The sequence below is a fragment of the Medicago truncatula genome, chromosome 4 (genome assembly GCF_003473485.1).
Source record: "Medicago truncatula cultivar Jemalong A17 chromosome 4, MtrunA17r5.0-ANR, whole genome shotgun sequence".
In the NCBI taxonomy this organism is placed as follows: Eukaryota; Viridiplantae; Streptophyta; class Magnoliopsida; order Fabales; family Fabaceae; genus Medicago; species Medicago truncatula.
In genome coordinates, this window is record NC_053045.1 from 28,435,909 (window position 1) to 28,579,158 (window position 143,250).

A 143,250-nucleotide genomic window follows, 5' to 3' on the forward strand; every position below is an offset into this window, starting at 1 on the left:
ATAGTAGATCAAATTATTAGGGTCTACGACCTAATTTACGTTAGGTCAGGTGAAACTTTTTTTAAATAGAAAATATTAAAACCTTTCAGAAGCTTATTTAACTAAAAAAGGCGGAAGAAAATCCTTTAAGCATGCCAGGTCGGTATACTTAAGTAAATGTAACATTTAGGAAAAGCTCTGATACTAGATATCAAAATAAATTTGATAAAAAAGAACTGATAAATAATTGAATATTTACAAGTTTTTAATACAATAATTACATACTTTTCAACTTTCCAATGCCAAGTAAAACCTGAAAACATCACCTAAACATAATTTGTGCAAAGACTCGGTAACATAGAATATATGGTGTATTTTGATGTTCTCAGTCATGTTTGGTGTACTAGGTACGAAGAAAATCCTCTCATCAATATTACTAAATAATGAATTCTTATACATATTCAACATTTACCAAATAAACAAGGGTAATGTTAACCGGTGCCCGCGGGTTACTGGTTAAGGAAGCAAATATAATAATATTATATTGGAACTTGTGCAGTCAACTCATTAAAAGTTTAAAAAGTAATTATTTTAATTTAAAACTTTCTTCTTTTGGTTTCCTTAATCAGTGTCCCGGGGTATAATATTATATTATAGTAATAATATAGCGTGAGTTAACTCACGCAGATGTTAATTCCGGCGTGAGTTAACTCACGCAAGTGTAAAAAACGGTTTTTACAGGTGTGCGACTTAAGTCACGCTGTGTTAGTTAAGTAACGTAAGGGCATTTTTGAGATGGCTGCAGGGCGCGAGCGAAAAGTGCAGGGGGAAGAGCAAAATTCTTATGTTTATATACTACAATCTATTGGGCTAGGTTGTCTCAATTCATAATGCGTCTCAAAACTCCTACCACTTAATTCTAAAAAGTTACTACTCACTTAACTCTTAAAAGATATCATATTTACCGTCCCAAAATAATTACCTTAGGTTACTACAAACTTAGTAAAATAACTATTCACACTAAACACTAAAAATGTTCTACATTTTAAAATTACTAATATACCCTCGCTCCTCATATGATCAAAATACCTTTAGTCTTAAAAATGATTAAAATGGCCTTCTTGTCTCCAAATCCACTAATCCCAAGTCAAACACAAAAACAAGCAATTAAACACATATAATAACAAATAAAATAAGGGTTTTGTTAACGAGTGTCTCCAGAGCACTCTTTAAGCATCCCAAATTTAGTAATTATTCTTTTAAAAAGTGAACTATTACAATTTCCAATACATTCAATACAACATTTTCATTAAAAACTTCCATTTAAAATGTTTAAAGAGTACCACAAAGATATTCGTTAACATTTTCCATAAAATAATCCTAGGGAAAATGGACTGTTACAATATGCATACACATAAGACTTATTGTGTTGCAGCCAAAATTAAGGGTAAAATGAATATCAAAAGTCAATTGGTCAAACATAAGGTAGGTTTTGGCTGGTTGGGGGGATTAGAGAGCAATTAGTTTAGTTGTAGAAATTTCAATAAATTGACAAAATTGTTCCAAGTTTGTATGTGTGTGTGGAATTGCTCGATACAACTATTATATATAAACTAAGATAAGATATTATTTTAACCCAATATCTGATTCAATTATTGACTAATCTATGACACCAATTCTTCTAACCACCAAAAGCAGCTCCTGTAGTACAAGGTGTGTCAAAAGAGCTACTCTACAAACACAGAGTCATACAAACAAACAAAAAACCATCACGCGATGTCCAAGCATTGGAAGGGACTTGAGCACCACCTATCTGAACCAAACCTAAAAACAACATTTTTGGCTTTCAACCAGGCTAAAGACATATATTTAACTTTATCTAACAATCTGGGAATAGAAGTTACAACATTATTGAAAAGCCTATTATTACGTTCGTTCCATAAAACCCAAACGCACAAGAGCCAAATAAGCTGAAGAAAGTCTCTAGTAGCTTTGCCTCCACCTGTCAAGTTCACAAACTGAAAAAAATGGTCTAGAAGAACATTGGTATCAACACCTATGATACCCAGCCAATGGCGCACCAGAGGCCATAAAGATGAAAAAGCATCACAAGTTAGAAACAAATGTTGCGCCGTTTCACTCATGCCACAATCTGAAACACACATAGAAGCTTCTGTATCAAGCACCCTTCTTTGAACCAAATTAACTTTAGTAGGCAATCTATCATGAAGCAACCTCCAAGCAAATAAAGAAACCTTCAACAACACCTGGTTATGCCAAATCAAAGATGTTGCAGGATCCCTAAGAGGAACGTCCTTTGTAGTCAGCAAGCGATATGAACCACGAACAGTGTAACCCTCAACAGGGTCTGGCAACCACACCCACCTGTCTGAAACAGAATCTAGCAGAGAAACATCAGTCAATAAAGCCCTACACTCCTCTAATTCCTCCTCCTCCTAAGCCCACAACCTCCTCCTCCACTTCCACGCCTCCCCACCCCGCTCAACACCAAGAGATAACAGACCTGCCACTGTAATGGATTTGTTCTCAGAAAGATCGAACAACCTAGGAAACTGCTCACAAAAAGAAACCGATCCTAACCACCTATCATACCAAAACAAAGTGTCTAAACCATCCCACAACTTCTTAGACACACTCCCCAAACCAGCCTCCACCAATGTCACCTCCACCGTCCCTAATCCGCCCTACCTCCCTCCACCAAGAAGAACAACTCCGGCCCCCAACCTCTAACCTCTCACCTACTTCGCCATAACGGGCGACTAAGACTCGATACCAAAAGCCACTCCTATCAACTAGCATCCTCCAACACCACTTACCTAACAAAGCCAAATTAAATTCTTTCAACCGTCTCACCCCCAAACCTCCAAACTCCCTGTGTAAGCACACATCATGCCAACCTATCCAAGATATTTTCCTATGGTCCTCACTCCCCCCCCCCCCCCCCCCCCCCCCCCCTCCCCCCCCCAAGAAAATTTAATAAATAAAGAATTAATGGAAGAGATTATACCTGATGGAGCTTTGAAGAAGGAAAGCGCATAGACAGACTTTAACAGAACTAGACGGCTGCCAAAAGATAAAAAAACGACTATTCCAACCAGACAACCTAGCTTTTATGCGATTCACAATAGGTTCCCAAAAACTCAAACGCCGAGAATTTCCCTCGATAGGCATACCTAAGTACAAAAACGGCACCTTGTCCACTTTGCATCCTAAAACAGACGCCGCCTCACTTAACCAAGAGGGAGCGATATTCACACCAACCAAGCTACTCTTATGAAAATTCACCTTCAAACCGGACATAGCCTCAAAAATAACAAGTGCAGCCCTAAGAGCACGGACGTTTGCCCAATTTTTAGTTCCCAGCAACAAAGTGTCTTCAGCAAATTGAAGATGTGATACCACAACCGGATTAACCACCCCAAAGCTATACCCAATGAACAATTGAGCCTGAACCAAAGATTTCATCAGAACATTGAGGCCCTCTGCAGCCAACAAAAAGAGAAACGGTGACAGAGGGTCACCTTGCCGCAATCCCCTTCGAAACGGGAACTCGTCTGTCGGACTCCCATTCACCATCACTGAAGTTGTTGTTGTACTAACACACTCTTTAATTCACTTTCTCCATAGAATCGGAAAAGACATACGATCCATAACAGAATCCAAATAACCCCAATCAACAGAATCCTAGGCCTTTTCAAAATCCACCTTAAACAACAAAAGATCTTTCTTCAATTTCCTAGCCTCATCCACAACCTCATTTGCTATAAGAATATCATCAAAAATTTGTCTGTTTTTCACAAACGCGGACTGAGCATCCGAAATAACGGAACCAATAACCACACGCAAACGATTAGCTAATAATTTAACTAAAATTTTATAAAGAATTCCCACCAAATAAATAGGACAAAAATCATTAAGGCGCTGAGGGTTGTCAACCTTAGGAATGAGGGCTATGAAAGTGGAGTTAATACCTTTAGATAATTTCCCATTGCGGTGAAACTCTGAAACAAAACGAAAAATCTCATCCTTTAAATCAAGCCAAAACTCCTTGATAAATCCAAAATTAATTCCATCAGACCCTGGACTCTTATAGCTATCACAATCCCAAACAGCCGCCTTAACTTCATCAATTGAAAACGGTTTAATGAGACCCACACCCTCCTCGACGGACAAAGATTGAAACTGTAAATTGGTCAAGCTAGGACGCTCCACAACTACAGACCAAAAGTGATTCTCAAAGTGACGAAAGACAGCTTCACGAATAGGATGAACACCTTCCACCACGACCCCATCCACCATAATAGTGCACAACGAATTACGGCGACGCTTGCTAGCTAAAACTGAATGAAAGAACTTAGAATTAGCGTCTCCTTCACGTAACCACTGAATCCGAGACTGCTGCCAACAAATACTAGTATTAAGGCGGGACAAGGAAAGAATGTCTGACGAAACACCATGAATCTCTGCGCATTCCTCATCCGTCAACAACATAGATTCCCCCTTTTCGTCTAAAGTTACGAAACGCTCCTTCAGAGCCGAGATCTTCCCTGGGAAGTTTTGGGAATGAGAGGCGTGCCACTCCTTAAGAGCAATTTTTAATAATTTGAATTTTTCTTTTAAGACATAGCCACCCCAACCAGAAACCTGAAAAGACTTCCACTTGTTACTCACAAACTGCCTATAATCAGGAATATCGGTCCAACACTTCAACATGCGAGACGGCCTTGGACCCCAGTTATCTTCTACAACAGATAAAATTAAAGGACAATGATCTGACAAACCGCACATCTGGGCAATCTGCAAACAATTCGGCCAGACCAGACACCAATCCTCTGATAACAAGAACCGATCAATATGACTCATCGACTTACCATCTCCCTTGAACCACGTGAAATTACGGCCCCCCTAGAGGAAGATCCACTAGAACATTGTTATCAATGAAAGTTTTAAAGTGACTAAAATCCGAAGCTACCTGACCAACAGACACTGAACTTCTTTCCTCCCTACTTCGAATAGCATTAAAATCACCACAAACACACACCTTCTTCCTACTCAACGTTTGTAATCGAACAGTTAAAGAATCCCAAAGAAAAGTCCTCTCTCTAGTGTCACAAGGAGCATAAACGTTAAACAAATAAAATTCGTCATTAGATTTCAGAAATTGCCCATGAATAAGTAAAGAATGATCAAAAGAAACCGTAGACCACACCTCCACCTCCTCAGTATCCCATGCCGTAAGCAAACTCCCTGACGCTCCAATAGAAGGACGGAAAAAAATGCAACAGACTGGTTACCCCACAAAGCAGCACCAAAACCACCATCGCAAATTTGTAGCTTAGTTTCCTGGATGCATAAAATAAAAGGGCATTTATCTTGAATCAAAGCTCGGACCTCCTTACGCTTCTCCAACCCACCCAACCCCCGCACATTCCATGAAATAATCTTCATCACCACACCCTCACCCTCACCTCCCTCACACCCTCTGACCCCCAACTAACACTCATCAACAACCACATCCTCACCCTACATCCACATATTTAAAGTCAGATAAAGCTTTCTACATAGTAGTCCACAAATATTGACATTAAAAGGATTGAAACATGATACATTAAGATAATCAACTCCAATGTAAAAACCTCTACACCACCGGACTAACCCGTAAATTAAGATAAGATATATTAATCAATAAATAATAATTTCCTGCTAATATGATCGTGATATTGTATCAACCAATTAACCAATAAAATAACGGTTGGTGGCATAAACCAGTTATTCAAACGAACATAACGGTTGCCATGCCTCAAAAATTAAATCATGTACTATAATAGTACTAGCGGGAAAATATAAATCAAGCAACAAGCATATAAAACTGCTCCCGCCAATAATTATCTAATTTAACTTTCAATTTGAAAATGGCGTGAACGAAATAAAAAAAATGAAATAACTAACTTCCACTACGTACGTGCAAATTCGTTTATGGCTTTTGAGTTGACTCACTCTTCACTCCGAGTCAACTCGTTATCCGGTTTTTCATTTTGTTTTTCATTACCGGAAACGAATCCAAAACTACATGACAAATTAAGATCTATAAACTATACATAAGTGGAATGTTTTTGGTTGGGTAGTTTTTTCTTTCAATTTTATGTTTTTTATTTTTTTTTTTAAAATAAACGATATTCATTCATTCATTCAAATTGATAGACTACATCGATACAATACAAATTCAAATTCGCCAAAAGCAAAAAAGGATGAATCCGTGAACAAACTCACAACATCCATGGTAATAGCATAAAACGACAAAGTACTTATGCCTACAAATATGACTAATATGACTATATTCATGTCTCTGGAATACTCGTGTCTCCAGATCTGCAACGTTGACGACGACAAAGTCATTGTCATTGATCGGATTTGCACTTGCTCAAAGCTAATCTTTCAAACTGAATCAAATAAACACCGCACTAAGACGGGAAATCAAAAACACACCGCACAAAGACGGGAAATCAAAACAAGAAGAGTCGTTCAGAGACGACGAAATCACAAAAATAAACGAAAGAAAACAGAAAATATATGAAATCACTTATTCAATTAGGATAGAAGAAAAAGCAATTCGGGTGGGTGATTTTTGGGTCAAAATTGACCCTAAATCGCCCTTCTAAAAAGAAGAAGAAGAAAAAAAAGGTGACAACTAGGGTTTGAGAAGGAGAGAAGAGAGATAGGAAGAAAGGGGGAATTGCTACATTGAACAATTGTTCTTTCAATTTTATGTTGTTTACAATATTATTTAAATATTGTCTTTAAAATCTATCTCAAGACTTGACACATTTATCTGAATTCTAACACAAAACTTTACAAATGTCAGCGAATTTTAGATAGTATTTGTAACTTATTTATAAATATAAATATTTAAATATTTTTTCATCTAGTAACAATCACAAATAAATTTATTTATGTCATAGAAATCATCTTGAAAAAGTAGTAACAATTATTTAAGAGGTATTCATGTAGATAAAATTATTTAAGAGGAACTGTGTTAAAAAAAAAATTAGTTCTTCAGAAGCATCTTTATTTTCTATTTATTTTACGTGATCCTTTTCTTTTTTTTTTTGAAGGATAGAATTATTGATTTTTATAAAGTCGTGGTTTGAAAATTTAAATTTTTAAAATAAATTGTTAATTGTTTTAAAAATTTAACCTTTTGAAAAAAGATTTTTTTATTAGAAAACTAATTATATTTTTATTTCTAGCTTATAGAAATACAATGAATTATATATAAACTTGAGCTGAGTGCAAGCTCACTGAAAGAGTTTAGCTTCGTAACCTCAAGATAATAAGTTCAAATATCCTCGAGAATGATTGTAAACTTGCCATTAATTTCCTTTTAATTAGTATAATATAATAGTTTAGGGTCAGTCCACTAGATTTGATTTCACTATGTATTTCCATTTAGGTTGTATCTGGGTAAGGTATAATGTCCCCTAGTCTCTGTATTTCTTTGTTTTTATTTAATATAATTTTACTTTTGTCTAAAAAAATGAATTATTAATTTTAATTTATCTTTTACTATAAATATTATCCTTATTATATTTTATTTCAATTATCAATTTGAAAAGTTGTAATATGTAATGTTATAAATTTTCTATTTTTTAAAATTATCCTTGTTTTTCAAATTTATCTAATGACTTAGCATTGATAAACATATTTGTGTAAAATAATACAATAAATAATCCAAAAATTAAACATTCAAGACAAATATGTAAAAACTAAAGTGTATGTCACATATCAAGCATAAATAACAATTAGTTGTAATAAAATAAGTATACAATTAAGCACGATAAAAAATTTCATAGAATAGTACGTAAAACTGTTAAAAATAAATATATAGGTGAGGTTCCCTTCAAAGTCAGTGTTTTTGTTTGGCTTATGTTGCGTAATCGGTTACCAACAACGTACAATTTAATTAAAAAACATGTTTTAGAATCTAATGCTCAACTTTGTGTAGGTGGGTGTGACATGAAGGAAGATACATAACACTTATTCCTGAACACTCGTCAAACTATTTATCTCAATTTGGAACCTTAGGCGGTTTTTCAAACAGTATCCATTCAAGTTTTACCCTTATTTGGCTTTTCATGTGTATGAGTGATTTGGATTGAAAGAAATGCTCGGGTATTTCATCAAAAAGAGGTCTCATTACTACAATTGCTCGACAAATTAAGCTTTAATCTTATTGGTGGTTGAAAGCGAATCATCCTAATTTTACTTTCTCTTATCATTTGTGGTGGCTTAATCTCTTACCTTGTTTGGACATCTATTTATAATGGGGTGGCTTTGACCCTTGTTCATTTCAAACCTAACCTAGAGCCTTAAAAGCAAAAATTGAAGACACTTCCAAACTATAGTTCAACTCTTATGTGAAGATTCTCACACAGGCACTGCTGCAGTGGCATCTTCTTCATCCCCTAACTCATCTACTAACATTAGAGTTATCAAATGGGCAAGCCCTCCCTAGCCCGCCTCGTCCGGTGGACAACTCATATAAATGGGTTAAAATGGGTTAGAATGGGTCGACCCACTTGATTCATGGTATAGCAAAATTGAACTCAGCTCAATTAGTAGTGGGTTACACGGTTCGATGGGCCAGCCTGGCCCATATTTCAAAATGTATCATTTTTTTTTAAAAATATCGATGCAATGTACAATAAAGCTACATATCACATTTTTTTTAATAGAAACTTATTACATAAATTATTATACATCAAATAAATCACATGTCTTCGTAAACTTAATTAAATGTTATATAAAACATCTATTAAATCAACATTCATAAGGATAAATAACACAAAATAATTGATGCAAAAGTAGAGTATTTATCACAACTCACAAAGTGAACCTCAAAGACAACAAAATTTAATATTACATAATAAAATAATTCAGTCTTACCTGATAACACTATTTTTTTAAAGGGCCGGCCCGCAAGCCCCGTGGCCCAGCCCATGTAAAATGCAGGCCCGATGGGTTAGCCCAAAAAGACAAGGTCGTTTTTTTCGTGCTTTTTTTACGGTCCAGCCCACACTAAAGTAGAGGGCTGAAGGGTCGGTCTAGTGGGTCTGACCCATTTTGACAACTCTAACTAGCATACTTATTTGATTTGTATATGTAAATCTTGTTCATCTCTTCAGCTATGTATGGTTGTCCACAAATGATTCTAGTTTCTTTCAATAGAAAGCTTCTTCATCCACCTCTTCATCTGAAGCTTTTTTCAGACTGTGATTTTTTTTTTTTTTTTTTTTAAAGTTTTGTATCATAATTTGTTTAATCCACAACCGACACTGTCTTCCCAACCACCCGCAAGAACCGTCGAAACTGTATACTCAAATGGACTGGGACAAACTGCAATATTGAAACTATCGGATTGGTCGGTTCCATATTTTGACACTGAATCCGACCATTTGTCCACCCCTACCAACAATATACATAACATATCATTTTGAATGTACTAAAGCATAAACAAATTTATAGTAAAATTTAATATAATAAATAAAAAATATTTTTTTTAAAAGAATACATAAAAAATAATAAGAAAGATAATATTATATTGGATTAAATAATTAATATTAAAAATTTCAAAAAAAAGGGCAAAATATTTTAAAAAAATTAAAAACTAATTGTAATATACTACAGGGTTAAATATGATTTTAGTCCTTATAAAATTGCGAGTTTTCAAGTTTAGCCCCTATAAATTTCAATGGTAAGTCTTTTTTTGTTGTGGTAGCTGAGGTTCGAACTTCAGACCTTGCATATATTATGCATTGTTCCTATCAACTGAGCTAAGCTCATAATGACCCATAATATTATAGTTTGTAAGAATAGTCCCTAATCTAAAAACTTTTTACAAAAAAATGGATATTTTTATTCCTCCACAATAGTCCCTATAAAGTGAATAATTTTTTTTGTAGAAACTAAACTTGAAAACTTGTAATTTTGTAGGGACTAAAAACATTTAACTTTATGATTTAAAAAAGTTCTGATAAAACTAATAAAATATACAATTATTTTAGATAAAAATTATAATTTTTTATTCATATTTAAAAATAAAAACTTTTTTAGGAGAAAATATAAAGTAATAGAAATTAAGAAAAGTTAATTTTTAACTTTATATACAACTTTGTCACATCGGTAATTTCGTTATATTATCGAATTTATATATGTTATACAGAAACTACTACTTAGTTCATCTTAAACATCATATATGTTAATATAATATTTTTTAGTTTGATATTTTATTTAAGCAAAAAATGGGGTGTAGTGGGGTCTCCTGCTGCAACACCTAAATTATATATTAAGAAAGAAAAAAGTATAAAAGAGGGGGGGAGACATAAACCAAAACCCTCAAGAAAAAAATGAAGGAAAAAAAACAAAGAAAAATCAAATCTTCAATCGTAAACCTTTGGGAGCACCTACCCTAAGTCTAGTAGCATAATTCTCTTTTTTAGCTTCAGCCTGGGGCTTATGCTGGTTCTTCTTTTTCCTCGGAACTACTTGTTGAAATTGCTGGTTAGCAATTGTATTTGCTTCATTCAATTTATCATTATTATTCATGCCAGCCCATGATTCCCTCATAAACTCCATATCTCGCTGAACCACATGAGGAATATAATGGGATCTACAATAGCAAGTTGTTGATCATAGTTTGCCAAAAGAGGTTAATCCGCTATTACTTCATCATGATGCTCGTCATGAAAGAAGGTATCGACTGATTTTGAATCATCATTACAATTCATATCATTCTTTTCTTGATCAGGGGTGGATTTTGCAGTACAATCATCCATATTTTGTAGTTTGCTAGACTGCCCATGTTCCTTGATTCCGTTATCGTCTTTGTTACATTTAACCATATTGCTTTGGATAGTTTCTATTCTAGGCTTGTGACCTAGACCCTTCTTGGCAGGCTGATCCTTAGGAGGATCCACTCTAGTGCCATGTTTCCTTTAATTTTAGCTTATTACAACTTGCTATACCATGTCCAATAGATTGACAATTTGTGCAAAAATCCGGCATTTTTTCATAAATGACAGAGACATAGAATGCAAAACCTTCCCTTTCAACAAGAATGGACTCATGCATTCTTTTAGAGAGGTTCAAATCAATCAACACTCAAGTATAATGCCCAAACAACATGATTTTTGTAGCATCATCGAGTGAAATTGGTGTTCCTATACCATTCGCTATTTCAAAGAGGGTTTGATGACTCCAATATTCAGGAGGGAAATGAGGTGCACTTCAAACACAAAATGTGGGTGTAACAAAAACAACCACAAAATATGATAAGACTTAATGATGAAGAGGATAACTTTTCTGAACAAGATTCAACTCAGTTCAGTTAGATTTTCAAAACAGTTCTATTAGATTTTCTTCACAATTTCAATTCATGAAAATATGGACCTTTCACGACGACTGTAAGAACATTATTAGCTCTAGCCGGAAAACCACAAAGGTTGGCTCATGTCTCAAAAACTCAAGATTCTCAAGAACATTATGAAAAAGTGGAATAAGAATGTTTGAAAATGTGCATGCTTATGTTAGAGATGCTGACTTGAACTTGCATGCAATTCAAACCCAGATAGATAATAATGGCTGCATTGAGGCTCTTCTTGGAGGGGTAACCTTGACGCAACTGGTAAAGTTGTTGTCATGTGACTGGAAGGTCACGGGCCTAGAAACAGCCTCTTGTGTAAAAAAACAGGGTAAGATTGCGTACAATACACTAATAATGGTGGGACCCCTTCCCGGACCCCGCATATGCGGGAGCTTTAGTGCATTGGGTTGCCCTTTGCCCTTTTATTGAGGCTCTTCTTGATCAGCAAAAGATATAGCTCAAATTCAATTGGGTAACACTTCCTAATAGGTCATTTTTAGGTAACTTGGTCATGAAGATTGATATCTCAAATGCTCTTGACAGTTGACACTATAGAATGGAAAAGCCTCCTCACTCTATATTGCAAGTAGAGTATAGTTAGTGAAATCATTTGATCCAAAGCATGTTCAAGTAAAATTTAGAAAGATGGATTAAAATATAGAGTGGATACCCTGAAAAAAGGAAGATGGTGACAATAGCTTTGCATAAGGGTTGTAAAACTCAATCTGCAAGAGGTTTTGGGTGAGGTATTTAATCTCACTAAATGAAGTTGCTAATCTCAAATTATGTTACATCACAGGAAAACTGGGCCATGATTCTTAAGAATACAACAACGCTGAAACATGGAAACCAATTTCTTATCATGTTTTTTCTTCTCTCCAATCGTTATTCTTGATATATCATAATAAAATTAATAGCATAATATAGAAAACCATTGGAAAAAATATTGAAAGAGGTTAACAATATAAACCTAACTACCTCTAAAAAACAATATAAACCTAACTTGACAAAAAAAAAAATCGAAGTGAAAAAATAAAGTAAATAAAATTACAATAATAGAACAAAAATGTTGTGTATTAATAGAGTTATTTTAGATCCTTTCTGTTTGTCCCCGTGATCTTAGCTTAGTTGGTAAGGACAATATATAATACAAGGTCCGAGCTTCGAATCCGACCACCACAAAAAAAAAAAATCCTTTTTGTTTTTTCTTGTCAATCAAAACCATAAATATTAAATTTGACCTTTTTTTTTTTTTTTTTGAAAGAAAATTTGAGCTAATATTTTCAATTCTAGCGAATTTTTTTTTTTTTTCTCATAATGTTATGCGATATTTTCTAATTTAAACATGATTGATTTACTCATAATATGTGCCAAACATTTTTGTTTCTATATATCTCCTGTATTAAATTAAGTCTCGATTTGGGGCATTTCATGTATAATGTGACTTTTTGTCAAAAAAATGTATAATGTGACTTCCTTAAAAAAATAAAAAAAAAGAGTATAATGTGACTTAAAAGAAATGATGGGGGCATTTCCTTAGTCCAAACCCATTAAGTTTTTTATTTTTTTTAATTTTTTATTAAAAGATAAACTCATTAAGGTTCTCTATGCATATTTTGCTAAAGTATTAGACATCATGAAGAAAAAAAAATACATGGCCCAATAATCTCTAATGAGCAAGCCCGATTATCCATTATTGTCGTTTTTCGCCTTTAGTTTTTTTAAGTACGCTACTCACATCAAGCTCCATATAAATTATTCGTAAGCATATGTCTATAGAAAACCCTAATCCCAATTAACACCAAAGTATTCAACTGTCGCCGTGCCGCATCTTTGATGCAACGTTTCTTCCATGATGTCACCTTCATCGTCTAGCCATGAACGCTCCTTATTATACAAAGAAAGTCTCACTCTCACTAGGGACATGCTTCGTGTTGATTTTGAAGGCACCTTGTTAGCATTGAGATTGAATCGATGAAACAAAGCTTGTAAGTCCTTAAGATCTGACATCGATTTTGTTGACACATGTGATTAGATCTATTATTCTTTACCGAAAACATGCTTGATTTTGAGTCTACCAAATATTGTAAATAGTTGTGACTGTTATCTTTGTTGCTTATTTGTTTTCCATTTTATTGAAATTAATAAGCCATAGGTTAAAATTGTTTTTTGTGTTTTCAAAATGAATCCCTTAAAGAGAGGCTATCAATATTTGTATAATCTAAATTCATTCGATAAACATGTGGTCTATTGCTTCACTTGAAACCACATTAAAAGAGGACATGAGATTCCTTTTCTTATTAGTTATGTTTCTCTGACATAACTCTAAGATTTTACACAATATGTAGATATGATTGAAGGAACTTTTAATTCTTGAATCTTTCTCCACATATTGTATTAGGAGTCTTCTCTATATATTACTCCCTCTCCTTTCTTTATCAATTCCCTAAATTTGTGCTACCTTGCCTTAACTTTGTAAGTTTCATCTTTTTCATATACCTACACAAAGAAGTCAAATTGGTTAGCTATTTGAAATACTTCAAAGGGAAAAAAATGATTGGTTAGATCTTTATTATATTATAGTTGGTCTTCGTTTGGAGTTTATGAAATTGTTTGGTTGGCAATTTGATTGGTTTAGGACTCCATAGCTTCATTCCATTTTGACATCTGAGGTAATTATTCTTTCAAATTTTAATTTTTGAAGCAATTTAAACTTTTCAATAATCCTTTTCTTGAGAATCCGTGTTTAATACTGGATACATCTCCACACAATAGCCAAAATTGTAATCTTCTTGAAATGAAAGAGACTGAATATAAAAAATTTAAATTAGAGTTTTAGTGAAGAGGTGGAGTGTGTGTGTGTGGGGGGGGGGGGGGGGGGGGAGGGGGCATGTCATTGTACACGCCCGAAAAATTTCCAATCGTGGTGGGTTTTAGGTAACATACCTGAATTAGTGGAGTAAAGAGTGAGGGGGATAAGTTTTGTGGTGTGAATGACATCATTAGGCGGACTTCAAAGTATTCTAAGATTAAACTTACAACCATTAGACCAAACAACTTGGTTAGAGGTGGGAAATCTAGCTAATTCTTTTGTGTACCCATTAACCACCAAATACAGAATCACAAAAATAGACCGAGTCATCGTATCGAGGAAGCTCCAATCGTTACACATGTAATAAACACATCATACTTATTATCATATCAAAACATAAATGATAATAAGTTTTTTGTATTTATTACAAGTGCAACGATCTGTTTTTGTGATTCTGTATTAGGTGGTTAATGAGTACACAAAAGGACCCGAATGGAAAGGATTTTATGATCAGGTTTTTAGTAGTGACTATTATTTGTTGTCTGTAAGTAGGAAGTTAATGATTCTGCAAATTCTTTGTGATGATGTTTTGGAATCTGAGGAGCTAAAATCTAAAATGAACACGCGAAAGGAATCAGAGGTCAGGATGGATGATGATGCAGAAGAATCTCCGATCGTACACGCCCGAAAAATCCCCAATCTTGGTGGGTTTGAGTTAAAATACCAGAGTTAGTGGAGTAAAGAGTGGGGGGAGGAGTTTGGTAGTGTGAATAGCATCATTAGACGGACTTCAAAGTCTTATAAGATTAAACTTACAACCATTAGACCAAACAACTTGGTTAGAGGTGAGGAATTTAGCTATTCTTTTGTGTACCCACTAACCACCAAATACAGAATCACAAAAGCATACCATGTCATTGTATCGAGGAAGCTCCAATCATTGCACCTGTAATAAACACATCCGATTTATTATGATATCAAAACATACATGATACTAGTACTGCACAGAATAACAAAAGCATAAAGCATGTAGATTTTACTTGTACACATAATCCTACAACTACAAAGGTAAACTAGAAGCACAAAATTTTTGCAAATTAAAAAGTAGGTATAAACATATAAGTACCTAAGACATTGTGATGCAAGCTCAAACCCCTCAGACGACAGACTTTCAAGATGACGCCTCAACACCCGCATCAGAGAAATATGTATTGCATCAAACAAAGTTCTGGCCCTTGATAATTCAGGGCACCAACAAATTCATCCAAAGTAAATGGATGAAGAAACAATCGGGTGTTGAACGATCTCAAAAACCCATATACAGATAGGAGATGTGAAACACTCGGCTCAGGCACACCGATAGTTTCGGACGATGGCGACAAATGCAACGACGGAGGCAAATGCATTGTCTCAACATTAGAAACAGAGCCACTCGACAAATCCACATCATTTTCGTTGTCTTGATCATTGTCATTTTCACCATTCAATTCACTCGAATTAGTCACGTATACAACATATTCATCCTTTCCAGATTTCACCGATCCCTGTCACCCCACATTTGCAACCATAACACCAATATGCAACACTATCTTCTCCAACTTATTCCTCCTCTTCACCAAACTACCATCAAAATCATCGTCACTGACAAGTATCGAACGAATTTCACGACTCTCTTAATCCTCAAAATCCCCATCTTCGTAATTAACCCTATATAACCACTGTCGTAATACACAACTTTCTATAGAAAAACACCTAAGATCAAAGATGATGACTAACGGTGAAAGTTTATCTACAAACACTCCTACACTAAAGTCAATATAATACTGAAGGTGGACATACAATTCATAACGATCATACCATGATAGGCCACAATACGATGCTCTCATACAATTTGACGGATGTGGTATCAGGCTTAACCCAACTGAAAAATCCGATCCAAAACAAACATAAACCCAAAATAACCCAATCCACCTAATATTGTTTTTACAATAATCCCGTTAAACTAACTATACACAAACCATTTCTCAATAGAACAACATTCCCCTCTAAATTTTCAAATATTTAAATTCCATTGCCGCATTCTTTTAAATGGTGAAGGGATTAACTCAGTCCGTGTGACGTGCGCAACTCGAACGCACAGCGAGTCAAAAAAACAAAGAAACTCGTCATCACAACATCAAACAAATAAAAAAATAAAAAATATTAACACTAGAAATTTCCGAGTATAAATACACCACAATGAATATTAGAACTCGTTCATCACTGAGTCGCGTCAGAAGAAACTATCGTTCTCTCTGCATTTTCTGCTACTAGGGTTTTCTCTTCGATTTTCGGCGATTTGATTTTCCTTCAACGGAAAATTCTTCGTCTTCAATGGTGTTCATCGAACACTAATCAGGTACTTTTTTCTCGATTTCAGTTTTTGTTTCAATTTTTTTATTTGTTTTTTTAGTTCAATTTTATCGATTTGTGTTTGATTTGATTTTCCTTGAAGCAGAATATTCATCTTCTTCAATGGTGGTGTTCTTTCACTAATCAGGTACGTTTTTCTCTCAATTCATTTTTTGTTTTAGTTTTTTTGAGTTCAGTTTTATCGATTTGTGTTTAATTTGATGTTGATTTTGGATTTGTACTGGAATTGGTGATTTAGATTTGGTTTTTGTTGAATTTTTTGCAGGATCTGAGTAAACCCTAAAATTTTAAGGTGGGAATTAGAAGTTTGTGAGGGGAATTTAGAGGGTTTGTGTGTGTTTTTGTTGGATTTTAGGGTTGGTATATGGAGAAGGGTGGTGGGAAACCGAGAGGTCGTCCGAGGAAACGACGAAAGGAGGAGGAAGAGAAGGAGGGGAAATTGGTTAATGAAGCTAAGAGGCAAGTAGTTGAGACGAAACCGATTCCGTTGGTTGGGAGGTATGTGCTGAAAGAGTTTCCTAGAAATGGTGTTTTTCTAGGTAAAGTTGTGTATTACGAAAGTGGTTTATACAGGGTTAATTATGAAGACGGTGATTTTGAAGATTTAGAGAGTGTTGAAATTCGTCCGATACTTGTCAGGGACGATAGTTTTGATGGTAGTTTAGTTAAGAGAAGAAATAAGTTGGATAAATTAGTGTTGCAGAATAGTGCTAAGGTTGCAAATAAGTCTGATAAGGGTTCATTGAAATCTCAAAAAGATGAACATGAACCTGCTGCTGTTGGTGCAACTGATCCGTGTGAATCAAAGGGTGAAAATGATGAGGATGAAGACGACGAAGATGATGTGGATTTGTCGAGTGGCTCTGTTTCTAATGTTGAGACAGTGCCTTTGCCTCCGCCATTGCATTTGCCGCCATCGTCCGGAACTATCGGTGTGCCTGAGCCGAGTGTCTCACACCTCCTATCTGTATATGGGTTTTTGAGATCATTCAGCACCCGATTGTTTCTTCATCCATTTACTTTGGACGAATTTGTTGGTGCCCTGAATTATCGAGGACCAAACACTTTGTTTGACGCAATTCACATTTCTCTGATGCGGGTGTTGAGGCGTCATCTTGAAAGCCTGTCGTCTGAGGGGTTTGAGCTTGCATCACAATGTCTTAGGTACTTATATGTTTATACCTACTTTTTAAGTTGCAAAATTTTTGTGCTTCTAGTTTACCCTTGTAGGATTATGTATACAAGTAAAATCTGCATGCTTTATGCTTTTGTTATTCTTTGTAGTACTAGTATCATGTATGCTTTGAAATAATAATAAGTCTGATGTGTTTATTACAGGTGCAACGATTGGAGCTTGCTCGATACGTTGACTTGGTCTGGCTTTGTGATTCTCTATTTGGTGGTTAACGGGTACACAAAAGGACCTGAATGGAAAGGTTTTTATGATGAGGTTTTTAGCAGTGAGTATTATTTGTTGCCTGTAAGTAGGAAGTTAATGATTCTGCAAATTCTTTGTGATGATGTTTTGGAATCTGAGGAGCTAAAAACTGAAATGAACACGCGAAAGGAATCAGAGGTCGGGATGGATGATGATGCAGAAGATATCCTTCCTGCAGAAACTGGCCCCAGAAAAGTCTATCCAAGATATACCAGGACCTCTTTTTGTGAGGATAAAGAAGCTGTGAAGTTGGTTTCAGCATCAAATGCTGGGAACCAACCTGGTAACTCTGTTTCAAATTGCAGAGATACAGAAAGCACTGGGGATGGAGATGTTGATAGAAATGGAGATGAATGTCGCCTCTGCGGTATGGACGGAACCCTTATTTGTTGTGACGGGTGTCCCTCTGCTTATCATTCAAGGTGTATTGGTGTGATGAAAATGTTTATACCAGAAGGGCCATGGTATTGTCCAGAGTGCAAAATTGATATGGCTGGGCCTACAATTGCAAAGGGAACCTCACTTAGAGGGGCTGAAGTATTTGGGAAGGATTTGTATGGGCAGCTCTTCATGGGTACATGCGACCACTTACTTGTGTATGTTCAACATCTTTCTGGTGTTACATTTTCCCTTTCATTTGCTATGCTAGGATCAGTACTGGTGCTGTTTTTGTAGTTAATGAAACTTGAAGTTCAATTCCATGTTCTTACCTTTGAATTGCATTCGATCTCAATCTTTAATATTTTTATAGACTATCATTCTCATCATTTGAGTACTTAAACTTTTTAAGTTTAATCCTTTTTAATTTTTGTACATGGATTGTTGCAGGCTTAACTTTGAGAACAATGAAGTTTGTCTTAGATATTACAATCAGAAGGACATCCCTAAAGTTGTCCAAGTGCTTTATGAATCCATGCTGCATAGGCCAATGTACCATGATATTTGCATGGCAGTTTTACAATATTGGAATATTTCAGAAAACTTCTTACCTCTTTGTGCTTCAATTGAAACAAATTTAAAGGATGAGACAAAATCATCTGCCCTTTTATGTCCTCCTTCAAGTGAAGACAACCATACACCTGTTAGTTTGGTCAAGGTAGAGAACTCTCCAACCACTGCGAGTTTGATTCCCAATGATAATATGGTGCCTTCTCTTGATGCTTTGCAAGTTATTCCCCAAAGTCTTGCTTTTAATAGCAGTGGCATTGATAGAAGTGAAAAGGGCCTTACTGTAAATAAGAAGCTTTCTGAGGAAATTAAGACGGAGGCAATAATTTCAGCTGGTTCTGTTGGTCATCCATCCGACATGAACTTTCAGAATTCTGTCAATATGTCAACTGCAGTAGATGCTGCTAAGTACTCTGTGGCAAACAGTCAATCAAGTAATTGTGGCCATGCAAATGATATGGAGTTGCCTTCAAATTTTTCTTTGCAAAACAAAGAAAACACCCAAGTAGGTTTTGGAAAGTGTGAACGCACTGCAAGTGATGATTTTTGTTACATGGGTTTCTCCTTTAAACCCATGTCTTACATAAATTACTATATGCATGGTGAATTTTCTGCATCAGCAGCTGCCAAATTTGCATCTGATTCTTCAGAGGAGTCTAAGCCAGAGGGTCATGCGTCAGACAGCCAGAAGAAAACATTATCTGCATACACTTATTTGCAAGCAAAATCATTCTCCCAAGTAGCTTCACGTTTCTTTTGGCCCAGTTCTGAAAAGAAGCTTGTGGATGTTCCAAGAGAGAGGTGTGGTTGGTGTCTTTCCTGTAAAGCCAATGTTGTTAGCAAGAGAGGGTGCATGTTAAATCAGTCTCTTATAATTGCCACAAAAAGTGCTATGAAAACCCTTGCTATATTACCTCCTTTAAGGAATGGAGAGGGAATTCTTCCTAGTACCATTGCAACTTACATTTTATATATGGAGAGATGTTTGCATGGTTTAGTCGTTGGGCCCTTCGTAAATGCAAGCTATAGAGAGAACTGGCGTGAGCAAGTTAAACAAGCCACAACATTTAGTGCTATCAAGCCACTTCTACTTAAAGTGAGTAAATGTTTTGTTTTACTTTTTTTATTTTTAAAGTTTTATGATATATCTTAGTTTTTTATTTTTATTTTTATAAATATTATATTCTTTGTTGGTAGCCTTTAGTCAGTTTTGCATTTGTTTGTTTGAACTTTTCAAGTTTCCCATTTAAAATATGCTACCTGCTATATAATCCTTACAAAAGTAGCTCCCCAAGCATTTGGGTGAGATAAGTTGTTAGAGAGGCCAGATTCCTTCTGTGCAGATATTGCTATCATGCCTTTCATTTTTTGGTGCCTTGGTGAACTCCAAGGCATATTGGTTGTTTTTGTTGACTGAAAAAATCTAATGGATGAAACTAAAGTTTGCTATTGCTTATAGCTATACTTTACTGCTCGCATTGTTTCATCAGGTTCCTATATCGACATAGAAACAAATTTTCATAATAGCATGTTGATATTGTGTGTGATGTGAGGCATAGTCAAGTTTTCAAAGCTTATTCGAAGAAGGGAAATGTTTTTGGATCCTAGTTCTTGAGATTATATTTTCTGTCTCTTGATGTATTGGCAAAGAAAGTAAAGAAACAGAAAAAGATGAACAAGAGTTGAGCAATCAACTATAGACTAAAACTCTGATGTTGAAGCTGTAGATGCTGAGTCAGAAGATGCTGAATGACATATTTCATATGAAAGATAATGAATTGATGTCATTTTGGACCTAAATCTGTTTTTCTTTAGTTTGCTTTTCTGTTGTTTGAATTAATGGTATTTTACAGCTCATTATCTCCTTTTGTTATGAAATCTAGAGTTGGCACAAGGGACTAAACCTCTAGCAATTTAAGGATGACTTTCACCTCTAATTATCTCCTGTTTTAATTGACTTTCCATGGGTAGATCTTGTATAACTTTCTGTCCATGTTTATTTTCATGTAATTCTGTTGTTGCATTATACGGTTCAGTCTTTTAGATATTAAAATAGGAAAGTTATAGAATACGAAAAATCAAATTTATGACTTGTTAATAAAATCTTATTATAAACTTAAGATATATAAATAAAATATTGACACAAGGACTAGACACAACAGAGAAGAGCGCACTGTCTTTAAACATGACAAGGGACCATAAAACAAAGAAGAATGGAGGAGAGGGCGCTAAACACTGTTGGAAACACATTTTAGGAGGGAGTGGATATGAAAAAAGCAATGTTGAGTGGTTCTCCATTGGTGATTATGACTCGGGTTATTTGGAATATTTGTTTTTGATCGATTTTGTCCCTTTAAAAACATGTAAAACACCCTGACAGGCCTTGTAGAAAAGTGGTGCATGACATCACTCTATTAGTCAACAGCGGATAGTGGAACGGAGCAACCTGATCCCCAAAATAGAGAGGGTAGGGGCATGGTTATTGAGCTTTAGAGAAACAATACAAGAAATTTGTGCCATACACATAAAAGTTCAAAAATAGAAGAATACACAATTTAAGACACTCATTAATATTGAAATTTCCGTTACCGATATTCAATCCTAGTATAAAGAAATTTGTGCCATACACATAAAAGTTCAAAAATAGAAGAATACACAATTTAAGACACTCATAATTAATATTGAAATTTCCGCTACCGATATTCAATCCTAGTATAAAGAAAACAAGCTATAGATGATATTACCAAAAAGCCCAAAAACTACAAGAACAACTTAAGTTGAAGGCGTATTCGGGTTTCCCCAGAGTTTTACTATTGCATGTAGCTGCTATAACATCTAGTTGGATAATATTTGGCCACTACAACCGCTACTAAAAAAATGCAATGTAACGAGATTTCGTGTAGCACCTAAATGCCACTGTGCTACGCAACACAACTATAGCTTCTGCTACGGCCTATTTCATGACGGCACCACAACATAATGTGAATCGTTCATTTTAGGGCAAGTATCTACTCATAAGATTCTGCAAATTTAATTGAGAATACTGATTGCGATTCGTTTCCAAAGGAGACGTGCACAACGATATGCATCAATTGAGTTTAATTTTGTTTCAAATTGAAATACAAATCACATGTATCTTAGAATATTGATAACCACATACTAAATACTTAGAATTGATATTTACTTGATCTAGGCTGTTGTCATGGATGTGTTACTCAAGACAATGCATTAACCCTTGTCCTTAATTATATTGTTATTACACTTTTATTTATAGTAAATAAGGAAACAAATCATGAAATATAAGAAGAAATGGAAACCAATACTAAGAGATAATCGAAGATGCTCAATTACTGTAACGTCACATTGTAACACCAATTAATGGAAGTGTAGAACTTCCTTATCAAAGTGTTCAAGGGTGGGTTTTGATACAGTTGATATGATGTGTTAGCATGTTGTCAAGTAGAGGCTATAGTGGTGCTATAGCTATAGCGTATCAGATTTTATTGAAACTGCTAAACTGACACTATCCTAGTTTCGTGTGAAGGCAATAGTGGGTGCTATTCCAGTTTCACTTTATTATTTTTAATATTTTATGAAGGTTTTATTTGTATTCAGCAGGCCTTTTTCTATATATACCTGATTGATAATTTATTGATTTCAACTGTTATGTGGCTTCCTCTGTTTGTCTGCAACACTATCCACTATTGCACATAGCGGATATTTGTCCTTCCTCTACTTTTGAATTCTGCTATTTGAAACACTGTGTTACTCTTAGTGCCATTTGCCACCTCTGAGGTTTTGTGTTAACTTGGTTACTTTATATTGTTTAGAAGTTGATCTAACTTTATGATAAAATTGCTTTAGGGTTTTTGTAGGTGTAATTTAATCCTTGTCCAATGGATATATTATTATGCATGTTTGAAAATATGATATTTCTGGCTTGTTCTATGTCAGCTACCTTGGTGGTTCATTTTTCAATAGCTAATAACTTTTCATTTTCATTTTCAGCTTGAGGAGAACATTCGAATCGTTGCTTTTTGTGGGGACTGGGTTAAGCTGACGGATGATCACTTAGTTGAATTTTCCAATATCAAAAGTGCCACATCTACTCAAGGAACAACTCAGAAACGTGCCCCAAGTGGGAGGCGTTCTAAAAAGAGGTCATCTAGTGATGAAGCTACAGATGATGGTTCCAAGGAAAGTATGTGGTGGCGTGGTGGAAGGTTTTCAAGACTTATATCTCAGAATATAACTGTGCCCAAATCCATGGTCCGAAAAGCAGCTCGCCAAGGTATTTCATTTTCAACCACATTATATACCAGAGCAAGTGCGTAATTGAGCTTTACTAAAAATAACTTTTTGAGGTTGTAAACTGGACTGTATAATCAGCTTGGCTTCATTTAAATTATGAATTACTTTTTTTCTAGTTTCAACAAACCAAATAATTGCAATTTTATAATTATTATCAGAATGTGATGTTATGCATAGGTTTTCACTATCTCTTGGTATTTAGTGTTATTCTAGACTCATTATACATAATTAAGGTTCTAAGCAAGTTGAGCTGAGCCTATACTGCCTGTCGAATAGTTCAATATATGTCGCCCCCTGCATATCACTATACAAGTATTTGCCAAGTTTTCTTTCTGGCGGTAAATATTTTGTCTTATGCTTTATTTATTGTGGGTAATAGGTGGTTCGAGGAAAATTTCTGGTATTTTCTATGCTGATGACTCTGAAATTCCCAAAAGAAGTAGACAGCTTGTCTGGAGAGTTGCAGTTGAAATGAGTAGGAATGCCTCACAGCTGGCACTCCAGGTACTCTATAGTTATTTGTTTTATATCTTAAGCTTATTGGATACTGCAAGCTCTGTGACTTGATAGTATTTGGTTGTTTGCATCAGGTCAGATATCTAGATTTTTATCTTAGATGGAGTGATCTGATTCGTCCAGAGCAGAACACACAGGACGGGAAAGGCCAAGAGACCGAAGCTTCTGCTTTCCGAAATGCAAATATTTGTGACAAAAAACTTGTACAGGGAAAAATTTGTTACGGGATAATTTTTGGGAGCCAAAAGCATCTTCCTATTCGGGTGATGAAAAGTGCTGTTGAAACAGAGCAAGGGCCGGAAGGAAGAGAAAAGTATTGGTTTTTTGAAAATCGCATTCCTTTATATTTGGTAAAAGAGTATGAAGAAGGTAATGAAAAGGCTCCATGTGAAGAGCACTATAGTGGTACATATCAGTTGCACAGAAGGCAGTTGAAATGTTCCTGCAATGACATATTCTTTTACCTCATTTGCAAGAGAGACAACTTGGCATACTCGTGTTCTTCATGTCAGATGGGCATTTCAATTCGGTAATTACTCTTAACTTGGTACTCTTTCATTCATATGTTATTCCTTACACTTGTTTTCACCAAGACAATAATCTTTATCTAACATGATTTCAGGTATGCTCACAAGTGCAATGCATGTCAAGGTATGTACCTCACGTGTATATCATGCTCTGCTAGCATACTAAGTTAATCCTTAAGTTCAAATCTCATGTAGTTTCTGAAATGATAACTGTATTCTAGAATACAGTTACATGCATACACACACTTCGACAAATTGCAACACTTGTATTGATGTTTAAAATTTAAAAATCCAATACAAAAAGGATGTGAAAGAATGTGGTTATATATATTTTATTCTGTACTTTTGCTTTTATATCATTCTAGTTCATGACTGTATCTTGTTTTAATATTTTGTTCAATATGGGCATTAGGTTATTGTCACAAGGACTGTTCCATAAGTTCAGTCTCTAGACTCTCTACAAAAGGGGGAGTTGAATGCTTGACAACATGCAAACAATGTCACCATGCCAAGTTACTTGCTCCAAACATAACTAGTGATGAATCTCCAACAAGTCCCTTAATCTTACAAGGACAGGAAAACAGCTCTGGGACTAGTTTTAAGGGAGCAAGGCCAAAGACCAGTCATTCTGATATGAAACAAGTTAACTCCAAGTCAGTTTCGAAAGGATCAAAGCGTAAATGTCAGGATCAAACTTTGACTTCTGCCAGGAAAAAGAATGGTCATCCTGAGACAAAACTAGCCGAGTCTGATTCCACTTCGGCATCAATCAACCGTCGCAACAATAATTGTTCTTGGGGTGTTATTTGGAAAAAGAAAATGAACGAAGATAACTTTAATTTTGTGATCAAAAACATACTTTTCAAGGGAGCGTCAGACATACCTGATTCGGGACCTACTTGTCACTTGTGTGGAAAGGCATATAGGTCAGATCTAATGTATATTTGCTGCGAAGCATGCCAAAGTAAGTTTTTCTGTAGTAAATAATAAATGATTGATAAAAAATTTAAGTGCTCACACTCATCTGATTTTTGTATTTGGCTTTCTTTCACAGATTGGTTTCATGCTGAAGCTGTTGAACTTGAAGAGTCCCAAATTTCGGCCATGCTGGGTTTTAAATGTTGCAAGTGTCGCAGGATAAAATCACCTGTGTGTCCTTACTCTGATTCAAAACCTAAGTCAGAAGTTAAGAAACCACGCAAAAGGGCTGTAAAGAAAGAACATTCTGGAGCCAATTCTGATTCTGGAACATTTAATGATATGAGGGAGTGTGAACCTGCTACTCCTGTCTATCCTGTGGGAAATGATCATTTAACTTACTCTCTTGAAAATTTTGAGCTGATCACAGAGCCTAATAAATTAGATTCGGATGTCGAGTGGAACACTGTTTCTGTGCCAGGGCCTCGGAAATTACAAGTGAGAAGGCATGTTAAGCATGAAGGGGATGACGATGGTTCTGTTGCAGGAATTCCTTTACAAGCTGAATTTCCAACATACAGTGAAGCAAGTTATCTGTCCAATCCAGCAGATTCAACATTACCTTTAGAATACGACCCTGCTGCTTTTGACAGCAATCTGATGATTGATTTTGAAGACAATAACAATACCATCTTCGATACAAATGAACTTCTGCGCTCAGATGATGACGGCCAGATTGGTGGAGTTGATTTGTCCGGGGAATTGTTGGAATATGATTTTGACAATTTTGACACCGCTAATCTTGAAGAATTTGGAGATGGTAGTTTTAGTTGTTGTGTATGTCTTCAAGGTGAACCAGGCCCTGATCTTTTTTGTGAGACTTGCGGGACTTTGATGCACAGCCATTGTTTGCCAACTTGGCATGAACCAGTTTCTGATCCGGAACATTGGAGGTGTCTGACTTGCCGGGAGTGGCAATAACTTATCAGTGTGTCATGCTGTGGAGCTTTTGTGCTGCTGAATTTTGGAAGTTGTTTTAAAATAGGTGGCGAGTTCTCGAGAAGAATGTTGTATGGATAATTGTTGGAGCTGTGTCAATGAATGAACCATGGATTGGTTGCAGATCTCTCACCAAGGGCGAGTAGCTGTAGAACTTGGGGAAAATTTATTTTGCACACTTTGAGACATTAGTTGGCTCCTCCCCTGTTCACATTAATATGTTGCTTCCTGGGTGCCTACTAGACTCAATATTGTCAAACACAAATTATAAGGTATAGTTTTCAGTCGTCGTTGGTTTTGGTTGATACTATCGGATCATGGTTTATCAGCTGATTTTATTCTCTTGTCCGCACATAGGATTGTTTTTCCTATTTTACAATCCCCAAATTCTGACCATAGAGATAAGCAGGTTTTTCCAAGTATGGTGTTTATCTCAAACAATAATTATTTTGTATAGATTATATTACTCATTTTTTGAGTTCGGGCAAAATGAATAAACTGCACTCAATTGAGAAAGGAAATTCTATACTGCATTCAATTCACTCACTGTGAAGCTGTTTTAGGATCACAATGCAATTCTCAAGTAATTAGTAATCGTTGATATAATTGCCTGTTATTAACTTGTCATACTACATCGAGTGTGTGACGCTTGTTGCATTGATGTCCTTCTTCAACATTATTGAATGCTCTTGGGGTATAGTTCGCACCCGGACAAGACTTAAATGATTTATAAACTCTTTATATTGTCAATTGGAAAGTTTTTTAATGAGTAATTCAGTGATTGGAAGTTGAATTAGATTTTTTTTTTTAAAGAAAAATCTTTTTTTTTTGCCAAAGAAGACAAATCGAGTTTTATTTGTCAAATTCTGCTTTTAACTTTCGTACGAGAAAAAATATTTTTGGTGTTTGTAGATGGTTGTTAGTATTAGGGGTGTCAATCTCAGGATTGTAGACACTAGAATGATGCTTTTGCAAACTAATTTAGCTTGAATTTTTTTTGTATTAAATTATTTTGTTTGAGTTCAAATTTGATTTTGAATCAATCTGATTAATTCAAATAGTTTGTTTGCATTATTAAGCCACTGCTAAGAAGGTCATTTGTTGATGTGCTTGGTCTTGGTTGAGATTTGGATTGTACTGCCAGCCTTTTGAATAAAATACCGGTTGAAAGAGAAGATTTTGAACCAAATGGAGTTGAGTTTCGCTGTACCAACATTTTTCATACAAATCGTTTATGTTCTAAAGGTATCTAAACATAAATTACTTTACGTTCAATTCACTCAACCCAAAATCAATTCTAATCTACATAATAACATTCTTCGTGCAACTATAGTTACATGAAATGATAGCACCATGAAGGCCAAATACCTTCATGGATCCTTTAAGTTTAACGTTTGTTTCAGATAGGTCCTTTAAGTTTCTAAAATTTCATATAGGTCCTTTAAGTTTCGAGTTTGTTTCAGATAGGTCCTTTAAGTTTCTAAGGTTTCAGATAGGTCCTTTAAGTTTCTAAGGTTTCAGATGGGTCCTTTAAATTTCGAGTTTGTTTCAGATAGGTCATTTCTATCAAATCAACTTTAAGTTAACTTAGAAAGGAATTAAAACAAACAAATAAAATATTTGTTAAAACATCAAAATCCATCTCTTTGTTAAAAAAAAAAAACAATATCAACAATTCATTTTGTTATTTAGATCCATCTCTTTGTTATTGTTTTTTTCAAACCAAGATCTAAAAAAAAAAAATCTAAAAACAATATCAAATTAAAAGATATTAAGATTATGTTTTTTATAAGAGGGGGAGAAAATATGCATCAAAAGATGAAAGTAATTTTGTATCAAAATATAGTTGTATCAAATTAAATTAATTTTTTTTTCTTCAAATAAGTGATTGTTATTATGACAAATAAACACAAAATTGATTATACTTTTTTTAATAAAATCTCTAAATTATAGAATGTCAAAATCATTTTTATAATCTCTAAAAAATGAGTCATATTTTACATTTACTAAAAATAATTTTATGAAATCTAGTTGCTTGGGCTTCAGTGGCAAGGAGCTCCTTTCAAAGACGTATCTGGGGAATACTGGTTCGATTTCCAGGGGGAACAACACTTGGCCAGTGCGCATGCCTCTACGCATGAGCCAGATTAATCGTCCATCATTGATGGGTCGGAAACCAGTTCGAAAGCCAAAAAAAATATATATATTAATTTTATGATGTTCATGTATTTTTATCTAACAATGGGTCTATTTCATGCAATAGAACTACATCCCTATACATTTTATTTTGTAGGTATTTCAATGAAAAGTGACAATTGTTTTTGCACATGTTCACTCTCATATTATTAACATTATGTTTTATTTTTTAGAAAATTTATTTTTCTATCTGGCGTAAACATCTTAACAAATAATCCACATCTACTTTAATTTTATGGTGTGTGTTCACATGGGAAAGGTTAATCCTTTCCCACCATGGGAAAGGTAGATTCAATGATTAGATTAAGTGAACATATTCTTAACATGCTCTCTCAACACTAGATTTTTCTTCGCACTATCTTCCAACAATTTAAAAATTCTGAAAATTAATTTTTAAAAATTAAAAAAATATAAAAAAAATCAGATAATTTTCTTTTAAATTCTGTAATTCATTTATTGAATGTTAGAATTTTTTTTTTCGAAAAAAAAATTATTTCAATAAAAATAAAATTTTGGAAACTAAGATAAGTTTTTATTTTTCTAAAAAGAATATATTTTTTAATTTCATAATAAAATAAGATATTCTGAAAAATAAAATAAAAATCCTAAAAAAAAATATTTTGAAATTAAAGTTTTTTTTTATTTTCTAAGAAAATAAAATTCTGGAAAATAAGGTTTTTGAAATAAAATTCTGAACAAATTTTTTTTTCATTTTTTCAAAAAAAAAAAAAATTCTAACATTCAATAAATGAATTACAGAATTTTAAAAAAAAAATTTGAACTTTTTTTATATTTTTTTAATTTTGAAAATTAATTTTCAGAATTTTTAAATTGTTGGAATATAGTGTGAAGAAAAATCTAGTGTTGAGAGAGCATGTTAAGAATATGTTCTTCACTTAATCTAATCATTGAATCCAACTTTTCCATGGTGGAAAAGGATTAAGCTTTCCCATGTGAAATGCCACCTAATTTTATAGTCCAAATATTTTATTTGTTTGTTTTTATTCCTTTCTAAGTTAATTTTAACATAATTCATTTCGTTAACCTCCTATATTGTCATGAAAAAACTTCCTATATTCTATATATATATATATAGGGCATATCAAGTGAGATGATTTTTTAAATGAGAGGACTCATTAATAGCCATTAAATCAAATTGAACGGATCAGATTAAAAGCTTCATATAAAATTGATTGCACATGATTATTTTCCCTTCTCCTTCCTCCTTCTCCGGTTTTCACCTTTCTTCTCTCTCTTGCTCCATCACAACAACAATGGACTTTATATCCTTTGTTTCTTCAACTTCATAACAACAACAACGGAATTTTAATCAAATCTGCACCACAATTCGAAGCCCATTCATAGTTTGGTTTTCTCAACTAAAGACCCGTTTTTATCTTCTTCCATTCCAGATCCGGCAGCCATGAATTTTTCAATCAAGTTGAAACTCATTTACAGTTTTGGTTATCTTAGTTAAAGACCCCTCTTTCTTCGACCTTGAATTTTGTAGGATAGATTTTCTAGCTAAATTTTTATAGGTAGTTAACCAACAATTATGGTTCGTAGAGCAAAGAAAAAATAAAAAGAGAAGTGGATTTGATTGCTTTTGCAAAGACTTATCTTCAACAAATTTAATAGTAACAAAGAAAACTGCATTCATGAAATAAATAAAAAAATCTGACTGTTTTTCCTCTTCATCACCGATGTTGGGTTTTGCTGGAAGAAGAAGCGTTGGACTTGAAACAATCGTTGGACTTGAAAAAACCTCGAAACAAACATCTATGAGATACATGTGTTGTTTTAGTGACCAATATAATCTCAACCGTTTATCTCAATCTAATGGTTAATAATTAACCCCCTCACCCTCTCATATTAAATAATCCTCTCTCTCACTATATATATTATGTGTGTGGGTACGGATTCCTACGTGTTTGGATATTTAAAAAATGTTTATTATATTTTATATGTGTTCATAATTTTATTAAATCCAGTTAATTTTATCCGCTTATGCATCTATTTATTTACAGGTACTTAAGATATGTTTTTTTATTTTATTTGTGTGTACCTATTAAAATATCCATCCTGTACTGGTCAGTGGTCAATTTCATTTGAGGATACCATGCATACCAAATATTGTCCGTCCTTAATTATATGTCTAACCCGGGCAACGCCGGATAAATATATTAGTACTTTAATTAAATTTTCATTGGAAAACTACTTCCATCATTATATGATTTATATCCCTCTAAATTAAAAAATGAGTAAGTAAAGGGTTAATTAAGTTTTTGGTCCCTATAAATATCTGCAGTTTTGTTTATAGTTCCTATAAAAAAAATATGAAAAAAATAAAAATGAAAAAAGCGAGTCGATCGCTAGAACTCCTACTACTGTTCTAAAAAATCTATAAAAAAAAAAAATAGAGTTACTCTTCAAGTAAATTTCATTTTGAATCGAAACTCAAATTCAATGCAGATTTATATTTATTTATTTTTTTTCGAAAAATACGACAATCCTATTGAGGATGTTGCGTTGTAAGAAAAAAGATAATAGGTGAAGAAGAATAATTTTTTTGAGCGTGGTTGTTTATTTATTTTGATAACTTTATCATATGAATTCTATTTTATCATACAAATCTCTTTTATTCTACCACCTTCCCGAAGTTGAGTCTTCCGGGAATTTTTATTAGTTTATGATCTCCTTAATTATATGTCTAATCCGGGCAATGCCGGGTAAATATATTAGTACTTTAATTAAATTTTCATTGGAAAACTACTTCCATCATTATATGATTTATATCCCTCTAAATTAAAAAATAAGTAAATAAAGGGTTAATTAAGTTTTTGGTCCCTATAAATATCTGCAGTTTTGTTTTTAGTCCCTATAAAAATAAATCACACTTTTTAGTCCATACAAAATTTTCCGTTAATGTTTTTAGTCCCTGTTAAATTAAAATTTGTTTAATTATGCTTAAAATTTTAAATTTTTTAATGATTTTTTACATACTTGTTTAAAACATTATAAAAGGTTCCACCACAATAAATTAGCTCAAAATTTTATTTTTAAGTCCAAATTATCGTTAGTTTTATCTTAAAATTTTGGCGTTTTAAAAAAATTATATTTAATTTATGTTAAAAAATTCTAATTTTTTATAAAAGAGATTATTATAATGTTCTTAACATGTCTGTTAAAAATCATTTAAAAATATAAAAGTTTAAGTATAATTAAACAAATTTCAATTTAACAAGGACCAACACATACTTTTAGTCCTTGTAAAATTAAAATTTGCTTAATTGTGCTTAAACTTTTAAATTTGTAACATATATTTTTCACATACTTACTTAGAATATTATACAAAGTTCCTCCGAAAAAAGTAACTTAAAATTTTATTATTAGGTCCAAATTTTCATTAATATAATCTTGAAAATTTGACTTTTAGAAAAATTCATATTTAATTCATTACATGTTAAAAAACTAAAAAAATTTACAAAAGAATGTCTTACGATGTTATGAACATGCACAGAAAATTTTGTAGGGAGAAAAAACAAAACTGAAGATATTTATAGGGAACAAAAACTTAATTAACACATAAATAAATTAATAAACAAAAAAATCAGTGAAGGCAAACATGACAGGTAGGTAGCAAGTTAGTTTCATATTTTCCCTCACGATCTCGGAAGTTGTTACGAGAGGTTTGCACTCTTCCAACGACATTTGATTGTTGAGATGGCTGAAGCTGTAATGGAAGAAAAGGTTACGAATCATATTCCTTATGATATTTCATTCTCTATTCTGTCAAAACTTCCTTTAAAATCTTTGAAACGATTTGAATGCGTATGCAATGCATGGTCTCTTTTATTTGAAGACTCTCATTTCATGAATGAGTTTCGCACTAACTGCATATCTAAGTCTCACTCTTACTACAATGATACATCTCTCATCTTATATCAGTTTATCGAGACTCATTATTCTATTCGTTACTCTTTCTATTTACTTTCTGGTGAGAGGTTTGAGAATCGAGTCAAATTAGACTTACCAAATCCATTTCAAGAGGAAAACCCTTTCTTTGATTTTATTGATTGTGATATTATTGCCGGAACTCTTTGCCTTAAAAAACAAAAAACACTTGTATTGTGGAACCCAGCTACCCATGAATCTAAGGTCATTCCTCCTAGTCCGGCTGAGTCGATACCACCTTATCGAGAGGCTTCGACTTTATTTCATGGATTTGGTTATGACCATATTCAAGATGACATTAAGATTATTAGGTATGTGCATTTTTGTCGAATAAATGGTGGAGGTCTTCAACTTCTCAATGTGCGACGGGAAGATGTGCCATGGAATGAAATATCCTATGAACCTTTATGGGAGATTTATAGCGTAAGATGTAACTCTTGGAGAAAACTTGATTTCAATATGCCTAATTGCTGGAGTGGTAGTTCAAATGAGCGATTGTACTTGAATGGAATATGTCATTGGTGGCATGTGACTGAAGATCAGGATGGACATTTTTTGGTGTCATTTGACTTTAGCAATGAGATGTTTTTTACAACAGAGATACCCTTAGACATACCTTTAGACATAGGTACCAATTTGAGTTTTAGATTAACAAAGAGACATTTGGTGGTATTGAATGGATCCATTGCTTCGATCTCATGGTATTTAGATACAACTACTTTTCACATATCAATTTTAAGTGAACTCGGCGTGAAGGAATCGTGGACCAAACTCTTTGTTGTTGGACCATTGCTCTACATTGAGCGTCTTATTGGAGTGGGGATGAACGGTGATATTTTCCTAATATAAAAAGATGGTCAGCTAGTCTGTTTTGATTTACATACCCAGGAGACTGAAAAACTTGGGTGTTATGGGAGGCGTTTTTATATTGCAATTTACAAGAAAAGCCTTGTTTCGATTGGAGGAATAAATCAGTAATTGGTTTTTCATGTTTTTACCTTCGAAATTTATGATCGTGTTTAGTAGGATTTTACATTTGTTTATCACCCTGATCATAAATATTATCAATGACATGAAAAATAAAGAATGTATTTGATAATGATGAATAATGCTGTATTATTATCAATTTTATAGTAGTATTATCAAGTAGCTTCAAATTCGGGAAGGTCTTTCCATTGAATGAGGACCTCAGCAACACCATCCATCAGTAGTGTTGCGTACAGCAGGGACAACTTGTAATTCCATGTCTTCAGAGAGCATTGGCGGAAGTGGTTGTGGATTTGTTGAGGGAGAAATAGCTTTCTTCAGTAAAGATGCATGGAAAACTGGGTGTATTTTGCTTTCTGGAGGTACAGCGAATTCAAAAGCAACTTAACCTATTTGCTTGATAATCTGATAAGGACCATAGAAACGGTGATTCAGTTTCTCATTTCTTTTCTTTGCAAGAGACTTCAATCTGTAAGGTTGTAGTTTCAAGTAAACCCAATCTCCATTAGTGAAATTAACTGATCTCCTTGACTTATCAGCATATGCTTTCATCTGCTCCAGAGCTTTCACCAGATTTTGCTTCAAGTCATGGAGAATTTGATCTCTTTCGTCGGTTAGAACATTAACTTCTTCTACCAAAGATGGAATAGTGGTGCCTTTGAGTAGGAGTGGTGGATCTCGACCATAAAGGGTTTTGAAAGGAGTCTGCTTCAGAGAACTATTATAGTTGGTGTTAAACCAGAAGTCAGCCCATCCTAACCACTTACGCCACTGTTTCGGTTTTGTTCCTGTAAGGCACCTAAGATAGGTTTCTAAGCACCGGTTGGCCACTTCAGTTTGTCCATCAGTTTGGGGATGATATGCAGAACTGAATTTAAGTTTAGTACCTGCCGTTCTGAATAATTCAGACCAAAAGTGACTGAGAAATATCTTGTCTCTGTCTGATACAATGGTTGAAGGAAAACCATGCAACTTGATCACCTCTTTGATGAAACTTTCCGCAACATCCTTGGCTGTGAATGGATGACTTAGAGGAATGAAATGAGCATATTTTGTTAAACGATCCACGACCACCAGAATTACATTTTTTTCCATGTGCTTTGGGTAACCCTTCTATGAAATCCATTGAAATATCAGTCCATACTTGAGTCGGAATGGGTAAAGGTTGCAGCAGCCCCGTAGGAGACAGAGTCTGATATTTATTAAGTTGGCAAGTTTCACAAGTGGCCACAATTTGTTGAATATCTTTTCTCATCCCTTCCCAATATATAATGGCATAAATTCTTTTGTAAGTTCTAAAGAATCTTGAATGCCCCCCAACAGCCGAACTATGATAGTCTTTCAACAGATTTGGAATTCTTGAAGATCCTTTAGGTAACACCAACCTATCTATAAAGAAAAGTTTCCTATCCTTAAAGGTATAACCTGGATGTGCACTTGCATCTAGCATCAGATTTTGGATTATCCTTTGCAATTTAGGATCATTTTGAATTTCTTTTTCCCAATCTTCTAACTCCTCAAATTGCACTCTAGAAAACGCTGCATAAGTCATTCTCCTTGATAAAGCATCAGCAACGCTGTTATCCTGCCCAGGTTTGTAGCGGATTTCAAAATCCAGTCCCATTAATCAATTTGGATGTCCACTTAAATTGCTCTTCATTCAGAAGTCTTTGATCAACAAGGAGTTTTAGGCTCTTCTGATCAGTGAGGATGATGAAATGTCTTCCCAAAAGATAATGCCTCCACTTTTGTACCGCAGTCACAATAGCCATCAATTCTCTTTCATACACTAATTTGGATTGTGCTCTGTCTGACAAGTTCTGACTATGGAAAGCCACTGGTCTTCCCTCTTGTAGTAAAACAGCCCCTAAACCTTTATTGGATGCATCTGTCTCTATAGTGAAAACCTTAGAAAAATCAGGGACTGTTAGTATAGGTAATTCAGCCATGAACTTCTTCAATTTTTCAAAAGATGATTGAGCCTCTTGGTTCCAATGAAAACCATCTTTTTTTAACAATTGAGTCAAAGGTCTTGCAATCTTGCTATAATCTTTAACAAACCGCCTGTAATAGCCGGTGAGTCCCAAAAATCCTCGCAGAGCCTTAATTTAACATATCATCTACTAGCTTTTCAATTTCATTCTTTTGATAATGGGGATACCTGTAAGGTCTGAGATTTGGAATGTTGGCACCCTCTTTCAATACTATGGCATGATCATGTCTTCTATAGGGAGGTAGTCCTTGTGGTTCTTTGAAAACTTCTGCATAACTTGTCAGAATCTTCTCCAGCCACTCGGGACGAACCTCTTGTTGTTTCTCCTCTTGCAAATTTTGATATTCTAACAAGTAACCTTGCCCTTCATCTTGTATGGCCTTCGCGATGGATTTTAGAGAAGCCGGGGCTCTCTGTAACTCTGCCTCCCCTTTTAGAATGTGGGTGGTATCTACTGCACATATGTATCTTGATGATTAAATCTTTGAAATTGGCTCTAATTTCCCCAAGACCAGATAACCACTCCATGCCTAACACCATATCCACTCCTCCTAATTCAAAAACAAAGTCGTCTTGAACTTCCATCCCTTGAATGAGTACTTTTAATTTTGGGCACATTCCTGCACATGGAATCCTTCTTCCATCTCCCACTTCCACATAGTACGGTGGGGTTTTTTCTCTGGTCAGGTTCTCTTCTTAAACAAACATAGAAGAAATAAAATTGTGGGATGCTCCACAATCTACATAAAGGTATAACTTAAATTACATAAAGGTTATGTTGAGTTACTTCTTCTTTCTTACAAGTTTAGTGCCTATATTTTCAATTTTTGCAGAGCGAAGTTATATTTAATATAATTTTCCCTTATTTTCGTTATTTTTCGTTAATTCTTTCCACTCCATATTGAATTAGTTTTGATATTAATTAATGAGCACCGCTATTTAGTGCGATAAACAACATATACCAAACACAAGAAATCTTATACGCGTTCAGTTTTGTAAACAAATTTACACTTCCTTTTTTTTTTGTTGGCAAAAACAGCAAGCACTTATAAATTTGGTATTTGACACCTAATTTATATCGAACATCTAACTTGGCAACAAACCAATATAAGTTTTGATAACTAGATTAAGAGGGTTGAGTGGTCTTCATTGAAATCTTGGAGGAATCCAAATGATCTTCAATTGAATTAATATCCTGTAACAAATATTGAATAATTATTTTTAAGACTATAAACATAAATGATAAAATCATCAGAGTATAAAGATAAAAAAAAAAAAATTAATGTAATTAAAAAATTTGAGAGGATATAATTTATTTATTTTAACAAAAACAGTCTTATTCTCAACCACGAATGTAATTGTACATATATAAATTCAAGACATAAAGCTTTGTTGATGGTCGGAGTTAATGTCTAGAACAATAAGAGAAGATGAAAGTTCTATGGCCACGCCACAACATCCTACCAACAAATATTAACATACTACCGACTCTTTTCATTAAAACAGAAAGTATATAAACTCTGTATGGAAGAAAAGAAAATGTGTAAACTTCGTACCCATACTAGTAAGGAGGATTTCTTTGACCCCTTGCGTAAACTTTTTTCTACTCTTCTTTTCTTTGAACTGAGTGTGAAAATCTTTACCTTCTGTAACTTAGTTGAGTGACTTACAATATATCGCGTAAAGTCCAACTCAGTTTTAATGTTTTGAATTCCTTTAAATTCAAATGTAATGAGACTGGTTGTAAGACATGCCGGAGTTACTGATGGCTCCACCCATCTAGAGTTTCCAACCTCCTTTCTTCGGGAATTGATTTCAAATTTTCCCTGCATGTAAACCAAAAATTAACATTTGTATTTTCCAACTGATATATAGCATATAGTTTCAATTACATTATTAAGAAAATAAAGATAAAATTGTAAGTAAAATGGTTTAAAAGAAGGTTAAATTGCTAGGAAAATCTACACAAATATAGATCAGATATAGATTGTTTTGAATTAATTAATTTGTTTAACGGTTTTATGCAAACTCCATGTATCTTTTACTAGGTCTTTGCTCTTCTTGTACCAGATTTTCAGCTTCTTATGTTTTATCTTTTAAAAAAAAATATTGTGCAAATATAGTTAAAAAACTTCATACACACTGAACTCCAACCGCAATTGCAAGATCCTTAAGTTTTGGAGCATTCTGTAGAAAGTTGATGAGCATATTCCAACTGCAATTCTCAGATATTTCAACTGTTAAAAATAATAAATTGTGAAAAGTGAGAAGATGCAAGCTGTCAAGTTTGTCCTCCATGCTGAGAAACTGCATATCAAAATTATAAAATGAGAATAGAACTGCATATGGGAGACTAAATATGGAACTTGTAATTAAAAAAGAAAAATATTTATGAAACTTACATGAAAAGTTTTAGAACCGAGAGCCAATGTTTTGACATTAGAAAGTCCTTTCAAGAGTGTATACAAATTGTTAAAATCCGGACGCTTGCAAATGCAAATAGCAGCTTCATCAAGAGTGGATAAGTTTGTCAAGTCATATTTTCTAGGAGTCAATGAAACATCACCTACATGAAGAACTTCAAGTGACGGGGCATTAATTTGTAGTGGACAACACTTAATAGAAGAAGTAGGCATATATAACAAAAGGAATAATCTCTTCAATAAGTGAAAAGAGGTGTTGATCGGTAATGCAAAGGTATCATGTAAAAGAAGTTCCTCCAAATGTGGACAACCAGATAGAAAATTATTGAGATCATACTCCATACCATCATCAAACATAGAATATGTCACAGTTTCACGGAGATGAAGAATCTTTAGTGACGGTAAATATACATGAAAAGAAGAATTGAGTGTTGGTTGAATTCTGCCCCGCAATTTTAAGACCACGAGTGACTCACACGTGGAAAGCTGGAGCGGCAATAAAACTTTTTCATGGAGAAACAGATCCAAGTCAAGTTCCTGGACCTTGAGATCTAATGCCTTTGAAACCCACATGTGTACATCATGTGACTGGCAGCCTTTTTCGCTATCAAGCCTTAGTTTTCTTATATTTTCGGTGCGTCTTAGGAGAGCAAAATTTACAAATGCCTTTGAAACCCACAAGTGTACATCATGTGGCTGGCAGCCCATCTTACTGTCAAGCATTAGTTTAACTATATTATCGGAGCGTCTTTGGAAAGCGAGCTGTAAAGATTTGATTTCTTCTTTGGACATCACAGGGTCTGAAATCTCTGGTAATTGAAAGTGAAGGTTGGGAATCTTGGTGCAGATCGACTCCCATCTTTTGGATAGAACACATGTTCTATAAGACTCTTTTGTTGATAGGAAAGAACAAATATGACAAATCAAATCGTCTGAGAGATTGCTTAATCGATCATGTTTTTCATCAGAGCACGCCATGACCTGAGCTGAACACCTGAGCAATAAACAGAGAGATTAACGCAATTTCAATAAAATTAGATTCCAGAAGTAACAAATCTTAGGAATAGGTACAAAATGATTGTAAATAGAAAATGATTGAAAATAGAGGAATGAATATAAGTGAAAACTGTATATAGTAGCAATGACCGGGCAATGTTTTTACAAATGTTACATGAAAAATGTGACTGAAGCTGTCATAATTATAGACATGATTTCGACAAGGGAAACTTGCAATATGTAATAATAAGAGTCAGAATGCACACATGTGAAAAACCTCAACTTTCTGCCAACAAGACCAAAAGCAAAACTAAAACAACCTTAATGTTGTTCTGTCTTCTTTGAAAAATCTCTATCATTCCCTCAAAAGATGGGGTTTAGAACAAGATATCAAAGTTTCCATTGCTTTTGATTTGGACTGTTTTACCCTTAACTCAGCTACTTCCAACCATGATTTGAAAATGTTAAAACCTATGATTGAGTTTCTTCAAACTGTTAACTCAACATTTTCTCTCATACCAAGTTCAAGGTTTTCACATTTTTCTGATAAAGGTTCAAACTTTGTGTCTTCCCATTTAGAATCCATGAAAAAGCTTGGATTTTTCAGCCACCAATATCATAAACATTGCTACCATTGTACCAAAAGAGATAAAAATCACTACTAGAAAACTTTCAGTTACCACAATTCCCGAAAAATGTAACTGAAGCTGTCATAATAACTATAGACATGATTTTATTAAGTCAGAAGTTTGTACAGTAACAACAAAAAACCAACAGCTAACAGAAACCTTAAAATCACATTATCAATCGGACTAAAAAATGCCTAAATTCAAATTAGCAGTTGAATCGAAAACTAAATTAAAAATCAACGAGAGAGAAAAAGAAGAACAGAGGTGAGGTCGCACGCACCCTATGAACTGCTGACTGAGTTCAGAGCAACGGAAAGAGGTGAACCTTGTTGTATTCGTGCTTTTCTGTAGAATCAAACAAATATGAATTAGAAATGAAGAATAGTGTTGCAAATGTAACAACTATATAACATTAAAAAATCAAGTTTCTGAGATCAGAATTTGAACAAACTCTATGAGGACTTTTAACAAACATGTTAAGTGCATAATAAAAAAAGTGGGAATGTGAAGAATGAATGAGTTGAAACAAAAGACATGGATTGAATCAGAGAAAATGAATTGAGAATTAACCTACGAATAAAGTAGAAACCCAAATTGCATTTGATTCGAGAACTTGAAAGCAGAGAATGTTTAGAAATGTTGAAGAGATGAAAAACGTTTTTGAGTGAGTGAGTGAGAAATGAAGAGAACATAAAATACGCGTGTCCTTCTTAACGAGTTCAAAAATGTTAATAGGTGTTCTAATAGCATTGTTTAAGGAATTAAAAAAGAAACTTTTACATAGAAAATTGCGTGTTTATTACTTTTGCAAATGTTTGATTTATTCACAAGATATAAATTTATTGGATGTTGTTAACCCGTGTCCATGGGGCACTGGTTAAGGAGCAATAAATGAACAAATTTCACTTATTTTACTTTAATCAAAGTGATAAATAAGATAACTAATTGAAATAAATAAAAAATTGTATTTAATAATCCGGTAAATTTCCTTTTCCATTTCATATTTACATTTTTATATCCTTTTCATTTCTTAGCAAATTTTTTTCTTCTTGTGGATTTTACTCAAACCAACTTTTCTTTCCCTAAATTTTTTTATGAATCATATTTTTTTTAAACCAATTCGCGGAAGCCTATGCATAATTAACAACATTTTCAATTAAAATAAAATCTAAAATAAATTAACGATTCCAAAGATAAAACACAACCAATTAAAATATCAAATACAAACTGAGTTTTTCTACTTGCACCCTACTTAATCATGGTTGCACCCCAAAATGACAAGATTACCCTTTCATAAAATTTGATTTTCAAAAAGCCTATTCCTTCTTTTTTGGTTACACCCCAAAACTCTTCTTCCAAAACCATAATTCTCCAATCGATCGATTGTGTTCTGCGAAGATTTTCAAAACCATACTTTCTCACGTCCATTCATGATTTCAAAGAAAATTCGAAGCAAATCAGGTTAGCAAGTGTTGTTCTTCAATCGATTGTGTTTTTCTTGTTATGGGTTCTCAGTTCTGATTTTGTGTTTTCCTTGTTCTGCGATTCACAGTTCTGCGATTTTGTAAACTCAATTTAAGTAGGTTCATGTAAACTCAATTTAAGTAGGTTCATGTAAACTCAGTTTAAGTATGTTCATGTAAACTCAGTTTAAGTAGGTTCATGTTAACTCAGTTTAAGAAGGTTCATGTAAACTCAGTTTAAGTAGGTTCATGTAAACTAAGTTTACATGAACCTACTTAAACTGAGTTTAAGTTAACCTTGTCAATGTAAATTAAAACCGTAATGGTACAGTGCATCAGTGCAGTTGAAGGAAAAAAATTGAAACTAGCAAATAGAAGAAGAAATTCACTCACTTATATCCAATTGAGTATGGATGAAAAATATTTTGATTCACTCTTTAATTTTCATGGAGATTGATATTGAACATCAAATTGTTTGATCAATCGCTTTGTGGGGTAAAAGAGGGTGAAACTCACTGACAATGAATAAAATTAGGGTTTTAAGAAAATTTATATAAAAGGGCAATTTTGGTATTATAATTTTTTTTTAAGAAAATTTGGGTGTAACCAGAAAAACATGGGGTGTAAATAGAAAAACTCATACAAACTCTTAAAAAAATATATATTAAATACAAAATCATCAAATGTGTAAAAATTACAAAATATTCTTGAAAACAAAATAGGATTTCATGCTTGTATCACAAAACAGGAAATTTGGTAGAGTATTGAATACACATTTTTCTTCTTTTAATTAATTGCCTTATTTATTACTTTAATTAAAGTTAAATAAGTGGAATTTGTTCATGGAGAAAACTTATATACAATTCCTTAGATGCTTTTCGTATGGTTCTTAACTAAATTCATCATGATTTCCTCAAATCCATAATTTTCTCGAAGTTTGTTATATCCAAAAAATATGTATTTTTAGTTAAGAACCATACGAAAAGCACCTAAAGAATTGTACCTAAGTTTTCTCCTTTGTTCATTTAATGTTCTTTAACTAGTGCCCCGGGGGCACTAGATAGCATTACCCAAATTTATTTTATGGGTTGCTTAAACAATGCCTTTATGAAACTTGTTAGTAAAATTTTATGACTTTATAACTTATTTTATGAGTTTATAGTAGTTTGTGATAAGCTAATTTAAGTAGCTTATAGTTTATAACTTGTCACTTTTTATCTCAATTTTACCCCTACAATATTTATTGAAAAAATTAAATATTAATTAAATGCATATTTTTTTGTCATTTCATATTCATATGTTATTTCAACCACTAATTTTATCAAACACTATAGATTCAGTCAGTTGGCTTATCCCCCTACCTATCAATTCTATCAACTATAAGCTAACATATATGTCACCCGTTATAAATGCATTCGCTATAAGCTAGCATATCAAGAATCTACTATTTTTTACCAAATATATAGTTATAGGGAAATGTCAAAGAGTACTCTTGAAATATTGGTTAAAAAGATAAAAATAGAAACATTGTCTTGGAAAATTGTGAAAAGTGAAGAATTTAACTTTTTAAAAATCAAAACATTATTTTTTTTTTGAAGGAAAAAATCAAAACATTATTGAATTCAATGTAAATATACTATTTTTAGTTTCCTTAACCATTGTCATGAGAGCACTGGTTAGCAAGACCCATGGTTATAAAACAAAAACCATGCCTCACATTGTGAGCGTTTGTAAGTAATCCAATCAATCACCCTAAAATTGCAAAAACTTTCAATTATCCGATTGAAATTGAAGAAATGTTAAAAAATAAAAATTTTAAAATCGTAAAATGTCATGTGAGCGTACTCCTCCATAAATTTTCTCCGTCTAACACGCTGATGTAATTGTTTTTCCAACCATAACATTCGTGCACAACATCATATCTTATAACCATGTGTAAATTTTCCATCAATTTTAACATTGAAGGTAATACTCGTGAAACCTCTTTTCTTTATGATTTCACGGTCCATAGCTTGATAAACACAACTCATAAGCAGTGGAATGCAGACCTAATATTATTATTTTTTTGGTCAAGTAAGGCAGACCTAATTTATCACGTTTTCAATGAGAATCAGGCAAATGCTATTATTAATACATCGTTGGAAATTACATTTATTCAGTGAAGAGTGCATATAGGTTGTGCATGGAGAAATTGGTTGACGTGTCCGATTTGAGGCATCCAGGATATTGGGGTGGCATATGGAAGCTAAAGGTACCTCCAAATATTAAGAATTTCATATGGCACATGTGTCAAGGTTTTTTGTCAACAAGAGTCTGGCTGCAAGATACATCAAGGTTTATAATGTCTCGTCCATTGCATGAGTTGTAATAATGTGGCGGAGGACTTAGCACATGTGTTTTTTCACTGTTCCTTTGCAGGTCAAGTTTGACGGTTGGCTTGTCTATGGCATGAGGTTTCTCGTGCCATTCAGACTACTATTTTTTCACTTATTCAAAAACTGCAAGGTGATCTTTAACAGAGATTCGCGACCATACATTGGAGCTTGTGGAAGCATCGTAATTTTAAATTCTAGCAAAATGAAAATGAGCTTTGTGTTCACGTTGTTGATTGAGCACGACACCTCATGAAGGATTGGGTAGCAACACACGCTTCTTCAAGTAACCCCCTATACGACGACACAGTTCAGTTTCAAGCCAGCTTGGATTTCAAATAACAACACATACAATTAAGTGGCAGAAGCCGCAACCAGGTAGATTTAAATGTAATATCGATAATGCTTTCTCATCCTTGTAGAACCATATTGGCATCCGAATTGTGTTTTGCGATGAAAACGATACATATGTGCTAGCCCAAACTCAAGCAGGTATGAGGTATCAATAAGAGTACATGATTTGCAAGCACTAACTGAAGATAAATGAACTTATACGTGTAAAGGTATCATTCTCTATACCCCTCATGATTTTCAGGCACTAATAGGTACCATTCTGGTTGCTAATTATCTTACTACTTTTCACCCCTCATTCTAGAAATAAATAAATACATAAAAACAGAAGGAGCATATAGAAAGTGAGTGAATAAGGACAACTAAAATCTTAAGTATAATAAGTTGAAATTCAAACAAATATAGGTTGCTCAGCCAAGCTTCTCTAGAAGTGTTTGAAAAGACAAGATGGCCAAACTCCAAAACTGAACAAAAACCTAATCAGCCTTCATTGAACTTGGGATACAAAAACAACACAATATGTGGTGCGCGCTTGTAAATGTGGGTGCAATTCACAACTAATAAACAAAATTTTGCACAAACAAAATAAGCCTCAACATGAACCACTATTGTTATTATAATCAAAGGCTCACAGAAATCCGGATACAACCGCTACACATTAAAACAAAACACCACATACTGCCTAATGGTGCAGGTTTCGACTGAAGCATTCTACCTCCAATCCAAAACTATAAATGGAACGACAAACCAATCCACAAAAACTTGATACAATAAGGTCAAAAATATTAAGCACAACCCTGAACTTCGATCTGAAACCGTTGTCCACCTGCAACAAAGAACAAGCCCAGCAAAAACAACACGACAAACATTCTGCTGATCTAACACCTGTAGAAATACTTATATGCAGCAGCAATTTATGAGTGCCATTCACAATTAATAAACAAAACTTACAAGGTCCAACATAATTGCCACAATAATTCTGGCAATACAATATTTTGGATTTGGATATGCTAAAGCACGTACAACTGATCAAGCAGTCATTATCCAGTCAACGTGTCTGACTATATCCACACAAGCAGTTCGAGCATACAATTTGATTTCATCGTAGAATAAACACACACGCACATAGGGGCATCCATTCCAATCAACTTCACATTGCAATATAACACTCCTTCACTATGGATATGCACATTATAAGTTAAAACTCACTCACTAAGCTTTGATGACTTAAATTTATTTATTGTGCAAGAACAGCTTAGAAAAGAGATGTATCAATATCAATATAAAGTAGATGAAATTGTATACTCCGACAAATATGGAAGAACAAGCTAAAACATTTACAGGCAAGTCCTACGCAGCAAAGTTTCAATTTAGAAGCAATAATTCCTATTGGATAACAGTAAAAGAAAACTGACTTTGCACAAGACTTTTAATCTATCAGTGTTACCACAATCTGGTTAGTACTGCTGGTACTTATCAGATGAATGAAGACCAAAAAACATGTTTTATATCTAACATCTAACTTGTTCTTCATCATTGGAGAATTCTATGCAACAAACCAATATAAGTTTTGATAACTAGATTAAAAGTGCCGAGTGGTCTTGACTGAATCCTCAAAGGCATCCATATGATCTTCAATTGCATTAATATCCTGTAATAAATATTGAATAATTAATTTTAAGATTATAAATATAAATGATAAAATCATTAGAGTATACCGATAAAAAAATTAATATATTCAAAAAATTTAAGAGGATATAATTTACTTATTTTAAGAAAAACAGTCTTATTCTCAACCACGAAAAAATTCAGGAGATATAAAGTTGTGTTGATGGTCGAAAATAATGTCTAGAACAATGAGAGGATGAAAGTTCTATCACCACCCCACATCATCATACCAGCAAATATTAACATGCCAACCTTTTTCATTAAAAAAGAAAGTATACAGACTCTGTATGGAAGAAAAGAAAGTGTGTAAACTTCGTACCCATACTAGTACGGAGGATTTCTTTGTCCCCTTGCGTAAACTTTTTTCAACTCTTCTTTATTTTGAAGTGGGTGTGAAAATCTTTACCTTTTGTAACTTACTTGAGTGACTTACAATATATCGCGTAAAGTCCAATTCAGTTTTTATGTTTTGAATTCCAACAAATTCAAATGTAATGAGACTGCTTCTAAGACATGTGGGAGATATCAATGGCTCCACCCAACTCGGGTTCCCAACCTCCTTTCTTCGGGAATTGATTTCAATGTTTCTCTGCATGTAAACCAAAAATTATCATTAGAATTTTCCAACTGATATATAGCATATAAGATAAAATGTAAGTAAAATAGTTAGAAAGAAGGTTAAATTGCTAGGACAATCTACATAAATATAGATCGGATATAGATTGTATTGATTTAATAACTAATTTATGGGTTTTGCAAACTTGTGCCCTTAGGGTACATGTTAAGCATTCTAAAAATAGCAAATATTTATCGAGAAGAATTAATTCACATGAAGTATTTACCTTTTTGAAAAATAAATTAATACAATTTCCAATGCAAAATTTCTCTATCTAGTACTGAATTAATTAATTTATTGATCTGTTTTATTTGCAAATTCTATGTATCTTTTGCTAGGTCTTTGCTCTTCTTGTGCCAGGTTTTGAGCTTATTATATTTTATCTTTTAAAAAAAAAATTGTGCAAATATAGTTAAAAAAACATCATACACACCGTAATTGCAAGATCCTTAAGTTTTGGAGCATTCTGTAGAAAGCTGACGAGCATATTCCAACTCCAATTCTTAGATATTTCAACCCATAAAAATAATAAATTGTGAAAAGTGAGAAGATGTAAGTTGTCAAGTTTGTCCTCCATGCTGAGAAACTGCATAACAAAATTATAAAATGAGAATAGAATTGCATATGGGTGAGTAGGTGACTAAATATGGAACTTGTAATTAAAAAGAAAAATATTTATGAAACTTACATGAAAAGTTTTAGAACTGAGAGCCAATGATTTGACATTAGAAAGTCCTTTCAAGAATGTATACAAATTGTTAAAATCCACACGCTTACAAATGAAAATAGAAGCTTCGTCAAGATTGGACAAGTTTGTATATTCATATTGTCTAGGAGCCGATGAATAATCAACAAGAGAAAGAACTTCAAGTGACGGGGCATTAATTTGTAGTGTAGAACACTTAAGAAGAAGGCACATATAAAAAAAGGAATAATCTCTTCAATAAGTGAAAAGAGGTGTTGATCGATAATGCAAAGATCTCAGCCAAAAGAAGTTCCTCCAAATGTGGACAACCAGATAAAAAATTATTGAGATCATACTCTCTAAGATCATCAAAGAGAGAATACACCACACTTTCACGGATATGAAGAATCTTTAGTGACGGTAAATATACATGAAATGAAGAATTGAGTGTTGGTTGAATTCTGCCCCGCAATTTTAAGACCACGAGTGACTCACACGTGGAAAGCCTAAGCGGCAATAATATTTTTTCATGGAGAAACAAATCCAGGTCAAGTTCCTGGACCTTGAGATCTAATGCCTTTGAAACCCACAGGTGTACATCATGTGGCTGACAGCCTTTGTCACTATGAAGCCTTAGTTTTCTTATACTTTCGGTGCGTCTTAGGAGAGCAAAATTTACAAATGCCTTTGAAACCCACATGTGTACATCATTTGGCTGGCAGCATTTCTCAGTGTCAAACCTTATATTGCTTGTATTTTCGGTGCGTCTTAGGACAGCAAGCGGTAAAGATTTGATTTCTTCTTTGGACATCACAGGGTCTGAAATCTCTGGTAATTGAAAGTGAAGGTTGGGAATCTTGATGCAAATGGACTCCCATCTTGTGGATAAAACACATGTTCTATAAGACTCTTTTGTTGATAGGAAAGACAAAATATGACAAATCAAATCGTCTGAGAGATTGCTTAATCAATCATGTTCTTTATCAGAGCACGCCATGACCTGAGCTGAACACCTGAGTATAGTTATGACATGACCGGGCAACAATGCTTGTACAGACTTGTGCATACTCATAATAAGATAAGTGCACCCTGACATGCTCAATATTATCCCTTAACAATATACTTTTTAGATCTTCTAAATTAAGGTGAGTCATAACAACTTCTAGAACTAGCTGCGTCACAAAACCCTATCACCATGGGAAGTTAAACAAAATAAAAAATACTTAATGTGGGACATTTGTTTCATGGATGAGAAATTCATTCCTATGAATAATTTTCCTAAGTTGATTTATGGTTAGCACAACTTTAATATTGGAAGATATATGAGATTCCCTCTTTTTCATGGTAGAGTCAAGAATGTTGATTTTTACTTTATCCTTGATCGAATTAATAGCAGGCAGGCAGGTAAAGTAACTCTTGCTAAGTCTGTTCTTAATTTTATTCATATTTATTCTATGTTACGAATACAGGGACCTAACTCATCCTTATAAAACTAGCTTGTGAGGTAAGGAGTGTCTCTTCTTTATAAACTCTCATTAAGAATCTCATCTATCTAATGTGGGACTTGGGTTTTTTCCAACATTTTATGCATAATCTTTGGATCACATAGGGCATCGTTTGCATAAGTGGGAGTACTTGCTAAACCCTATAAGTTGGGGTGGTCTTAGGCTGAGAATGGCCACATTAGTCAATATTTCTGAAGGAGGTTCTATCACTTGGAAAATTATTACCAACTCTTTTTTAATTATAGAAAAAGAGAAACTATAAAGAAATTAAATGGGAGTGCTTGCCAAACCTATAACTTTATCAGAGTTTGTATCACAGATACACTTCCTTACTCTCATGGATTGAATGATACACAACTTATATCATCTTAAACATATGAGCTAACTTGAGGTTTGGACTTGTCTTTTTCACATTGCATGTGTTACATGTGTGTCACAAATCACAATACACTTCCTTACTCTTTCAGAGCAAAAAACAGAGGCCTTAAATCTTTTGAAATCTCTTTACTTTTCATGTAATCTATGCAAGAAAACATGTAATCACACAACCTGATTTCTAGTATTGATAATCTCTTTCCTTCACTGAGCTTTGAAGACTAAAATTTATTGATTGGGCAAGAACAGCTCAAAAAAGAGCTGTATCAATATAAAGTAGATGAAATTGTATACTCTTGACAAAAATAGAAGAACAAGATTGAACAATTACAGGCAAGTCTTATGTAGAACAATTTCGATCTAAAATCAATAGTTCATATTGGATAACAGTAAAAAACTGACTTTGCATAACACTTTTAATATATCAGTATCACCACAATCTGGTTGACTTGTACTGCTGGTACTTATTAGATGAATGAAGAACAAAAAACAGCTTTTATATCTAACATCTAACTTGTTCTTCATCATTAGAGAATTCTATGCAACAAACCAATATAAGTTTTGATAACTAGATTAAGAGGGTCGAGTAGTCGTCATTGAAATCTTGGTGAAATCCAAATGATCTTCAATTGAATTAATATCCTGTAACAAATATTGAATAATTAATTTTAAAATTATAAACATAAATGATAAAATCATTAGAGTATAAAGATAAAAATAATAATGTAATTAAAAAATTTGAAAGGATATAATCTATTTATTTTAACAAAAACACTCTTATTCTCAACCACGAATGTAATTGTATATATATAAATTCAAGACATATAAAGCTGTGTTGATGAACGGGGTTAACATCTAGAACAATAAGAGAGGATGAATGTTCTAAAACAGAAAGTATATAAACTCTGTATTGAAGAAAAGAATGTGTGTAAACGTCATACCCATACTAATAAGGAGGATTTCTTTAACCCCATGCGTAAACTTTTTTCTACTCTTCTTTTCTTTGCAGTGGGTGTGAAAATCTTTACCTTCAGTAACTTACTTGAGTGACTTACAATATATCGCGTAAAGTCCAGGTCAGTTTTAATGTTTTGAATTCCTTTAAATTCAAATGTAATGAGAGTTGTTGCAAGACATGCCGGAGTTACTAATGGCTCCACCCAACTCGAGTTTCCAACCTCCTTTCTCCGGGAATTGATTTCAATTTTTCTCTGCATGTAAAGCAAAAACTATCATTAGAATTTTCCAACTGGATATATAGTAAATAGTTTCAATTATATTATTAAGTAAATAAAGATAAAATTGATTGTTTTTGTAAAATCTACACAAATATAGATCAGATATAGATTGTTTAGAATTAATTAAATTGTTTAACTGTTTTATTTGCAAACTCCAGACTTTTGAGCCTATTATATTTCATCTTTTAAAAAAAACATATTGTGAAAATATAGTTATAAGAGCATCATACACACCATAACTGCAAGATCCTTAAGTTTTGGAGCATTCTGTAGAAAGCTGACGAGCATATTCCAATTGCAATTCTCAGATATTTCAACCGTTAAATATAATAAATTGTGAAAAGTGAGAAGATGTAAGTTGTCAAGTTTGTCCTCCATGCTGAGAAACTGCATAACAAAATTATAAAATGAGAATAGAGTAGCATATGGGTGACTAAATATGGAACTTGTAATTAAAAAAGAAAAATATTTATGAAACTTACATGAAAAGTTTTAGAACCGAGAGCCAATGTTTTGACATTAGAAAGTCCTTTCAAGAGTGTATACAAATTGTTAAAAACCGGACGCTTACAAATGCAAAGAGCAGCTTCATCAAGAGTGGACAAGTTTGTAAAGTCATATTTTCTAGGTTTCAATGAAAAATCAACCATAGAAAGAACTTCAAGTGACGGGACATTAATTTGTAGTGGACAACACTTAATAACAGAAGTAGGCATATATAAACAAAGGAATAATCTCTTCAATAAGTGAAAAGAGGTGTTGATCGGTAATGCAAAGGTCTCATGTAAAAGAAGTTCCTCCAAATGTGGACAACCAGACAGAAAATTATTGAGATCATACTCTTTACCGTCATCAACCATAGAATACCTCACAGTTTCACGGAGATGAAGAATCTTTAGTGACGGTAAATATACATGAAAAGCAGAATTGAGTGTTGGTTGAATTCTGCCCTGCAATTTTAAGACCACGAGTGACTCACACGTGGAAAGTCTAAGCGGCAATAAGGTTTTTTCATGGAGAAGCAAACCCAAGTCAAGTTCCTGGACCTTGAGATCTAATGCCTTTGAAACCCACATGTGTACATCATGTGGCTGGCAGCCTTTCTCACCATCAAGCCTTAGTTTTCTTATATTTTCGGTGCGTCTTAGGAGAGCAACATTTACAAATTTGATTTCTTTGGACAACTCAGGGTCTGAAATCTCTGGTAATTGAAAGTGAAGGTTGGGAATCTTGGTGCAGATCGACTCCCATCTTGTGGATAGAAAACATGTTCTATAACACTCTTTGGTTGATAGGAAAGACAAAATATGACAAATCAAATCGTCTGAGAGATTGCTTAATCGATCATGTTTTTCATCAGAGCACGCCATGACCTAATCTGAACAGCAGAGTAAAGTTATGACATGATTGAAGAGATTTCATTAACAATAAGCAGAGAGATTAATGCCATGACCGGGCAATGTTTTTACAAATGTTACATGAAAAATGTTACTGAAGCTGTCATAATTATAGACATGATTTCGACAAGGGAAACTTGCAATATGTAATAAAAAGAGTCAGAATGCACACATGTGGAAAAGAGACCGTAACAAGGTCTCTAGCAACATTTTATCAGCTGAAACTTGGCTTAGGTTAAACATTTTCTCATAAAAAAAAAACCAAGATTGTTGGAAAAACCTCAACTTTCTGCCAACAAGACCAAAACCAAAACCAAAACAAATTTAATGTTGTTCTGTCTTCTTTGAAAAATCTCTATCATTCCCTCAAAAGATGGGGTTTAGAACAAGACATCAAAGTTGAATTGAAAATCACATTAACAACAAAAAACCAACAGCTACCAGAAACCCAAAAATCACATTATCAGTTGAATTGAAAAACAAAGAACAGAGGTGAGGTCGCACGCACCTTATGAACTCAATTGATGAGTTCAGAGTAACGGAAAGGGGTGAACGTTGTTGTATTCGCGGTTTTCTGTATAAACAAACAAATATGAATTAAAAATGAAGTTTCTGAATCAGAATTTGAAGAAAGTGAATGAGGAGTTTTAACAAACATGTTAAGTGCATAATAAAAAAAAACGTTGAAAAGTGAAGATTGTGTACGATAAATCAGTTGAAACAAAAGACATTGAGAATTACCACAATAAATGAAGAAATGAAATTGGTGGTGTTTTCCTTTCTACATTTTGAGATGATTTTAGTCTCTGATTTATAGTCTAAGAATTAGGGTTAGCAAGATTTGTTGTTCAATGCTCAAAATGAAAAGATTGAAAAGCAAAGAGGAAAAGAAGGCTTTGTATCATACTCCAAGAAGAAGGATTCAGTTGATGTACTTGCTCTGCCATACTGTGCTACTGCCATGTGAGTGGTTAATGGCACATGTCTACACTTTTAACTTTTAACACCCAAGCATTAAACTGATTGACATTTGATAAGTTCAGCGAATAATTGAATATTTCGATAAATTGGGAGATGAAATTGATTGATGCTTGGAAATTTAAGGATGAAGTTGAGTATTCACTCAAAATTTATCATTTAAGATAGAGTGAATATACATTTTAGTTTTCAAATTTGCATGCATCGGTCAATTTCATCCCTTAATTTTTTCGAAATAGCAAATACGCCCCTAAATTTTTTCAATCAATTTAGTCCCTTTGCCAAGTCTCGTCGTTAACGGTGCTGACGTGGAGTTTCAAGTCAGCTTCCACGTGTATAATGACGAATTTGATCGAATTTTTTTGACTTTTTTTTAATGAAAGTCAACACAAATTGTTACACCGTCAAGTCAATCCTGAATTATTGATTAAAAATCAAGCAGGTCCCTGAATTATGTCAATGACTATCAAATCAATCTCTAAATTATTTAATTTTTTCTATCAATTTGATTCATGATACTCTCAAATAAATTGATCCTTAAATAATAATAACAAATATGGTGATTATGTCTATAAATAGACACTCAAGTGAAGTGCATAGTGTTCACTAAACACAAAATATGTAACCTGCAGGTGAAAGAAATGCTCAGGCAAGACAAATTAACAGAAGCATTTGTGTCTTTTTGAATTGGCTAATTTGAGTTTATATATATATATATATATATATATATATATATATATATATATATATATATATATATATATATATAGGGTGCGTTTGTTTTAACTTTAAAAAAAAATTGTGTTAAAGGAATCTAGAGATTAAATTTTAGAAATTTGAAAAACAAATCTGAAGTATTTTTTGTTTGCATACTATCCATAAAAATTCATTTTTAAAATAAAATAAGTGTTAACATCTACATGTGTTACCTCCTTGTTTTTGAAAAAACTTGATTATAAGAAAAGTTAATCCTAATAGCTTTTCATTTTAGGATCAAAATAGATTTTGTTGATAAAATAATTTTTCTAAAAATTAAAAAAAATTCCTAATACTTAAAAATGAAAAAAGTGATTCAGTTGCTGTACTTGCTCTGCCATACTCTGCCTACTGCTCACTTTTTATTGTTTTTTTTTATTTTTTTTTATTTTTAGTTATATCATTTTTTAACTAAAAAATAATATTTTTAATGGTTTTTTCATATAATGTAAGGATTCGCTTGCTGTTGCTCTGCCATACTGTGCTACCGCTCACTTTTAATTTTTTAATTTTTAGTTATATAAAAAGTGATATAACTAAAAATTAAAAGTACAAACATATAAATTTTTAGGAAAAATCATATACCAAAAAGTATATTCAAAAACAGCAATTTCATGTGATCTAAACAACCTATCAAAGCTTCAACAACACACAAAGTAGAAAGCATTTTCATAGCAACTACTCAACAAAAAAAACATGAACAATCATAAAATTCAAAACCAGTGAAATCATGAAATAATTAAAAAAAATGTGAAATGTAGTGAAAATGAAGAACACATACCTGATTTGATTACAGTAAGAGTAAAATCGCGTAGCCAAATTAGAAGAGTGTAGGTTTAAGGAGATGGAATCGAATCCAATTTTTCACATTTTTTAGCATTTATTTGACAGCGAGGATCAAATTGATAGATAAGATAAATAATTCAGGGATCAATTTGATAGTGAGTGACTAATTCATGGACCAACTTGATTTTTAATGAATAAATCAAGGATCAATTTGACAGTTACAATTTGTATTGACTTTCATTTTTTTTTAAGTCCAAAAAAAAATTCTATCAAATTCGTCCCTATACATGTGGAAGTTGACTTGCAACTCCACGTCAGCCTGAACGTGAAACGTCAGCACGGTTAACGGTGAGACTTGACGAAGAGACTAAATTGATTGACATTTATAAGATTCAGGGACATATTTGCTATTTTGAAAAATTGAGGGATGAAATTGACTAAGGACCAAAATGCATATTCACTCTTTAAGCTATTTATACAGTATTATAAGAACATACTTTAACATTTTTCTTTGTCAATTTATGGACTTTAGTCAGCGGTAAAGTTAGCACAATTTTTATGAGGGGGCCAAATATAAAGAAGAAATAAAATATATTTTAAAAACCATATATTAAACTTAATCAATAAGTAAAATAAATTTACAATAATTTTTACTTATATTTAATGAAACGACAACGAAGAAACTAAAATCTAACAATAATTATTTATAAAAGTTGAGCTCTATGATGTTGTAAGAAGTCAAATTTATCTTTAATTGACACTAACTTAAATAGATCATCATATTTTATTAACATCATCCCTCTTTCAATCAACAAAATTGTTTAGAGTAGTAAAGTAATAATGTAATATATCTATCAATTTGGGGTATGATTCTAACTAGCAAAGGACATGTACACTCGGACGGGTCCGTTTATTTGTACTCCCTCTGTTTTAAAATGAGTGTTGTTTTAACAAAAAAGTGCTAAAAAAAATTGTTTCAAAATGAATGTCACTTTCAGTTTTCAATGCAATAATAATTTTTTCTTTTCAATTATACCCTTCAATTAATACTATGTTACACTACTTCCAAAGTATTATTTTTTCTTTAATGAAAATCAAACCAATAGTTGATTAGGATAATTTGGTAAAATTGCTATGACATTTAACTACTTTATTCAATTCCTTAATATGTGTGCAATTGGCTAAAGCGACACATTTTGAAACAGAGAGAGTAGTAGATATGTAACTCTAGCAAGTTAGTTTGTAAACTGTGTGTAGTAGTCCTATCATTCTATAATATGTACTAACACTGATTGGAAAAATCACTCTCTTAGCAGGTTGGTTGATAAGACTCCTCAATAGACACCGACCAAGGATCGAAAAAACAACATCCAACCAAATGGTTAAGAGATACAAATATGTAACACTTATGTCAAATAAAGAACTTATACGTGTAAAAGTGCCATTCTTTACACCCTCATGATTTTCAGGCACTAATAAGTAACCATTCTGATTGCTAAGTCTGAGTGTGTGTGCCTATGAGTCTTACTGTTGTCCACTCCTCATCCCCACATAACATAAAATAGATAATAAAAACAAAATTATAGTAGGTAATTTGAGATTTGGTCAAATCTTTTTCACATTCCATGTGTAATGTGTGTCAAAGATACACTTTAAAACTTTTGAAATGTCTTTACTTTTCATGTAAATCTTAGGATGTGAACTATTTGGAAAATGAAGCCTTTATCTTAGAAATGCAAAAGTTCTGTCAGGTTTTATGCAGGAAAATTAGTTCACACTCCCTGATTTTGTCCCCCCCCTCTCTCTCAGATTGTGGTAATACTGATAGAAAATCTCATACATCAATCAAACTTCTCTAGATCATATAGAAAGACTGAAGTTTTTGAAAAGACACGATGACCAAACACCAAAACTGAACAAAAAGCAATATTTAGATATGCTAAAGCACACACAACACAAACATTCATTATTGTGCCTGAAAATATCTTATCACAAGCAGTTCGAGCATACAATTTGATTTCATCGTAGAATAAACAGACACACTCATAGGGGCATCAATTCCAATCAACTTCACATTGCAATATAACACTCCTTCACTATGGATATGCACATTATAAGTTAAAACTCACTCACTAAGCTTTGATGACTTAAATTTATTTATTGTGCAAGAACAGCTCAGAAAAGAGATCTTTAATATCCTTGAAGGCATCCAACTGATCTTCAACTGAATTAATATCCTGTGACCAATATTGAATAATTAATTTTAAGATTATAAATATAAATGATAAAATCATTAAAGTATACGGATAAAAAAAATTAATATATTTAAAAATTTTAAGAGGATATAATTTACTTATTTTAAGAAAAACAATCTTATTCTCAACCACAAATGTAATAGTATATATATAAATTCAAGAGATATAAAGTTGTGTTGATGGTCGGAGTTAATGTCTGTAAGAGTAAGAAAGGATGAAAGTTCTATCACCACCCCACAACATCATGCCAACAAATATTAACATACCAACCTTTTTCATTAAAACAGAAAGTATATAGACTCTGTATGGAAGAAAAGAAAGTGTGTAAAATTCGTACCCATACTAGTACGGAGGATTTCTTTGACCCCTTGCGTAAACTTTTTTCTACTCTTCTTTTCTTTGAAGTGGGTGTGAAAATCTTTACCTTCTCTAGCTTACTTGAGTGACTTACAATATATCGTGTAAAGTCCAACTCAGTTTTTATGTTTTGAATTCCAACAAATTCAAATGAAATGAGACTGTTAGTAAGACATGCCGGAGATATCAATGGCTCCACCCAACTCGAGTTTCCAACCTCCTTTCTTCGGGAATTGATTTCAATTTTTCTCTGCATGTAAACCAAAAATTATCATTAGAATTTTCCAAATGATAGCATATAAGATAAAATGTAAGTAAAATAGTTTGAAAGAAGGTTAAATTGGAAGGACAATCTGCACAAATATAGATCACATATAGATTGTATTGAATTAATTAATTTGTTGATCGGTTTTATTTGCAAACTCTATGCATCTTTTGCTAGGTCTTTGCTCTTCTTGTGCCAGGTTTTGAGCTTATATTATTTTATCCTTTAAAAAAAAAATTGTGCAAATATAGTTAAAAAATCATACACACCCCAACTGCAAGATGCTTAAGTTTTGGTGCATTGTGTAGAAAGCTGACGAGCATATTCCAACTGCAATTCTCATATATTTCAACCGATAAAAATAATAAATTGTGAAAAGTGAGAAGATGTAAGTTGTCAAGTTTGGCCTCCATGCCGAGAAACTGCATAACAAAGATGATAAAATGAGAAGAGAATTGCATATGGGTGACTAAATATGAAACTTGTAATTAAAAAAGAAAAATATTTATGAAACTTACATGAAAAGTGTTAGAACCGAGAGCCAATGATTCGACTTTAGAAAGTCCCTTCAGTACTGTATACAAATTGTTAAAATCCGCAGGATTACAAATGAAAATAGCAGCTTCATCAAGATTGGACAAATTTGTAAAGTCATATTTTCTAGGAGCCAATGAAAAATCAACAAGATAAAGAACTTCAAGTGACGGGGCATTAATTTGTAGTGGAAAACACTTAACAACAGAAGTAGGTATATATAAACAAAGGAATAATCTCTTCAATAAGTAAAAAGAGGTGTTGATCGGTAATGCAAAGGTCCCAGCTAAATTAAGTTCCTCCAAATGTGGACAACCAGATAGAAAATTATTGAGAGCATACTCTGTACGATCATCAAAGATAGAATACGCCACAGTTTCACGGAGATGAAGAATCTTTAGTGACGGTAAATATACATGAAAAGAAGAATTGAGTTTTGGTTGAATTCTGCCCTGCAATTTTAAGACCACGAGTGACTCACATGTGGAAAGCCTAAGCGGCAATAAGATTTTTTCATGGAGAAACAGATCCAACTCAAGTTCCTGGACCTTGAGATCTAATGCCTTTGAAACCCACATGCGTACATCATGTGGCTGACAGCCATTCTCACTATTAAGACTTAGTTTTCTTATATTTTCGGTGCGTCTTAGGAGAGCAACATTTACAAATTTGATTTCTTTGGATAACACAGGATCTGAATTCTCTGGTAATTGAAAGTGAAGGTTAGGAATCTTGGTGCAGATCGACTCCCATCTTGTGGATAGAACACATGTTCTATAACACTCTTTGGTTGATAGGAAAGACAAAATATGACAAATCAAATCGTCTGAGAGATTGCTTAATCGATCATGTTGTTCATCAGAGCACGTCATGACCTGAGCGGAACACCTGAATATAGTTATGACATGGTTGAAGAGATTTCATTAGCAATTGACAGAGAGATTAACACAATTTCAATAAAATTAGATTCCAGAAGTAACAAATCTTAGGAATAGGTACAAAATGATTGATAAATAGAAAATGATGGAAAATAGAGGAATGAATATAATTGAAAACTGTATATAGTAGCAATGACCGGGCAATGTTTTTACAAATGTTACATGAAAAATGTTACTGAAGCTGTTAAATTTAGTAGTGTGGTTGAGGTTGCCTAGAAATAAGTTCAACCAATGTTGCTTCCTTCAACCAACAAAATGGAAAGTTTATGTCATAATCATAATTATAGACATGATTTCGACAAGGGAAACTTGCGACAAGTGATAAAAACAGTCAGAATGCACAATGATATTATTATTACGTCAGAAATTCAAAATGGAACTTGAAACTTCTATATCATTTTGTGCATGTAAATTCAACTGCTATGTTCCAATGACATTTTTTGGTTTATACTACAACGAGACACTTGAAAATGCAATGTACATTAATCTTATAACGGAAAATCATAACGAACAGCAAGCAGAAACCCCGAAAATCACATGAGCAATCGGGCTAAAAAAATGCATAAACAAACAAAGAAGAACAGAGGTGAGCTCACACGCACCTTTTGAACTCGTGATTGCAGAGTAACGGAAATAGGTGAACGTTGTTGGATTTGCGGTTTTCTGCAGAAACAAACAAATAGGAATTAGAAATGAAGAAAAGTGTTGCAAATGTAGCAATTATATAACATTACAAATTCAAGTTTGTGAATCAGAATTTGAAGAATGTATTCAGAGTTTTAACAAACATGTTAAGTGCATAATAAAAACAAAGGGAAAATGTGAAGATTGTGAATGATGAATGAGTTGAAACAAAAGAAATTGATTGATTGAACCACATAACAAGAATAGAGAATTACTCTATGATCGTACGAACGAATGAAGTAAAAACCCTACAAAGTTGCGAGCGCGCTACACAGAGAATGTAATGCACAATTGTTTAAGAATTGGACGCAGATAAAGAGAAAGTGCGGAAAAAGTGTTGAAATGTTGGAGAAATGGGGTTAAAAAAAATAAATATATCTAATATTAGTTTTAAAAACCGGACAGATGAACAACTTGGTAAGGGTAACAGGTCAGGCCCTCCAACTAAAGTCTACGACCGAGCCTATTTAAAGTCTAACTCAGCTCAGCTCGTTTATTAACAATATCAGGCTCAAGCTTTTTATAAAGTCTATTTATATAAATAGGTCAGGCTAAGGCTTATAAAAAAGCCTATTAAGTCCGACAGGCCGACATATTAATTTTTTTTCCATAAATTCGAGCTTTCATGTGATTGGTTATTTAGTAGTAAGTATATTGATGTAATTAGACCTTCGTAAGATTTCATTATTTAGTAGCATAATTCATGTGTTGTTAGATCTTAGTGTAAAATAGACTTTCGGACTCCATAAGGCCTTTAAAAAGGTTAAGCTATGCCTCGAAAATAAACCTATGACGGATAATAGGTTAGGCTCGGGCCAATAATTTTTTGGTGTCATTTAACTTAAGCAATGAAGTGTTTTTAACAACAACATACCCTTAGTCATACCTTCAAATTGGATCCCAATTTTCTTTTTAGTTTTGCGAAGAGACACTTGGTGCTGCTTAATAGATCAATTGCTTCGATCTCATGGTATTTAATAAATAAAATTATTTATCACATATCAATTTTAGGTGAGTTCGGCGTGAAGGAATCATGTACTAAATTCTTTGTTGTTTGAACCATTTTCCTACGTTGAGCGTCATATTGGAGCGGGAAAGAACGGTGATATATTCTTCAAAAAAAAAAAAAAAAAAAGATGGTCAACTAGTGTATTTTGATTTAAGTACCCAAAAGACTAAACAACTTGGTGTTAAAGTAATGCTTTTTTACGATGTTGCATTTTTAAAAAAAAAAAAAAAAAAAAACCTTGTTTGAATTGGGTTTTAGTGTTGTCACCTTAGAAATTTATGATTTTATAATAAAAAGTGGTTTGTATAATAAAAAGTGGTTTATGAATCACTTATATCACAAATATTACAAAGTGTGTGAAAAAAGAAAGAAAAAAAACCATTTGTTAATTATGAATATTTTTGCTTTATCAACTTTATATTGAAAGTCTATTCTCTTTATATTTGCAAACTGATGTGATTTTTGGGGATTTAAAATTTCCTCCCTGCAATATTTTGTTTATCAATAACATAAGAAACACGAACAAATGAATTGTATAGAATATGATTAGGATGTTGAGTATATCCTTCATCTCTTCTTTGTGTGATGTCTTTAGAAGATATTTTCCTTTTTCCAAAAACCACATCATTTGGAATAAAACTCTAGATGGGAAAACATAATTTGGAACACCTCTACTACTCCTTCAAAATCTCAACATATGAGAATTTGATATTAAGGGATATTCTTTACCATATGTCTGTAACTTATGTATCAAGCAAACTGAGTCAAGTAAACACCTAATTTTTTATTGTCGGTATCCTACTAGAATATGGTCTTGTTTGATAAATACCATCAATATCTCAGTGTTGTGTCAGGTGTCTGTGTCGGAGTCCATATTTCATAGTAATGTCCATCAATTCCCCTGACGCTATATGGAGCATTCTTCTCTCACTGAAAAACTTCCAATAAATAAATCCCACAAAGATGCCCTTCCATGAAGATTTTGTTTTGATGAAGAACTTGTCTCTCTATTTATTAAATTAGAAATGCATAGTACTTTTCTTATATATGGTTGTTGCTTAGGCAAGAGGACATGCTGCCACTTTCCACTTCAAGTTGTTGAGAATATATAGGGCCAAAAGTAGTGATTGTAAATTTTATAAGGGCTAAAAGTTGAAGAAAAAAAAATTAGAGAAACTAAAACGAAAAGTTGACATACATTTATAAGGACCAAAAACATAATTAACCTTCTTTTTTAAACAATCTAATTGGGATATCTAATGGTTTCAATTGATGCCCTCAATCCTATAATTTATTAAAATTATGATAAATGTTTAGTATGCGAGTACAAAGTAGTAATCAATTTTATATATTGTGTAAAAGCTACCTATTATGAAAAATAATTTATCAAATGTAGAATTGAATCGGATCGTCTCAAAGCATTTTATCACAATCTTACTAGCAACACTTACTTTTCAACACTCTCTCTAGCACTCACTCTTTTATTAGATAAAATCAATGTATGTCCACACTTTGTGTTGGTTCAATTTTCAAAGTGTAGATCCACAATGATTTAAATCAATAACAGAGTGAGTGTTAGAGAGAGTGTTCAAAAGAGAATGTTGCTAGCGTTGCTCAACATCTAATCCATATCATTCTGAGTAACCTCACTGGAGCAATTGTATATATGAATACAAACATTGTGATACTTCTTTGAGCAACTATGGAGATGAATTAATGTATTTGTGATAATTTATTATATTTTAATAAAGATTGAGATGATTTTTTAGAAATAATAGGGTTAGTTACAAGATGAGGTACCATGACCATCTATATTATTACTTCCGTCCCTAATTATAGGGCCCTTTTAAAAAAATAACGGGAATTAAGATAGTGGATATTTGTATTAAATATGTTTGTAATTAGTATTGTTTTTACAATTTTATCCTTTAAGAGAGAGATGATTTATGTTTTCAACATATTATTTATTGTTGATTGAAGAAAAAGATGTATAATTAATAGGGGCATGTATGTAAAGAAATAATTAATGTAGTTGGAAATGGCAAAGGGGTCTTATAAAAAGGGACAAAAAAATTCTCAAAAGGGTCTTATAATTAGGGACGGAGGTAGTATATACTAACAAGGTAACAAGCCAATAGAGAGTGTCAACCCAGCGTCTCCCTGGCATGTAGATATGACAACTACGGTGTAAAGAGGAGTTTACCCTACGCTGGACATCAATTCGAGTATGTTGAATCTGATTAACTTGAATCATAATATGTTGAATCTGAGGAATAACCATCAGCCATCTGCCCCTGTGCTCAATGTATGGAAATGATCCAACAACTAAGAGTTTTGTCTATGATTCTTGCACGCCGAGTTCATCCAAAAATGATATGTGATAAGTAATCTCTGATATATGCCATGAGATCGAACCAATTGAACCATTAAACACCACCAAGTGTCTCGTCACAAATCTAGAAAGAAAATTGGGATATATGTCCGAAGTTATGTCTAAGGGTATATGTGTTGTAAAAAAAACTCTCATTGCATAGTAAAACGACACCAAAAAATGTTCACCCCGATCTTCAGTTACATACCACCAATGACATATTCCATCCATGTACAATCGATCATTTGAACTATCGGTCCAACATTTAGGCATATTGAAATCATGTGTCCTCCAAGAGTTACATCTTACACTATAAATCTCTCATAAAGTTTCATAGGATATTTTATTCCATGGCACATCTTCGTGTCACACATTGAGAAGTAGAAGACCTCGACCATTTATTTGACAAAAATGTACATGCATAATAATAATTGTAATGTCATCTTGAATATGGTCATAATCAAATCCATGAACTAAATTTAAAGCCTCTCGATAAGCTGATACATACTCGGCAAGGTTGGGAGGAATGACCTAAAATTCATGGGTAGCTAGGTTCCACAATACAAGTGTTTTTTGTTTTTGAAGGCAAAGAGTTCCGGTAATAATATTAGAATCAACAAAATCAAAGAAATGGTTTTCCTCGTGACATAGATTTGGTAAGTCTAATTTGACTCTATTCTCAAACTTATCATCAGAAAGTGAATTTATTGAGATAGGTTACCCAATAATTCATAAAGCTTTGTTTGGAGATTACTTTGCACGATAGGTTGCCCAATATTTTTTTTTTTTTTATTACTAGTTATTCGGAATGCTCAAAATGAAGCGTATTAGTATTAATCTCATTATATCACAGGTTGAAGCAACAAGCAGGAGCAATTTTGTTAAAGTTGTGCATAATGACTGATTTGTCTCTTGGCTTCCTCCGTAAACTAAATATATGTTACCTCAATGATATATCAAAACAAAACAAAAAACAATAAAATAAGTATTAAAATTAAGATAAAAGTTTAGTATGCCAGAACAAAGTAATAAATTTTAGGATTTTGCTAACCAGTGCTCTTAGGGCAATGATTAAGGAAATCAAAAGTAGCATGTTTGCATTGAATTCAACAATATTTTAACATTTAAAAATTTAAATTCATAACTTTTCATCATTTTTCAATAAAACATTTCTATTTTTATCCTCTTATCCCTCTTATATATATATTGTGAATGAAAATGTTTGTCCAAAATGAATGCACTTGAAATAGTGTTACATGTCAAAGCACTTAATTATAAATCAGAGTTTTACGGATTAATAGGAAGGTGTTAGTGTTTGTGTCACAGACACACTTCCTAGGAACTAATTTAGCATTGCACGTGTTATATGTCTGCTAAAGTTGTATCAGAACAAAATGGAAAGCCTTAAATTTTTTGAAATCTTCTTACATTTTATGTAATCCTAGACTGAACTATGTGAAGCATTTGGAAAAATGAAGCCTTTATATTATTCCATGAAATGTGAATTATGCTTCAATGTTATTTACTTGTTTTGGTATAGAAATAAAAAAGTTCTGTCATGAAAATTAGACCCAACATTTAAATTAAGGATGATGTGTCGATTTTTAATTGATGTGGATTGTTGATGTGGGTGTCACACAAGCATTTTAGTTTTTAATATTTTTATATTAATTAAATACATTTATAATTGATTTAATATATGTTAATATTAATAATAGATGGAGGGTTGTTGTGGTTTAGATTTCATCGTTTGTTTGAGCTAAGTGTGGATCCTCATGTCTCTGTAGCTGATATGAAGAGGGATGGTTGGGAGGTTGATGGGGATGGAGTGGAGGTGGAGGCGGAGGTTGTTTGCTTGGGAGGAGGAACAATTGATAGAGTGTGTTAGGCTTTTTGATAGTATATTTTTGCAGGATAACATAAGTGACAAATGGATTTGGAAACATGACCTTGTCGAAGAGTATTTTGTAAAGAATGTTTATCATATACTAACGGTCACAAATAATCTCCCTATTAACGTGTATTTAGATTTAATTTGGATTAAAGGAGTGTCTCTCAAGGTGTCCCTTTTTGCATGGAGAACAATTAACAAAAGAATTATGACAAAGGACAAATTAATGCGTAAAGGTGTGATTTTATCCGATTTTGCATTGTGCTCAGGTGGCTGCGGGAAAGAGGAAACATTTAATCATCTATTCTTGGAGTGTGAATTTTTCGGCAACATTTGGCGTCTTCTTCATCGATGGTTGGGTATATCTACGTTTATTCCATCATATATGGATTGTCATTCGCAACAATATTTTGGTGCACATGCTTTGAAAAAGGAAGTCCGTTCTTGCTTTCAGGTTGAGTGAATGGCTTGTCTTTGGGTCATTTATAAAGAACATAATTCGAGAATTTTTAATAACAAAGCTTCGTCTCAGGATCACCTTCTTGATAAGTATTAAACTTCATTCATGGTGGTGGTTGAAAGCGAATAAACTAGATTTTTATTTTAATTTTAATTGTTGGTACTCTTCGCCATCTCTATATAGAATATACCATTGTGTAATAGTGGTTCATGGTTCGGCACTATTTGTTGTATTTTGGACTTTTATGGTTTTTCTTCTCTTTAGGCACATCTTGTGCTTAATTGGGTTGGTTTCTTAATATAATTCTTTATCGGCTTCTTCAAAAAAAAATATATTAATAAAATACTAATGAATATTTTTCTACTTCCCTTCACCATACCACTTACAACCACCACAATCCTCATCAACACCCAACATCTAACCTCAACGATCGTCTCATTCCTTATCATAATGATATGTTGTTGTTTTGCCATATGAAGTTATATCGGAAGCTTGCTGCAGGAGGAATGGAAAAGGAAACATGTAACAGCAATTGGTGTCACGAAATAGTATTGTTTGCATTTCTTTGTGTGCACTGCAGAATTACTCTTTTAGAAGAAGGTGATGATGTAGAAAAAATAGTTACAATGAATTTTTTTAATTTAATTTTTCGTTTATATCTTGTATTAATTCACTGTTTTGAGGTATGATTGTAACTAGCAAAAGACCTATTTGTAGTATATAAGTTATACTGAAGGTCAATATTATCAGCTTCCGCTAAGTTTAATATTATTTTTTTTTTTAAAAAGTTAAATTAGCCTACCCAACATCGGAGAATCGAACATGAAGCATTGGAAAGAAGCATACTCTAAAGTCCCAAGTTAATACTTTCAGACCAACCCAAGTGGGTTCCGCTAAGTTAATATTAACTAGTTATTCTCTCAAGCAAGTTAGTTTGTGTACTAGTCCTATCATTATATAATGGGGTTTGCTAGGATACACCCACTAGTTTTTATTAAGGTGTGTTTTAGCAAAGATATAGTTAAAAAGTTGTTAAATACACCTTAAGGTGAATGTTGTTAAAACACTCCTTCTAAAAAAATAAGTGGGTGTATGTTAGCAACTCCTATAGGCATTTGCTAGAATATACCCACTTATTTTTTAGAAGATGTGTTTTAGCAAGTTATAACTAAAAAATAGCTAAATACTTCATCCGGTCTCAAATATAAGAAAAGATTCTCTTTTTAGGTTCATTAAATAATTAATATATATGTTTTAAAATGTAGACCAGATACATTAACTACTCAATGAATCTAAAATAAAAATATTTTCTTATATTTGAGACCGGAAGGAGTACACCCTAAGGTGTAGCTTGCTAAAACACTCCCACATAAAAACTAGTGGGTGTATTCTAACAAATCCCTTGTATAATACTCTATCCGGTCCTATATATAAGAAACAATTTACTTTTTTGATTCATTGAATAGTTGATGTATTTGGTCTATTTCTAGGCTAGGTACATCAATTATTGAATGAATCTAAAAAGTTAACTTTTTCTTATAAATAGGACCGGAGGTAGTATGTACTAACACTTAATGAAAAAATTACTCTCTTAGCATGTTGATAAGACTGCTCAATAGACACCGACCAAGGATCGAACAAACAACATCCAACCAAATGGTTAAGAGATACAAATATCTACCACTTGTATCATATATTATATTGGTGATACTTTGATCTAGTTTTTGAATATGCTATCATATCAAGACTTGATTGATTTCTAGTTCTGAGATTTGGCTTCTTCCAAATTTTTGTGTCTACTGCCATGGCAAGTCTTTCTTAGGCTGCCGAGAATAATGGTAACACATACAAGTTAAGATCATAGAGAGGGAAAAACCTTAGCTTAGGATAAATATGTCCAAAACCACCTAGTTCAATATCATTATTGGTCTTTTACTTTTAAAACTACAGGGTATCTTTATCCCTCCATGTATGCATTGTCTTCAACTTTCTCTCGCGAGTCACTGCTGCTGTTTCTTTACTTCTTTTAAATTTGACATTTCCAATTATTGAGCAAAGTTATTTTGTTGTATCAACTTTAATTTTTTTGTATAAAAAAGAATCACACCTTTCAGCTTATATCATCTGAAACACTTCCTTAATCTATCAGAGCAAAAAACAGAGGCCTTAAATCTTTTGAAAATCTCTTTACTTTTCATGTAAATCTTAGGATGTGAACTATTTGGAAAATGAAGCCTTTATCTTAGAAATGAATAAGTTCTGTTAGGTTTTATGCAAGAAAACTAGTTCATACTCCCTGATTTCTGGTAATGATAATCATATGTAGGATGTGATTTTATCCCTCCCTCTCTCTCAGATTGTGGTAATACTAATAGAAAATCCCATACATCAACCAAACTTCTCTAGATCATATAGAAAGACTGAAGTTTTTGAAAAGACAAGATGACCAAACATCACAATTAATAAACAAAACAACATAGTTGGCACAATAATTCTGGCAATACAATATTTCTGGCATACAATCAATGTGTGTCTGAATATATCCACACAAGCAGTTCGAGCATACAATCTGATTTCATCGTAGAATAAACAGACACACACATAGGGGCATCAATTCCAATCAACTTCACATTGGAATATAACACGCCTTCTCTTAAAACTCACTCACTAAGCTTTGATGACTTAAATATTTTTATTGGGCAAGAACAGCTCAAAAAAGAGCTGTATCAATATCAATATAAAGTAGATGAAATTGTATACTCTGACAAGTATGGAACAAGACTGAATATTTACACGCAAATCCTACACAGGACAGTTTTGATTTAGAAGCAATAGTTCCTATTGGATAACAGTAAAAACATTGACTTTGCATAACACTTTTAATCTATCTGGTTAACTTGTGTTTTATATCTAACATCTAACTTGCTCTTGAATGCAACAAACCAACATAAGTTTTCATAACTAGATTAAAAGTGTCGAGTAGTCTTGATTGAATCCTTGAAGGCATCCAAATGATCTTCAAATTGAATTAATATCCTGTAACAAATGTTGAATAATTAATTTTAAGAATATAAGCATAAATGATAAAATCTATAGAGTATACTGATAAAAAAATTAATATAATTAAAAAATTTAAGAGGATATAATTTATTTATTGTTATTCTCAACCACGAATGTGATATATATATATATATATATATATATATATATATATATATATATATATATATATAAATTCAAGAGATATAAAGTTGTGTTGATGGTAGGATTTAATGTCTAGAACAATGAGAGGATGAAAGTTCTATCACCATCCCACAACATCATACCAACAAATATTAGCATGCCAACTTTTTTCATTAGAAAAGAAAGTATATAAACTCTATGTTGAAGAAAAGAAAGTGTGTAAATTCGTACCCATACTAGTACGGAGGATTTCTTTGACCCCTTGCGTAAGCTTTTTTCTACTCTTCTTTTCTTTAAACTGGGTGTGAAAATCTTTACCTTCTCTAACTTATTTGAGTGACTTACAATATATCGCGTAAAGTCCAACTCAGTTTTTATGTCTTGAATTCCTTTAAATTCAAATGTAATGAGACTGGTTGTAAGACATGTCGGAGTCACTGATGGCTCCACCCAACTCGAGTTTCCAACCTCCTTTCTTCGGGAATTGATTTCAATTTTTCTCTGCATGTAAACCAAACATTATCGTTAGAATTTTCCAACTTTCCAACTGGATATATAGTAAATAGTTTCAATTATATTATTAAGTAAATAAACGTAAAACTGTAGGTAAATCAGCTTAAAAGAAAGTTAAATTGGTAGGAAAATCTACACAAATATAGATTAGATATCTATTGTTTTGAATTAATTAATTTGTTTATCGGTTATATTTGCAAACTACATGTATCTTTTGCCAAGTCTTTGATCTCTTGTGCCAGATTTTGAGCTTATCATATTTTATCTTTTAAAAATATATTGTGCAAATATAGTTAAAAAAAACATCATACACACCTTAATTGCAAGATACGTAAGTTTTGGAGCATTCTGCAGAAAGCTGACGAGCATATTCCAACTGCATCTCTCAGATATTTCAACCGATAAAAATAATAAACTGTGAAAAGTGAGAAGATGTAAGTTGTCAAGTTTGTCCTCCATGCTGAGAAACTGCATTACAAAATTATAAAAGGAGAATAGAATTGCATATGGGACTAAATATCGAACTTGTAATTAAAAAAGAGATTATGAAACTTACATGAAATGTGTTAGAACCGAGAGCCAATGATTTGACATTAGAAAGTCCTTTCAAGAGTGTATACAAACTGTTAAAATCCGGACTCTGACAAATGGAAAGAGTAGCTTGATGAATATTGGACAAGTTTGCAAACTCATATTTTCTAGGAGTCAATGAAAAATCAATAATAGAAAGAACTTCAAGTGACGGGGCATTAATTTGTACTGGACAAATTTTAGAAACAGAAATAGGAACAAATAAAGAAAGGTATAATCTCTTCAAGAAGTGAAAAGAGGTATTGATGGCTATTCGAAAGGTCTCATTTAAATAAAGTTCCTCCAGATGTGGACAACCAGATAGAAAATTATTGAGATCATACTCTCTATGATCATCAAAGAAAGAATATATCACAGTTGATCGGAGATGAAGAATCTTTAGTGACGGTAAATATACATGAAGAGAAGAATTGAGTGTTGGTTGAATTCTGCCCCGCAATTTTAAGACCACAAGTGACTCACAAGTGGAAAGCCTAAGCGGCAACAAGGTTTTTTCATGGAGAAACAAATCCAAGTCAAGTTCCTGGACCTTGAGATCTAAAGCCTTTGAGACCCACATGTGTACATCATTTGGCTGGCAGCCTTTCTCACTATAAAGCCTTAGTTTTCTTATATTTTCGGTGCGTCTTAGCAGAGCAAAATTTACAAATGCCTTTGAAACCCACATGTGAACATCATGTGGTTCGCAACCTTTCTCACTATCAAGATTTTGTTTTCTTATATATTCTTGGTAAACAGACTTGATATATTTGGACAGAAAAGGGTCTGAAATCTCTGGTAATTCAAAGCGAAGGCTGGGAATCTTGGTGCAGATCGACTCCCATCTTGTGGATAGAACACATGTTCTGTAAGACTCTTTTGTTGATAGGAAAGACAAAATATGACAAATCAAATCGTCTGGGAGATTGCTTAATCGATCGTGTTCTTCATCAGAGCACGCCATGACCTAATCTGAACAGCAGAGTAAAGTTATGACAAGATTGACGAGATTTCATTAGCAATAAACAAAGAGATCAACACAATTTCACTAAAATTTAATTCCAAAAGTAACAAATTAATCTTCGAAATAGGTACAAAATGATTGATGAATAGAACACAATGGAAAATAGATAAATGAATATCATTGGAAATTGTATATAGTAACAATTGGCTGGGCAATGTTTTTATAAAGTCAGAAACTCAAGTGCTAAGTTCCAATGACATTTTTTGGTTTATACTACAAAGAGATACTTGAAAATGCAATGTACATTGATCTTATAAATCATAACAAACAATACATAATAACTTAAATTCAAACTTAAAATTGTTCAAAATTTGTAGAAGAACAATAAAAAAACAACGATTAACAGAAACCCTAAAATGACATGATCATCGGGCTAAAAAAATGCATAAACTCAAACAAGAAGCAGTGAAAATTGAATTGAAAAACTATCAGAGAAAAAGAATAACAATGGTGAGCTCGTACGCACCTTCAGAGTAACAGAAAGAGGCGAGCGTTGTTGTATTCGCGCTTTTCTGTAGAAACAAACAAATATCAATTAGAAATCAAGAATAGTTCTGCAAATGTAGCAATTATATATCATTAAAAAATAAAGTTTCTGAATCAGAATTTGAAGAAACTCTAGGAGGAGTTTTAACAAACATGTTATGTGCATAATAAAAAAAACAAAGGGGGATAAGAAGAATGTGTATGATGAATCAGTTCAAACAAAAACCAATGAATGAATGAATGGAACAGAAACCCTTTATAGAAATGTTGAAATTGAAAGTATAGAAATGTTGAAGAGATGAGAAACGTTTAGAATGAGTGAGTGAAATGAAATGTTGGAGAGAAGATACGCATGTCCATTTCCTTCTATAGGTCTCATCACTTTATTGAATAGATTAAATATTAATTAGGTCTCATATTTATAAAACTACCTTTTAAAAAAAAAAAATTATAAGCTACTTCGACCGCTAATTATACCAATCAATTAGCCTATCCCCTCCCAACTATAAACTAACCTACAAGTCATCAATTATAAGTTTATTCGCTATAATAGTTTATCAACAATATGCTATTTTTTAACAAATCAAATTATAAAACAAAAAACCATGCCTCACAATGTGAGCATTGGTAAGTAGTCAATCACCCTAAAATTGCAAAAAAAATTCAATTACCCGATTGAAATTGAAGAAATGTTAAAAAAAACTTTAAATTATAAAATATCATGTCAGTTTACTCCTCGTTAGTTTTCTCCATCTAACACGATAATATGGTTGTTAATTGTCTATATGATATTGTCAAGTGGTTAAAAAACTTACGTCACTCCCAAGGGATGATCAAAACATGATATTTATAGCAATCAGGCAAGTATGTTTAGGCATACTTGAGAACAACATCCTATTTAACAAAATACATTATCAATACAAGTCTAATCCATAATCAAAGCAAGTACTTAAATACATGATAATTCTAAAAATATATATAATTGGGAATATTTAAACAGGGGCCCAAGGAAGCATGAACAGGGTAGGAAAGACATTCCGACTCAAAGAGCTTTTACAAAAGTATTTATATTTATCTCTCATTAAAGGCATTAATGGGGCTCAAATCCAAGACATCTCAAATTTAAGTCCTGTCTTTTTATGACTAGATCAAGCCCTTGAAGTTCAGTTACAATATCTTTATTTTGAGGGTGTTATTTGGGGGTGAGTAGTGACGATGGGCGGTGGTGGATACCGTGTTTACAGGGTTTGTTTTTTTGAAGTTTGTTTTAGGTGGTGATGTATGTTGGTGGGTTTATCTTCAGGGGTGTTTTTAGGTGGTTATGGTGTACCGTCTATATACGGCACCATTTGTATCTTGTTTCTTTCATACCTTGCATCTTGTGAGGATGACGTTTACTTTGCCAATTCAAAAAAAAAAAAAAAACTAAAAAATTATAATTTCAATGCTCCTAAAAAAAAAAATGGTGTCCTGAATTACCGCCCCTAAATGGAGAGCAATCTTAATTAAGATTTTTTTTTTTTAAAGAAAGCAATCTTAATTAAGATGTTATTGAATCTTGAGAAGAGTTAGTTGATCCATGAGCATGACCATGTGCAGCATGTGTATGAACATTTTATGTGACTAACATGTTCATTACCATTTCTTCATCATTTTGTTTTTGTGGATTTACCAAATTGGAAATGACAAGCTTGAAATTAATGAGGAAGAAACTGGACACTAAGGCAGTGTGATGTTTGGCTTTCGTTTAATTGGTTGTTTTTGTGTACAGATACTTCATACATACTATTGTTTGTTCACTTTAATCAAGTACATAAGTAAAATATTAGAGTGGAATTTCCATTGACAGTGAACAACACACATTGGGTAATAACAAGTAAAGCATAAGTACTGCAATAAGCTTTTGATCATTAAGTTGAACTTTACACCGACCATTCTAATTCCATTTCCATCCACCTTATACTACCAAGTAAAGCATAATATCCACATATAGATGAACCATTCCAAGCTTCTTAATTAATGCAATTAGCTTTTGATCATCAAATTGATTGTGTGCTATATGATTGCTAAGTCTGAGTCTGTGCATATGATTTGTCTTACTGCTGTCCACTCCTTATCCCCCACAGCATAAAATAGATAATAAAATCAAATAAATACATTAAAACAAAAGGAGCATATAGGCAATGTCATACAAGCTCAATAGCTCGTACCAATCCAAATAAAGATTTGCTTATGTTTGGATTAGTGGTATAGTGTGAAATGGAGTAGAATGGAATAGGCTAGTTAGATTTTGAAAAAGAGATGCTATCTAATTTTCTTGACAACATAATGTGTAAGAGTGAAACAAAACCTTGGAAAAAATATTCACATTTTGAGAGTAAATCAAAATGGAAAAACAAGTATGCAACTATGCATGGACAAAGTATTTCAGATAACTTTATCATTTATATTTTGCATAGCATTCACTCGATCATCTTGCTTCAAAGTATTTCATATAACTTGATCTGTTCATATAAGTAGGCTGCAAACTCAAAATAAGTTGGGAAATATATCATTCATCTTTCCTTGCTGAATTAGTTTCCAAATACCAAACGGTGTAGCCAAAGCAAACAATAAAAAGCTTATTGTATTTGTGGGACATTTGTTTCATGGATGAGAAATTCATTCCTATGAATAACTTTCCTAAGTTGATATATGGATAGCACAACTTTAATATTGGAAGATATCTGAGATTCCCTCTTTTTCATGGTAGAGTCAAGAATGTTTATTTTTATTTGGCTTAATTGCACTTTTGGATCCCTATCTTTTCAAAAGTTGCGGTTATGGACCCCTAACTAATTTAAATACAAAACAGCCCCCTATGTTTTGATTCTTTGGCAGTTTTGGATCCCCAGTCCATTGTTGACTCGGTCAACGCTGACGTGGCACCCTAAGTGAGGTGCCATGTGTCAATTTATTTTATTTTTTTTGCCTTGGGGGTCCAAAACTGCCAAAGAATCAAAACATAGGGGGCTGTTTTGTATTTAAATTAGTTAGGGGTCCATAACCGCAACTTTTGGAAAGATAGGGGTCTAAAAGTGCAATTAAGCCTTTTTATTTTATCCTTGACAGAATAGCAGGTCTTGCTAGCCTACTAAGTCTGTTCATTAGAGAAAAAGAGAAACTATAAAGAAATTAAATGGGAGTGCTGGCCAAACCTATAACTTTATCAGAGTTTGTGTCACAGATACACTTCGTTACTCTCATGGATTGAATGATACCAACTTATATCATCTTAAACATGAGGTAACTTGAGGTTTGGTCTTATTTTTTTCACATTGCATGTATTATATGTGTGTCACAAATCACAATACACTTCCTTACTCTTTCAGTGCATAATACAGAGGCATTAAATCTTTTTTACTTTTCATGTAATCGTGCAAAAAAACATGTAATCACACACCCTGATTTTTAATATTGATAATCATTTAGGATGTGATTTTGTCCCTCCCTCTATCAGATAGTGGCAATACCAAAATAAAATCTCATAGATCATATAGAAAGACAAAATGAACAAACTCCAAAACTGAACAAAAAAAACATGCCTGAAGCTTGCAGCTTCATTGATTCAAGGTCTAACATAGTTGCCAAAATAATTCTGGCAATACAATATTTGGATATGCTAAAGCACACAAAACACAAGCAGTCATTATCCAGTCAATGTGTCTTACTATATCCACACAAGCAGTTCGAGCATACAATTTGGTTTCATCTTAGAATAAACAGACACACATAGGGCATCAATTCAAATCAACTTCACATTGCAATATAACACTCCTTCATTATATGCTCATTATAACTCAAAAAAAGCTGTAACAATATAAAGTAGATGAAATTGTATACTATTGACAAATATAGAAGAACAAGATTGAACAATTTCGATTTAAAATCAATAGTTCATATTGGATAACACTTTTAATCTATCAGTATTACCACAATCTGGTTGACTTGTAGTGCTTGTACTTATCAGATGAATGAAGAACAAAAAACAGGTTTTATATAGAACATCTCTTGTTCTTCATCATTAGAGAATTCTATGCAACAAACCAATATAAGCTTTGATAACTAGATTAAGAGGGTGAGGTGGTCTTCATTGAAATCTTGGAGAAATCCAAATGATCTTCAATTGAATTAATATCCTGTAGCAAATATTGAATAATATTTTAAGATCATAACCATAAATGATAAAATCATTAGAGTATAACGATAAAATAAATTAATATAATTAAAAAATTTAAGAGCAAAAAATTTATATATTTTAAGAAAAAGTCTTATTCTCAACCACGAATGTAATAGTATATACAAAGTCAAGAGATATAAAGTTGTGTTGACGGCCGGAGTTAATGTCTAGAACAATAAGAGAGGGTGAAAGTTCTATCACCACCCCACAACATCATACCAACAAATATTAACATGCCAACTTTTTTCATTAAAAAATAAAGTATATAAACTTTGTATGGAAGAAAAGAAAGTCTGTAAACTTCATACCCATACTGGTACGAAGGATTTCTTTGACCCCTTGCGCAAGCTTTTTTCTACTCTTCTTTTCTTTAAACTGGGTGTGAAAATCTTTACCTTCTCTAACCTACTTGAGTGACTTACAATTTATCGCGTAAAGTCCAACTCAGTTTTTATGTCTTGAATTCCTTTAAATTCAAATGTAATGAGACTGGTTATAAGACATGCCGGAGTCACCGATGGCTCCACCCAACTCGAGTTTCCAACCTCCTTTCTTCGGAAATTGGTTTGAATTTTTCTCTGCATGTAAACCAAAAATTATCATTAGAATTCTTCAACTGGCATATAGTAAATAGTTTCTGTTATATTATTAAGTAAATAACGATAAAATTGTAAATAAAATAGTTTAAAAGAAGGTTAAATTGGTAGGAAAATCTACACAAATATAGTTCAGATATCTATTGTTTTTAATTAATTAATTTGTTTATCGGTTTTATTTGCAAACTCCATGTATCTTTTGCTAAGTCTTTGCTATTATTGTGCCAGATTTGAGCTTATTATATTTTATTTTTAAAAACAATATTGTGCAAATATAGTTAAAAAAAACATCATACACACCTTAACTGCAAGATCCTTAAGTTTTGGAGCATTCTGCAGAAAGCTGACGAGCATATTCCAACTGCAACTCTCAGATATTTCAACTGATAAATATAACAAACTGTGAAAAGTGAGAAGATGTAAGTTGTCAAGTTTGTCCTCGATGCTGAGAAACTGCATAACAAAATAAGAAAATGAGAATAGAATTGCATGTGGGTGACTAAATATGGAACTTGTAATTGAAAAAGAAAAGATTTTATTAAACTTACATGAAAAGTGTTAGAACCGAGAGCCAATGATTTGACATTAGAAAGTCCTTTCAAGAGTGTATACAAATTGTTAAAATCCGGAAGCTTACAAATGGAAAGCCTAGCTCGATCAAGATTGGACAAGCTTGCAAACTCATACTTTCTAGGTTTCATTGAAAAATCAGTAATAGAAAGAACTTCGAGTGACGGGGCATTAATTTGAAGTGGACAACACTTAATAACAGAAGTAGGCATATATAAATAAAGGAATAATCTCTTCAATAAGTGAAAAGAGATGTTGATGGGTATTCGAAAGGTCTCATTTAAAAGAAGTTCCTCCAGACGAGGACAACCAGATAGAAAATTATTGAGATCATACTCTATACTATCCTCAAAGATAGAATACATCACAGTTTCATGGAGATGAAGAATCTTTAGTGACGGTAAATGTACATGAAAAGAGGAATTGAGTGTTGGTTGAATTCTGCCCCGCAATTTTAAGACTACGAGTGACTCACACGTAGAAAGCCGGAGCGGCAATAAGATTTTTTCATGCAGAAACAAATCCAGGTCAAGTTCCTGGACCTTGAGATCTAATGCCTTTGAAACCCACATGTCTACATCATATGGCTGGCAGCCTTTGTCACTATGAAGCCTTAGTTTTCTTATATTTTCGGTGCGTCTTAGGAGAGCAAAATTTACAAATGCCTTTGAAACCCACATGTGTACATCATGTGGCTGGTATGGCTGGTAGCCTTTCTCACTATCAAACGTTAGTTTTCTTCTATTTTTGTCGCGTCTTACGAAAGCAAGCTGGAAAGATAGGATTTCTTCTTTTGATATCACAGGACCTGAAATCTCTGGTAATTGAAAGTGAAGGTTGGGAATCTTGGTGCAGATCGACTCCCATCTTTTGGATAGAACACATGTTCTATAAGACTCTTTTGTTGATAGGAAAGACAAAATATGACAAATCAAATCGTCTGAGAGATTGCTTAATCGATCATGTTTTTCATCAGAGCACGCCATGACCTAATCTGAACAGCAGAGTAAAGTTATGACATGATTGAATTTCATTAGCAATAAACAGAGAGATTAACACAATTTCAATAAAATTAGATTCCAGAAGTAACAAATCATAAACATGATTTCGACAAGGGAAACTTGCGAGAAGTGATAAAAACAGTCAGAATGCACAATGATTTTATTAAGTCAGAAATTCAAGTGCTAAGTTCCAATGACATTTTTTGGTTTATATTACAACAAGACACTTGAAAAAAAAAATCATACGAATCATAACGAACAATACATAATAACTTAAAATCTTCGAAATATGTACAAAATGATCAATGAATAGAAAACAATGGAAAATAGAGTAATGAATAACAGTGAAAATGCATGTATAGTTCCAATGACATTTTTTGGTTTATACTGCAACAAGAAACTTGAAAATGCAATGTACGTCGATCTTATAAATCATAACGAACAATACATAATATTTTTTAAAATAAAACTCAAAAATGGTCAAAATTTGTACAGTAACAACAAAAAACCAACAGCTAACAGAAATTCTAAAATCACTTTTTGAACTCAAATTAGCAGTAGTGAAAATTGAGTCAAAAATTTAATTGAAAAACAATCAGAGAAAAAGAATAACAACGGTGATCTCGCACGCACCTTTTGAATTTGTGAGTTCAGAGTAACGGAAAGAGGTGAAAATCTGTAGAAACAAACAAATATCGATTAGAAATCAAGAATAATGCTGCAAATGTGACAACTATATAACATTAAAGTATTGTTTGCTCAATTTATAATAAACAAAAAAACAAGTTTATGAATCTGAATGCAATTAAGTATTATGAGTATTGTGAAATTGCAAATGTGACAGATATAACAGCAAAATCAAAACACAGAATAAGCTGAATTGAAAATGTTGTAAGATCAGAATTTGAAGAAAGTGTATGAGGAGTTTTAACAAACATGTTAAGTGCATGATTAAAAAGAAAGGGGAAATGTGAAAATTGTGAATGATGAATCGGTTGAACAAAAAAAATTGATCGATTGAAGCATAGACGATTACCCTAGGAATGAATGAATGAAGTAGAAACCCTAAGAAATTGTGTTCGATTCGAGAAATTGGAAGCAGAGAATGTTTAGAAATGTTGAAGAGATCAGAAACGTTTACGAGTGAGTGAGTGAGTGAGGAATGTTGGAGCGAAGATGAGAACAAAAAAATACGCGGCGTGTCTTAAAACTCATTTAAAAAAATTAAAAAAAAAATCGAAAGGTTAGAAATTCATTAGAATTATGCTCTTCTACCAACACGTTTTGCTAATTCCCAACTAAACTTTCGAAAATATTCATGCATGAGTTAGCTCCCACTAGTGTTAGTTCTGTATGATTATGCCCAACTTAGATTAACTCACGTAGGGGTATTTTAGGAGGTTTGGTTGGGAACGAGCAAAACGTGATTGGAGAATAGCAGAATTCGATTAATTACAGGGCTTGACCCTTAGATATTGAGCCCTAATTTTTATAGGTTTTTTAACCCGGCCCTAAAAAGTCGGTACCCGTTAGGTCTAGCCCTAACGGGCCGCGGGTAGCCCTTTAGCCCACATAACAAAAAAGTCCTATAAGTTATAGGCTTAATTACACTTTTGGTCCTCCTGTTTTGGCCTACTCACGAAACTGGTCCTGCCCTTTTAAAACAGAACAAAATGTTCCTTCAATTATCATTTTTGTTGCATTTTTCGTCCTACCCCCCATTTTATTCTCCAAAAACGCAGAGAAATGACAGTTTTAGACCTACCCCCTATGTTCAACCATGAAATAAACAAGGAATAAAGCATGCGGGTACAAAGAATCCACTTTATTCAACACACTAACCAAAAAAACCCTAATTTCTAAGATATGTTTCAAATTAGGGTTTTTTTGGTTAGTGTGCTGAATAGAATAGATTCATTGTGCCCACATGTTTTATTCCTTGTTGATTTCATGGTTGAGCATAGGGGTAGGTCTAAAACCGCCTAAAACTTTCATTTCTCTGCGTTTCTGGAGTTTGAAAATAGGAGGTAGGACGAAAAATGCAACAAAAATGATAATTGAATGACCGTTTTGTTCTGTTTTAAAAGGGAATGACCAGTTTCGTAAGTAGGCCAAAACACGAGGACCAAAAGTGTAATTAAGCCTAAGTTATATATATTTTTCAGATAATTTTTTACTTAGTTGATTATCAAAGTAAAAAATAAAAGTGAAAATTCAATGAATTAATACACAAATATAAAAGTAATATAAAATTATATTTACTCGTTTTGTTATTTATAATTTTAAAGATCAAATATATAAATATCTATAACCATAACGTATGGAATTGATTTAAAACTACTTTCCTTGTCATTTTAGTTTTCGACGTTTGTAAGAAAAATGTTTACAATTTATTTTTGTGATAGACGTTATTTAAACATATTAAAAATACTAATTATAAGAAATTTTATAGAAGTATTTTATAGTACTTTTTATTTAAAAAATTTAATTTTTAATACGGATCTGCCCGTTTAGCCCGCGGTCTATATAGGGCCGGACTCGAGATAATATATTTCAAGTCCGTTTTTCAATCGGGATTTTTTTACCCATAATTGATATGTGATAAGTAGTTTTATTTGATGAATACCATGAGATTTAAGTAATTGAATCATTAAACACCAGCAAGTGTTTCCTCACATAAATAAAAGTAAAACATACTATATATATATATATATATATATATATATATATATATATATATATATATATATATGTGTGTGTGTGTGTGTGTGTGTCCAGTGGTATGGTTGTAAAAAACATATCATTAGTCAAGTTAAATAACACCAAGAAAAATTAAGAGACCAAGTTAATGCAACTAGGTTGCTTATCTTGTGTGACTTAATGCAATTTGACTCTTAATCTTGTGAAGTTAATGCATCTTTATCCATCAATAGAATATGATAGTATGTAGGGTTGGGAATAGGTTAGGCTGGCTTACAGGGGTCTACGACCTGGCCTGTTTAAGTATGGTCTGGCCTAGCCTATTTATTAAAAAGGTCAGGTTGAGGCTTTTTAAAAAGTCTATTTGATAAAATAGGTCAGGCTTAGGCTTTTAAAAAAGTCTGTTAAGCCTGCTAGACCGGTCTATTTATACCCATAAGTTAAACCTAATATGCCTAATTATTATTATATTAATACTATATATCAACAAAAAATCATTCTCAATTCCCATTGTCTGCTAAAAAAACGAAATGACAAACTCACAAACTCTATTTCCCAATTCCCATTTAAAATCATTCCCAATTCCCATTCCTTTGGCTTCTCTTGAATCGTTTCTGCTGCTTTTTGAATCGCTGCTACCTTATCGCCGCCGCTGCTACCTTATCACCGCCGCCGCCGTATCAGGTTTGAATCGTTGCTACCTTATTTGAATTGGAACTTCATTATTGGATTTTTTTTTCCCCTTTTTATCGCTGCTACCTTTTCTTCTTATCGCTGCTATATTATTGGATTTTTTTACCTTATTGGATTTTTTTCCCCTTTTTATCGCTGCTACCTTATGTATTCCCCCTTTTTTTTTTTCTTTATCGCTGCTACCTTTTCTTCTTTCCCATTCGTTATTGGATTTTTTTCATTGTCTCATATAGTAAATTTTTGGTTTAATTGCACTTTTGGACCCCTATCTTTCCAAAAGTTGCGGTTATGGACCTCTAACTAATTTAAATACAAAATAGCCCCCTATGTTTTGATTCTTTGGCATTTTTGGACCCCCAGTCCATTGTTGACTCGGTCAATGCTGACGTGGCACCCTAAGTGAGGTGCCACGTGTCAAAAAAAAATATTTTTGCCTTGGGGGTCCAAAACTGCCAAAGAATCAAAACATAGGGGGCTGTTTTGTATTTAAATTAGTTAGGGGTCCATAACCGCAACTTTTGGAAAGATAGGGGTCCAAAAGTACAATTAAGCCTAAATTTTTCCCCTTTTTATAGTGTTTGTTCTTGTGATTTCCATGCTTGCATGCTTGCATAGAAATAGAAATAGAATCATCTAATTATGTCATACTTAAATTTTTTTTGTCATAGTAGAGCTTCTAATATTAGGAAAATAGATGGGTAATCAAATTTTTTATCATATTCTTTTTGATATACAAGGCAATAAGCAGAAACTAATAAAATTGATTAATAGTTTTCTACTTAATATAACACATTTTCATTAATGTTTTTACCATGTACAACAAATGTCTTCTCAAGCAAATGAAGAACCAACTCAAGCAGGAGCAAACACAACTCAAGAAGAAGCAAATGCAACCCAAGAAGAAGAAACTCAAGCTGAACCAATTGTTGGGATAAAGAGGAAAAAAACAAGTGTAATTTGGAAAGATTTCGATGAAAAGGAAATTACTAAAGGTGTGTTTAGAGCTGTTTGTAAACACTGCAAAGTTGAGAAAATGTGTAAACTGCTAGAAGTGTTCAATTCTGTTACTCATGTGATCTCAGATAGTTTCTCAACTATTTAATTGTTGTACTTTATTACTCTTAGAAATGTTTAATATAACTAGTGTTTAATATAACTATTTTGAATGTAGGTAGTGAGTATCCAACTGCAAATTTGTATATGCCAGAGGTCTGAAGGGTGAAGCAGGTACTTGATATGGCGGATGAAGACGAAGATCTCTTTATGAGAGAAATGGCAAAACCAATGAAAAAGAAGTTTGACAAATACTTGGGGGAGTGTAATTTGTTGATGGCTATAGCTAGTGTTTTGGATCCTAGGTGCAAATTTCACAGTGTTTGTATATGTTTTCCCAAGATATATAAATCCAAGGAAGTTTCTGATGAGAATATAGAGAAGGTTAGGCGTTCCTTGGAGTTATTATATGATGAGTATGTGGCCTTATCTTTGGAAGAGTCTTATTTGATGCCTGCTGTTAATTTGGATGGTGATAATCCATCTTCCTCTCAAACAAATGTTAAAAATGCCACTGAAATTGATGACTTGTTACAAACCATTCGGGAGCAAGAAGCCATTTCTCCCACGAAGTCAGAATTGCAAGATTATCTTGATCAAGGTGTTCATGTTGTTCCTAACTCTGAATCCTTTAGTGCTTTGGACTGGTGGAGGAACAACAACATGAAGTATACGATCTTGTCTAAGATGGCTGCTGATATACTACCTATTCCAATCTCAATTGTTGCATCCGAGTCCACATTCAGTGCTGGAGGTAGAGTTATCGATGAATTTCGCTCTAGATTAAATGAAGAATCTATTGAAGCTCTCATTTGTGGTGGTGATTGGTTCCGTCATAAGTATGGTGTGAAGAACAAATCAAAGGTTATTCTTTGTCATGATATTTTACTAATATTTATTCATATATTCATATGGTATTCTTTAGTCCAATAACTAAAGTATTTTTTTCTTTTGGTTCCCAAGGTTGATAAAGATGAGATACAAATCAACTTGAAGATTTGATATCATTTTGATTTTTTGGGCTGGTTTGTGTACATGAAGCTGATCAGTGATTTGTTGACTTGTGTGATATGTTGAATTATGCTGACTTTTGCTACACCTTGAAGATTTGATATCATTTTGGTTTTTTGGGTGGTCTATGTACATGGAGCTGACTATGAGTGATATGTTGACATGCTGACTTTTGCTACACTTGAGTTTTGACTAAGACCATGTGACTATGAGTCTATGACTAATGAGTGTCACTCTATCACTCATTTCTTTTTTTGTTTTCTCATATCAAACACTTTATGAAATCATATTATTTTCTATTTTTTGGTGAATTGTAATCAAATGGTTGATAAACATTGATGAGTACTAACGAAAGATTATTATTATTAGCTCTAAATTAATTGTGATTTGTTGTTTTGTTGTTATAGGCTTTTAAACAGCTTGCTATGTTGTTAAAATTTGTTTTTAGGAAAATAGGCTTTATGACCTGTTTAGCCTATTTAGTATGTAAAATGAACTATTTGATGACCATAATGTTAAATAGGCTTCAAATTAGGCTTTCAGACCAGGTTAGGCCAAGAAAAACGACCTATGATAGGCCATAGGCCAGGCTTCGTATTTATGACTCGGGCCTTTCAAAGCCTGACATGGTCTGGCCTATTCCCAACCCTAATAGTATGTCTCATAAAGTCTTAGTTTAACGGGAAAAATACCGAAATTGTTAGGCCCCTCTATTCCCAACCCTTATGATGGCTTTGCCATCTCTTCTAACTTTTTATGACCTGGGTTCATAAGGGATGGCAAGACCCCCTCCGGGGGCTATTAAGTTACCTATCCATAAAGTGCCTATTAAGGGACTTAATAGGCCCCTCTAATGGTATATCACCTAAGGGTGATTTACCACCTGTTTGTCCCCTATGAAGTAGGGGCCTGTAGCTCTTCTCTTTCGGTGTAGCTACAGGCCCTCGTATAGAGGTGTAGTAGAGCCCTTACTCTATTCCTCAAAGGAATAGCGGGCTCGTCACTGATAAGTAAATTCTTATCTCGCCTTCGGAGAGATAAGAGGAATTTACTCTCTGTAAAAGATGGAATCTCGCCCCAAGGGCTCCCTTCCCTTTCTTATCGGTCAGGAACTCCTAGTTCCTTCCCTTGTAGATATCTTTGATATCTTTAGGCTATCGGTCAGGAACTCGGAGTTCCTTCCCTTGTTGGTATAGGAAATCGGTCAGTCACTCTGAGTTCCTTCCCTTGTTCTTGTAGATGCGGAAATCGGTCAGTCATTCGGAGTTCCTTCCCTTGTTCTAAATTAAATAATGGGCCCCAAAAATATATAAATAAGTTAATGCATTCTCCCATGGCTTTTTAACGTATCAATCATAAATATTTGTCAAATAGTTTATTATATAATTATCGACGAAAAATACCAACCATGCATTCATTATTATTATTATTTTGAAAGAAGTATTCATTATTATATTAATCAGTACCTAATATTTTTTTCAATATACCTATGCCATTTTAAGTTTATAAAATACAACAATATCTCATGTTTGAGAAATAAAAAATGAGATCAAAATTGAAGATTTATTATTATTATTATAGAGGAATAAAATTAGTTTTTTATATTTGTCAAAAAAAAAAGTTTTTGATATGATTAATCATGTTTTAAATCAATTAATTAAAATTCATTAAAAAGAATCAATTAATTAAAACAAAACTGTTATTAAATTAATTTTGAATAAAACTAATATCCTAAATCCTTAACCGACCATTCACATTAATTTGCTCAAAATCTAGTGGTCAGAATAATATTATGATTGAATTATAAGACACGAGCAAAAACGATGCAATGCAAGTGATGAAATTTGAAATAAAAGAAAGAAAAAAAATTAAAACGTCGCCTGAGAGATTCGAACTCTCGCGGGGAAACCCCATGTACTTAGCAGGCACACGCCTTAACCACTCGGCCAAAGCGACTTTTCTTGATGTGTAGCTGAACTTACTAATTATAACATTGAACAATTATAGCCTTTTTAATCAACCAAAACTATATAAAAAATGTGTGATTTTGTATCAGTGCATTCTGATGAATAGCATGATAGAGCCCAAAAAGATAAAATCGGTAATATATGGTGTTATAATAGGACTCGTTTTGGGATGGATAATGTACTATATCAATATTTCCCTTCAAAAAATAAAGTACTAAATCAATATTTTGTTTGAAAATTTAATTATAATGATGTGAAATAATAACTTGATACTAGTTTATTAACTATTATTGACCTCAACTTACATTATGGGTTATGTTATCACACTTCCTTTCCCTTGCATTATTTTCATGTATTGAAAATCGCGGTTAATGATGTTCAAAATCGTTGGTAACTATCTGTGTGTCCAGTAAATGGTTCGGTTCTTGAGATGTAACTCTTTGTTGTGGAATTTGATGTCAAAATACCTTTTCTCATTTTAATTAGGGGGTATAATTAGAAAAATATGTGTTACATTTTTTTTTTTTTTTGAGGGGAAAATATGTGATACATTTAAAATTGGAAAAAAAAAAAAAGACTTTATTTTAAGACAATTTTTTTGCAAGTATGGTAGTTGTGGGACAGAGATAGTAACAACTAACTTTGGCTGTTTAATAAAATTTGGAAGACAGCAACTCAACCTAAATCCAAAGGAGGTCTTAGTATTTACTTGATTTGAAAATCCTAAACTAAACTACACATTAATTAATCACATTTTCTGCTTAAAGACATTTTCATGATTGTGATGGCCCTTTAACAGCTTAACAAACTCAGATTCTTGATGTGTTACATCTGCATACTAGGAGTATTCTTTGTGAATCTTTACTTTAATTTACACCTTATGGAACTTCCCAGAAGTTGTTCTCATTTGGCATGTCTTATACATTTTAGGCTTTTACTAAAAACATGCTTTTCTATTAGCTAAAGTCATATTCTTGGTGCACAAGTTACTATGAGGAAAAGTCATATTCTTGCAAACATGCTTAATCAAACAATCTTATCCTTCTTAATTATTACTTCTTGGTTTCTTTCCAAAGCAACAAACAAATTATGAAGTGCTCAATACAAGTTGTTTGATCTCTTTCTTTGGTGCTTCATGTGGTGCTTGTTCGTAAATAGGTTGCGTAATGAAAGCTTCTCTTAAAATTTGGTACTTCTTTGGTGAATATTACTATTTTTTTTCTTTCAATCGTTTGATATGCCGACCATGGCCAAACTACCAAAGCAATAGTCGCATCATAGGTGTGGCAAACAAAGAAAAAAGACATCCAAGTCTTTCCATGTCCAAGTCTTTCCATGTCACACTCACAAATAACGTAGTTTTCACAAATTCATTAGTCTTAACTTTCTAACTACTGCCACTCATCCCAAACTTTGTATATTTATTATTCACAAAAAAATAATCATGCATTGATCAAGTGTCTTGACTTTCTAAAACAATCAAAGTTTAAAGACAAAAAATAAATTAAAATACTTGTAGCAAATTCATTTTAATAATGGTCTGAAAAAAAGTGGTAGAGGCAAAACATAGAAATGGTAATTCCTAGGATACCCGCCAACTACTACTTGAGGTGGACCAGCTCTAGATCTATTTGGATTTCCTTGTGAGATAAACGTGATTATTGAATTATAAAATCAATTATGCATATTTTAGATATCTTCAATCATAAATAAGTTACTTCAAGTCCAATATATGTTTAATCAAAACTAAATCTATAAGCTTAATTCATTCAATATTAATTTACTTACACTGTTTATACATCAACATATTATTAATTTGATTAAATTAACAGGAGTCAACAAAATGTTAGATCTACACACCATACCATACACGTGAAGAATTAAAAAAAGAAAGGCTATTGGAATAATGCCAGATAGTAAGAGCAAGAGGGAAAATGGGCAAGAATAATAAAACAATAATAAATTAATGACAAATAATTTAGAACACATGACAATTGAGTGTCAACTGTCAACAGAATATTACAACTTACAACTGATCTGGAAAGACAGACACAGCAATGAACACAGACCTCTAAAAACACAAACAAAAAATAGGAGAAAAAGACACTTTCCCTTTATATATGATGATGATGCCTCAATATGTTTAGCAGTGCATAGTGCAAAGCTCTACATTAAAATTACATAAAGCACAGATTGCCCCACATAATTTTCCTACTTCTCTAGGAATAAATTAAGGCATATGGGCTATAAAATGTAGGCTATTGCCTATTGGTCAAGGAAGAAAATTTACCATATATGTAAAATTCAAACAGTAAAATATATGTAAGGTACTTGGGCAAGAATATGCCCTTCTCGCGCTGCCATCGTTGTTTCAACTTTTTAACTTGCAATTGGTTGAGCAATGACTTTCTTAATGGCTTCGGCGTATGTCCTGTGCTGATAGGTAAGTGTGGATTCAAGCAGGTCCCAAAGTGAAGTCTTTGGATTCCATTCTGAGCAGACAACAACCATTCACAGGTAAATTAACTTGTAATGTTGAAGATCAAATAGGTTGAACGAATGAGGAAATCTGAACTTACCGAGCTGCTTGTTGATTATGGTCATGTCAGGAATTCTCTTGTCACTATCATCATATCCCTCACCATAAAATTCTTTCGAGCTCACATCAATCGTAGGTGTTTCAGGTGGTTGAGTTCCACTAACCTTTGAATAGACCTGTAGAATCGAACAGTTGTTCAATACCCGACAGGCTTAAAATCTAATATCAGAACCAAATAATAACAGCAAAACAATCATTTTACCTGGATCATCATTTCAGCGAGCTGCCTAACTGTAACCTCATTGTTTGGGTTACCCACATTAAAAATATGGCCATTGGCTCTGGCAGGGTTTTCCTGTCAACAAACAAGTTGCATAACCTTCAAAGGACTAACCAACAACAACAATAAGTTAAGAGGAACACAATATCACATAACCTACAATCATCAATAAGACAGCTTCAATAGCATCTTTGATGTAAACAAATGTTCTCTGGGATTCACCACCATCCACAAGCTTGAGGGGCTCTCCTCTAAGAAGATTCTGCAGAAAAGGAATAGACAGAAATCGTTTTAAAAACTATTCGAAACTGCAGCTAAGTTATCTAAAAGTTAAACAGTAGATTTAGTAAAATGTAACATACATTGCTGAAGCATGCAAGAACACGGGGAACACCCTCACTTGGTCCGTCAATACCGGGAATGAAGTCCATTCTAGGTCCGATCCAATTAAAGGGCCTCACAATTGTGAACTCCAAGCCGTTTTCAGCACCCTCAGCTGCCAATGATCACATGTCAGTGAGACTATTCAATATTGGAAACAAAATCAGTCCGTGTCAAGAAAAGAAAAAAGCAAAATCAGCTCACCATAAACCAGCCTCTCAATCAACTGCTTTGCACATGCATATGACCATCTCTGCTTTTCGATTGAACCGAAAATGCATGGAGACACATCTTCTTTAAGCATATAGTATGCAGGGTCCTAACAAAACATTGGAAACAATATAGCTCATGCAATTCCAAAGCAGGAAGAAGAAAAGATAAAAGAAAAAAAAAGATAAGGACAATTGATTGAAAAAGTTCACCATCATTATTTAATACCCTAGAAGAAACTAACAAAGTACTAATCCTAAAAGAGGATGAAACATGTTGCAAAGTCATGTCACTTCACTACATGTCAATCTCCTATTTCCTATAACTAACAAGACAAATACAAGTGAAAAATGTGCAAAGTCAACATCATCTAAATTCAGATCCAAAAAAACACAGGACTAATTTTTTTTGACAAAAAAAAATACAAATTCATTTTTATTTTATCTTAATTGTTCCAAAATGTCATTTCCTGCTCAAATCTTTAAAGACAAGAAAGAAAGTAACAAATTGTCATTTCTAAAATTAAAAATTATCTTATACCAAAGAGTTTCTAACTAAGCTTTATTGCATGTTAGTTGTTACAACACATGGTCACACACAAACAAAATCACGTGCTTTAATTAAGATGATGTGTGAGATTTGAACTACCACCGACACATTCCAAATCATACAAACACAAAATCATAACTAACAAATTATACATCATAACATAACTAAATAATCATAACTAAATGAATCATAGATCTGAAACAAATAAATCATAGATGAAAAATGAAATTTTACCTGACGAAGAGGACTATCTTTAGGAAGATAACTACCAATAGTTTTCCCATACACTTCACAAGTAGAGAAATGAATCAACCTCTTATTGGTTTCAGAACAATACTTCACCTAAAAAAACACATCAAAAAAATCAAATTTTCAATCACACATACCCATCAATCAATTATTCAACCCAACATAACAAATCACTTAAAAATTCAAACTTTAATCAAAATAACACATACCCATCAATTAATTTCACAACCCAATATAACAAATCTTATAAAAAAAATTAAAATTTTAATCAAAATAACTTACCACAGGAAGTGCATCAATGAAATTGCTATAAATTGTATCAAGAGGACGTGTATTGTAATCAGCAGGAGTACAAATTGCAGCCAGATTTATAACCTAAACACAAAATCCAAAATCAAATTTTCAAGAACAAATCAAAAACCTAAATTGAAATAAAAAATTGCAAAATTGAAAATTACCAGATCTGCCATCTTGATGAGACCTTCAAGCCTTGAATCGTTCTTGATATTAAGACGATGAAAGTGAATGCGACCATTCCAAGGAAGCGATTCAGGTTCTAAAAGGTGTTTGATTTTGTCGTTGTAAACATCTAAAGCGAGAACTTTGTGAGAAGTTTCAGACATGAGTTTTTCGCAGAGATGAGAACCGATGAAGCCACCGGCACCAATCATGCAGATTGTGAGAGGTTTGATTGGGTTTCCGTCGAGATCTATGCGTGTTGAAGAGGGTGACGCCATTGTTGTTGTGTTGATTCGTTTCTTCGTGAGAGAGTGAAGAAAAGAAAGAAAGAACGTGAAAATGATAAGTGTGGGTAGGTTTGTGATTTGAATGGTAGTGATATGAATGGGGGTGGTGTTAATATATATGGTTGTACTCCAATATACTAGTAATATTAATTAATATTATTATATTATTCATAATTTATTGTAATAAATAAATAATACTCCTAGTTTTTTATTTTATTTTAAGATAAGGTAAAATTTAGGGCATCGCAGAAGTAGACAAATGTTCAAGGATCTCACGTGTTTACATCATTCGTTTTATTTTTTAACATATCAATTATTTTTTCCAACCCAACACCATCCTTTTTAATTTTTTTTAAGTTGTCTAGTGGTTAAAATTTACTTTTAAGACAAATAAATATGATGTTTAGGGTTCGAATATGATCCTTATATTACAATGCATTTTGTTTTTAACAATTGAGTTATGCTAAAAGAGACTTTGCCCATGTTAATCTTATATCATTAAATTTCAATAAAATTTATTTATTTTAGTATGATTTATTAAATAGGGCCTACGAAGAGATAAGTGCTTAGATGGCCAAGCAGTTTCATGTACATTCAAATTTTCTACTCCATAATGAGGTACTTATTTAGTATGTTATTAAATAATTGAAGCACATATCATTGTATATGATTTTAGATGAGAAAAATGAAAATTGATTCAGTTGTGGACCGTTAGTATATAATTAAGGGCACAACGCCATCCAGAAGGGATCAAACGGTCTTGGGCGCATCCTTCGAAGGGGCGCCACCTTAAAAGGCTTCTAGAAGCATCTAGACGCTCTAAATATGAATGACAACTTCGCAATTCATCACTTCGTCTTGTCCCAAGACTTGTGTTTGGTGGATATTGACCGTCAATATATAATTAAGTGCATAACATCCTCCAGAAGTGTCCAAACGATCCTGGGTGTGTCCTCCGAAGAGTGTTGTCTCATAAGGCTTTTAGAAGCATCTAGACGCTATAAACATGACTTAGGGCACAAGCTCATGAAAGGCTATAAATACTCCTCTTAAGATCATTCTCAAGGTATGACCTAAAGAGACTAAACTTTAATTGTAGATATTGTAATCACTACAAGTATAAGTTGATAAGAAATTGACTGACATGTAAAAATTTGGGTTCATCATTATCAATGTGAAGATTTATTTTATGTGTATCTTTGTTGATGATTTGAACCTTGAATCATGTCTTGATGTTGGTACCATATGGAGTCTAACCCTCGAGACTTTTTTACATAAAAAATTAGATGAACTATACAAGTATGATTCAACATAGTTAAAACACGCTTAAAAACTTTAAGAACATCGACAAAATTACATATAGATCATTTACAGAGATTTTAATTAGGCTACCACCTTGAGCGGTACAAATCAGCTACTTATTAGTTATTATATGATGAATCAATTTTTATTGGCACTATTTTACTATTAGAAAAGAAATGATAATTTAGTTTCTTAAAAAAAATAGTTTTTTAGTAAGAAAGTGAATTATAGTGTTACTACTAGTAGTATTATTATTTAATTTTAAAGAGGAAATAAAGAGACAAGAAGAAGATAACGTGTTTGTGATGTAAGTTTCGTCCAGCGCGCGATTGGAAGGTTTGTGACAACACGCGTTCAGCACGTCGCATGCACTCCACGTGTGTATATTGATTGATAACCAAAATTTAATTTATTTTTCTTGAGAAGAACCAAAAATTAAAGACCGGTGCTAGTCAAACCCCAAAAAAAATAAGTTACATCGAAATTTATTTAAAATTTTACAATAATACCAAAATTGTCCTCTTCATGTAAATTTTTAAAAACTCATCTTTTATGATCATTCTAAACCCTTACCCCCTTTCATCCACAAATCACCATAGATGTGCAACTAATATCTGAATCAACATCTTTGTTATTGATCTGTACTATATTCATAAAGGTTAGTGAATTTCATGAATTTCATTTTCGATGACTTTCTATTTGTTTATTGTTTGTTTTGGTATGAGATATGTTCAATTTAGGTTAGTGTAAATTCAGTTTACTTACGTTCAATCTAGATTAATGTAAATTAAGTTTACCTATGTTCAATTTAGGTTAATGTAAATTAAGTTTACTTATGTTCAATTTAGGGGTATATTAGTCATTCTGGGGTGTAACTTGTTTTTTTTGAGGTGTGACTATCACCAGTCAAAATTAAAACTTAAAAACTAGTTCTTTCAAAATAAGAAAAACCTTAAAAACTAGTATCCTTAAAAAAAATGAAGTTAAAAACTAGTAAAAAAATCATTTACAGAGGAAAGACGAACATTACCGTGTGTGTCTGTATGCTCTTTTTACCTTGCTAACTTGTGTATATATTTTATAATGTTTGTTTGTGTAATTTTGATTATAACTTTTAAACATTAATGGAAATTATTCGTAGATCAGTTTTTCTACAAATTATTTTCAAAACATATCAACTCGACGTAAATAAAATAAAAATAAAATAATGATTATTTTCGTATTGATTATAGGGTTTTGTTAATGAGTGCTCCCGGAGCACTAAGCATTCCTTATAAAGAAATTATTTTTTAAAAAAAAAGTAAAAACTTTAATTTTTAATAAATGCACAAACTTACATAAAAGCTTACCACTTTGGGTGCTTAAAGAGTGTCACGGGGACAGTCGTTAACGTTTCCCGTTGTTTATATTTATCGTGACATATACTAATCTACAAAATCTTGATCTTCATTGTCTTTTGCAACAATGACGTCGATTTCAAATTCAAATCCTTTCAGTGTCAATCATCATCATGTTTCTCACCATGCTTAAAGGCTTAGGTTTGTCATGGCCTCGTTTAGAATGCGTGCCTCGTTTAGCGTGCCCGACCTTAATAGGTCTCATACGATAAGAGAGCAATTTTTATTTTTTATTTTTTTTTACTTTGGTTCACTAAAATGACCTTTGATTTTAGTTGCTGTACAATCCTTACCTAGTGTAGCAGGTTAAAGTAATTAAAAATTCTCACAATAATTTCCCTAAAACATTATTGCTATTAATATTAGAGGGCTAATGTATGAATATATTAATTAAATGACTAATACCTCAAATTCGTCATTGAATTTTAAAATATCGGCCAAATTCGTTCTTGAATTTTGCGAAATATCTATTTAGTTCCTGAATTTACAAAATGTCAATCAAATCAGTCCCTCCGTTAAGTTGGTGTGTTAACGGAGGTGACGTGTAACGTTAACCTCTTACAAGGCTTACCACGTCAGATGCCACGCAAGCAGGGACCAAATTGATTGATTTACATAAAATTGGCAAGGACCAAATTGATGGATTTTCAGAAAATTGTCAACAGCTCTTTCTCCTTTCTCATTAACGACTCTTTCTCCTCTTCTTCATTAACGACTCTTTCTTCCCCAAATATATAAATTTGGAACCCTAAAAATTGAAGAATGATTCTAGAGAAACTAAAATGAAAAGTTGATATATTTATAAGGATTAAAAACATATTTATCCCTATTTAAAAATACCATAATATTCTTTAAAAAAAACATAATATGTAATTACTAATGTTATTTTTATTTATAATTATATAGTTATTATCATTAAAACTAAATCAGAATTAATCAAGGCCTATGAGCATGCTGGGATTTTTTCAAATTTTCCAACATTGTCAAAAACACCCTTTGTTAAATGTAATTATGGACCGTCATAATATTCCTCAAAGCTTAGAAGCCCTCTAGAAGGACTTAAAAAGGGCCTAGAGGCCTTCCAGAAGGGTTATTGGGTTTAGGCGCATCCTCCTAAAAGATGCCGCCCTCCTTAACCTCCAGAAGCTTCTAGAAACCGCCTAAAATACTAAAATATCCATGTTGCTTGGAGGCGAAGCAATAGTAACCCAAGCCCACAACAGGCTATAAATACCACTCTAGAGATCATTCTCATGCACCCCGATAGTCAGTCTAAAACCCTAATATACGATTCTTAAACCCTAGAATCCCTTATTGTACTTTTTGCAAGTACAGTTGGCGCCGTCTGTAGGAAGAGGTAAAACTAACCTTGACCACGATTGTTTGGATCGAATTCTCGATTCAAAGAAACGTTGAATCGTAGGTCTCTCTGCGATTCAAAATCCTAACCTTCACCAAACGTAAATCGCACCTCACGTACGATTTAGAGAAAAGCCGCTATGGCAACACTAGAAGAAACAGAAATGATGAAGACTCCGATCGCCCAATTACTAGAACAGAACGAAGCTCTGCTCGCTTCGGTGGAAACCATCCAGCAACAACAGCAGCAGGAGAAGGCTGACTCTCATCATGGCGACCTAGACGAGCCAGAACCCCAACCGCTCTCAACTGAAATCTGGAACGCTCCGGTTCCAGATAATTTCAAACCGCCTCACTTACCTACCTTCGACGGGAGGGGTGATCCGTTAGAGCATGTGACCGTTTTCAACACCAGAATGTCTGTGTATGGAGTCGCCGACTCCCTCAAGTGCAAGTTGCTGGCGGGAACCTTTGCTGATGCGGCTTTACGTTGGTAAATGAGCCTTCCTCGTTTTTCCATTATCGGCTATCAGGATATGATAAGGAAACTCACCCAACAATTCTCTGGGAGCCGTCACCGTAAGGTTTTATTGACTAGCCTGTTCAACGTTCGACAAGGGCAGAATGAATCCCTAAGAGAATATCTCGCCCGCTTCAACGACTCAAAAATTAAGGTTTCCAACCCCAACCAAGAAGTCTTCGTTGGCGCTTTTCAAAATGGCTTGCGAGCTGGACAATTTAATGAGTCGCTCGCACAAAAACCCGCCGATTCGATGGAAGAGATAATCGCTCGTGCTAAATGTTACGTAAAAGGAGAGGAAAGCAACGCGGAGAAAAGAGCCAGGGACGCCAAGAAAAAAGGAAACTCGGGAGCAGAACGCAGGAATCACTATGTTCCACCCAACAATGACAGGGGAACATTCAAGAAACAAAATGAAAGGAATCAACATCATTACACTCCCGAGCACTTCACTCCTCTGAATACTCGCCCCGAAAGAATCCTCAAAGAAGTGCTTGAATAAAAAATCATGTCAGCTCCGGCAAACCGAAGCAAATACATGGGAAGCAACATAGATGCTTAGTGTAAGTATCACCTGATACAGGGCCACGACACGGACGAATGCGTCCATCTTAAAAGAGAAATTGAAAAGCTCATCCAAAGCGGGAAACTGCGAGGGTACGCTAAGGAGAGGGGTAGCAATGAAAAACAACAAGACAAGCCCAACACCGAACCCAAACACACATTACACACCATTTCGGGAGGTTTTGTTGGAGGCAGGGAGTCAAGCAATTCAAGAGAGAAGTATGCTCGCCAAGTAATGCTTTTGGGAGACAATTTCACATCGTCCTCGGAAAGAAGTCCTGATATCACTTTTTCAGCAAAAGATTTCGAGCAAGTAATCCCTCACGACGACGATCCGTTGGTCATTTCTGTCCAGCTGCTTAACTGGGAGATTAAGAGAGTACTCGTGGATACAGGTAGCTCTGCAAATGTTTTGTAATATGACGCCTTCAGCAAAATGGGTTTGAGCGAGGAACAACTTCAGCCATTCAAAGGAACCCTGTCCGGCTTCACTGGTGAGAGGGTGCACGTACGGGGCTATATTACCCTAAAAACCATCTTTGGATCAGGAGACCAGCAAAAATCGATAAAAATAAGGTATTTGGTAATAACCTCGCCTAGTTCATATAACGCCATCATTGGCCGCCCTTCCATCAACCTTTTAGATGCTTTTGTATCCACCAAACATTTGATGATGAAGTATCCGCTTGACGATGGGCGGGTAGGCACGTTGCGTGCGATCAGAAGGTAGCACGAGAATGTTATCAGGCTAGCCTCAGGTTAAAAGTCAAAAGGAGTGAGGTACTTGAAGTGAATGTTATTGACCTAGACCCCCGTGAAGAATATCAGCAAGAACGAATAGAACCTATCGAAGCTGTGAAGGATATTATCATTTGGTCACTGTCGCACCAAGTCACTAAGATAGGAACTTCCCTCGAAAAGTCAGAAGAGGAAAGTCTAGTGCAACTCCTACAAAAATATGTTGATTTGTTCGCCTGGGCGCCGTCAGATATGCCCGGAATCGATATTAAAGTAGCTTGTCATCATCTGGCAGTTAAACCTTCTGTTAAGCCAGTGGTCCAGAGAAAGCGTAAGATGGGTGAAGAAAAAAGGAAAGCAGTGGACGAGGAGGTGAAAAAGTTACAAGAGGCACACTTCATCAACGAAATTAAATACCCTACTTGGCTTGCAAATACCATTCTCGTTAAAAAGGCTTCAGGAAAGTGGAGGATGTGTGTCGATTACACAGACCTCAATATTGCATGTCCAAAAGATCCATATCCCCTGCCAAACATAGATCACTTAATAGATAACGCGTCCGGATATAGAATCCTCAGTTTCATGGACGCATATTCTGGGTACAATCAGATCAAGATGGATCCTTTAGACGCCCCCAAAACAGCCTTCATGACTAATCAAAAGAACTATCATTACCAGGTCAATTCATTTGGCTTACGAAATGCGGGGGCGACTTTCCAACGATCTATGGATACCATATTTAACAAACAGATTGGAAAGAACTTAGAAGTATACATTGACGACCTCGTGGTGAAAACATCAGAAGAGGGGCGCCACTCGACAGACTTGGACGAAATCTTTCAGCAGATCCGAAAATTCAACATGCGCCTTAACCCTGCCAAATGTACATTCGGAGTGCATGCTGAGAAATTTCTGGGTTTTCTCCTAACCAGAAAAGGTATCGAAGCCAACCCGGATAAATGTCAAGCCATCATCAACATGAGAAACCCATGCAACGTTAAAGAAGTACAACAGCTGATGGGAAGGCTAGCAGCTTTATCAAGATTCCTCTCCTGCGCAGGAGATAAAGCTTTCGCTTTCTTCGCTACGATTAAAAAGAAGGAGAAGTTTGAATGGACTCAAGAATGTGATGAGGCTTTTCAGAAAATTAAAACTTTCCTGACCACGCCGCCTATATTACATCGCCCTACCCAAGGGGCGGTATTGTCCCTATACCTTTCAGTTTCAGAAAATGCCATGAGTTCTGTACTTGTCGAAGATTCAGAAGAAGGAGAAAAACTGGTATATTTTGTCAGCCGAGTTCTCAAAGGGGCTGAACTACGATACCAGAAAATTGAAAAGTTGGCTTTGGCCGTCGTAACAACCGCCAGGAAATTACGCCCCTACTTCCAGAGTCATAAGGTCGTCATCAGAACAAACTATCTGGTAAAACAGATCCTTGGCAAATTGGATTTAGCAGGAAGGATGGTATCTTGGTCAGTCGAGCTTTCAGAATACGACATTCAGTTTGCCCCCCGGAACAACATTAAATCACAAGTGCTGGCGGACTTCGTGGTCGAGTTCACTTCTCCTGTCCAGGAGGTCGCCCCTCATGTATGGCTGTTATCAGTTGATGGCTCATCAAACCTAAAAGGAAGTGGATCAGGTATTATTTTAGAAGAGCCAGGCGACTTACTCATAGAAAATCTCCGAGGTTTGGTTTTAAAGCTAGTAACAATCAAGCGGAGTATGAAGCTCTGATAGCTGGGATGATCTTGGCACAAGAGATGGGGGTAGAGAACCTCAGAGCACGGAGCGACTCTCAACTGATGACCAACCAAATTTTGGGGGAATATCAAACCAAGGATCAGCAGCTCTCCAAGTACTTGGTAAGGGTGCAAAATTTAGCCAAAAGCTTTCACTTTTTCGAAGCTGTATACATTCCTAGAGAGTTGAATTCACGAGCAGATTTACTAGCAAAATTGGCTAGCACAAAACGACCTGGAAATAACCGAACAGTAATTCAAGAGATAATATTCGCGCCCAATACTGAAGAAAAAGAAGTGCTTAATATAAACCGGGAATCTGAAGGTTGGATGACTCCACTCTTGAAGTATTTAACAGGTTCTTTCATCCCAAAAAGCGAGGAGGAAGCTCAACTAATCAGAAAGAGGGCAACCAAGTTTATCATAATTGCAGGGAAACTTTATAGGCGAGGAAGAGCTACCCCATTGCTTAGATGCTTGGGCGAGGATGAAACGAATTTGGTTCTGCTAGAAGTACATGAGGGAGTTTGCGAAAGTCACATTGGCGGGCGATCTTTGGCCGCTAAACTATTACGAGCAGGATACTATTGGCCCAAAATGGCGCAGGATTGTTGTGAGTTCGTTAAAAAATGTAACAAATGCCAACGTTTCTCTGACAAGAAGAACGCCCCAGCTAACGAGCTCACATATGTTTTTTCTCCATGGCCTTTTCATAAGTGGGGTGTTGACATCGTCGGGCCTTTTCCTCAAGCACCAAGCCAATTAAAATTCCTCATTGTAGGCGTGGACTATTTTACAAAATGGGTCGAGGCAGAGGCAGTGTCGAAGATAATGGCGGAGCGAGTCGTAAAATTCTACTTGAAGAAGATCATCTGCCGTTTTGGTCTTCCGAAACATATAGTAACAGACAACGAGACACAGTTCGCCAGTTCTAAAGTCGTGGATTTTTGCAAACAACTAGGGATTGAAACAAAGTTCGTTTCAGTAATTCACCCCCAAGCTAATGGGCAAGCGGAATCTGCCAACAAGGTAATAGTAAACGGCATCAAAAAGAAACTTGAGGAGGCTAAAGGACTTTGGGCAGAGCAGTTACATGAGGTAATTTTTTAATGTCTAACAAACCAATTTGATTTATAATACATTATTCCCATACTAACAACAAATGAAACAAAAACTCTGTATAAATTACTAAGTACAGGTACTATGGTCATACCATACAACCCCACATTCCACTACTGGGGAAACGCCGTTCACTATGGTCTATGGTGCCGATGCTATGCTTCCGGTTGAAATTGATACCCCAACTTGGCGGCGGGATAACTTTTCAGAGGAAGCCAATGAGGTCAGTATCCAATGCACTATGGACATGATTGATGAAATAAGGGAAGCAGCACACATCTGGGAGTTCGCAGCCAAACAGAGAGCTGCTCGGCGGTATAACTCAAAAGTTATCCCTCGAAGTATGAAGGAGGGTGATCTTGTCCTAAAACAGGTCGTCGCCCCTACCAAAATAGGGAAATTGCTGCCAAGCTGGGAAGGTCCTTACAGAGTTAGAGAAAGGCTGCAACATGGGGCTTATAAATTGGAAGAACTGGACGGAACTGCGATTCCCAGAACTTGGAATGTTGTTAATCTGCGTCATTACTATAGTTAAAGTACTATGATTATCTTTTTTGCTTTTCTTTCACAGCTATAACTCTGGACAAGTTTATTATTATGAATAAAAGTTTTTAGGGGAACACTCTTTTTCCCTGCAAGGGCAGGGTTTTTAATGAGGCACCCTAAATTCTTATATAATTGTACCTTTGTTTTTACTTTTTAAAGTTTGCAGAAAAGAAGATTATCGAAAGATCGCCTTAAACTGGGTCAACCTTTTATAGGCTCTGCACTCAGCGATCCGATAAAAAAGAAGATTATCGAGAGATCGCCTTAAACTGGGTCAACCTTTTATAGGCTCTGCACTCGGCGATCCGATAAAGAGAAGATTATCGAGAGATCGCCTTAAACTGGGTCAACCTTTTATAGGCTCTGCACTCCGCGATCCGATAAAAAAGAAGATTATCGAGAGATCGCCTTAAACTGGGTCAACCTTTTATAGGCTCTGCACTCGGTGATCCGATAAACAAGAAGATTATCGAGAGATCGCCTTAAACTGGGTCAACCTTTTTTAGGCTCTGCACTCGGCGATCCGATAAAGAGAAGATTATCGAGAGATCGCCTTAAACTGGGTCAACCTTTTATAGGCTCTGCACTCGGCGATCCGATAAAAAACTCACAGTCATAAAAGACATTTAAGTTATGAAGTCGTTTGCAATTCGTTTATTTAAAATGAAACATGGGCAACAAAGACCCTTTGAATTTTAAACACCTTATTCACATGACATCGTTTATATTGAACGTAAAAATAATACGACAAAGTTAGACAGTTTCCAAGAAATTGTTATAGAACAAAACATAAATTTAAAGTTGTTCATTAGAATAGATAATATTCGCTTACACGCACAAAGACATTACAAAATTAAAAGATGCCCATAGCAGCACAAAAGTCAAAAGCGATATAAATACGTGAATACCAAAATAAAGTTATCAAACGAGTTCTTTTTTTAAGGCTCCTCCACCAGTTCACCATCTTGGACAATCTTCAAAGAGTTTAAACCTGAAAAATCCAGGTCTGGGTAGAAATATAACGCTTGAGATTTGGCCCTTTGAAAACCGTCTTCAAAAAAGCCAGCCAAAGCCATTTTCCCATTGTCAACCTCATCTTGGGATTTGTTCAGGTCGTCTTTTAACTTAGAATTCTGAACCTCAAGCTCAACTCTTCTCCGCCTGCCAGTTAGCTTTCTCCTTCTCCATATCAGCAACCGCCTTTTCAAGAGCGGCCTTATCCTTCAAGAGCCCCTCCACTCTTTCTTCAAAAGTTGTAGCTTTATGTTTGAACTTCTCCACATCTTTTACAGAGTCCTGAAACTCTTTTTCTAAAGCTTCGTATTTTCTCTCCATAGATTGAATATACAGCAAGGTTCGAAGAGTGCTGGTCCCTGCATCCTGCACCAGTTCGTCGAATTTCCCGTGAAAGGTGGCATCTTTATCCACTGCTGAAAAGGGAACATGATCCTCCATATAGCGGCGATAGTTAAAGTCTCGGTGCCAGAACGAGGCTTCAAAGGCCACATCTGCCTCCACCGACAGAGTCTTTCCGCCCCCTTTTATCCCCAACTTCGTTTTCTTCTTCAAAGGGGAGAGGGTCAAGTCATTTACCTCGCCTCCAGCTACTTCGCCCTCAATTGCCTTCTTGAGCATGACATCTGCATCACCGTCGGCGGATTCAGCATTGGCAACAAGTTCTCTTTCCTTCGTTCCTTTACGAAGAATTACTCCAACCGGATCACTTGCTATGTGTTCTTCGGAGGCATTTTTTTCTTTAAGTGATTCAAGGTACTTTCTCCTTTCTTTCCCAGATAAAGGCAACATCAGTACTGTACAAAATGAAAAACAGTCATATCAGTTAAAGGAAGATAAAAGGTAAATAAAGGGAAGGAAATGAAAAACATCGAAACTCACGAAGATACAATTGAAGGTCCTCCGAATCCCCCTCTTTGTTTAAAAGTTTTTGAATGTCTGTATGAAGCATCCGATCTAAAAATCCAACTACGCCTTGTTCATAAGGGGTCACTTTTTGATAATCATAGCCTGAGACAGCCAAAGGATTAGCAGTCCATCCTAAGGGAAACCTCACCTAACCCGCAACACTAGCAACATTCACTGAAGAGTCTTTGGAAGCTTGAACTCTCAGAAAACTCTTCTTCCAGTCCCTTTTAAAATTGGAAGCAAAGGCGGGGAAGAGCTGTTTCCCAGGATGCGCGCTAATGGGAACTCAGGAACCTTTATCTACTCCTTTCGTTTCGTAAAAGTGAAAAAAGACTCCAGCAGAAGGAATCATATCTAAAGCGTCACACAGAATTTCGAAGCCTCGAATAAACGCCCAGCTGTTAGGGTGAATTTGAGTAGGGGCGACATTTAGTAAGTGCAGAACGTCCATTTCGAAAAGGGTAAAAGGGATCTTTACCCCGAATTCCTCCAAAACAACGTCGTACATATGAAAGATTTCCTTTACCCCTTTTGGGCGCATAGTACACACTTCCTCGCCGGCAGGGCATGGCGCCAAAACAATATCATCTTCTCTTTTAGTAGACGAAACCGAAAGCTTACTCCTAAAAAAATCAACTTTTGCTTGATCGTTATAAGCAGATTCGTATCGTTGAACGTCATCTGAAAAACCTTCAGCATTTGATTACGGACATGCAAGTTGAATACCTTTTCCGCGAACCATTTTAGAAGGGGAAATAGCGACAACTTCTTTTCCAGAATTATCTTCTGAGGTTGAATATAGTAAAACACAGTCACTATCATCAGATTCACTACAGTCGCTCTCACTAGATATATCGGAGAAAGTCATATGACCAAAGTAACTAGAATCATACGCCTCCCAATCGATTAAACCATTTTTTCGAGTGGCATGTTTTAGACACTCTAGTCTCAGTTTTTGCCTATCTAAAGAATTCGAGGGGGGTAATTCTTTCCCTCTCTCATCACACTCCCTAATCACTACCATAGATATACAGGAAAGAAGAGAAAAGGAACGAGAGGATTACCTGAAGATGCACGAACGATCGAAGGCGGAAAGAGAGCAGGAAGATGAAACGGAAGCGACGAAATGAAATGAAGGTAGAATAGGTTTTACGCCTCTTTAAAAAGGAGAAAAAATAAGACTTCAATTCCTTAGGAAGACGCGTAGATTTAGTGGATCGAAGACACGTGTGAAAGACCGTGCGAGATGACGACACGACACCAGAATAACAAAGGTCGCGAGACGTGGACCGTTAGATGGAAAGAGCATCATAATTAGAAACATCCCGCCCAAGAGAGTATGGTGTTCAAAAGAACTCATAAGATTTAAAGCACCATGCCTTGTACCAAGGCTTGTGCTTGAGGGGCTGTGGACAATCATAATATTCCTCAAAGCTTAGAAGCCCTCTAGAAGGACTTAAAAAGGGCCTAGAGGCCTTCCAGAAGGGTTATTGGGTTTAGGCGCATCCTCCTAAAGGATGCCGCCCTCCTTAACCTCCCGAAGCTTCTAGAATCCGCCTAAAATACTAAAATATCCCTGTTGCTTGGAGGCCAAGCAATAGTAACCCAAGCCCACAGCAGGCTATAAATACCACTCTAGAGATCATTCTCAAGCACCCCGATAGTCAGTCTAAAACCCTAATATACGATTATTAAACCTTAGAATCCCTTATTGTACTTTTTGCAAGTACAAATTACAAAATCAATTGGTATTTTTAAAATCAATATATATATATAGGGTTTTGCTAGAAGGCACCTTTTATGAAGGTGTTTTTTAGCAAGATATTCTATGATCATTTGCTAAAAGACACCAACTAATTTTTATAAAGGTGTCTTTTAGCAAAGTTATAACTAAAAAGTGGAAATCACACCTTGAGGCGTGGGTTGCTAAAAAACACCTTCATGAGTGGCTTCTAGCAAAACCCATATATATATATATATATATATAAATCTTAGTAGGTCAAGTAATTTATAAATCTTAACCATTCAAAATCTTCCTAGTACATGTATGTGTAATTTTTCTTTATAAATTGTGTTTATAATATATTTTCAATTAATATATTTTTCTTCCTTAAAAAAAACTATATTCTTAACTATTTCATCAAATTGTCAAGAACATTGGTTGCTGGAATTTTGACTAGAAGAGAATAGAGATGGAATGTATTATGTTGCTGGGAAAATTTTTCAATTTTTCAACAATGACAAAAACACCCTTTCTGAAAATTGAATCCAAAATCAAATGCATTTATTAAATCAATATATATGTTAGAAAGAATACAAGCATAGTGGGTCACTTAGCCTATTAATCTCAACCATTGAAAATATTCAAACTTACATCCAATGGATAACATTCCTTTTATAAAAAAAAAAAAAATTAAGTCTTGTACCGGTAGGAGACCCATGAAGGTCATGCACCCTAGCCTTTGCCTAGGTTTATGATGTATATCTTCCTCAACCCATGTTTCTAATACTACAACATTTTTTTTGTCCCCGGTTTTTCATCTTTCTTTCTCCATTGGTCATTCCCTTAAAGCTTCTTTTTTCCTTGCATGGGCTTCACTTCTATGATTGGTGCTTTTCTTTCCTCACAAGTTATAGATGCACTCTCATCTTCAGTACTAGATTCAATTATCTCCCTCTTCTTTGCTTTCCTCTTCACTTGGATTCTCTTCTTCCTTACTTTTTTTATTTTCTTTCTTTTCGAATATTCTCTTCCACCACTATGGTTCCTTCTTTTACATAGTAACTATAGTGTGGCATCCCATTGCTCGTGCTTCTTCAATTTCTCAAAGCTCACTATGATTCTTAGAGATTACTTCAATATGACTCTGGTTAGTCTTAGAGAGCGTATCAAATTATGAGAGTGAGAGACAGAGAGCGTGGTCGAGAGCATGGCGGTTATCCTCGTCTCCACCGACGACAACCGCGTCGGTATTCACCTTCGCCGGAAGTGAGGTTCTTTGGGGGGGGGGGGGGTCGGGATCCAAGCAGGGTGCCACCAAACGGGAGGGTTAGGGGAGAATGGTTCGACGTGAGACCGCGACGAGGGAAAGCGCAGGAACAGGTGGATGGACGACGGGACAGACGTTGGGAGGATCAGCGGCATGGAGGATTCAGGGAGCAGCGGCAAGGTCAGTCTAGGGTTAGGATTCGTTACGGTTCGTCGACAGGGTTTGATTCTGAGGATGATGGGGGGTTTTGTGAGAGGGTTTTATCACATGATGGTAAGGTTGTGATTCAATATTCACGGCCAGGCAGACCGGTGGCGAGACAGATTTGTACATCGTTCTCTTTCACGTAAGCGCGCGCTGGAACCAGTGTTACAATTGAAGTCTGAAACGCGAGATGTAGGTATGCCCATGCCTGTAGCACGTAGCAAGGTGCATACTTCTCTTTTGACTGATACGCAGCAGCAGACAAATAATGGTACAGTGCCTCAATTTGTTTCTTTTTACTTTACGAATGTGTCGGAGAATATTTCTTATAGCTGTTTACGTCAAGGTTTTGAAGTTTGTGGAATTATGGAGGATGTTTATTTAGCTAAAAAGCGTAATGTCAATGGGGGGGGGGGGGTGTTTGGTTTTGTTTGATATGGTAAGGTTCGCGATGTCGATAAACTTTTAAAGGCACTGAAAAATGTGTGGTTTGGGGACTGTAAAGTGGTGGCTAAGGTAGCTAGTTTTGATCGGTTTGGTAACAAGAAGGGAGAGGCTAGGGATAGTGGTGCGGGAGGTAATAATTTAGAGGGAGAAAAAATGCTAGAGGGAGATAGAAGAAAGGTCGGGGGGGAATCAAACCTTGAGGGAGAAAAAACAAAGGGAGTTTGGGATGAAGGTGCTGTGAAACATGGTTTTGTGAAGGGAGGGGGGGCTGTTAACGGCAGCACACAGGTGTTGGAGGTGGTGACCGCGGGTGTTGGGAAGGAGAAGGTTGTGGTACCTATTCATGCTGGTGGGAAGGCATTTACTGGTGATGTGCATTGTAAACAAGACTTTGTCCCCAAATACACTTCTACTGTTAATGATATGTCGTGGGCGACGAAGGGTGTGGTGGTGTCTGTCTTGAATGGAGATGCCATACCTATGCTACAACGCCGAATTTTTGACGCGGGCTTTGAAAATCTTGTAATTATTCCGTTGGGAGCTGACAAGGTGTTTTTGAGAACTATGGATGACAGAGATGTCAGTTTAATTTTATCAGAAGCTTCGGATTTTTTTAAAAATTTCTTTTCTCAACCAATACATTGGAATAAGGATAATTTGATCCGTGAAAGAGGTGCTTGGGTGCGGATTTATAGAGTGCCGTTACATGCTTGGAATTTGGATTTTTTCAAACTTTGTGTCCTTGATTGTGGTCGTCTTTTGAAAGTTGATGATATGACGTTGGATAGGGACCGTTTCGATTTTGCAAGGGTTTTACTATCCACTTCGTCGTTACAAATTATTAATTCAGAGGTTCGAGTAATGGTGGATGGTGTGCTTTTCGATTTTCAAATTGTTGAAGAGTGGGATTTTTCTTTGGGTGAGGATGCTTGTCTCTTTGATGATGAAGAGAACCAAGATGATGATAATTTTGATGAGTTGGAAAAACATGATGTTGCTGCTGGTTGTGGAGATGTTAATGACTTATTGATTGATTTAACAAAGGATTGGCATACAGAGGTGCATAATAACTCCTTACGTCATTCTACACATGAACATATAGTAAAGCATGATGTTCCTCTTGCTAGCCCAATACCTTCCGTTCCTGTTATTTCAAAGTGTGAATCACCTTTGCTGAAGGTTACTTGTACGAAGACGATAGATAATATTTTGTTGAAGGATGGGTCTGTTAAGGCTGCTATAGTATTAGGTGATAGTGGCGACAAAGATGGGGTACAATTGAATGGTGAGAAGCGAGTTGCTAAGCGAACGTCATCCTGTCCTCCGGGTCGAGTTCGTTCAGCACATTCTAGTCCGTGGAGTTTTGAATGGGTTAACAGACATAAAACACTTGACGCTGACACTTTATTGCCATCTACATCAAAGAATTCTTTGAAAACATCTTCTAAAGGGGTGTTAAGAGTTACCAAAAAGATGGGGACCGGTTATCTTCGACACTGTGCTCAGAGCCTGAAACTTATTGCAAGACTTTCTGATAAAGACCGTAAAGAGGTTCTTCGTGCTTTGCATAGGAATATGAAAAAACGAAGGGTGGTTTCTGAAGGTACTAAGGCTAAGGTTTTGTCAAATGAAGGTCCTTCTACTAACGACTCACAATCTTCTGTTAATAATGAGTGGCAAAACTGGTTGGTGCTTCATGGTGATGCCAAGGCTGTAAATGAGGATGTCTGCGACATTGGTAAGGTGGTAGGCCTTAAGTTTAGCGGTGATAAAAATAATACGTTTGATATCTTATCAGGGACGGGGAGAAAAATAGATGGTGGAGGAGGGAAACATGTTTAGGCCGATGGTTGGGAGGAGCTAGGGGGTGGGTTGGTGTGCTGTTTTTCTGATGAAGCTTATTTCTTGGAATATTAGGGGTCTCGGGGGTGTTGAAAAAAAGCGAGAGGTTTGTCAGATGGTGAGGGAGAAAAAACCTTTTATTCTGTGTATTCAAGAGACTAAATTACCAGTGTTTGATGTTATAATATGTAAATCTATTTGGGGTGATGGTCCTGTTGATTTTTCTTTCCAACCATCGAGGGGGGCGTCAGGAGGTTTGGTTACCCTTTGGGATACTAAGGAGGTTGAGGTGTGGTCGACTATGTCGATTGAGCATGTCTTGGTGATTTGTGGATTGGCCTAATTGTTTTCAGTTGGCTTTACCGCGTGGCCTGTCGGATCATTGTCCTTTAGTGCTTTCTGTAAATGTTGAGAATTGGGGTCCGAGACCAGTCCGTATGTTGAAATGTTGGGAGAATTTCCCTGACTATAATAAATTTGTCCGAGATACTTGGATGTCTATTCAGCTAGAAGGTTGGGGAGGGTATGTTTTAAAAGAAAAATTGAAGTTATTAAAATCGGCGTTAAAGGAATGGCATCAGCGTCACTCTCAAAATTTACCAGCAAGAATATTGAGTCTGAAGGATAAAATTGCAGCCTTAGATTTGAAAGGAGAGACTGAGGTTTTGATTGATGATGAGGTAGAGGAGCTTCATGGTTTTTCTGAAGAGTTGTTTTCTTTATCTCGTGCAAATGCAAGTATCTCATGGCAACAATCACGGCTCCAATGGTTACATGAAGGGGATGCAAATTCAAATTTTTTTCATGGTATTTTATCGAGCAGAAGACGCAGGAATGCAGTTCCTTTTATTCTTGTGAATGGTGAGCTGGTTGAGGGGGTTGATAATGTTCGGCATGCTGTTTACAACCATTTTTCGACACATTTTCAGCAGCATCATGCGCAGCGCCCTAGTATGGAGGCTCTTCAGTTTCACACCTTAGCTTACTCAGAAGGGGCGAGTTTGACGAGACTTTTCTCAGTTGACGAGGTGAAGACGGCAGTGTGGGATTGTGAAAATTTTAAAAGTCCAGGTCCAGATGGGATTACTTTTGCATTTATTAAAGATTTTTGGGACATATTGAAGGACGATGTGATGCGCTTTTTGTCCGAGTTTCATAGGAATGGAAGGTTGACCAAAGGGATAAATAGCACGTTCATTGCTCTTATTCCTAAGATTGACAGCCCTCAGCGGTTGAATGATTTCCGTCCGATTTCGCTGGTGGGTAGTTTGTATAAGATATTGGCGAAGGTGCTTGCTAACAGGTTGCGCACAGTTATTGGTTCTGTTATTTCGAACTCTCAATCTGCCTTCATTAAAGGTCGATAGATTCTTGATGGAATTTTGGTGGCTAACGAAATTGTTGATGAAGCACATAGGTGCAAGAAAGAACTGATTCTTTTTAAGGTGGATTTTGAGAAAGCCTACGATTCTATCGACTGGTGTTACTTAGATGAGGTAATGTTGAAAATGGGTTTCCCGACTCTATGGCAGAAATGGATGAAAGAGTGCATTGGAACGGCCACAACTTCAGTTTTGGTAAACGGGTCTCCAACTGAGGAGTTTTCTCTGCGGAGGGGTTTGAGGCAGGGTGATCCTCTTTCGCCTTTCTTGTTTTTGCTAGCTGCGGAAGGGTTTCATGTGTTGATGGAGTCTCTGTCAGCAAATAATATTTTTTCTGGCTATAGAGTCGGAAGTGGTGATTCAACAGTTGTTTCTCATCTGCAATTTGCGGATGATACTTTAATTATGGGAGGAAAATCTTGGGTGAATATTCGAGCAATGCGTGCCATTCTTTTTCTCTTTGAAGCCATGTCGGGTTTGAAGGTGAATTTTTTGAAAAGTCTCTTGGTTGGTGTGAATGTCGCCACTTCCTGGTTGTCTGAGGCGGCTATGGTGTTGAATTGTAAGGTTGGTACTATTCCTTTTGTGTATTTGGGGCTGCCTATTGGTGGTAATGCTCGACGATTGTCGTTTTGGGAACCAATCATTAACCGTGTTAAATCTAGACTGACGGGTTGGAATTCGAAACATTTATCTTTGGGTGGTCGCCTGGTTTTGTTGAAGTCAGTCCTGTCGTCTCTGCCTGTTTATGCCCTTTCTTTCTTCAAGGCTCCGTCAGGTATCGTCTCCTCTATTGAATCTCTTTTTAATTGTTTTTTTTTGGGGGGGGAGTGGTGACCACAGGAAAATATCTTGAGTGGACTGGAACACTGTTTGTAGGAGTAAGGAGGTTGGTGGGTTGGGGGTAAGGAGTATTAGAGAGTTTAATATAGCTCTTTTAGGGAAGTGGTGTTGGAGGATGTTGGAGGAGAGGGAGTCATTATGGTTTAGGGTGTTGAGGGCGCGTTATGGGGTTGTTGGGGGGCGGCTGATGGGGGGTGGTCGCGAGTCATCTTTATGGTGGAGTGATATCCATTCTTTATGTAGTGAGGAGTGGTTTTGCGCCCATGTTAGTCGCTCCATTGGGAATGGGAAAAATACTATGTTTTGGACGGATGCTTGGTTGGGCGGGGTGTCTTTTAGTGTCAGGTTTAGCAGGTTATATGACTTGACGGTGTTTAAGGAGGAGTCTGTCTTTGATATGTGTCAGTTGGGTTGGGAGGAGGAGGGTGGGGCGTGGCGTTGGAGGCGGAGTTTGTTTGCGTGGGAGGAGGAGTTGGTGGGGGAATTCATATTATTGCTTCAAAATGTTACTTTGCAGGTTAATAATGATGATAAATGGTTGTGGACGTTGGAAATATCAAAATCATTTTCTGTTCGTAGTGCCTACAATTTTTTAACGACTCAGGTTCCAACTGTTACTTCGGTGCCCGTTTCATCTCTCTGGCATAAGGATGTTCCTTTAAAGGTTGTCTTGTTTGCTTGGCGTTCATTCCGGGATAGATTACCTACTAAGGACAATCTCTTTCGTCGCGGTGTCCTTGATCAACAATCGTTAGCTTGTGTTGCAGGATGCGGTTCGGTTGAATCGTCCAATCACTTATTTTTACACTGTAATTTCTTTGGTTCTGTATGGTATTTAATTTATGGATGGCTGGGCATATCTACAGTTGCCCCTCAAAATTTACAGGATCATTTTATTCAGTTCAGTTATCATGGTGGTTCAGCAAGGGTCCGTCAATCAATTTCACAGGTCATCTGGTTTGCTACAGTCTGGGAGATCTGGAAAGAAAGAAACAACAGACAATTTACGGATAAAAATTGCTCGGTTTTACAGGTGGTTGATAAGATTAAGTCCATCTCTTTTATGTGGTTGAAGGTGAAATTTAACACGCTTCCCTTCAATTTTCATGGTTGGTGGCTTAGTCCGTTCACCATGCTGGGCATAGGTTAATAGTTTTTTCTGCTTATTTTAGTTTTTGCTCTGTTTCTATTGTAAATATTGTTTGGACTTTTTTGGTTCTTTCTTAGTACACCTTATGTTAGGAAGGACTCATTGATTTCGTAATATATTCCATTTTAGCTTCTTCAAAAAAAAATATATTAAGATTTGATATCTCTAAGAAAAATTGCAATGAAGAATCATAAATTTGAATTCTAGTTAAAGATTAAGATTCTTCTATAAAATGAAGAAAAAATTCTTGTCTTTTTTTCTGTTAAAGATTTTTGTTAAGGGTTGATCTAATAAAACCTACAAACTTAGTTGTTTAAAGACCAATATAATTAATCACAAAAATGTGATTATACAATATCGTATAAAGTCCACCAAAAATAAATATTAAGACTGAAAAATATAAAAATATAATAGTTTATTAGAATAGTTTTTATTTTTATTTTTTTTATTATTAGTTCAGTTGGTATGAACACGCATCTAAATCGTTCCTTATTTAAACAGGTCAACACGTATACACAACCTAGTTGCTAGTTGGTGCGATTTGGAATCACAATGATACTATGCCTTAAAAAATTTGTACCCTAGTTTCCAAAGAAAGTAAAATTTTGTCATGACTCATGCACATATGCATCCTTTCACCATGCCCATATCACCTGTAATTTTGGCACAATGTCTTGTACTTTGTGGTGTGGTTTATTTAATTTATTTTTCTTTTGCTTCTTAAAAAAAAATGCATCCTTCAATTGGGAAATTTTGGCACTATCACATGTAATAGCTCAATAGCTACACATGTCTTTGCATAATTTCACAGTGGTATATGCAATTGAACGGTAGTGGTGTCTAGTTATTTTGGGTCAGAGTATTCTTTTTTTAAGGGTCTGTTTGGTAAGGTCCCTAAATGAGCTTATAGCTTATAAGTTCGTCTGACCAAAAACACTCTGTTTGATAACAGTTTTTTACAACGAGCTTATAGCTTATTTCATGAGCTTATAAGCTATTTTTCAGACGCTATTCCAAGTAGCGTTTGAGCTTATAACTTATCATCTTTTCTTCCATTTATACCCTTATTATTTTATCTAAAAACCAATTTTATCCATTATAATTTATCACTCCTATAATTAAAAATAACACATTAATTATTGTAATAAACACCATGCCGTAAAAAAAAGTCTCGTTAACCTTAACCTTTGCCTTTGCATTCCATTTTATTTTTATTTTATAATTTATACTGTACATTTAAACGAATATAGCCTTTGTTTTTAAAAAATTGCATCATAGAATGTAACATTTGTGTTTTTTAATCTTTTATCATGAGTACATGATTTTTATACAATTGTGTTAGATTTTGCTAAAATAAAATACAACTGTGTTATGTATATCTTTTATCATAACTACATGATTTTTATACAATGCTAAAATAAAATACAAATGTGCTACGTATATCTTTTATCATGACTACATGATTTTTATACTTTAGATTTTGCTAAAATAAAATACAACTGTGCTACGTATATATACAATTATAATTTTTTCTTTTTGATGAGAAATATATGATTGTTTTTTATTTAATTTTAAAAATAATTTTTTATAAATTATAAAAACTGAAAAAAAAAGAATAAATTTAAAATAAAGCTTAAAAAACACTAATTTAATAATATATAAAATATGTACTAAATTAAAACAATTAAATTATCAATTGTCTTTTTAAGTCATTTTACCTTTATTAGTTAGTTGAACTGCTAATTTTATCAAAGATTTTAATTAGCTTATCAGCTATCAGTCATCAGCTATCAGTTATCAGCTATAAGCTATCTATCGGCTGGCTTATAAACTACCCGCTATTTTTACCAAATAGAGCCTCGGTTAAATTGGGTCAGAGCATTTGAAATCGAAAGGTTCAAAAGGGGTTAAATTTAGGTCTCCTTTCCAAAAAAGAAAGCTCATCCACGTGAAAGCGCAGAGTAGAAACATGTGTTAAATAGTTACAACTAATAAAGAACTGCATGTACTTTGAGAAACAAGTGTCATAGTGAAATCATGAAACCCCAAAATAAAAATTACTAGGATTTAAGATGAGACCTACGTTACCCTTTCATGAATTGGAGGTAATTTATCTTTAACGATAAATATGATTCAATTCTGAAATAAAGAAGATAAGATCACATGTTCAATGAAGAATATGAAGAAACTTAATGTTTTTGAGATGAAAAAGATAACTAATTGTAAGAAAAAACCAAAATACATTACCCTTAATGAATTGGAGGTAAATTATCCTTACTAACAAATATGATTCGATTATGAAACGAAGGATATGGAGATTACATGTTAAATGAAGAAGATGAAGAAGTTTGATGTTTATAAGATGAAAATGACAATTGATTTTAAAAATAAAGATGAAGAAAATGAAATTTTCTTTGAAAGGATAAATTATCTCCAAATCATGAAGTCATGAAGAGATAACATAGAAAAAACCAGATTTAAGTTTTTTTTACTAATCAAATTTGATTGATTTAGATTTGGGCAGGGTGATCGTGTTAAGTATCAGTCAGAATTAGTTAAAAATATTTTTCTGTCATTGAAGAGATTACTAGGCTGAGTCGTGGACTAGGTCGCTCTCTTTAAGATGTTTCGTGGCACTGCTCAAAATTGTGCAAGCAGACTATCAACCACGACGTTCCCAGGATAAAACAACTCAGCTACAACTGTATCAGAGTCCTATTGCACTATAGGATCTGTTCTAGAAATACACCTTCCAATATGATGTTAAGACCACTCCAATATGGTATTGATACCACTCTATTATGGTACTAAGACCACTCTTATATGGTACTAGGACCAGTCTTATATGATGTCTCCACCACTCCAACCTCTAACTCCTCCAAGGGCATAAAACATAAAAAGATGAACTATATTCTTAAGATCATTCTTATTTTTCGAAGGGCCACTTTATCTCGAAAGGGACTATGATCTTAAGAATACTCTTATTTCTGAAGAGACGAATTTTACCGAAGGGACTATGTTCTTAAAACCATTCTTAATTTCGAAGGGACATTTTAAACCGAAGGGATTATGTTTTTAAGACCATTCTTTAAATCCGAAAGGACAGAAAAAGAGGGAGAAGAAAAGAATAGCTCGTCAACACAAGCTAAAGGAGGGAGAAGAGAGAAAAGTTTTTTGACAACTCAAGAGAACTTTTGAGTTGAGTAAAAGTGAGGGAGATGAGCTCAATTTATAGGTGTTGAGCCAAAGATAAGTTGCAAATCCAATGGTTAGAATTAGTTGACCGTTAGAAAATCAATGACTTGAACTCGCATTATAAATGAGCACTAATTAAAAAAGTTGACATGATTTTTTATTTTTTTTAATTCACACCTTAACACTCCTTGTGTTCCAACAACAACTTTGTGTGATTCAAAATGATCCATACCGGATGATTGACTTCTGTGCTAAAACCTTATATTTCATCAATGTGTTTATGATTATTCCTTTTGGCACAATTTTAATACAAACACATATATTGTATTAGAGAAATACCACACAAGTAGTTAATCATATATGCAAACATGATTGTGTAATAGACGCACTATATAAAACAATTCCTCTTCGTACCATAAGCTCTGTACTTCCCTCCATGTTAGTTGACGGAGAAATACCAGATGATGTTGCATATACTAGACACATTCTGTGTTGTACTTAATGTCAACAAACAATACAATCCAGTTGAGCCAACTCCTTCTTCTTTGACTTTGTTTGATAAGATATTATAATATGCACACTTAAGTAAACATTAGAGGATAAATTATTCTTTTATATTGTTATCCTCAAAACATCAAGATTAGGAACTGTACCTCGACCAATTTGGTTCCAACAAGAGTGAGAAGAGAGAAATAGGAAAAAAATAAATTTAATATACTGTTCAATACGAGAGAAGAAATATATAAAAAAAATGTTGATTAATTTTAAAAGTACAAGATTTCCTAGATAAAAAAATACATTCAGTTATAATTTAATTTTTAGTCACTTAATTCATAAAACTAAATTAATTAATTATTTTATTTAATTCAATTAAATTATTTTAAAAATAGTTAACAATTTTAAACAACTTTATTTTATAAAAAATATTTTAGTATAAAGAAGAATAAAGGGTTAATGGTGTTTTACCCCTCTGTAATATAGGTCATTTTTGGTTTTCCCCCTGTAAAATATTTTTTTTGATTTACCCCCTGTAATTTTTTATTTTTTTTTGGAATACCCCCTAATAGGTCATAAAAAAACGAAAAAATTCTAAAAAAAAAATAAAGTCGTTTTTTTATGACCTATTAGGGGGTATTCCAAAATAAATATATTTTACAGGGGTAAATCAAAAAAAAATATTTTACAGGGGGGAAAACAAAAAATGACCTATATTACAGGGGGTAAAGCACCATTAACCTAAGAATAAATCTAGAAAATAGGTAACAACAAATTTGAACAAGGTGATACAATGGCGTGTTAGTGAGAAGACAAAGTCGCGGTGGTGCGAAAACAAAAACCACGGTGATGGAGTGCCTTGTATGTGACAAAGTTCTTGTAGAAGTTGCGGCCTGCATGTGGACAACTTATAATAGTTTGCAAACTTGCTTCGTGGTTTCTCCCCTACATATAACAATGCAATGAAGATGAACGTGTGCTATGGTCTAGTGGGAGAGAGAAGCGCCAACAGAGTAAGGGAAGGAGATGATTCAAATGAAATAAATTTGAAAAAACCTCGAGAAGGGAAATGCAAAAGAATGAATTATTTTTCATACAAATTTTGGGTGCTGTGTTTGATTACAATGCATTCAATTTTGGGCTATTGCTTCTTCCATGGAAATCCAAGAAGCAAAACATTGTATCTTGTTCCTCTACAGAGGTAGAGTACCATTCCCTCGCAGCTGCTACAAACTTCAGTGTGAGGTGAACTGAAGATAATCTTACTAATAAAGTCAACAAATAAGTCAAAACTTAGTTTCTTTTTTCCCCACATGTTTCTTTCTTTTCACATACTATTTTGCCATGTCGGTGATCTTTTTGCTTCAATTAGAGAACTTTGGACTATAAATGATTATGTATCATCGATTTAACTCTAATGAGAATCAAATTAATTCATCAACAATTTTTTTAAGTAGGTTAATGGTTAGAAATTCATCTCTTTCGATGAATAAGTAGGATGTTCGGAGTTTGCCCCTAATCGTTGCATATATTATGTAATATTCCTATCAATTGAGTTAAGCTCACGACGACATCATTCACAAATATCTTGATGATCATTGCTTTTGCTCCTAAACACTTCTAAAAAATTAAAGACCAATACAAAAACCTAAACAGTATAAAACTACTAATAGTATATTTTTTCTACGCAAGCAAACTTATGATATTTTTATTCATAACAGAAGAAGCAATGCAAGTAGGAATTACATCTAAAGTATTGCATATGTGATAAAGTTGGTATATGACCCAGTAACAATTTTTTTATGATGCTAATGAGTTAGCTCCAACCAACACGATCATAAACCTTGCTAAAATCAATTTTTAAAGCCGTTTCACCATTATCACCTTGAGTGTTACACTTCAAATAATGAATAATTTTTTATGCTATCAATACATTATCGATAATAGATCTGCCTACCACAAAACTTGACTGCTCAACTAAAATACTTATTCAAGAACCGTATGCAATCGGTTTGTGAATGATTTCACCAAAATTTTATACACCACATTGCATAAAGATATTTGCTGGAGATCTTAAAAATATAAAAATTAACCTTTACACATTACTATCAATCATCTTGAAATCTAAATTTAGTCAGAAAAACTATCAAAAATAAATGAAACCAATCATTATTCTTATACTATTCTTTTTTCACCCTATGCTATTCTCTCACATAACCAAAATATCTCTGATTCATATTATATAATCTGAACCAGATTGTTAGCATTTTTTGGAATATAAAATCTGAAAACTTACAAATTGTGATTTTTTTTTGTTTTATTTGATGTCAAGGGTCTCTGCTGACCGTCGTATAATCCCTGCATAAGCTGCAAAGCAATTGCATAGATTATATGAACGGTCAACAATGACCATGACACCATAAACAGTCCTAAAAAAACTAAAAATTGTTGAAGAAAAAGTAAGAAAAGAGGTGAAGTGATGAAGAATGAAGGAATTTGTTGAAGATGCAAGCCTATTTATAGCCTAAAACAAATCCTAGATATTAACTACAGTCAAATAAAACGTGTTCCACCATCCAAAAATTCATTAAACACATCACTAACCGTCCAAACCTTTGGTGAAACGCCACCGTCCAAAAAACTGAGAGTTTACAGATTATATAGTCCAAAACTGGCTATATATTTTTGGATTATATAATCCGAACCGGTCCAGACTGTGTTATTGGAGGGTTTTCATGACAGATGACATAATTTTTTTTAAAAAAGGCATAAAAAATAAGTATACAACTTAAAACAACATAAACAACATAATCTTCTAGGATGATGTTCGAAGATGTGCTTTTGTACTTGATCCTGCTGGCCTGCCAACTAACATATTTTGATTGGCATGTCAACGGGATCAAGTTCATAAGAACCTCCTCGGGATTAGATCTGCAACTAGATCAAGTTCAGAACTTCATCATGCTTTGTATCTATCTATCTATATATTTTTGACAGTTAATCCTGTTATTTTTAAACATACAGGATGTGAAAAGTAATAGTCTTATTTTTAAACTATGACCTGATGGACCCCAGTAGAAAGAAAAAATTGGCCAATGGGCCAACATATCTATCCCATTCTTTTGGCTATTACTTTTCTCACCCTACCCATTTTAAGCACCCTATTTTTTTAATACAAAAATGCCTATCGAATTATATATAAATTGTAATCAAAATCTCTCCCATTTTAGCAGTTGTGAATTTCACTTTTTAAAAATAAAAAAAAAGTAAAAAATGTTAAACCATGTCAAATAAAATAAAATAAAAAATATAATAATACCATAAAAAATTCTAAAAATCAAATAAAACTAATGCATTTTTTTTCCGGATTTGTATGAGAATATGAAAAATGAGTTTAAACGATGAAATTTAGATTTTGAGGGGTGGAATCCCATTAGAAGTTCCTTTTGGGGCGGGGGTCTTGATCCTTGATTTTTTTCTTCTGATTTTTTGGGAAAGTTTCGGAGTAATCCGATTAAATAGTTTGATAATCGAATTTTATACTAGGAACAACTTCAATGACCTAAATCAGAAATATGAGAGTTAAAAAGTTTAATATGATCATTAAATTGATTATCCATGTTACAAACTTACTTGTTCATAATTTATGCTGATACAATTCAAATTATATAATCCGAATTATTTTTTCCTTAGGGTGCGTTTGATTTGCTAAAAAAATGAAGGACAGGACAGAACAACTCTAGTTGTTCAGTGTTTGATTTGTAAAACTGTTTCAGGTACAAGACAAACTGGAGGCAAGAGACAGGACAAAAAGTCATATTTTTGTCCCTCACCAAATCACAGCATAACTTCTTGTCCCACGTACAAGTTGTCTAAAATACCAAAATAGCATTTTGTCCCTCAAAAATTCTATAAAACAAAAAATTACTCAATGCCATAAAAAATTTGTCCTGTGCTGTTCTGCCTTGTGTTGTACTATTCTATCTTGTACTGTTTTGCAAACCAAACACACCCTTACATAAGGGTGTTTAAGAAGTGTTTGAATTTTATAATCCGACAAAAGTAAAAAAAACACACCCTATTTTTTAGTGTTCGGATTATAAAATCCAAATTGGTAAAAAATTCCCATCCAAAACAAAGGGAAAAATAACCTATTCTTCCATAAAGTTAGGTGGTGCGGACCAACCGGCAGATTAAAATCTTCATCTTGTCCATCAAAACAAGGTCAAATAGGTTTTTTCTTTTTCTTCTACAAAAGGTAAAATAGGTTTTTTTTTGACAAAAAAAGGTAAAATAGGTGTTAACTCGCTGGCATATGCATAACCTATTTTTCCATTACTATAAGAACCAGATGCCAGTTGGTGTGATATGGAATCACAATGATACCATGCCGCCTCAAAATTTGTGCCTCACACCATATTTTTTCTACCTAACACATATACATACATGATCTAACTAAGTGTGTCAGTACATAGATTTTCACAGTTTTTGCAATTTCTCGGTTGTGTCTCGTTGTTTTAAGACAGTGTAGTGGAAAGGTCCAAAAAGGGTTAAAGAAAGGTCTCATCCACGTGAAATAGTATAATGAAAACGTGTGCAACTAAACAGTGACAACTAATAAACAATTGCATGTACGTTGCAAAACAAGTGTCATCATAGATTCATACTTAAAAAATCATGAAAAAAACATCAAAACCATAAAACAAAAACAAAAACACACTTTGGTTTCATCCACCTACAAATATTTAGATTTTAGCAGCAGCAACAAACAAACATAGTACTATGTTATGTTGTCGGTGAAATATTGAAAATGGAAAAAAAGAAGCAAAGTAAAGTGAAGGAGTGGAAGAACTGCATTGATTACTGTTGTTGGTTGATTGGTTATGTGTGTACAATTTGGTGGCTTCTTTCATTTTTGTATCAGTTTTTGCCAGCTACATTAACTGGTTTTGAAGTGGTTGATTCACCTGGTTTGAGGATGAAAAATGAAGGGGTTAAAGCACTTCATCCTGTTGTTCTTGTGCCTGGTATTGTGACTGCTGGTTTGGAACTTTGGGAAGGGAGACCTTGTGCTGATGGACTGTTTAGGAAGAAATTGTGGGGTGCCACTTTTTCTCAAATTCTCCAAAGGTGTGTGTGATTCATTCTCAATATAAAGCTTCTTACTTTCTAGTTTGTACCATATGTCTAAATTGTGTTATGCAATTGTAGTATAGTTTACATCATAGTTCTAATTTGAGGTATGCAATTGAAGTAGCAATACAGATTTTAGAGATCTCTGCGACGGCATTGCAAATGTAGCTGCATTGGCTGCTTTTGTCAGTGTGACTGCAACATGATAAGTTATGAATTGTTGTAGATTAGTAATAGTAATACTTTTGTTGTTCTTGAAATTTTGGCATGGCCATTGAGGAATTTTGTTTGAGGTTGGGACTTGGGAGTGTACATGTAATTGTTTAATTTGTCTAGGCTAAGTTACTTCACAATTGAGATAGTTCGGATAAGTGTTTTCTTTAAGTACTTATATAAGAGAAAACATGAAATCAGCTTAATAACCATGTCACCATGAGTATTTTAACTACTAGCTTATATACTTATAAGTTTAATGTAGGTTCTCTAATAAGTTAGAAACAGAATAACAGAGAATCTATAGGTAGGTAGGTAATGTTAACCAAGGTTTTCAATCACTATAGCAATTGCAGTGGTGTTGCAGTCGTTGATGTTGTAGAGAATCGTGGTTAAGTATAGCTTATGCGGTCTCAATTGCACTGTGACTGTGGTTTTCATGTACCGGCCCTGCTTTTAACAGTTAGTAGTGTTAGTCTCGGTATTTAGGACTGACAAGGTAGATGAAAGGAAATTTAGGGAGGCGGAGGAGAGAACCCGTCTCTTTCTCTCAAATACTTGTAAATGAGGGAGCGATAAAATTCTCATTATATCATTCTAGATTTCTTGTTCTTTGATGCTTATCATGTAGCCTTCTTAACTCTTTGCTACTAGTAATTAGGAACTAATCACAAGTGTTTGAAGGATTAATCGAGTTGATCAATGGAAACAAAATTTGCTAGAAGATTAAACACTTTTTCACTTGAAAAGTGCTAGAAGATTATCAAAAGATAAAGCTTCTGTTATTGTTTCTGTTCATGTAACTCTGAATTCAATCAATCCATTAATGAGTTTTTTTGTTTTTGTTTTTGTGTGCTGGCATTTAGGCCTTTATGCTGGTTAGAGCATCTCTCTCTGCATAATGAGACTGGTCTGGACCCGCCAGGAATTCGAATCAGGGCAGTTCCCGAGCTTGTTGCTGCCGACGATTTTGCTTCTGGTTATCATATTTGGGCAGCCTTAATAGAAAATTTGGCAAGAATTGGTTATGAAGGGAAGAACTTGCACATGGCTTCCTATGACTGGAGGCTGTCATTCCAAAACACCGAGGTGTGTTGATCGTTTTAAAATGATTTCAAGTGCACTGTACTTGTTGAATGAAACTTCTTCACACTGTCATTGTTCAGTTATTTTTATCCGAAACGCTTCTTATATAAAATCATTTTTTTTTTCACTTATAGTTTCCTAAGCTATAGATAAAAAATTGTATAACAGTCTTTTATATTCTTCTGCATTGTTCTCGCATCGTTAAGAAATATGATATTCGTTGTCCTAATCTCACCCGCTTTCCTTTTATTTTTCTTATCGGTTATGACTTTCCTTTATGCTTATATAGCCAAAAAAAGTTATGAAGCAGAAAAGCAATGTTGGCATGTTTGCAGAAATAAGTTTCGATTAATTTGGTTTTAATTGAACAAAACAGATTCGAGACCAAGCTCTTAGTAGATTGAAAAGTAAAATTGAGCTTATGTTTATAACAAATGGCTATAAGAAAGTGGTAGTTGTGCCTCAATCTATGGGGGCTATTTATTTCCTCCATTTCCTAAAATGGGTTGAGACACCGCCTCCCATGGGCGGTGGTGGTGGTCCAGGTTGGTGTGAAAAGCATATCAAAGCAATCATGAATATCAGCCCGGCATTTCTCGGTGTTCCGAAGGCAGTTAGCAATATATTTTCAGCTGAAGGCAGTGATGCTGCATTAGTCAGGTTAGTCCTTGCAACACAATCTCTTATTTCAATTTGACTTCTTCATGCATAATTTGAAGGTATAATTTGGAATTGTTGAAATCATATAACATAAGCAATTTAAAACCCTGTTTGGATAAGCATCTTAAATAAGCGCGAATAGTGTAAGTCCTTATGTATAAGCTATTTCTATAAGAAAAGATACAATAGAATCAAACAGTTTGCATATACATCTTAAGCTGTTTTCGTAAGTTTTTCTTGAGAGTTAATGGAAGTAAGCCGAAAACAACTTATGGACTCAACAACTGTTTCCATAAACTCTCCTAAACAGTCTCAGAAGTGCTTAAGACAGCAGATAAGCTCAACCAAACCATTCTAAATAGGCCTTGGATGCATCATTAATAATCTATGGGGATTTTAAATGTGAACTTCAGGAAAATATTGAAGCTGTCATCAATGTTAAGTTGGAAAACCATGTTTTGAATAAGAAGAAAAACTGAATAAGGTGCAAGCTATGAAGCTCGGATTCTCCTTGGATTAGGCGTGTCATGGTTTCGGACATGCGTCGGTGTCCGACACCGACACGACACATGATTTCATTGAATTATGTGATTTTATCAAATTATTATCGGTATCGGCGTGTCAGTGTCCGTGTCGTGTCTGGTGTCCATGTACGTATCCGATCATCGCAAACAAAATCTCAGCAGATAATATGAAAGTAAAACTGGAAAATTTAGAATAGTACTTACGTGTGTGCGCGTGTGCGTGTCTGTGTGTTCAATTCAACCGTAGTTCCATCTATTTATACCTTTCTATGAATCAAAAGGAAGACAAAATCTACCTAGACTATTTAAATATGAAAATATGGGGCAGATTAATAATTAGCGTAGTATATGATGGAGCATTTTCACAATTTTGCAGAGCTGTGACTTCTGGCATTTTAAATTTTGATTACCTTGGTCTTCAAACGGTTGAACATGTCTTGCGGGTATGTAGAACTTGGGATTCAATCATCTCATTGATGCCAAAAGGCGGTGAAACCATCTGGGGTGACTTGGATTCGGGTCCTAATGAATGGAGTAAATGTGATCAGGTTAAAAGGGGACATGTGAAGCACATTGTAAGTAACAATACTTATAACTGCGGTGATATGCAGAAATGTATCTACGTAAAAGAACCTACAAAGTATGGAGGAATAAACTCTTTTGGCAAGGCCGTTTCACAGTTACTTGCTTCGCTTCTCAGTACACTTGATTCAGAAGCAGAGGTACCATATGATACAGTTTATTTTTCTCTTCATTTTGTATAACAATATGGTATAACTTCATTTTGTTAAAAAATGGTAAAAAAAAAAAATAAACCAGTTATGTTTTTGAACTAATGATATGGAAGAATATATGTCTTAACTCTTAAGTTTCATGCTTTAAGCATAGTATATCGTTACGTGTTATATAAATTTACATAACTATAGATGTTTTATAAGGCATTTCATCACTTGTTGAATCACTTTTTGAACCTCTACGGTACTGTTCCATTCATGGTTATCGTTTCTGTTACTGCATATATGTGTCATCTTTTCTGATTTGATCAGTATAGTTATATACATTTTGGAACAATCATTCATATTCTTTTTCTGCAGGAAATTTCATCTAAATGTAATTCTACTTCCTTTAACTTATCATGTGACGATGTTCGGACTGAACATAATGAGATATGTAGAGGAAGCATGGCTAAAAAAAAGGCTAGTACAGGAAGAACTGATCTTGATTTACTTAATTTTGTTGCTCCAAATATGATGAAGCGTGCCGAGGCTCATTTCTCTCACGGGATAGCAGAGAATTTGGATGATCCTAAATATGCACATTACAAATACTGGTCTAATCCACTTGAAACAAAGTAAGCATGTAGATTTATGGAACACTTTTGAATGATAGTGATTTGTGCAAATTCCGCTACGCTTTAGCGCCGGTATTTGACAACGCTGATACTACTTTTGATTATCCTATTTCATTCGTTAATTTGAAAACTAAATGTGAATTTCTTGTTCAGATTACCCGATGCTCCGAATATGGAAATATACTGTCTATATGCTGTCGAAATTCCGACTAAAAGATCACATGTACACAAGATATCGCCTTCTGACAAGTACAAGCATATTCCTTTCCAAATGAATGATTCATCTAATGTAGAAAAGGGAAGTAAATTACAAAATGACGTTTCTTTAGTTGACGGTGACGAGCGTATGAATGTTGTAAGTTCAGGGTTCATGTGCGCCAAAGGATGGCGCAGAAGAACACGGTTCAATCCTTCTGGCATGGCTACATATATAAGAGAGTATCAACAAAAACAACGAGGTAGTGTTCTTGAAGGGAGAAGTCTAGAGAGCGGAGCGCGTGCCAACAATATTTTGCAAAGTATTGCATTGATTGAAGATGTTTTACGAGTTGCTTCTGGAGCCACCGGTGTAACTATTGGAGGCGATAGGATATTTTCCGATATCAGGATGATATCTGAGAGGATAAATCTCAGACTATGATTATGTTCAATGGTTGAATTTTCCGATATCATGATGGTAAGTGGCGTAGAAAAAATATGCAAGGTTAATGTAGAAATAGAATATGAGCAACAAAATATGTAAATTAGTGAATTTTGATAGCTTATACTATAATCATCTGCCATCAAAAGGAAGCTGTTGAGATTTCAGAAGTGTTTGGATACTTATCAGATGCTGAATGTCAATAGTATATGAAGCCTAAATTACATAACACGAACTTAAAGTCATTATCATGTTGGTACAATTAAATAATCAACTACCTGAAATTGTACATTTTGTATATCACAACCTATCTATGTCATTTGAATATTTAATGGCATTGTACATATTTTGAAAAACCTAAGAATAAAAATAAAATGTAGAGGTGTTTTGATTATGTTTAGTTTCTGTTGTGCTCTCACTCTCTCTCTCTAAATTAAGGGGAAAACAAAGAAACTACTCCTTTCATTTTAAGATGGGTATGGCTTAAGGTTTTTGCACATAGATTAAAAAAATGCTACAGAATTGTCAAAAGACTTTAACGTGTATTTTTCATTATTATAAATAGAAGGTAGAATATAATATTTTGAGAGTAGCGTACATAATATTAATTAGAGGTAAACACTTTGAAAAAATAATAATTAATGTTATATTGAAAAGTGAAAATGAAATTTATTTCAAAATCAATTTTCTTTGCTAATATAATGGAAAAGCACAACCAACAACATCATCATCAAGCAATAACCTCGAAGAAAAAAAAATCATCAAGCAACAAAAGAGAAACCTAGGGAGGACATCTATGCAAGATAATCCATATGGATGATCCAGAGGAAAGGTCTGATTTGAGACGTGCATTACCTGCTTTTTAATGTAAAATGAGTGTAGAAATCTTCTAGCAATTCTCATTCAATGATTTGAGACAAAAAAATTGATTTTTCTTTTTTGTACTTTTGAGTTTTGATAGAAAAGGGAAAAAAAATGGCATAGGAGGAGTGAGCTGGAAGTAAGCTTTCCTGATTATAGTCGTTTCTTATGAGTGGCAGTTAATTATCGCTGAGGTAGCGGCATTTAACTTTCGCCGATTAATCAGCGGCAGTTAACTGCCGATAGGGTCATTACAGTAATTTCTTGGTGTCAGTGAACAATTTAGTGTATGAGATAGCAATTTTCTTCCTATGTATCTGAGATAAAGCTGGCCCAAACCTTGTCAAATATATCATGTTAGCGTAGTGTCCGATCCATATATGGACATTCGACCCACCTTTCATATCTCCTATGTATATGAGATAAAGCTAATTTGGCCCAAACCTTGTCAAATATATCATGTTAGCGTAGTGTCCGATTCATATATGGACATTCGACCCACCTTTCATATCATTTGCGGGCGATTTCTTTTCCCACATACTCTCTTCTCGCGCAACCTATTCGGATTAAAAAATATGAAAAAAATGGAGGGTTTACGAGGGTGTTTTAACGTGGTTTGGGAGGACATTTATGCTGTTCAAATTATAAAATCTAAAATCCATAAGGCGCGCAAGGAAAAAGTAGGGTGAAAAAACAAATAGCCTACATCGTATGCATCTTTATGACAAAAGAGAGAAAAGTCCGAGTAAGCGGCCTATACATGTACTTGAGTTGAGCGGACGTAGCCAAAGATAGCTACCAAGTAAACTATTGGTGGAAGGGGGAATGAAGAAAGTAAATGGTCCGTTTACTATGCAAAATATTTTCTATTTTTATTACTAAAATCTAAATTTTTTTGTGGTGGTCGGAGTTTGAACCCCGAATCTTGCATATTTTCTATTAAGTTTACTTGTTTTTTTATTTTTATTTTTTTTTATTTTTTATAAAAAATATCTTATATTATTGCCTTAAATATATTTTCCTTCGTTTATCTTTTATTAGAAATCCGTTTTGATCCTTTATCTTTTATCTAAATTGTTTTAGTCCTTCATATTCTTTTTAAATTGTTACAGTCCTTTATCTTCTTAAAATGATGATGTTTTAGCCCTTTTGACATACCAAAACGAATGAAAATAAGGTCTAAATTATCACCATTTTAAATAGATAAAGGACTAAAATGATTTAGAAAAAAAATAAAGGAACAAAACAAATTTTTAGTAAAAGATAAAAGATGAAAAAAATATTTAGCCTATATTATTTCATTCATCAAAGTAGTAGTAATAAAAGATTAGATCAAATCGAAGATATGATGACGAGCATACAACTTTGAAATCTTTACTAAACTATGAACGACATAATTTGCTTGTCTCTTTACAAAACTTACTTTAAATTTAAATTTTTTTGTAGCCATAATTATGCCAAATTCATATTGGTTATTAGAACTATATATGTACAATGTTGTCCACTGCTAGCTTATAATCGAACTCAATAAACCCATTTGATAGGCAAAAAAGACTAAGCCATAAAATAACATCTGTTAAACCCAACACATCTCCTTCCAATGGCGAGGAATATCCTCATACCACTTAGTTAACTCTTTTATAAAATGACTTTGAGAGTTCATAATGCACATATAATTTCTTGAACAAGAGCCATGGACGGACCTCTTCAAGGCCTAGTGTGGCAAGTGCCACACCAGCCTAGGTCCTTTCTTGTTTTTTTTGTTAATTTTTTTTTTACCTGTTTAATATTTATACATGTGTCTCTATTTTTATTCATATAATTTTTACGCAATTGCGACTTGCTTTAAAAAAAAGAGCGCAACACACTCATCCGTCCTTATGCACGGGTATCATGTTAGAGTGTTTTATTTATCTCTTGTAACCTATATAGAATGAGATATTTTTAGAACAATTAGTAATGATATAATTTTAGTTCATTTTTAACAAATGAAAAATAGATTATTTTCTTTGTAATTTTGGTTGCTACAACCATTTTTAATATAACTTCTTATTAAATTTAGTATTATTTAATTATTTGAATTTGACAAAATTTTTGCCCCACTGATATTTGAGTCCAGATCCGCCCCCTGTCAAGAGCTGCATCAATATTACACTTGACATAATCTTCCTCCGGAAGTTGGCATCATATCAAGTTTACTTGTTAATAAAGGAAAGAGACTCTCCAAATAAACAATTGACTTGCATTTCCATAAACAATGAAAATACCAAAACAAATATTATCATTATTTCCTGAATTTAAAATGCTTCATCCATAACTAGTATTCTACATTCTTTCCATCATAATGACTTACATTTTTTTTTTAAACTCGGTATTTGATCCAAAAATCGACTAATCCGAGGAGACCAATCCTACCGCCCACTTACGGGGCCCTGTTTAAACCGAAATCAAGCTCTATATGGACTTAGCCCACCGAAATTGGCGCCAGAGGGAATCAAACTTGAGACCTCTGGAGGAACAAACTCCAAAATCTCAAACCAACGTCCACTAAGCCAACTCCAAATGGATTCATAATGACTTACATTAAAAGTACATTTTCATCTACATCTTACTAAACAAAAGAAATTAAGATAAAAAATTAATGAGATAATGACAAACCATTGTATTAGTACAATATATGAGGGTTGGCAGTGAGTGTGAATTTGTGATTAAATTGCTGCTGCCGTTTGAGTTAATAAGGCACACAATGCAAAACTTGTAATACAACAACGATGTTGATGTAATACAGTTGATTTTATTTCTTTTCAATGAATGATGAATTGCGTTGATGTAGATATAACTTTAATCGATTCATTTTTCCATTGAGTTGTGATATATCTTGAAATTGATTTATCATATTTGAAAGAAACGTTTTTGTCAAATTTTTTAGGAATTGTCAGAAAAATGTTTGAAAGTAACGTATGAATAAATTGTATTTATTAAATTTTTTTCTTCCATAAATATTTATAATTTATTTTTTAGTAAATGTCTACTTATGCACTCTTCTGACCTAGCTACAATGAGGGACATATTTTTTTTTTAATTTTTTTTTTAAAGGAAACATACTTATAGCATTTCATTGATAATAAGAGTTTCAATACAATCGGGTATATCATAATAAATGGCGGGACTAGCGAGTAACAAGGCCTCTCTTGCAAGAGCATGAGCAACCCCGTTAGCTTGCCGCCTAACAAACTCCACCCTAGAGTTAACAAAAGTAGAACTAAATAAAGAACGACAAGAGGAAATAATACAACTAAATTCAAATGTGTCGTTCCGAGTAGACAGAAAAGCATCAATCGTCAGCTTAGAGTCCGTTTCGAAGTCCACACTATCAAAATGCATATCATCCAACCACTCTAAAGCCGAGTGCAAACCCAAAGCCTCTCCCACGTCCGTAGAAACGCAACACGGATAACTCAAAGCCTTTGCCAACACAAAAATTAGAGACATATCTATCTGTATAGACATTTTTTTTCCAAAATGTATGAGAAATTCAATTTTCAATATAGTCTTAATTAGTTTTTTTTTCTTTCAATTCAATCCTCTGAGTAATACTACATATGAATCACTTTCAGTTTAATATATTCTATTTTATATTAATATTAATATTTTTTCAATTCCATCCTCTAACTAATACTACATATGATTCACTTTCAGTTCAATATATTCTATTTTGTATTAATTATTAATAATGATGAATGACTATTGATTAAGAAGTATGATTCTCTTTTTTATTTATATATTTTCTTAATATGTAAACAATGATTAAAATATACTCTCCCTAAAAAAATGATTAAAATATACTTATTGTGGGATAAAAATAGTTATATATGACACACAAAGTTATCTAACATACCAAAATCTAATATTAATTAATAGTATTCACAAAAAAAGAATATAAAGTAATTTTTTTCTTCATATTTAAGTTTGAGCATTAAGGAAATTTGATAAAAAGTTTCTATAGGCAACATCTTGAGGTAACCTCTTCGAGGTATGGAGTATGTTTGAATGAACGGTTTTAAATTTTGGAGGCGAGGTTTTTGTAGGAATAAATATTTATTTAGGTATATATTGCGATCTTGAAAAATTGAAAGAATATTCTGTTAAAATAATTGAAAGAATAATATAATAGATGATGATGATGTAACACCTTAGTAATTCAGACTTCAGCTTAGTGGTAAGTAAAGTATAAGCAATGATGTTTCAGGGTCGCGTCTTAAGGGTTAAGAAGCTCAAGCTTGGGCTTTACAACTCAATAATTAAAAAAAAATACCCTAAAAGAATTCAATATTTTTAGAGGAAAAATCAGTTTATTTATAAATATATAATATGACAAATTACTTATTGATCTTTCTTAGCTTAGATTGTCAAAAGGAGGGCCACATATTCATAACTTAGCAAACCTCGTTATAAATTTGTTTAAGATCTCTAAATATGTTGGGCTAACTTTCGATTGTTCAAGTTAGAATTTGAACTTCTTATTCTCTCGAACGGTTAATCATTAACTGAAGTTAGTAAATCAGATATTTTCTCCATTGGAAAATAATTTATAGTGAGTGATCGAGTGGATCATGTCATGTCTAAGACAATGAATATCTTAAGGCTCAAATAAATCTCACTTACTAAAGAATTTATATTTGCCTGCCTTCAAGAGAATTAGCGGGGCATGAACTCATAACCTATGGGACCAAGGGCAATCACATAATATATATATATATATATATATATATATATATATATATATATATATATATATATATATATATATATATAATTCATTCCAATTAAAAAAATTCTACTTAATTCCTTTTAGAAACATTTTATAATTCCTTAATTTATAAAAGAAAAATATGACGTCCACTTTGCTCCAAATTTACTTTAAAGTAAAAATAGAATCCTATATAAACAGGTACGTGTGTTTGCATGGAATAACACATAACACATAAAACATTCATTACAAAAGAGACATTTAAAATATGGGGTGTTCAAGTGCTTTCTCAACTTATTTTCTTCTTCTTCTTTTTGTCCCCATTTATGGAAAACCTCTGGTCCCTGCATTGTTCATCTTTGGAGACTCTAGTCTTGATGTGGGCAATAATAACTATCTACCTACCCTTATTAAAGCAAATTTCCTTCCTTATGGAAAGGACTTTATAAATCACCTTCCATCTGGAAGATTTTCCAATGGAAAAATTGTTATTGACTTTGCATGTGATTTTCTTTCCCTTCAAATACTAAATTATCATTGTTTTAATTTTATATAAGGTTAAATATATTTTTTAGTTTCTCTAAATTTGTAAATATTGTTTTTAGTTCCTCAACCCACTTTAAGCCCTTATAAATTATAAAACTATATGTTTTAGTTCCTAAAAAGGACAAAAAGCACATGGTATTGCAATTTGTAGGACTAAAAGTAAAAAATGTAAATTGTATCGAGACTAACAATTACATTTACCTGTTTTATATATTACTTATGTATTCATGTTATCGTTTTTTATTTATTTTATTTTTATATTGATCAATATATGTTTTAATGATTCATTTAATTTCTGCAGCTGAAACCCTTGGATTTATCTCTTACCAACCTGCTTATCTCAGCTTATATATCAAAGGAAAGTACCTCTTGAATGGTGTCAACTTTGCATCATCGGGTTCTGGTTACCTTGATTCTACAGCAAGGACTTGGGTACGTTTGATAAAAATAAGCTATAAGTTAGCTGATAGCTGAAAAGTTGATTTATAGCTGATGATTGATAATTGATAGCTTATAGTTGAAAAACTAGCTTATTAAAATTAAAGTGTTTGGTAAAATTAGCGGTTGAAGTGACTAATAAATATAAAATGACCTAAAAGAACATGTTTGTTTAATTTTTGATATAAATTACATATAACTTTTTTAATTAATGTATTTATTTTTTAATATTTAAATTTATTTAAAATTATATTCATCTCTAACTTGATAAATATGCTTTATGAATTAAATTGACATTTTTTATGTAACAATAATTTGTTGAATTTTATTAAACTAAACTTGCTTCAATATTTATTTTTTTACCAAAATAATAAAATTAAACTAATAAAGTTAAAATTGGAAAAAAAAAAAAAAAAGCTATAAGCTATAAGCTCAAAAGCTACTTGGAATAACTTCTCAAAAAACGCTACAAGCTAATGTGAAAATCTTTTTTTACCAAACATGTCTCACCTTATCAAAACAAACTTATAAACTGTAAGTTAGCTTATTTATGTTACCAAACACAGTCTTTATATAACTGCATTTAAATTGTCTAGATTTTTTTTTTTCCATTTATAGTAAATACCCAAATTGATTTCTCAAATTGTTTATTTGACTGCGAGTTTTATGAAATCATGATAGCGCGTTTTTTTTTTTTTAACATTAAGGTGTAATTCTGTCAAACTCATTGCAAACAAAGTAAAGCTATTAAATGATTGTATTGTTAATTTTATGTATGTAGAGCGCACTTTCAATAAGCCAACAATTGGAATGCTATAAGGACTACCAAGAAGAACTAGTGAAAATTGCTGGGAGATCAAATGCATCATCAATTATATCTGGTGCTGTATATATTGTTGGTTTTGGGACTGGTGATTTTTTTCTGAATTATTTCATAAATCCATTGCTTCACAATGTTCATACGCCTTATCAATTCTCGGACATTCTTGTGCAAAACTATGCTAAATTTATTCAGGTATATATTTCACTCTCAACAAAAGTTTTAAATAGTAGCCCTGAAAACAGGTGCAATCACATCGCGATACTCAATATTGCAGAAAATCGTGGTCAAATGCAACTTAAATAACTTCAATCATGATCGCATTATGGTTTCAATAACATTAAAAACCGTTACGTCGCAACTCAATTCATGGTTGCGAAGATTTATTTAAAACCTTGCGATCTCAACCATGCCATGAAATAATGCCCTAGAAGATTAGCAAGGGGCTTAAAAGTAGATCTTTTACATTGTTTGTATCAAGATTAAGCTTTTGACTAAATATTTATTTTGATATTTACATGTTTATGACAGAATTTATATGCGCTAGGAGCGAGGAAGATTGGTGTGCCAACATTAATTCCATTGGGTTGCTTGCCTGCAGCCATCACTCTCTTTGGCCCTGCTCATAGCAAAGAATGTGTAGTCAAAATAAACGATGTTGCTATTTACTTTAATCAAAAGCTGAACTCAACATCTGTGAACTTGAGAAAAAAGCTTCCCGGCCTCAGTTTGGCTATACTTGATGCCTACAAACCTTTCCATAACCTAGTCACTAAACCATCTGAATATGGTACCAAAATAAGTCCATTCTTCTTTAATTATATGTCATATTTCTAAGTAGGATAATCAACTCTAATTAGCTCATTCTTTTTACGAACCTAATTAATGACCTAATCTTATGTATTATTACTAACCTCTAATTTTAATTTATAAGTCTTTTTTTTCTTAAAAAGAAAAATTGTCTCTAGAATAAATCACATTACAAATTGCAAGAACTATTAAATATTGTTTCTGACCTACTTATTAATATTACTAATATCTTCTTTCTGGTGCTAATTTTGGTGGGTTAGTGTTTAATTTGTATACAATTAATGCAAATCACAATCAATCGAATAAATGATTTTAAAAGTAATTATAATTAAAATCAAATATTTTTGATGAATTTTCGATTATGATTGATTGTCGGTATAAAACATCTTACATCTATGGTTTATATTTCCGATCCACCAAAGGTGGGCGACTTATCCGGCTCATGCGTAGAGGCATGCGCACTGGCCAAGCGTTGTTCCTCCTGGAAATCGAACTCGGTATTCTCCGGGTATGGCCTTGGAATGAGCACCTTGCCACTGGAGTCCAAGCAATTTGGTTATATCTTTTTGTTTTTGCTCTAAAAAAATATCTTTTTGTTTTTTTCCAAATTATATATTTATTTTTATTTGAAAATGACTAAAAGTGCTTATAAATAGAGACAAATGTAGTATCATGGTCTGTGAATTAATTACCACTAACATGATTGTTAATTTGTTTCTTAATTGTTATGGTGGGTTGTGACATGTATACATTTTTACTTGCAGGATTTTCAGAAACAAGAAAGGGATGTATTGGGTCGAGCTTGGTAGAGAATATTCCTATATTTAATAATAAAAAAACCATTATAACAACATGTCCTAATGCATCTAAGTATGTATTCTGGGATGGTCTTCATCCTACAGAGGCTACAAACAAGTATATGGCTGCTGAATTGATTGCTGATGCCATGCCCCTTATATCCTAAACAAACACTTCTAGGGTCATTCCCTAGAATTAATTGCAGTTTGGATTTAATTTCCTAGAATTGTATACCTAAGCCCTAGATAAATCTATTGTGTTGTTTGTAATAACTTGATATGGCATTCTACTATATATGTGAAAGTTTTTTATATTCTTTGCTATGTTCTCTTCATGGCAAGTTCACATGAATTAATAAATAAATTTAAACTAATTTTGTTATGTATAAAAAAGATATTAAACTAATTTGGTTTTAATTGGAGAAAACAGATTCCGAGAGACCGAGAACTCATTGCTTGTGTTTGGATTTTTTTGTTACAATCCAAATTGGAAAAGAAAGCAACAGGGAGGAAAAAAAAGGAAAAAATTCGAAAGAGACTACTCTATAGTATATAAAGTTCTAGCTGCATCCATCTTAAAGAGATACAAGAGATCTTTCTGGGGGGCGAGTCGAATTGACAAACTGTTATTAAAGCCCTTTTTTACTCTATTTTTCAAATTCAAGGGAAAAGACTTGCATATGACTTATTTCTACTGTGATCCGGCTCCGATTAACTTCTAAAGATTTATTTCTACTTATTTCTACTGTGATCCATTTGAGAATTTGGTTTTCTAGAATTATCTATGCGATCCAAGTCCAATTTTGGAAGTTTCACATAAAGGCCAATTCGCTACGTGAGCCTGAAAAGAATTGGTAGCGAGTGGAGGTAGTCGCTTTAGGGATTTTGCAGAGAAATGATTCGCCAAACAAGTATCACTTTGCTTTGTAAGTTATGGTAGCATTAGTGACAAAAAAGGATGAGTTGGAATTTCTTTCGAGATGAAGAAATGTCAATTCTATAAGGCTTTGTTTGAGAGTTTGGAGGGTTTTGGAAAAAAGGAAGGAGTAAGTGGAAGAAATAGAAGACATTGGGAGGAGAAGACTTTGGAGGTTAATTTTTTACTCATAATAAAAAATCTCCCTCATTTGGGGGAACTCAAAAATTGTATTGGGGGAGGGTTTTGGGGGGTTATGGAGGGTTTATATGAATTTTTCAAATCCAATCTATGTTGTTATAATATTCTTTAAATTAAAAGTATGTTAATCATAAGTATTAGTTTATCATTCTCTAAAAAACGGTTCTTTCAAAAAATGTGAATTTTTTTGTCCATTTTTCTATATATTTCCAACCCCCAAAGCCCTCCCCTCCCTTCCCCTCCAAACTCCCAAACAAAGCCTAAGGGATTGAGCATGAAGTGGCTTAGTGAATTTCAGCCAGATTTGGTACCAAAGATGAGTTCAAAGAAGCAATTACCAACTATGCTATCAACATTAGGACTTGTTTGAAACGATTCAAAAATTAAAAGGACTTGTTTGAGACTTTTGAAACTTAAAGGATTTGTTTGAGACTTTTGAAACTTAAAGGACCACTTTGGAAAAAACGAAAAAACTTAAATGACCTTTAGATGCATTTGACCTATATATATGGTTATATATAATCCTTGTTTCACTATATCAGTAGTTTATTTTTGCACTTGATGCTCTTCAAACGTTAAATTCCGAAATTGATTGTTTGATATTTAGAAAGTGCTAGACATAGACTTTTCATATAAAGGATCTGAAATTAATCCATTTGTAGATGCCAGTTGCTAAATATAACGCCAGGTTTACAATCACATACATAGTGAGGTGTCTTAATGTTATTGGTATCGATTAATTGAGCGAGATACAAGAAGTTAATAGGTAGAATGGATCCATCCTCGTTTGTCAGACATAAAAACATATGATAAGAGATTGGGGAAGGTATAGTTGAAACATTGAAAGTATACAATCGATTAAGAGGATTCATTAGAGGAATAGTTAACAACATTATAGTGATATAGCTCTATAATATTTCTGAACCGTTAAACAATTACCAATTCCCATTGAATACGGTAATCTATAATACTTTGATACCGCTACCGCTATATACAGAGATATCACGGTGATATAGCTCTATAACGTAGCGGAATTTGAACAAATCAATACTGTTCCGCGATTTGCTATTTATTCCACAACATTGTTAAGGAGTAAGATGGAAAAATGAGCCATTATTATATATCCATCGTTTATAGATCCTAAACTTGAAAGGAAGAAGCCTGCTTAATATGGATTTGTTGCCCTAGGATCAAGCCAGTTTCCCCTATCTGCAGATTGAGAAGTGTTACAATTTTCATGCATTTATATCCCTCCAATGATGGGACTCTCTGAAAAACCTTTTACGCCATCTTGGAACTTCGGAGCTATCTTGTTCACTACATCATCATCAACAACATTTCTTTCCCTGTCTGACAGTAAATGAGTAGTTAAATGAGTATAGAAAAGTAAAACATATGCAAAGTCAATTGTAAGCTTTCCATTAAAGAATCTTCTAGTTGGATAGTGATTCACACGATCTCTTTCATAGGGAAAGAAGTTTGCTTTAACAAGAGTAGGTAACTTGTTATTTTTGCCAACATCAACAATCAGTCTAAGAAAATGAACAAAGGAGAACCTCTGGTTCATGCATTGCTCATCTTAGACTCGATTGTAGATGTTGGAAATAACAACAAGCTCGCTGAAAGTTCTTTTCCAATATCTCTGATAAAGGCCTCATTCATTTTGCAACGGCTCCTGCAATGCAAAAGAATTGAATTTTAAAGTCTAGAAACTATCAATGAATCATTGTTTCATCTTTGCATATTCAAGTTATGAAATTGAAGCTTTTATCATATTAGAATAGGGATCTTCTAATAGTTTTTATTTTATTTTTTATAATAGAGTTACTTAGAGTGGGAACAATAACTAAATTTTTTAGAAGTAAAAAATGGGAAACGTTGGTACAGTAGAAAAAAACACAAGTATTTTTTAGAATGAATTTGGACTTGAAAAAAAACACAAGTATCTGATCATCCAATTATGATAGAATGCTCCAAATTTTGAGATTGAAATTTTAGATTTAATAAAAATAATCTGCTAACAGTTTTAACTTGATGCAGTTTGGATCTGATAACCGAGTGAGGTAAAAATTTAAACAACACAAAAATTGTATCCATACCAAAGAATTGTATTTTATTGGATTAGAACTTAATGGAAAAGGTTAGGGTTTCAAATAAAATTAGGGATTTTATGTTTTAAAGCATGAACTGATTATGAAAAAACTTGATGTGTTTGTTGGTGCGTACACACCATGCATATATATAGGCTGAAAAATGAAAGAAGAAAGGCATGCATTTATTGTTTTTAGTTTTATAAGATGAAAGTAATTTGTGAAAGAAAAAGGGAAGACATTTATTGTTTTGAGTTTTTTAAGAGGAAAGCAATTTATTTTTCAGAGACGTTTTTCATGTCTTTATGTCTATGAATGCTTGAAAGAGACTAGAGAATTATTAATGCTTGGAAGAGACTATAAAAAGAATTTAATTACGTCAATGCCTTTATATCCCTTTTACAAATTTTGGTTGTGCGTGACTTATTATTTACTCAGATGGTTAGAAACATTTCCTCAACCACACCTTCTTGTATTTATGTCGATGGTATTCATAACTAACAAGAGAAGAGGCTTTGATGAGCCAGCAAATGCACATGTAAATCAAATTAAATAGTTGTTCAAATAATTCAATTCTTTTTTCTAATATGTTCACACCAGTAAATTCTAAGCAATATTTATCAGGAAAAAAAATAGAATTTTGATACATATGATTTGTTATATATTATTCATTATTCACTAACAAACAAATAATACCTCTATTTAAAAAAATAATAAAACAATCGGTACCTTTTTGAATAGTGTTAGCCATGCATAGTTTTTAAGATATTTCAAATGAGTTATGACTATTTAACTATTACATATTTTGCCATTAAAAACAACACTATAAATACTACCTCCATCTCAAAATTATATGATGTTTTGGATATTTTACATATATTAAGAATTATAATTAATTTTGGAGAAATGTTAAGAACTTGAAATTGCAACTTTTTATCAACTACTATAACCACTCGACCCATCCACTCTCATAAGCTTGTTTTATTAACCCAAAATCTTCAAGGAAACCAAAAATATATCTTGATCCGTTATCTATGCTTTGAAAGAGACTAAAAGGAATTACTCAGTTGGACATGCATTGGGGGGGCCAAGAGGTGAATACTGCATGAATGCTTTAGGTGCTATGGTCCACCCTGGCCCCTGCAACCCTAAAATCTATTGCATTCAGATTTAATACTCAGGCGGTGCCATGCATTGGTTAGTTTTTGAAGTTGAAACTCTTGATACTTTCCATTTTTGAATATAAATAAGACTTTTAGTTATTATTTTAGGACCATGTTAACTTATGCCCTAAGGGCATATGTTAAGGAATAAAAAAAATAATAATTTTGTATTGGAAAACATAATATTTTAATTTCTAAGAAGTTGAATATACAACTTTTAGTGCGTATATTTTTATAATGAGTTCCTTAACATATGCCCTTGAGGGCACAAATTAACATTTTCCATTATTTTATAGAAAATGTTAGACCACTCTTTAAGATTTCAAAAGAAGAAAATATTTCATAAAAAGGTTAAATTCAATTTTTAACGTATTTATTACACACATTTTCAAAAGTATATAAGAACACTCGTTAACAAAATCCTTATTTCATTTACCGATTAAGACTCAGTTTTCTTCCTCTCAAGGAAAAAAAGGGGAGAAAAAAGACTCAATTTTCTTACACAGACATAGCATTGCATATTTTGAATTTAAATACAATTGCAATTCAATAACAAGAATACAAATTACACAATAACTACCCATAACTAACTAATATTATACTAAAAGACTCCTTGTAAAATAAACTATCTAAATCCTTATTTTATTATTATCATGGATCTATCACAAATTTGGAAACGATCACATAAAACTTTAGGTTAATTTTTTGTTTGGTGTTGACCCTCTCTTTCCTGGGGAAGAGAGGCCACCCCTCATATGCATAAGATAAAAGTTTAAAGGAGAAATTTTACCTTCGAATTTATGCATTCAACATAATAAAATATAGAGAACAAAAATTCTTCATAAAAGTTATCAATTATTTATATTTTTAAATTCTTAACAAATATCATAAGTGCACTTGTTAGCAAGATCCTTTGTTTGATAGTAACATGCAATTGTACTTATTGACACGATTGTACTTAGCGGTGTTCAAATCTAAATTGATCTAAAATAAAACCGTAAACCGATCCAAAAAAACTAAAACCAGCAAAAAATTAATTAATTTTTGATGTGTTTGGATGTTGTTTTGTAAGAATTATCTGGATCAGATCAGATTTCAAATCACTTGTCGGCTTGGGATCAAGCAGTTAATATATATGAAAATATAAAAACAACTTATGTTATTACATACATAGGAAGTATAATTATTATAAGGAAAATACTAAAAAGTGTCACTAAGAATTAGTTATTTTTTTAACCAAAAAGTGGAGCAGCAAAGCCTACCAGTATTAGTTAAGAAAATAAATACAGTAAAAATATATTCTAATTTGTATAGTCAAACTATAAAAAGTGTAAAAATTATTCTTTTCAATATGTTTTTTTATTATTTTCTTAACTAGTGTCCGTAAAGACACTCTATATCACATTAGGGATCAGTTTTCCTAATTTTTCTTATCACAAATTATTTATCCATTTTATAATACCAATAACCATTGTTTTTCACTGACATACTCTTATTTATTACTCCCTCCGGTCCTATTTATAAGAGAATTTTGGGTCAACAAAATTTGATGTATCTAGTTAAAAATTCAGTCCAAATACATTCACTTTTGTTGACCTAAATTTCTCTTATAAATAGGACCGGAGGTAGTACATCTCAATAATCTACAACTACTCGACTAATTATAATTAACAAGGTTGTTTATAAGCATCCTTTGCATTTTTTACATTTTTTAAGGGGGGTTTGATTTTTTTTTTTAGAAATTAAGGGGAGTTGGATTGTAATTTCAAAAGATTTTAAGAGACAATTTCATTATAAAAGAATCTCATGGTATTCAATCAAGACTTTTTACAAAATATAAATAAATCTTGTGGTATTCAATCAAGACAATTAAGACTTTTTATTCAAGGCAACGAAATCTTACGGTATTCAATTGGGATTCCTCACAGCTTAAAAATTGTCTATTGATATTCAAAAGTATGCAGATTTTAATGGTTTTTTTGTAGAGTGAATTTTATGAGATTTTCTAATTAAAAATAGGGTCATGCTAACTGATGTCTTTAAGAAACTGGTTAATGATGTCAAAAAAGAAAGTTATCATAAAAAAAAAAACTGTTTTTGACTTTTTATGTATTTATTACACACTTTTTAATGCAATAAATACTATGTAGTTTTCTTTTTTAATATCCTTAACTAATGTTCTGGGACACCAATTAACTTTTCCTTTAAAAATATACATAATACACTCCTTAAACAATCTCACTAAAAATCTTGAGACTTTTTATACTTCTTCAAAGACTTTTTCTTTTTCTTTTTTACCTTCAGACGATTGAATGGCAGGATTTGTTTCTTTTCTTTTCACGACGAGCTGCTGCTATTTTTCTGATTTACTCTCATATGATATCGTGTCTCAGATGTAAATGCCATTTTTCTCTATAGTGCTATTTTATGCATTCAGTGAATATATGACACTTTTCATTACTTCACAAATTTCTTTGCATCATTAATAGGTTATGTATTATTACCTTTATATTGAAGTGTGTGATATCCTCTACAAAATTTTGCAACCTTCAAAATGAAAATAAAAATAAAAATAATCAATTTCCAGCATTGGTCTTAAAGAATGGAATTGAGAAGATATTTATAAAATCTTATGAATCCATAAAATCACTTCAAATCCTATAAAATCTTATGATATAATCCTATGTAATTCAAATTACAAATTTTGATAATCTTTTAAAATCTTAAAAGTCGTTAAAATTTCACAGTCTTTTAATATCCACAAGACTTTTTTATGAAAAAATCCTAATCTAATACACCTCCTAAGAAAAGTTGTTAGTCAATTAATGTGTTCATTTTGTGTGTTACCAAATTGTTCTTTGTTTGTATGTGTATTAAATTTGACTTTCATATTTTAATACAAGTTACTAGTATTAATTAAGGGTATTTTTTAAAAAAATAATAAATTCATCTATTAATTTGAAAAGGGTGTAATATTTAATATTTAAATAGTTTTAGCCATGCTTAGTTAAATAAAAACATAACTTTTCTACAAAAAGAGACACTTAAAAAGAACGAAAAAAAGTACTCCCTCTGTCCCAAATTGTATGACGTTTTGGGCATTTCACACATATTAAGAAATGTAATTAATATTGTGTGAGAAAGAGATATTATGAGTTGTTTTACAAAATTGTCCTCAATAAATGATATGAGAAAGATAAATGAAGAAATTGAAAGAAGAGAGAGTAATAAATAGTTAAGGATATAATAGGAAAAGTAACATTAATTTTTCATTGATATTATAAAACGACATATAATTTGGAACAAATATTTTTTTTAAAGTGACATACAATTTAGGACGGATGAATAGTTATATCTGATATTCATATGAATACAAGGTGTGGTTGAGGAAATATTGCCAACCAATAAATAAGGCACGCATTACAACACTTGTAAGTGGGCTATAAATGCATTGACGTAATTCTATTCTTTCTATTGTCTTTTTCAAGCATTAATAATTCTAGTCTTTCTTTTTTGTCAAAAATTCTACTCCCTCCGTTTTTTAATATAGATAAAATTGATTTTTTTAGGTTCATTTATTTAACGATATATGTGGTTCATAATATAAACCACATATCTCGTTAAATGAATGAATCTAAAAAATTAATTTTTCTTATTTCGAAACGGAGGGAGTATAGTCTTTTTAGTAAAAAAAAATGTAAACAATAATAATTCTATCTCTTTCAAGCATTAATAGTGCAATGTCTTAATGTGGATGTTAAGGTAATTTGTCAAACTTTCTACCTCACTCGGTATCGTTAATCAATGTGTATAGTTACTACGACTAATAACTTCCACTTGATGCATTCGAGAGAGAATACCAACGAGTACACAGTTGACATTGCTGTCAATTATTAAATTTCATATACTCCATCCGTTTTTTAATAAGTAAATTTTAATTTTTAGGTTCATTCAATCAATAATATATGTGATTTATATTATAGAACAAATACATTATTGATTGAATGAATCTAAAAGTCAAAATTTGTTTATATTAAAAAACGGAGGGAGTAATATTTTGATGCTTAGAATATGTAGAGTACTCCCTCACTCCCTTTTCATATGTGTAGTTTATAAACAAAAAAAAAAAAAAGAAAATTTGTCTCTAAATATAAGATTATATATAAAATTTTAGATTTATTGATTAGTCTTTTTCCAAATATACCATTTATTAATACTACCAATTTTCCTTGATATATGAAAAGTTAACATTATATATATATATATATATATAGATATTCCATTCATTTTAAAATACATGTTGCTATTGGAGAAATTGCATTAACCAAGGACAAACTAGTTCGACACAAAAGTTCCTATTATACCCTTACTTGTCTTTGATTTCCTCTGTTTTACATTTATTTACCTCATCTCATAATTACTCCTGATACCAATATCAAAACTAATTAAAGTCAATCAAATGCAATGCTGACAATACCAATACATAATAAAAAATAGAGTTTAATTGAAATAATCTGACAGAGTAAAGAAATTTTACACAGTCAACCAATTAAAATTATTCTTTAAGACACATCAGCTTAAACGTTAAAAAGGAAAAAATTAAATAAAATCTACACTAATAAATGACATAACCAAGAGTACACCAGTTAAAATCATTTCTTGATGAGTTTTATGTGTTGCAATTGAATTTTGTTCGAACTGATGCACTGATGAGAATTATAAGGCTTGATGAATTTTATGTGTTGCAATTGAATTTTGTTAAATCTGCTGCACTGATGAGAACTATAAGGGGACTAGAACACTGATGATTGGGACAAGAAAGAGACCAAAGAAACCAAGCAAACTTATAACGACAAAATCAATTTTGTTTATTTAGAAAAAATTGAAAGGAAATTGATCACAGAAATTGAATAAGAAAATTGATAATCATAGAAACTATTACTATAATATAATGAATTTTTTACACGAAAATTGATGAAGAAGGATGGTTTGTGCTTTGATGGGAACTAGGCACAGAGGTAGGAGAAGATTAGGGAAAGGTAAAAGATGTTGTAGTAGTTTATAATCAAAACAAGTTTTGTTACCCTGTTGATTTGATTTGGGGAACAAGTGTTTTAGACTAATAAGGAATGTGGGTTAGAGCATTTATTAGTATATATTTTATTTGATTTTTCCCCTTTGAACATTTAAGCTGATTTATTTTAAAGAATGATTTTAATTGGTTGATGTGTAAAGTTTTTTTACTCCGTCAGAGTATTTCAATTAAATTCTTTTAAAGAATGATTTTAATTGGTTGATGGTGTAAAGTTTCTTTACTCTATCAGAGTATTCCAATTAAATTCTTAAAAATAATGGCAATATCAATATTAAATGGCATTATTTTTGCTTCGGTTAGTATTGAAAAACTATGGGTCGGAATCCATAAATAAAATTTCTATCTTGTAAATATAAACTGTCACTTTTTATCAAGTAGTAATTATCTCTAAAAAAAATCAAGTAATAATTAAATTACTTTTTATTGTCAAAAAAATATTATATTACTTTTTAATAAAAACTTAATTCTTTTGGTGCTTAACCAATGCCCCGGGGCACTAGTTAACATTCTCCAAAAACTACTTCCTCCATTTTTAATTATAAGTAAATTTTGATTTTTAGATTCATTCAATTAATGATGTATGTGGGTTATAATATAGACCACATACATCATTAATTGAATGAACTTAAAAGTTAAAATTTGATTATAATTAAAAACAGAGGGAGTATTTATGTAAATGGCATGTCAATACTAAATTTTTTCAACTTCACTTATCTAAATGTCATGCTTCGGTTATAAAAAAAAAAAATGAAATTAAAACTCATTTTGTAGTTTCCTTTTTTTTTTTTTTCTTTTAGACTTTCGATTTTTTAAATTCTTCAACTTTCATAGACTTTCCTTGTTTTTAGTTTTAATTATAAAATTGTCATATTTATAAGCAAATTAGTCCATTTATTTAAACACCCTTGATTAGGATGTCGGTGTTTCCTCTTGATGTCTGTCCTTACTCATTGCTTAAAAAAAAAAAAAAAAGTGTCCATTCATTTAAACGCCCTTGGTTGGTTTGCAAGATGGATTTCTAGGGAGAGTCCATTAGTCATTACATGGGAAAGTGCATGAGTAAATCCACTTAAAATTGGGTCAACATTTATTAATGGAAAATAATTATTATGGAGAAAATCTAGAATCCAATTAATTGGTAGGCAAGGGTAGAATAGACAAAATGTATCCTTAAACTATCAAAATGACATGTATTTTGAAACAAAAACTTTCTTCAAAAACGACATTTATTTTAAAACGGATGAAGTATTTAATTAAGGATAATTTTTTTTTGAAGACATAAAAATGGAATATATTAACAACGGCAGTGAAACACCTAAGTACAAGATGTACTAAAAGTGCCACCCCTAATAACAGTCAAACATACAAAGTAGAGTCAAAGCAAAGGTCGATCTAAACCCAGACATAATAAAGGGTCCGACCACCATCTTTGGGTACCATACATAAAATTGGCTTTGTTAGCTTTAAGCCACCATAAAGAATGAAATCTAACTTTATCTGCTAGTTGTTCAACCGTGGTTTGGATATTATTAAAAAGTCTATTATTACGTTCATTCCAAACCACCCAAACACAAAGTAACCAAATAAGTTGAAGAAATGGCTGACGAGCCTTTGAGTGACCTGTAGAGTGAGTAAACTGAATGAAATGGTCATCAATATTAAAGGGGTCAGCACCTGACATTCCGATCCAAGACCTGATAAGATGCCACAATGAACCAAAAGTGGCGCAGTGAATAAATAAATGAGATGTAGTCTCTTCCATACCGCACCCTGTGACACACATACTTGTCTCGCCGTTGATTATGCCACGCCTTAGAAGATGGTTCTTAGTCGGCAACCTATCTCGCAATAATCGCCAAGTAAAAATGGAAACCTTCAGCGGCACCTGCTTATGCCATATAAGATCTCCCAAAGGAACGTCTGGAGGTTCCGCCTGAGTTGTAAGATGATGATAGACGCCTCCCACACTATAACCACCAACAGAATCAGAGTCCCATTGTCACCTGTCAGTAATATTATGCTGCAAACGACACCATTAATTAAAAACCTACACTCCTCTAACATCTCCTCCTCCCACGCCCTCAGCCGTCGCCTCCAACCCCACATCTCTCCGTCATTAAGTTAAAATCTACGCTTTAGTCCCTCAATATTTGTTTTTATTTCTAATAATCTAGCGAAAAAATAATCTACTACACTTCAAAGAAAAATAGCATTGCGGATTTATTTTAATATAATCAAATTTTGAATACATATCTTTCTCTATTTTATTCACAATTTCATTAATATATAGTTTTAAACCCTATTATAAAATATGAAATAACCAAAAATAAAATTAAAATATGTGAAAAAGTACTAAAGTCGATTAAGTTTGGTTATTCAAAAATGAATTTTATACTCTAAATTATAAAATTAATAACACAATA

The 143,250-nt window shown here is 33.4% G+C and overlaps 13 protein-coding genes, 1 long non-coding RNA gene and 1 other non-coding gene across 17 annotated transcripts; 6 read left to right on the forward strand and 9 right to left on the reverse strand.

Moving 5' to 3' along the window:
- Positions 1-1,638: 1,638 nt before the first annotated feature.
- LOC120579961 (uncharacterized) lies at positions 1,639-3,576 on the reverse strand. Its single transcript, XM_039832739.1, has 5 exons — positions 3,104-3,576; positions 2,732-2,872; positions 2,449-2,583; positions 1,864-2,364; positions 1,639-1,711 (listed from the first exon to the last, which is right to left on the reverse strand). The coding sequence occupies exons 1-5, from the start codon at positions 3,574-3,576 to the stop codon at positions 1,639-1,641; spliced, it is 1,323 nt and encodes a 440-aa protein (XP_039688673.1).
- Positions 3,577-15,680: 12,104 nt separating this feature from the next.
- Positions 15,681-26,846, forward strand: LOC11430495 (DDT domain-containing protein PTM). Its single transcript, XM_039833600.1, has 11 exons — positions 15,681-16,629; positions 16,729-16,770; positions 16,909-17,807; positions 17,982-18,677; positions 18,910-20,125; positions 23,038-23,320; positions 23,720-23,844; positions 23,931-24,385; positions 24,479-24,507; positions 24,796-25,347; positions 25,438-26,846. The coding sequence occupies exons 3-11, from the start codon at positions 17,008-17,010 to the stop codon at positions 26,280-26,282; spliced, it is 5,001 nt and encodes a 1,666-aa protein (XP_039689534.1). The 5' UTR covers positions 15,681-16,629; positions 16,729-16,770; positions 16,909-17,007; the 3' UTR covers positions 26,283-26,846.
- A 5,373-nt stretch (positions 26,847-32,219) lies between these two features.
- On the forward strand, positions 32,220-33,299 carry LOC11419724 (putative F-box protein At3g21120). Its single transcript, XM_003606248.2, has one exon. The coding sequence runs from the start codon at positions 32,220-32,222 to the stop codon at positions 33,297-33,299; it is 1,080 nt and encodes a 359-aa protein (XP_003606296.2).
- Positions 33,300-36,387: 3,088 nt separating this feature from the next.
- Positions 36,388-40,265, reverse strand: LOC25492325 (F-box/LRR-repeat protein At4g14103). The gene is made up of 6 exons (XM_024782784.2): positions 40,053-40,265; positions 39,759-39,823; positions 37,833-38,847; positions 37,570-37,737; positions 36,987-37,256; positions 36,388-36,625 (listed from the first exon to the last, which is right to left on the reverse strand). The coding sequence occupies exons 3-6, from the start codon at positions 38,829-38,831 to the stop codon at positions 36,557-36,559; spliced, it is 1,506 nt and encodes a 501-aa protein (XP_024638552.1). The 5' UTR covers positions 38,832-38,847; positions 39,759-39,823; positions 40,053-40,265; the 3' UTR covers positions 36,388-36,556.
- Positions 40,266-45,399: 5,134 nt separating this feature from the next.
- On the reverse strand, positions 45,400-46,844 carry LOC112421342 (uncharacterized). Its single transcript, XR_005645932.1, has 3 exons — positions 46,637-46,844; positions 46,382-46,534; positions 45,400-45,921 (listed from the first exon to the last, which is right to left on the reverse strand). It is a non-coding gene; the product is annotated as an uncharacterized lncRNA (long non-coding RNA).
- A 1,975-nt stretch (positions 46,845-48,819) lies between these two features.
- On the reverse strand, positions 48,820-52,249 carry LOC25492327 (F-box/LRR-repeat protein At4g14103). 2 transcript variants are annotated; one of them, XM_039833793.1, is made up of 6 exons: positions 52,056-52,249; positions 51,657-51,722; positions 50,234-51,129; positions 49,986-50,138; positions 49,455-49,724; positions 48,820-49,155 (listed from the first exon to the last, which is right to left on the reverse strand). In XM_039833793.1, exons 3-6 carry the CDS (start codon positions 51,119-51,121, stop codon positions 49,087-49,089), a joined length of 1,380 nt encoding a protein of 459 aa, XP_039689727.1. In that variant the 5' UTR covers positions 51,122-51,129; positions 51,657-51,722; positions 52,056-52,249; the 3' UTR covers positions 48,820-49,086. The 2 variants fall into 2 exon arrangements, with proteins under 2 accessions (XP_039689727.1, XP_013455876.2); XM_013600422.3 differs by having other exon boundaries at positions 51,890-52,249.
- A 3,356-nt stretch (positions 52,250-55,605) lies between these two features.
- LOC25492328 (F-box protein At4g22280) lies at positions 55,606-59,065 on the reverse strand. Its single transcript, XM_013600424.3, has 6 exons — positions 58,917-59,065; positions 58,620-58,680; positions 57,064-57,967; positions 56,815-56,967; positions 56,261-56,530; positions 55,606-55,905 (listed from the first exon to the last, which is right to left on the reverse strand). The coding sequence occupies exons 3-6, from the start codon at positions 57,949-57,951 to the stop codon at positions 55,822-55,824; spliced, it is 1,395 nt and encodes a 464-aa protein (XP_013455878.1). The 5' UTR covers positions 57,952-57,967; positions 58,620-58,680; positions 58,917-59,065; the 3' UTR covers positions 55,606-55,821.
- Positions 59,066-66,987: 7,922 nt separating this feature from the next.
- On the reverse strand, positions 66,988-70,595 carry LOC25492329 (F-box/LRR-repeat protein At4g14103). Its single transcript, XM_024781327.2, has 6 exons — positions 70,462-70,595; positions 70,189-70,234; positions 68,685-69,670; positions 68,444-68,596; positions 67,847-68,116; positions 66,988-67,468 (listed from the first exon to the last, which is right to left on the reverse strand). Exons 3-6 carry the CDS (start codon positions 69,660-69,662, stop codon positions 67,451-67,453), a joined length of 1,419 nt encoding a protein of 472 aa, XP_024637095.1. The 5' UTR covers positions 69,663-69,670; positions 70,189-70,234; positions 70,462-70,595; the 3' UTR covers positions 66,988-67,450.
- Positions 70,596-74,073: 3,478 nt separating this feature from the next.
- Positions 74,074-77,776, reverse strand: LOC25492331 (putative F-box/LRR-repeat protein At3g59160). Of its 2 annotated transcripts, none has more exons than XM_039832551.1 (6): positions 77,631-77,776; positions 77,228-77,270; positions 75,572-76,582; positions 75,324-75,476; positions 74,736-75,005; positions 74,074-74,386 (listed from the first exon to the last, which is right to left on the reverse strand). In XM_039832551.1, exons 3-5 carry the CDS (start codon positions 76,577-76,579, stop codon positions 74,853-74,855), a joined length of 1,314 nt encoding a protein of 437 aa, XP_039688485.1. In that variant the 5' UTR covers positions 76,580-76,582; positions 77,228-77,270; positions 77,631-77,776; the 3' UTR covers positions 74,074-74,386; positions 74,736-74,852. The 2 variants fall into 2 exon arrangements, with proteins under 2 accessions (XP_039688485.1, XP_039688484.1); XM_039832550.1 differs by having other exon boundaries at positions 75,572-76,587.
- A 2,852-nt stretch (positions 77,777-80,628) lies between these two features.
- Positions 80,629-82,417, forward strand: LOC120580201 (zinc finger BED domain-containing protein RICESLEEPER 1-like). Its single transcript, XM_039833678.1, has 3 exons — positions 80,629-80,979; positions 81,159-81,904; positions 82,004-82,417. Exons 2-3 carry the CDS (start codon positions 81,224-81,226, stop codon positions 82,040-82,042), a joined length of 720 nt encoding a protein of 239 aa, XP_039689612.1. The 5' UTR covers positions 80,629-80,979; positions 81,159-81,223; the 3' UTR covers positions 82,043-82,417.
- Positions 82,418-83,925: 1,508 nt separating this feature from the next.
- On the reverse strand, positions 83,926-84,007 carry TRNAS-GCU (transfer RNA serine (anticodon GCU)). Its single transcript has one exon. It is a non-coding gene; the product is annotated as a tRNA-Ser (tRNA).
- A 1,954-nt stretch (positions 84,008-85,961) lies between these two features.
- On the reverse strand, positions 85,962-89,072 carry LOC25492333 (UDP-D-apiose/UDP-D-xylose synthase 1). The gene is made up of 9 exons (XM_013600428.3): positions 88,685-89,072; positions 88,509-88,601; positions 88,212-88,319; positions 87,423-87,537; positions 87,200-87,333; positions 86,998-87,099; positions 86,820-86,912; positions 86,598-86,733; positions 85,962-86,510 (listed from the first exon to the last, which is right to left on the reverse strand). Exons 1-9 carry the CDS (start codon positions 88,961-88,963, stop codon positions 86,398-86,400), a joined length of 1,173 nt encoding a protein of 390 aa, XP_013455882.1. The 5' UTR covers positions 88,964-89,072; the 3' UTR covers positions 85,962-86,397.
- A 4,455-nt stretch (positions 89,073-93,527) lies between these two features.
- LOC112420851 (uncharacterized) lies at positions 93,528-94,532 on the forward strand. The gene is made up of 2 exons (XM_024780595.2): positions 93,528-94,040; positions 94,134-94,532. The coding sequence occupies exons 1-2, from the start codon at positions 93,528-93,530 to the stop codon at positions 94,530-94,532; spliced, it is 912 nt and encodes a 303-aa protein (XP_024636363.2).
- A 22,596-nt stretch (positions 94,533-117,128) lies between these two features.
- Positions 117,129-122,617, forward strand: LOC25492334 (putative phospholipid:diacylglycerol acyltransferase 2). Its single transcript, XM_013600431.3, has 6 exons — positions 117,129-117,863; positions 118,946-119,168; positions 119,542-119,825; positions 120,726-121,071; positions 121,444-121,700; positions 121,854-122,617. Exons 1-6 carry the CDS (start codon positions 117,544-117,546, stop codon positions 122,338-122,340), a joined length of 1,917 nt encoding a protein of 638 aa, XP_013455885.1. The 5' UTR covers positions 117,129-117,543; the 3' UTR covers positions 122,341-122,617.
- A 5,574-nt stretch (positions 122,618-128,191) lies between these two features.
- On the forward strand, positions 128,192-131,646 carry LOC25492335 (GDSL esterase/lipase At5g22810). The gene is made up of 5 exons (XM_013600432.2): positions 128,192-128,454; positions 128,799-128,929; positions 129,717-129,950; positions 130,287-130,545; positions 131,330-131,646. The coding sequence occupies exons 1-5, from the start codon at positions 128,220-128,222 to the stop codon at positions 131,527-131,529; spliced, it is 1,059 nt and encodes a 352-aa protein (XP_013455886.1). The 5' UTR covers positions 128,192-128,219; the 3' UTR covers positions 131,530-131,646.
- The last annotated feature ends 11,604 nt before the right edge of the window (positions 131,647-143,250 follow it).

Bases quoted from the DNA above. Each gene is read 5' to 3' on its own strand.
- LOC120579961 (XM_039832739.1), bottom strand. From the start codon at position 3,576: ATGGTGAATGGGAGTCCGACAGACGAGTTCCCGTTTCGAAGGGGATTG. The intron at 2,873-3,103 runs GTTGTCTGGTTG...GTGCTTACACAG, and splicing joins GTGAATCGCATAAAAGCTAG to GGAGTTTGGAGGTTTGGGGG. The intron at 2,584-2,731 runs GTTAGAGGTTGG...TTGGTATGATAG, and splicing joins TATGGCGAAGTAGGTGAGAG to GTGGTTAGGATCGGTTTCTT.
- LOC11430495 (XM_039833600.1), top strand. From the start codon at position 17,008: ATGGAGAAGGGTGGTGGGAAACCGAGAGGTCGTCCGAGGAAACGACGA. The intron at 18,678-18,909 runs GTATGTTCAACA...GGATTGTTGCAG, and splicing joins ACATGCGACCACTTACTTGT to GCTTAACTTTGAGAACAATG. The intron at 23,845-23,930 runs GTACTCTATAGT...TGTTTGCATCAG, and splicing joins CCTCACAGCTGGCACTCCAG to GTCAGATATCTAGATTTTTA.
- LOC11419724 (XM_003606248.2), top strand. From the start codon at position 32,220: ATGGCTGAAGCTGTAATGGAAGAAAAGGTTACGAATCATATTCCTTAT.
- LOC25492325 (XM_024782784.2), bottom strand. From the start codon at position 38,831: ATGGCGTGCTCTGATGAAAAACATGATCGATTAAGCAATCTCTCAGAC. The intron at 37,257-37,569 runs GTATGAAGTTTT...GTTTACATGCAG, and splicing joins TTGCGGTTGGAGTTCAGTGT to GGAAAATTTGAAATCAATTC. The intron at 36,626-36,986 runs GTACGAAGTTTA...TATTTGTTACAG, and splicing joins AATCCTCCTTACTAGTATGG to GATATTAATTCAATTGAAGA.
- LOC25492327 (XM_039833793.1), bottom strand. From the start codon at position 51,121: ATGGCGTGCTCTGATGAAAAACATGATCGATTAAGCAATCTCTCAGAC. The intron at 50,139-50,233 runs GTAAGTTTCATA...TTTGTTATGCAG, and splicing joins TCGGTTCTAAAACTTTTCAT to TTTCTCAGCATGGAGGACAA. The intron at 49,725-49,985 runs GTGTGTATGATG...CTTTACATGCAG, and splicing joins TTAAGGATCTTGCAGTTATG to AGAAAAATTGAAATCAATTC.
- LOC25492328 (XM_013600424.3), bottom strand. From the start codon at position 57,951: ATGACGTGCTCTGATGAACAACATGATCGATTAAGCAATCTCTCAGAC. The intron at 56,968-57,063 runs GTAAGTTTCATA...TTTGTTATGCAG, and splicing joins TCGGTTCTAACACTTTTCAT to TTTCTCGGCATGGAGGCCAA. The intron at 55,906-56,260 runs GTACGAATTTTA...TATTGGTCACAG, and splicing joins AATCCTCCGTACTAGTATGG to GATATTAATTCAGTTGAAGA.
- LOC25492329 (XM_024781327.2), bottom strand. From the start codon at position 69,662: ATGGCGTGCTCTGATGAAGAACACGATCGATTAAGCAATCTCCCAGAC. The intron at 68,597-68,684 runs GTAAGTTTCATA...TTTGTAATGCAG, and splicing joins TCGGTTCTAACACATTTCAT to TTTCTCAGCATGGAGGACAA. The intron at 68,117-68,443 runs GTGTGTATGATG...GTTTACATGCAG, and splicing joins TTACGTATCTTGCAATTAAG to AGAAAAATTGAAATCAATTC.
- LOC25492331 (XM_039832551.1), bottom strand. From the start codon at position 76,579: ATGGCGTGCTCTGATGAAAAACATGATCGATTAAGCAATCTCTCAGAC. The intron at 75,477-75,571 runs GTAAGTTTAATA...TTTGTTATGCAG, and splicing joins TCGGTTCTAACACTTTTCAT to TTTCTCAGCATCGAGGACAA. The intron at 75,006-75,323 runs GTGTGTATGATG...GTTTACATGCAG, and splicing joins TTAAGGATCTTGCAGTTAAG to AGAAAAATTCAAACCAATTT.
- LOC120580201 (XM_039833678.1), top strand. From the start codon at position 81,224: ATGGCGGATGAAGACGAAGATCTCTTTATGAGAGAAATGGCAAAACCA. The intron at 81,905-82,003 runs GTTATTCTTTGT...TTGGTTCCCAAG, and splicing joins GTGTGAAGAACAAATCAAAG to GTTGATAAAGATGAGATACA.
- LOC25492333 (XM_013600428.3), bottom strand. From the start codon at position 88,963: ATGGCGTCACCCTCTTCAACACGCATAGATCTCGACGGAAACCCAATC. The intron at 88,602-88,684 runs GTAATTTTCAAT...TTTTGTGTTTAG, and splicing joins TCATCAAGATGGCAGATCTG to GTTATAAATCTGGCTGCAAT. The intron at 87,334-87,422 runs GTGAGCTGATTT...GATCATTGGCAG, and splicing joins GATTGAGAGGCTGGTTTATG to CTGAGGGTGCTGAAAACGGC.
- LOC112420851 (XM_024780595.2), top strand. From the start codon at position 93,528: ATGAGCCTTCCTCGTTTTTCCATTATCGGCTATCAGGATATGATAAGG. The intron at 94,041-94,133 runs GTGCTTGAATAA...CACCTGATACAG, and splicing joins CCGAAAGAATCCTCAAAGAA to GGCCACGACACGGACGAATG.
- LOC25492334 (XM_013600431.3), top strand. From the start codon at position 117,544: ATGGAAAAAAAGAAGCAAAGTAAAGTGAAGGAGTGGAAGAACTGCATT. The intron at 121,072-121,443 runs GTACCATATGAT...CTTTTTCTGCAG, and splicing joins CACTTGATTCAGAAGCAGAG to GAAATTTCATCTAAATGTAA. The intron at 121,701-121,853 runs GTAAGCATGTAG...TTTCTTGTTCAG, and splicing joins TCTAATCCACTTGAAACAAA to ATTACCCGATGCTCCGAATA.
- LOC25492335 (XM_013600432.2), top strand. From the start codon at position 128,220: ATGGGGTGTTCAAGTGCTTTCTCAACTTATTTTCTTCTTCTTCTTTTT. The intron at 128,455-128,798 runs GTGATTTTCTTT...TAATTTCTGCAG, and splicing joins AATTGTTATTGACTTTGCAT to CTGAAACCCTTGGATTTATC. The intron at 128,930-129,716 runs GTACGTTTGATA...TTATGTATGTAG, and splicing joins ATTCTACAGCAAGGACTTGG to AGCGCACTTTCAATAAGCCA.